The sequence below is a fragment of the Haemaphysalis longicornis genome, unplaced genomic scaffold (assembly GCF_048455015.1).
Source record: "Haemaphysalis longicornis isolate Haplotype H1 unplaced genomic scaffold, Haemaphysalis longicornis Haplotype H1 scaffold_11, whole genome shotgun sequence".
In the NCBI taxonomy this organism is placed as follows: Eukaryota; Metazoa; Arthropoda; class Arachnida; order Ixodida; family Ixodidae; genus Haemaphysalis; species Haemaphysalis longicornis.
The window spans coordinates 65,832,971-65,977,149 of NW_027526214.1; positions in this window are offsets into that span (position 1 = coordinate 65,832,971).

Consider the following 144,179-nt stretch of genomic DNA (forward strand, 5'->3'; position numbering starts at 1 on the left):
TTCTTCTGAGGGCATTATTTGTGTTAATCAATATTGAATACTCTTGTTGCTCATTCCGCATATTTCGCGCACCCCGTGTCATTCAACACACTGTTCGGTGCCTCAGTAGCGTGATCCAAGAAATAGACTGTTATTTGCTGGCTAACGGCCTTCGGAGAGCGTTTTTTTTTCTAGGACACTTACGTGTTTGACAAACGCCGCATCATTATGGTTCTCCTGCAAAAACCTGAAGCTACTAAATGCCCTACAGAAGAATTTTTTTTCTGAGGGCATTATTTCTGTGAATCAACATTGAATACTCTTGTTGCTCATTTTGCATATTTCGCGCACCCTGTGTCATTCAACACACTGTTCGGTGCCTCAGTAGCCTGATCCAAGACATAGCCTGTTATTTGTTGGCTAGCGGCCTTCGGAGCGCTTTTTTTCGAGTACACTTACGTTATTGACAAACGCCGCATCAATATGGTTCTCCTCCAAAAACCTCAAGCTACTAAACGCAATACAGAAGAATGTTTTTTTTCTGGAGAATTATTTGTGTGAATCAACTTTGAATACTCTTGTTGCTCATTTCGCATATTTCGCGCACCCCGTGTCATTCAACATACTGTTCGGTGCCTCAGTAGCGTGATCCAAGAAATAGACTGTTAGTTGTTGGCTAACGGCCTTCGGAGAGCGTTTTTTTCTAGGACACTTACGTGTTTGACAAACGCCGCATCATATGGTACTCCTCCAAAAACCTTAAGCAACTAAACGCCCTACAGAAGAATTTTTCTCGGTGGCCATTATTTGTGTCAATCAACATTGATTACTCTTGTTGCTCATTTCGCATAGTCCCCGCACCCCGTGTCAATCAACACTGTTCGGTGCCTCCATAGCATGATCCAAGAAATAGCCTGTTAGTTGTTGGCTAGCGGCCTTCGGAGCGCTTTTTTTTTTCTAGGACACTTGCGTTATTGACAAACGCCGCATCATTATGGTTCTCTTCCAAAAACCTCAAGCTACTAAACTCCCTGCAGAATAATTTTTTTCTTCTGAGGGCATTATTTGTGTTAATCAATATTGAATACTCTTGTTGCTCATTCCGCATATTTCGCGTACCCCGTGTCATTCAACACACTGTTCGGTGCCTCAGTAGCGTGATCCAAGAAATAGACTGTTATTTGTTGGCTAACGGCCTTCGGAGAGCGTTTTTTTCCTAGGACACTTACGTGTTTGACAAACGCCGCATAATTATGGTTCTCCTGCAAAAACCTGAAGCTACTAAATGCCCTACAGAATAATTTTTTTTCTGAGGGCATTATTTCTGTTAATCAACATTGAATACTCTTGTTGCTCATTTTGCATATTTCGCGCACCCCGTGTCATTCAACACTGTTCGGTGCCTCCATAGCGTGATCGAAGAAATAGCCTGTTAGTTGTTGGCTAACGGTCTTCGGAGCGCTTTTTTTCTAGGACACTTACGGTATTGACAAACGCCGCATCATTATGGTTCTCTTCCAAAAACCTCAAGCTACTAAACGCCCTACAGAAGAATTTTTTTCTGTGGGCATTATTTGTGTGAATCAACATTGATTACTCTTGTTGCTCATTTCGCATATTTCCGCACCCCGTGTCAATCAACACAGTTCGGTGCCTCCATAGCGTGATCCAAGAAATAGCCTGTTTGTTGTTGGCTAGCGGCCTTCGGAGCGCCTTTTTTTTTCTAGGACACTTACGTTATTGACAAACGCCGCATCATTATGGTTCTCTTCCAAAAACCTCAAGCTACTAAACTCCCTGCAGAAGAATTTTTTCTTCTGAGGGCATTATTGGTGTTAATCAATATTGAATACTCTTGTTGCTCATTCCGCATATTTCGCGCACCCCGTGTCAATCAACACTGTTCGGTGCCTCCATAGCGTGATCGAAGAAATAGCCTGTTAGTTGTTGGCTAACGGTCTTCGGAGCGCTTTTTTTCTAGGACACTTACGGTATTGACAAACGCCGCATCATTATGGTTCTCTTCCAAAAACCTCAAGCTACTAAACTCCCTGCAGAAGAATTTTTTTCTTCTGAGGGCATTATTTGTGTTAATCAATATTGAATACTCTTGTTGCTCATTCCGCATATTTCGCGCACCCCGTGTCATTCAACGCACTGCTCGGTGCCTCAGTAGCGTGATCCAAGAAATAGACTGTTTTTTGTTGGCTAACGGCCTTCGGAGAGCGTTTTTTTTCTAGGACACTTACGTGTTTGACAAACGCCGCATCATTATGGTTCTCCTGCAAAAACCGGAAGCTACTAAATGCCCTACAGAAGAATTTTTTTCTTCTGAGGGCATTATTTGTGTTAATCAATATTGAATACTCTTGTTGCTCATTCCGCATATTTCGCGCACCCCGTGTCAATCAACACTGTTCGGTGCCTCCATAGCGTGATCGAAGAAATAGCCTGTTAGTTGTTGGCTAACGGTCTTCGGAGCGCTTTTTTTCAAGGACACTTACGTTATTGACAAACGCCGCATCATTATGGTTCTCTTCCAAAAACCTCAAGCTACTAAACTCCCTGCAGAAGAATTTTTTTCTTCTGAGGGCATTATTTGTGTTAATCAATATTGAATACTCTTGTTGCTCATTCCGCATATTTCGCGCACCCCGTGTCATTCAACACACTGTTCGGTGCCTCAGTAGCGTGATCCAAGAAATAGCCTGTTAGTTGTTGGCTAACGGCCTTCGGAGCGCTTTTTTTCAAGGACACTTACGTTATACAAACGCCGCATCATTATGGTACTCCTCCAAAAACCTTAAGCAACTAAACGCCCTACAGAAGAATTTTTTTCTGTGGGCATTATTTGTGTAAATGAACATTGATTACTCTTGTTGCTCATTTCGCATATTCCCCGCACCCCGTGTCAATCAACACTGTTCGGTGTCTCCATAGCGTGATCCAAGAAATAGCCTGTTAGTTGTTGGCTAGCGGCCTTCGGGGCGCTTTTTTTTTCTAGGACACTTACGTTATTGACAAACGCCGCATCATTATGGTTCTCTTCCAAAAACCTCAAGCTACTAAACTCCCTGCAGAAGAATTTTTTTCTTCTGAGGGCATTATTTGTGTTAATCAATATTGAATACTCTTGTTGCTCATTCCGCATATTTCGCGCACCCCGTGTCATTCAACACACTGTTCGGTTCCTCAGTAGCATGATCCAAGAAATAGCCTGTTAGTTGTTGGCTAACGGCCTTCGGAGCGCTTTTTTTCAAGGACACTTACGTTATACAAACGCCGCATCATTATGGTACTCCTCCAAAAACCTTAAGCAACTAAACGCCCTACAGAAGAATTTTTTTCTGTGGGCATTATTTGTGTAAATGAACATTGATTACTCTTGTTGCTCATTTCGCATATTCCCCGCACCCCGTGTCAATCAACACTGTTCGGTGTCTCCATAGCGTGATCCAAGAAATAGCCTGTTAGTTGTTGGCTAGCGGCCTTCGGGGCGCTTTTTTTTTCTAGGACACTTACGTTATTGACAAACGCCGCATCATTATGGTTCTCTTCCAAAAACCTCAAGCTATTAACTCCCTGCAGAATAATTTTTTTCTTCTGAGGGCATTATTTGTGTTAATCAATATTGAATACTCTTGTTGCTCATTCCGCATATTTCGCGCACCCCGTGTCATTCAACACACTGTTCGGTGCCTCAGTAGCGTGATCCAAGAAATAGACTGTTATTTGTTGGGTAACGGCCTTCGGAGAGCGTTTTTTTTTCTAGGACACTTACGTGTTTGACAAACGCCGCATCATATAGTACTCCTCCAAAAACCTTAAGCAACTAAACGCCCTACAGAATAATTTTTTTCGGTGGGCATTATTTGTGTGAATCAACATTGATTACTCTTGTTGCTCATTTCGCATATTCCCCGCACCCCGTGTCAATCAACACTGTTCGGTGCCTCCATAGCGTGATCCAAGAAATAGCCTGTTAGTTGTTGGCTAGCGGCCTTCGGAGCGCTTTTTTTTCTAGGACACTTACGTTATTGACAAACGCCGCATCATTATGGTTCTCTTCCAAAAACCTCAAGCTACTAAACTCCCTGCAGAAAATTTTTTTTTCTGAGGGCAATATTTCTGTGAATCAACATTGAATACTCTTGTTGCTCATTTTGCATATTTCGCGCAACCCGTGTTATTCAACACACTGTTCGGTGCCTCAGTAGCCTGATCCAAGGCATAGCCTGTTAGTTGTTGGCTAACGGCCTTCGGAGCGCTTTTTTTTTAGTACACTTACGTTATTGACAAACGCCGCATGAATATGGTTCTTCTCCAAACACCTCAAGCTACTAAACACAATACAGAAGAATGTTTTTTTCTGAGGGAATTATTTGTGTGAATCAACTTTGAATACTCTTGTTGTCTCATTTCGCATATTCCCCGCACCCCGTGTCAATCAACACACTGTTCGGTGCCTCAGTAGCCTGATCCAAGAAAAAGCCTGTTGGTTGTTGGCTAACGGCTTACGGAGCCCTTTTTTTCGAGTACACTCACGTTTGACAAACGCCGCATCAATATGGTTCTCCTCCAAAAACCTCAAGCTACTAAACGCCTTACAGAAGAATTTTTTTTTCTGAGGGCATTATTTGTGTGAATCAATATTGAATACTCTTGTTGCTCATTTTGCATATTTCGCGCACCCCGTGTCATTCAACACACTGTTCGGTGCCTCAGTAGCGTGTTAGTTGTTTGCTAATGGCCTTCGGAGCGCTTTTTTTTCTAGGACACTTTCATGTTTGACAAACGCCGAATCATTATGGTTCTCCTCCAAAAACCTCAAGCTACTAAACGCCCTACAGAAGAATTTTTTTCTGAGGGCATTATTCGTGTGAATCAATATTGAATACTCTTGTTGCTCATATTGCATATTTCGCGCACCCCGTGTCATTCAACACACTGTTCGGTGCCTCAGTAGCGTGTTAGTTGTTTGCTAACGCCTTCGGAGCGCTTTTTTTAGGACACTTTCATGTTTGACAAACGCCGCATCATTATGGTTCTCCTCCAAAAACCTCAAGCTACTAAACGCCCTACAGAAGAATTTTTTTCTGAGGGCATTATTCGTGTGAATCAATATTGAATACTCTTGTTGCTCATTTTGCATATTTCGCGCACCCCGTGTCATTCAACACACTGTTCGGTGCCTCAGTAGGGTGACCCAAGAAATAGCCTGTTAGTTGTTTGCTAACGGCCTTCGGAGCGCTTTTTTTTTCTAGGACACCTACGTGTTTGACAAACGCCGCATCATTATGGTTCTCCTGCAAAAACCTGAAGCTACTAAATGCCCTTCAGAAGAATTTTTTTTCTGAGGGCATTAGTTCTGTGAATCAACATTGAATACTCTTGTTGCTCATTTTGCATATTTCGCGCACCCCGTGTCATTGAACACACTGTTCGGTGCCTCAGTAGCCTGGTCCAAGACATAGCCTGTTAGTTGTTGGCTAACGGCCTTCGGAGCGCTTTTTTTCGAGTACACTTACGTTAGTGACAAACGCCGCAATAATATGGTTCTCCTCCAAAAACCAAAAGCTACTAAACGCAATACAGAAGAATTTTTTTCTTCTGAGGGCATTATTTGTGTGAATCAATATTGAATACTCTTGTTGCTCATTTTGCATATTTCGCGCACCCCGTGTCATTCAACACACTGTTCGGTGCCTCCGTAGGGTGATCCAAGAAATAGCCTGCTAGTTGTTTGCTAACGGCCTTCGGAGCGCTTTTTTTTTCTAGGACACTTACGTAATACAAACGCCGCATCATTATGGTTCTCCTCCAAAAACCTCAAGCTACTAAACGCCCTACAGAAGAATTTTTTTTCTGAGGGAAATATTTGTGTGAATCAACTTTGAATACTCTTGTTGCTCATTTCGCATATTCCCCGCACCCCGTGTCAATCAACACTGTTCGGTGCCTCAGTAGCCTGATCCAAGAAAAAGCCTGTTGGTTGTTGGCTAACGGCTTACGAAGCGCTTTTTTTCGAGTACACTCACGTTTGACAAACGCCGCATCAATATGGTTCTCCTCCAAAAACCTCAAGCTACTAAACGCCTTACAGAAGAATTTTTTTTTCTGAGGGCATTATTTGTGTGAATCAATATTGAATACTCTTGTTGCTCATTTTGCATATTTCGCGCACCCCGTGTCATTCAACACACTGTTCGGTGCCTCAGTAGCGTGTTAGTTGTTTGCTAACGCCCTTCGAAGCGCTTTTTTTCTAGAACACTTTCATGTTTGACAAACGCCGCATCATTATGGTTCTCCTCCAAAAACCTCAAGCTACTAAACGCCCTACAGAAGAATTTTTTTCTGAGGGCATTATTCGTGTGAATCAATATTGAATACTCTTGTTGCTCATTTTGCATATTTCGCGCACCCCGTGTCATTCAACACACTGTTTGGTGCCTCAGTTGGGTGATCCAAGAAATAGCCTGTTAGTTCTTGAGTAACGGCCTTCGGAGCGCTTTTTTTCGAGTACACTTACGTTATTGACAAACGCCGCATCAATATGGTTCTCCTCCAAAAACCTCAAGCTACTAAACACAATACAGAAGAATGTTTTTTTTCTGAGGGAATTATTTGTGTGAATCAACTTTGAATACTCTTGTTGCTCATTTCGCATATTTCGCGCACCCCGTATCATTCAACACACTGTTCGGTGCCTCAGTAGCGTGATCCAAGAAATAGCCTGTTAGTTTTTCGCTAACGGCCTTCGGAGCGCTTTTTTTCGAGGACACTTACGTTATACAAACGCCGCATCATTATGGTTCTCCTCCAAAAACCTCAGGCTACTAAACGCCCTACAGAAGAATTTTTTCTGAGGGAAATATTTGTATCAATCAACTTTGAATACTCTTCTTGCTCATTTCGCATATTCCCCGCACCCCGTGTCAATCAACACTGTTCGGTGCCTCAGTAGCCTGATCCAAGAAAAAGCCTGTTGGTTGTTGGCTAACGGCTTACGGAGCGCTTTTTTTCGAGTACACTCACGTTTGACAAACGCCGCATCAATATGGTTCTCCTCCAAAAACCTCAAGCTACTAAACGCCCTACAGAAGAATTTTTTTTTCTGAAGGCATTATTTGTGTGAATCAATATTGAATACTCTTGTTGCTCATTTTGCATATTTTGCGCACCCCGTGTCATTCAACACACTGTTCGGTGCCTCAGTAGCGTGTTAGTTGTTTGCTAACGGCCTTCGGAGCGCTTTTATTTCTAGGACACTTTCATGTTTGACAAACGCCGCATCATTATGGTTCTCCTCCAAAAACCTCAAGCTACTAAACGCCCTACAGAAGAATTTTTTTCTGAGGGCATTATTCGTGTGAATCAATATTGAATACTCTTGTTGCTCATTTTGCATATTTCGCGCACCCCGTGTCATTCAACACACTGTTCGGTGCCTCAGTAGGGTGATCCAAGAAATAGCCTGTTAGTTGTTTGCTAACGGCCTTCGGAGCGCTTTTTTTTCTAGGACACTTACGTGTTTGATAAACGCCGCATCATTATGGTTCTCCTGCAAAAACCTGAAGCTATAAATGCCCTACAGAAAAATTTTTTTTTCTGAGGGCATTATTTCTGTGAATCAACATTGAATACTCTTGTTGCTCATTTTGCATATTTCGCGCACCCCGTGTCATTCAACACACTGTTCGGTGCCTCAGTAGCCTGATCCAAGACATAGCCTGTTAGTTATTGGCTAACGGCCTTCGGAGCGCTTTTTTTCTTGTACACTTACGTTATTGACAAACGCCGCATCAATATGGTTCTCCTCCAAAAACCTCATGCTACTAAACGCCCCACAGAAGAATGTTTTTTTGCTGAGGGAATTATTTGTGTGAATTAACTTTGAATACTCTTGTTGCTCATTGCGCATATTTCGCGCACCCCGTGTCATTCAACACACTGTTCGGTGCCTCAGTAGCGTGATCCAAGTAATAGCCAGATAGTTGTTGGCTAACGGCCTTCGGAGCGCTTCTTTCGAGGAAACTGACGTTATCGACAAAAGCATCATCATTATGGTTCTCCGCCAAAAACCTGAAGCTACTAAACGGCTTAAAGCAAAAATTTTTTTCTGTGGGCTGTATTTGTGTCAATCGACGTTGATTACTGTTGTTCCTATTTTCGCATATTCCGCGCTCCCCGTGTCATTCAACACACTGTTCGGTGCATCCGTAGCGTGATCCAAGAAATATCATGGTAGTTGTTGGCTAACGGCCTTCGGAGCGCTTCTTTCGAGGAAACTGAAGTTATCGACAAAACCCGCATCATTATGGTTCTCCTCCAAAAACCTGAAGCTACTAAACGGCCTAAAGCAGATTTTTTTTCCTGTGGGCAGTATTTGTGTCAATCCACGTTGATTACTCTTGTTGCTAATTTCGCATATTCCGCGCGTCCCGTGTCATTCAACACACTGTTCTGTGCCTCCGTAGCGTGATCCAAGAAATAGCCTGGGAGTTGTTTGGCTAACGGCTTTCGGAACGCTTCCATCGAGGACACTTACGTTATCGACAAAATCCGCATCCCTATGGTTCTCCTCCAAAAAGCTGAAGCTACTAAACGGCCTAAAGCAGAATTTTTTTTTGTTGGCAGTATTTGTGTCAATCCACGTTGATTTCTCTTGTTGCAAATTTCGCAAATTCCGCGCACCCCGTGTCATTCAACACACTGTTTGGTGCCTCCGTTGCGTGATCCAAGAAAAACCTGGTAGTTGTTGGCTAACGGCCTTCGGAGCGCTTCTTTCGAGGAAAGTGACGTTATCGACATAAGCGTCATCATTATGGTTCACCTCCAAAAACCTCAAGCTTCTAAACGCCCTACAGAAAAAGTTTTTTTTTCTGAGGGCATTATTTGTGTGAATCAACATTGAATACTCTTATTGCTCATTTTGCATATTGCGCGCACCCCGTGTCATTCAACACACTGTTCGGTGCCTTAGTAGCCTAATCCAAGAAATAGCCTGTTAGTTGTTGGCTAACGGCCTTCGGAGCGCTTTTTTTCGAGGACACTTACGTTATTGACAAACGCCGCATCAATATGGTTCTCCTCCAAAAACCTCAGGCTACTAAACGCCCCACAGAAGAATTTTTTTCTGAGGGAATTATTTGTGTGAATCAACTTTGAATACTCTTGTTGCTCATTTCGCATATTCCCCGCACCCCGCGTCAATCAACACTGTTCGGTGCCTCAGTAGCCTGATCCAAGAAAAAGCCTGTTGGTTGTTGGCTAACGGCCTTCGGAGCGCTTTTTTTTCTAGGACACTTTCATGTTTGACAAACGCCGAATCATTATGGTTCTCCTCCAAAAACCTCAAGCTACTAAACGCCCTACAGAAGAATTTTTTTTCTGAGGGCATTATTCGTGTGAATCAATATTGAATACTCTTGTTGCTCATTTTGCATATTTCGCGCACCCCGTGTCATTCAACACACTGTTCGGTGCCTCAGTAGCGTGTTAGTTGTTTGCTAACGGCCTTCGGAGCGCTTTTTTTTTCTAGGACACTTTCATGTTTGAAAAACGCCGCATCAATATGGTTCTCCTCCAAAAACGTCAAGCTACTAAACGCCCTACAGAAGACTTTTTTTCTGAGGGCATTATTCGTGTGAATCAATATTGAATACTGTTGTTGCTCATTTTGCATATTTCGCGCACCCCGTGTCATTCAACACACTGTTCGGTGCCTCAGTAGGGTGATCCAAGAAATAGCCTGTTAGTTGTTTGCTAACGGCCTTCGGAGCGCTTTTTTTTTCCAGGACACCTACGTGTTTGACAAACGCCGCATCATTATTTTTCTCCTGCAAAAACCTGAAGCTACTAAATGCCCTACAGAAGAATTTTTTTTCTGAGGGCATTAGTTCTGTGAATCAACATTGAATACTCTTGTTGCTCATTTTGCATATTTCGCGCACCCCGTGTCATTGAACACACTGTTCGGTGCCTCAGTAGCCTGATCCAAGGCATAGCCTGTTAGTTGTTTGCTAACGGCCTTCGGAGCGCTTTTTTTTTCTAGGACACATACGTGTTTGACAAACGCCGCATCATTATGGTTCTCCTGCAAAAACCTGAAGCTATAAATGCCCTACTGAAGAATTTTTTTTTTCTGAGGGCATTATTTCTGTGAATCAACATTGAATACTCTTGTTGCTCATTTTGCATATTTCGCGCACCCCGTGCCATTCAACACACTGTTCAAGGCCTCAGTAGCCTGATCCAAGACATAGCCTGTTAGTTGTTGGCTAACGGCCTTCGGAGCGCTTTTTTTCGAGTACACTTACGTTATTGACAAACGCCGCATCAATATGGTTCTCCTCCAAAAACCTCAAGCTACTAAACACAATACAGAAGAATGTTTTTTTCTGAGGGAATTATTTCTGTGAATCAACATTGAATACTCTTGTTGCTCATTTCGCATATTTCGCGCACCCCGTATCATTCAACACACTGTTCGGTGCCTCAGTAGCGTGATCCAAGAAATAGCCTGTTAGTTTTTGGCTAACGGCCTTCGGAGCGCTTTTTTTCGAGGACACTTACGTTATACAAACGCCGCATCATTATGGTTCTCCTCCAAAAACCTCAAGCTACTAAACGCCCTACAGAAGAATTTTTTCTGAGGGAAATATTTGTATCAATCAACTTTGAATACTCTTCTTGCTCATTTCGCATATTCCCCGCACCCCGTGTCAATCAACACTGTTCGGTGCCTCAGTAGCCTGATCCAAGAAAAAGCCTCTTGGTTGTTGGCTAACGGCTTACGGAGCGCTTTTTTTCGAGTACACTCACGTTTGACAAACGCCGCATCAATATGGTTCTCCTCCAAAAACCTCAAGCTACTAAACGCCCTACAGAAGAATTTTTTTTTCTCAGGGCATTATTTGTGTGAATCAGTATTGAATACTCTTGTTGCTCATTTTGCATATTTCGCGCACCCCGTGTCATTCAACACACTGTTCGGTGCCTCAGTAGCGTGTTAGTTGTTTGCTAACGGCCTTCGGAGCGCTTTTATTTCTAGGACACTTTCATGTTTGACAAACGCCGCATCATTATGGTTCTCCTCCAAAAACCTCAAGCTACTAAACGCCCTACAGAAGAATTTTTTTGTGAGGGCATTATTCGTGTGAATCAATATTGAATACTCTTGTTGCTCATTTTGCATATTTCGCGCACCCCGTGTCATTCAACACACTGTTCGGTGCCTCAGTAGGGTGATCCAAGAAATAGCCTGTTAGTTGTTTGCTAACGGCCTTCGGAGCGCTTTTTTTTCTAGGACACTTACGTGTTTGATAAACGCCGCATCATTATGGTTCTCCTGCAAAAACCTGAAGCTATAAATGCCCTACAGAAAATTTTTTTTTTCTGAGGGCATTATTTGTGTGAATCAACATTGAATGCTCTTGTTGCTCATTTTGCATATTTCGCGCACCCCGTGTCATTCAACACACTGTTCGGTGCCTCAGTAGCCTGATCCAAGACATAGCCTGTTAGTTGTTGGCTAACGGCCTTCGGAGCGCTTTTTTTCGAGTACACTTACGTTATTGACAAACGCCGTATCAATATGGTTCTCCTCCAAAAACCTCATGCTACTAAACGCCCCACAGAAGAATGTTTTTTTGCTGAGGGAATTATTTGTGTGAATTAACTTTGAATACTCTTGTTGCTCATTGCGCATATTTCGCGCACCCCGTGTCATTCAACACACTGTTCGGTGCCTCAGTAGCGTGATCCAAGTAATAGCCAGATAGTCGTTGGCTAACGGCCTTCGGAGCGCTTCTTTCGAGGAAACTGACGTTATCGACAAAAGCATCATCATTATGGTTCTCCGCCAAAAACCTGAAGCTACTAAACGGCTTAAAGCAAAAATTTTTTTCTGTGGGCAGTATTTGTGTCAATCGAAGTTGATTACTGTTGTTCCTATTTTCGCATATTCCGCGCTCCCCGTGTCATTCAACACACTGTTCGGTGCATCCGTAGCGTGATCCAAGAAATATCATGGTAGTTGTTGGCTAACGGCCTTCGGAGCGCTTCTTTCGAGGACACTGAAGTTATCGACAAAACCCGCATCATTATGGTTCTCCTCCAAAAACCTGAAGCTACTAAACGGCCTAAAGCAGATTTTTTTTCCTGTGGGCAGTATTTGTGTCAATCCACGTTGATTACTCTTGTTGCTAATTTCGCATATTCCGCGCGTCCCGTGTCATTCAACACACTGTTCTGTGCCTCCGTAGCGTGATCCAAGAAATAGCCTGGGAGTTGTTTGGCTAACGGCTTTCGGAACGCTTCCATCGAGGAAAGTGACGTTGTCGACATAAGCGTCATCATTATGGTTCACCTCCAAAAACCTCAAGCTACTAAACGCCCTACAGAAAAAGTTTTTTTCCTGAGGGCATTATTTGTGTGAATCAACTTTGAATACTCTTGTTGCTCATTTCGCATATTCCCCGCACCCCGTGTCAATCAACACTGTTCGGTGCCTCAGTAGCCTGATCCAAGAAAAAGCCTGTTGGTTGTTGGCTAACGGCCTTCGGAGCGCTTTTTTTTCTAGGACACTTTCATGTTTGACAAACGCCGAATCATTATGGTTCTCCTCGAAAAACCTCAAGCTACTAAACGCCCTACAGAAGAATTTTTTTTCTGAGGGCATTATTCGTGTGAATCAATATTGAATACTCTTGTTGCTCATTTTGCATATTTCGCGCACCCCGTGTCATTCAACACACTGTTCGGTGCCTCAGTAGCGTGTTAGTTGTTTGCTAACGGCCTTCGGAGCGCTTTTTTTTCTAGGACACTTTCATGTTTGAAAAACGCCGCATCAATATGGTTCTCCTCCAAAAACCTCAAGCTACTAAACGCCCTACAGAAGACTTTTTTTCTGAGGGCATTATTCGTGTGAATCAATATTGAATACTGCTGTTGCTCATTTTGCATATTTCGCGCACCCCGTGTCATTCAACACACTGTTCGGTGCCTCAGTAGGGTGATCCAAGAAATAGCCTGTTAGTTGTTTGCTAACGGCCTTCGGAGCGCTTTTTTTTTCTAGGACACCTACGTGTTTGACAAACGCCGCATCATTATTTTTCTCCTGCAAAAACCTGAAGCTACTAAATGCCCTACAGAAGAATTTTTTTTCTGAGGGCATTAGTTCTGTGAATCAACATTGAATACTCTTGTTGCTCATTTTGCATATTTCGCGCACCCCGTGTCATTGAACACACTGTTCGGTGCCTCAGTAGCCTGATCCAAGGCATAGCCTGTTAGTTGTTTGCTAACGGCCTTCGGAGCGCTTTTTTTTTCTAGGACACATACGTGTTTGACAAACGCCGCATCATTATGGTTCTCCTGCAAAAACCTGAAGCTATAAATGCCCTACTGAAGAATTTTTTTTTTCTGAGGGCATTATTTCTGTGAATCAACATTGAATACTCTTGTTGCTCATTTTGCATATTTCGCGCACCCCGTGCCATTCAACACACTGTTCGGTGCCTCAGTAGCCTGATCCAAGACATAGCCTGTTAGTTGTTGGCTAACGGCCTTCGGAGCGCTTTTTTTCGAGTACACTTACGTTATTGACAAACGCCGCATCAATATGGTTCTCCTCCAAAAACCTCAAGCTACTAAACACAATACAGAAGAATGTTTTTTTCTGAGGGAATTATTTCTGTGAATCAACATTGAATACTCTTGTTGCTCATTTTGCATATTTCGTGCAACCCGTGTCATTCAACACACTGTTCGGTGCCTCAGTAGCCTGATCCAAGACATAGCCTGTTAGTTGTTGGCTAAAGGCCTTCGGAGTGCTTTTTTTCGAGTACACTTATGTTATTGACAAATGCCGCATCAATATGGTTCTCCAAAAACCTCAAGCTACTAACACAATACAGAAGAATGTTTTTTTCTGAGGGAATTATTTGTGTGAATCAACTTTGAATACTCTTGTTGCTCATTTCGCATATTTCGCGCACCCCGTATCATTCAACACACTGTTCGGTGCCTCAGTAGCGTGATCCAAGAAATAGCCTGTTAGTTGTTGGCTAACGGGATTCGGAGCGCTTTTTTTCGAGGACACTTACGTTATACAAACGCCGTATCATTATGGTTCTCCTCCAAAAACCTCAAGCTACTAAACGCCCTACAGAAGAATTTTTTTTCTGGGGGCATTATTTGTGTGAATGAATATTGAATACTCTTGTTGCTCATTTTGCATATTTCGCGCACCCCGTGTCATTCAACACACTGTTCGGTGCCTCCGTAGCGTGTTAGTTGTTTGCTAACGCCCTTCGGAGCGCTTTTTTTCTAGGACACTTTCATGTTTGACAAACGGCGCATCATTACGGTTCTCCTCCAAAAACCTCAAGCTACTAAACGCCCTACAGAAGAATTTTTTTCTGAGGGCATTATTCGTGTGAATCAATATTGAATACTCTTGTTGCTCATTTTGCATATTTCGCGCACCCCGTGTCATTCAACACACTGTTCGGTGCCTCAGTAGGGTGATCCAAGAAATAGCCTGCTAGTTGTTTGCTAACGGCCTTCGGAGCGCTTTTTTTTTCTAGGACACTTACGTGTTTGACAAACGCCGCATCATTATGGTTCTCCTGCAAAAACCTGAAGCTATAAATGCCCTACTGAAGAATTTTTTTTTTCTGAGGGCATTATTTCTGTGAATCAACATTGAATACTCTTGTTGCTCATTTTGCATATTTCGCGTACCCCGTGTTATTCAACACACTGTTCGGTGCCTCAGTAGCCTGATCCAAGACATAGCCTGTTAGTTGTTGGCTAAAGGCCTTCGGAGCGCTTTTTTTCGAGTACACTTACGTTATTGACAAACGCCGCATCAATATGATTCTCCTCCAAAAACCTCATGCTACTAAACGCCCCACAGAAGAATGTTTTTTTGCTGAGGGAATTATTTGTGTGAATTAACTTTGAATACTCTTCTTGCTCATTTCGCAATCTCGCGCACCCCGTGTCATTCAACACACTGTCGGTGCCTCCGTAGCGTGATCCAAGAAATAGCCTGGGAGTTGTTGGCTAACGGCTTTCGGAACGCTTCCATCGAGGACACTTACGTTATCGACAAAATCCGCATCCCTATGGTTCTCCTCCAAAAACCTGAAGCTACTAAACGGCCTAAAGCAGAATTTTTTTTTGTTGGCAGTATTTGTGTCAATCCACGTTGATTTCTCTTGTTGCAAATTTCGCAAATTCCGCGCACCCAGTGTCATTCAACACACTGTTCGGTGCCTCCGTTGCGTGATCCAAGAAAAACCTGGTAGTTGTTGCCTAACGGCCTTCGGAGCGCTTCTTTCGAGGAAAGTGACGTTATCGACATAAGCGTCATCATTATGGTTCACCTCCAAAAACCTCAAGCTACTAAACGCCCTACAGAAGAATTTTTTTTTCTGGGGGCATTATTTGTGTGAATGTATATTGAATACTCTTGTTGCTCATTTTGCATATTTCGCGCACCCCGTGTCATTCAACACACTGTTCGGTGCCTCCGTAGCGTGTTAGTTGTTTGCTAACGCCCTTCGGAGCGCTTTTTTTCTAGGACACTTTCATGTTTGACAAACGGCGCATCATTATGGTTCTCCTCCAAAAACCTCAAGCTACTAAACGCCCTACAGAAGAATTTTTTTCTGAGGGCATTATTCGTGTGAATCAATATTGAATACTCTTGTTGCTCATTTTGCATATTTCGCGCACCCCGTGTCATTCAACACACTGTTCGGTGCCTCAGTAGGGTGATCCAAGAAATAGCCTGCTAGTTGTTTGCTAACGGCCTTCGGAGCGCTTTTTTTTTCTAGGACACTTACGTGTTTGACAAACGCCGCATCATTATGGTTCTCCTGCAAAAACCTGAAGCTATAAATGCCCTACTGAAGAATTTTTTTTTTCTGAGGGCATTATTTCTGTGAATCAACATTGAATACTCTTGTTGCTCATTTTGCATATTTCGCGCACCCCGTGTCATTCAACACACTGTTCGGTTCCTCAGTAGCCTGATCCAAGACATAGCCTGTGAGTTGTTGGCTAACGGCCTTCGGGGCGCTTTTTTTCGAGTACACTTACGTTATTGACAAACGCCGCATCAATATGGTTCTCCTCCAAAAACCTCAAGCTACTAAACACAATACAGAAGAATGTTTTTTTCTGAGGGAATTATTTGTGTGAATCAACTTTGAATACTCTTGTTGCTCATTTCGCATATTTCGCGCACCCCGTATCATTCAACACACTGTTCGGTGCCTCAGTAGCGTGATCCAAGAAATAGCCTGTTAGTTGTTGGCTAACGGGCTTCGGAGCGCTTTTTTTCGAGGACACTTACGTTATACAAACGCCGCATCATTATGGTTCTCCTCCAAAAATCTCAAGCTACTAAACGCCCTACAGAAGAATTTTTTTTCGGGGGGCATTATTTGTGTGAATGAATATTGAATACTCTTGTTGCTCATTTTGCATATTTCGCGCACCCCGTGTCATTCAACACACTGTTCGGTGCCTCCGTAGCGTGTTAGTTGTTTGCTAACGCCCTTCGGAGCGCTTTTTTTCTAGGACACTTTCATGTTTGACAAACGGCGCATCATTATGGTTCTCCTCCAAAAACCTCAAGCTACTAAACGCCCTACAGAAGAATTTTTTTCTGAGGGCATTATTCGTGTGAATCAATATTGAATACTCTTGTTGCTCATTGCGCATATTTCGCGCACCCCGTGTCATTCAACACACTGTTCGGTGCCTCAGTAGCGTGATCCAAGTAATAGCCAGATAGTTGTTGGCTAACGGCCTTCGGAGCGCTTCTTTCGAGGAAACTGACGTTATCGACAAAAGCATCATCATTATGATTCTCCTGCAAAAACCTGAAGCTATAAATGCCCTACAGAAGAATTTTTTTTTCTGAGGGCATTATTTCTGTGAATCAACATTGAATACTCTTGTTGCTCATTTTGCATATTTCGCGCACCCCGTGTCATTCAACACACTGTTCGGTGCCTCAGTAGCCTGATCCAAGACATAGCCTGTTAGTTGTTGGCTAACGGCCCTCGGAGCACTTTTTTTCGAGTACACTTAAGTTATCGACAAACGCCGCATCAATATGGTTCTCCTCCAAAAACCTCAAGCTACTAAACACAATACAGAAGAATGTTTTTTTTTTCTGAGGGAAATATTTGTGTGAATCAACTTTAAATACTCTTGTTGCTCATTTCGCATATTTCGCGCACCCCGTATCATTCAACACACTGTTCGGTGACTCAGTAGCGTGATCCAAGAAATAGCCTGTAAGTTTTTGGCTAACGGCCTTCGGAGCGCTTTTTTTCGAGGACACTTACGTTATACAAACGCCGCATCATTATGGTTCTCCTCCAAAAACCTCAAGCTACTAAACGGCCTACAGAAGAATTTTTTTTCTGAGGGAAATATTTGTATCAATCAACTTTGAATACTCTTCTTGCTCATTTCGCATATTCCCCGCACCCCGTGTCAATCAACACTGTTCGGTGCCTCAGTAGCCTGATCCAAGAAAAAGCCTGTTGGTTGTTGTCTAACGGCTTACGGAGCGCTTTTTTTCGAGTACACTCACGTTTGACAAACGCCGCATCAATATGGTTCTCCTCCAAAAACCTCAAGCTACTAAACGCCCTACAGAAGAATTTTTTTTTCTCAGGGCATTATTTGTGTGAATCAATATTGAATACTCTTGTTGCTCATTTTGCATATGTCGCGCACCCCGTGTCATTCAACACACTGTTCGGTGCCTCAGTAGCGTGTTAGTTGTTTGCTAACGGCCTTCGGAGCGCTTGTATTTCTAGGACACTTTCATGTTTGACAAACGCCGCATCATTATGGTTCTCCTCCAAAAACCTCAAGCTACTAAACGCCCTACAGAATAATTTTTTTCTAAGGGCATTATTCGTGTGAATCAATATTGAATACTCTTGTTGCTCATTTTGCATATTTCGCGCACCCCGTGTCATTCAACACACGGTTCGGTGCCTCAGTAGGGTGATCCAAGAAATAGCCTGTTAGTTGTTTGCTAACGGCCTTCGGAGCGCTTTTTTTTCTCGGACACTTACGTGTTTGATAAACGCCGCATCATTATGGTTCTCCTGCAAAAACCTGAAGCTATAAATGCCCTACAGAAAATTTTTTTTTTCTGAGGGCATTATTTCTGTGAATCAACATTGAATACTCTTGTTGCTCATTTTGCATATTTCGCGTACCCCGTGTTATTCAACACACTGTTCGGTGCCTCATTAGCCTGATCCAAGACATAGCCTGTTAGTTGTTGGCTAAAGGCCTTCGGAGCGCTTTTTTTCGAGTACACTTACGTTATTGACAAACGCCGCATCAATATGGTTCTCCTCCAAAAACCTCATGCTACTAAACGCCCCACAGAAGAATGTTTTTTTGCTGAGGGAATTATTTGTGTGAATTAACTTTGAATACTCTTCTTGCTCATTTCGCAATCTCGCGCACCCCGTGTCATTCAACACACTGTTCGGTGCCTCCGTAGCGTGATCCAAGAAATAGCCTGGGAGTTGTTGGCTAACGGCTTTCGGAACGCTTCCATCGAGGACACTTACGTTATCGACAAAATCCGCATCCCTATGGTTCTCCTCCAAAAACCTGAAGCTACGAAACGGCCTAAAGCAGAATTTTCTTTTGTTGGCAGTATTTGTGTCAATCCACGTTGATTTCTCTTGTTGCAAATTTCGCAAATTCCGCGCACCCCGTGTCATTCAACACACTGTTCGGTGCCTCCGTTGCGTGATCCAAGAAAAACCTGGTAGTTGTTGGCTAACGGCCTTCGGAGCGCTTCTTTCGAGGAAACTGACGTTATCGACAAAAGCGTCATCATAATCATTCTCCGCCAAAAACCTGAAGCTACTAAACGGCTTAAAGCAAAATTTTCTTCTGTGGGCCGTATTTGTGTCAATCGACGTTGCTTACTGTTGTTGCTATTTTCGCATATTCCGCACTCCCCGTGTGATTCAACACACTGTTCGGTGCCTCCGTAGCGTGATCCAAGAAAAACCTGGTAGTTGTTGGCTAACGGCCTTCGGAGGGCTTCTTTCGAAGAAAGTGACGTTATCGACAAAAGCGTCATCATTATGGTTCTCCTCCAAAAACCTCAAGCTGCTAAACGCCCTACAGAAGAATTTTTTTTTCGGTGGGCATTATTTGTGTGGTTGAACATTGAATACTCTTATTGCTCATTTTGCATATTTCGCGCACCCCGTGTCATTCAACACACTGTTCGGTGCCTCAGTAGCGTGATCCAAGAAATTGCCTGTTAGTTGTTGGCTAACGGCCTTCGGAGCGCTTTTTTTTCGAGGACACTTACGTTATAAAAACGCCGCATCTATATGGTGCTCCTCCAAAAACCTGAAGCTACTAAACGCCCTACAGAAGAATTTTTTTTCTGAGGGCAATATTTGTGTCAATCAACATCGAATACTCTTGTTGCTCATTTCGCATATTTCGCGCACCCTGTGTCATTCAACACTGTTCGGTACCTCCGTAGCGTGATCCAAGAAATAGCCTGCTAGTCGGTGGCTAACGGCCTTCGGAACACTTTTTTTCGAGTACACTTACGTTATTGACAAACGCCGCATCAATATGGTTCTCTTCCAAAAACCTCAAGCTACTAAACGCAATGCAGAAGAATGTTTTTTTCGGAGGGAAATATTTGTGTGAATCAACTTTGAATACTCTTGTCGCTCATTTCCGATATTTCGCGCACCCCGTATCATTCAACACACTGTTCGGTGCCTCAGTAGCGTGATCCAAGAAATAGCCTGTTAGTTGCTGGCTAACGGCCTTCGGAGCGCTTTTTTTCGAGTACACTTACGTTATTGACAAACGCCGCATCAATATGGTTCTCCTCCAAAAACCTCATGCTACTAAACGCCCCACAGAAGAATGTTTTTTTGCTGAGGGAATTATTTTTGGGAATCAACATTGATTACTCTTGTTGCTAATTTCGCATATTCACCGCACCCCGTGTCAATCAACACTGTTCGGTGCATCAGTAACCTGATCCAAGATAAAGCCTGTTGGTTGTTGGCTAACGGCTTACGGAGCGCTTTTTTTCGAGTACACTCACGTTATTGACAAACGCCGCATCAATATGGTTCTCCTCCAAAAACCTCAAGCTACTAAACGCCCTACAGAAGAATTTTTTTCTGAGGGCATTATTCGTGTGAATCAATATTGAATACTCTTGTTGCTCATTTTGCATATTTCGCGCACCCCGTGTCATTCAACACACTGTTCGGTGCCTCAGTAGGGTGATCCAAGAAATAGCCTGTTAGTTGTTTGCTAACGGCCTTCGGAGCGCTTTTTTTTCTAGGACACTTACGTGTTTGATAAACGCCGCATCATTATGGTTCTCCTGCAAAAACCTGAAGCTATAAATGCCCTACAGAAATTTTTTTTTTCTGAGGGCATTATTTCTGTGAATCAACATTGAATAGTCTTGTTGCTCATTGCGCATATCTCGCGCACACCGTGTCATTCAACACACTGTTCGGTGCCTCAGTAGCCTGATCCAAGACATAGCCTGTTAGTTGTTGGCTAGCGGCCTTCGGAGCGCTTTTTTTCGAGTACACTTAAGTTATTCACAAACGCCGCATCAATATGGTTCTCCTCCAAAAACCTCAAGCTACTAAACACAATACAGAAGAATGTTTTTTTCTGAGGGAATTATTTGTGTGAATCAACTTTGAATACTCTAGTTGCTCATTTTGCATATTGCGCAGACCCCGTGTCATTCAACACACTGTTCGGTGCCTCAGTAGCCTGATCCAAGAAATAGCCTGTTAGTTGTTGGCTAACGGCCTTTGGAGCGCTTTTTTTCGAGGACACTTACGTTATTGACAAACGCCGCATCAATATGGTTCTCCTCCAAAAACCTCAGGCGACTAAACGCCCCACAGAAGAATTTTTTTTCTGAGGGAATTATTTGTGTGAATCAACTTTGAATACTCTTGTTGCTCATTTCGCATATTCCCCGCACCCCGTGTCAATCAACACTGTTCGGTGCCTCAGTAGCCTGATCCAAGAAAAAGCCTGTTGGTTGTTGGCTAACGGCTTACGGAGAGCTTTTTTTCGAGTACACTCACGTTTGACAAACGCCGCATCAATATGGTTCTCCTCCAAAAACCTCAAGCTACTAAACGCCTTACAGAAGAATTTTTTTTTTCTGAGGGCATTATTTGTGTGAATCAATATAGAACACTCTTGTTGCTCATTTTGCATATTTCGCGCACCCCGTGTCATTCAACACACTGTTCGGTGCCTCAGTAGCGTGTTAGTTGTTTGCTAACGGCCTTCGGAGCGCTTTTTTTTTCTAGGACACTTTCATGTTTGACAAACGCCGAATCATTATGGTTCTCCTCCAAAAACCTCAAGCTACTAAACGCCCTACAGAAGAATTTTTTTCTGAGGGCATTATTCGTGTGAATCAATATTGAATACTCTTGTTGCTCATTTTGCATATTTCGCGCACCCCGTGTCATTCAACACACTGTTCGGTGCCTCAGTAGCGTGTTAGTTGTTTGCTAACGGCCTTTGGAGCGCTTTTTTTTCTAGGACACTTTCATGTTTGAAAAACGCCGCATCATTATGGTTCTCCTCCAAAAACCTCAAGCTACTAAACGCCCTACAGAAGAATTTTTTTCTGAGGGCATTATTCGTGTGAATCAATATTGAATACTGTTGTTGCTCATTTTGCATATTTCGCGCACCCCGTGTCATTCAACACACTGTTCGGTGCCTCAGTAGGGTGATCCAAGAAATAGCCTGTTAGTTGTTGGCTAACGGCCTTCGGAGCGCTTTTTTTTTCTAGGACACTTACGTGTTTGACAAACGCCGCATCATTATGGTTCTCCTGCAAAAAACTGAACCTACTAAACGCCCTAGAGAAAAATGTTTTTTCTGAGGGCATTATTTCTGTGAATCAACATTGAATACTCTTGTTGCTCATTTTGCATATTTCGCGCAACCCGTGTCATTCAACACACTGTTCGGTGCCTCAGTAGCCTGATCCAAGACATAGCCTGTTAGTTGTTGGCTAACGGCCTTCGGAGTGCTTTTTTTCGAGTACACTTACGTTATTGACAAACGCCGCATCAATATGGTTCTCCTCCAAAAACCTCAAGCTACTAACACAATACAGAAGAATGTTTTTTTCTGAGGGAATTATTTGTGTGAATCAACTTTGAATACTCTTGTTGCTCATTTCGCATATTTCGCGCACCCCGTATCATTCAACACACTGTTCGGTGCCTCAGTAGCGTGATCCAAGAAATAGCCTGTTAGTTTTTGGCTAACGGCCTTCGGAGCGCTTTTTTTCGAGGACACTTACGTTATACAAACGCAGCATCATTATGGTTCTCCTCCAAAAACCTCAAGCTACTAAACGCCCTACAGAAGAATTTTTTTTCTGAGGGAAATATTTGTATCAATCAACTTTGAATACTCTTCTTGCTCATTTCGCATATTCCCCGCACCCCGTGTCAATCAACACTGTTCGGTGCCTCAGTAGCCTGATCCAAGAAAAAGCCTGTTGGTTGTTGGCTAACGGCTTACGGAGCGCTTTTTTTCGAGTACACTCACGTTTGACAAACGCCGCATCAATATAGTTCTCCTCCAAAAACCTCCAGCTACTAAACGCCCTACAGAAGAATTTTTTTTTCTCAGGGCATTATTTGTGTGAATCAATATTGAATACTCTTGTTGCTCATTTTGCATATTTCGCGCACCCCGTGTCATTCAACACACTGTTCGGTGCCTCAGTAGGGTGATCCAAGAAATAGCCTGTTAGTTTGCTAACGGCCTTCGGAGCGCTTTTTTTTTCTAGGACACTTACGTGTTTGACAAACGCCGCATCATTATGGTTCTCCTGCAAAAACCTGAAGCTATATATGCCCTACAGAAGAATTTTTTTTTCTGAGGGCATTATTTCTGTGAATCAACATTGAATACTCTTGTTGCTCATTTTGCATATTTCGCGCACCCCGTGTCATTCAACACACTGTTCGGTGCCTCAGTAGCCTGATCCAAGACATAGCCTGTTAGTTGTTGGCTAGCGGCCTTCGGAGCGCTTTTTTTCGAGTACACTTAAGTTATTGACAAACGCCGCATCAATATGGTTCTCCTCCAAAAACCTCAAGCTACTAAACACAATACAGAAGAATGTTTTTTTCTGAGGGAATTATTTGTGTGAATCAACTTTGAATACTCTTGTTGCTCATTTCGCATATTTCGCGCACCCCGTATCATTCAACACACTGTTCGGTGCCTCAGTAGCGTGATCCAAGAAATAGCCTGTTGGTTGTTGGCTAACGGCTTACGGAGCGCTTTTTTTCGAGTACACTCACGTTTGACAAACGCCGCATCAATATAGTTCTCCTCCAAAAACCTCCAGCTACTAAACGCCCTACATAAGAATTTTTTTTTTCTCAGGGCATTATTTGTGTGAATCAATATTGAATACTCTTGTTGCTCATTTTGCATATTCCGCGCTCCCCGTGTCATTCAACACACTGTTCGGTGCCTCCGTAGCGTGATCCAAGAAATATCATGGTAGTTGTTGGCTAACGGCCTTCGGAGCGCTTCTTTCGAGGACACTGAAGTTATCGAGCAAAGCCGCATCATTATGGTTCTCCTCCAAAAACCTGAAGCTACTAAACGGCCTAAAGCAGATTTTTTTTTGTTGGCAGTATTTGTGTCAATCCACGTTGATTTCTCTTGTTGCAAATTTCGCAAATTCCGCGCACCCCGTGTCATTCAACACACTGTTCGGTGCCTCCGTTGCGTGATCCAAGAAAAACCTGGTAGTTGTTGGCTAACGGCCTTCGGAGCGCTTCTTTCGAGGAAAGTGACGTTATCGACATAAGCGTCATCATTATGGTTCACCTCCAAAAACCTCAAGCTACTAAACGCCCTACAGAAGAATTTTTTTTCTGAGGGCATTATTTGTGTGAATCAACATTGAATACTCTTATTGCTCATTTTGCATATTGCGCGCACCCCGTGTCATTCAACACACTGTTCGGTGCCTCAGTAGCGTGATCCAAGAAATAGCCTGTTGGTTGTTGGCTAACGGCTTACGGAGCGCTTTTTTTCGAGTACACTCACGTTTGACAAACGCCGCATCAATATAGTTCTCCTCCAAAAACCTCCAGCTACTAAACGCCTTACAGAAGAATTTTTTTTTCTCAGGGCATTATTTGTGTGAATCAATATTGAATACTCTTGTTGCTCATTTTGCATATTTCGCGCACCCCGTGTCATTCAACACACTGTTCGGTGCCTCAGTAGCGTGTTAGTTGTTTGCTAACGGCCTTCGGAGCGCTTGAATTTCTAGGACACTTTCATGTTTGACAAACGCCGCATCATTATGGTTCTCCTCCAAAAACCTCAAGCTACTAAACGCCCTACAGAATAATTTTTTTCTGAGGGCATTATTCGTGTGAATCAATATTGAATACTCTTGTTGCTCATTTTGCATATTTCGCGCACCCCGTGTCATTCAACACACTGTTCGGTGCCTCAGTAGGGTGATCCAAGAAATAGCCTGTTAGTTGTTTGCTAACGGCCTTCGGAGCGCTTTTTTTTCTAGGACACTTACGTGTTTGATAAACGCCGCATCATTATGGTTCTCCTGCAAAAACCTGAAGCTATAAATGCCCTACAGAAATTTTTTTTTTCTGAGGGCATTATTTCTGTGAATCAACATTGAATACTCTTGTTGCTCATTGCGCATATCTCGCGCACACCGTGTCATTCAACACACTGTTCGGTGCCTCAGTAGCGTGATCCAAGTAATAGCCAGATAGTTGTTGGCTAACGGCCTTCGGAGCGCTTCTTTCGAGGAAACTGACGTTATCGACAAAAGCATCATCATTATGGTTCTCCGCCAAAATCCTGAAGCTACTAAACGGCTTAAAGCAAAATTTTTTTTCTGTGGGCAGTATTTGTGTCAATCGACGTTGATTACTGTTGTTGCTAATTTCGCATATTTCGCGCACCCCGTGTCATTCAACACACTGTTGGTGCCTCAGTAGCGTGATCGAAGAAATAGCCTGTTAGTTGTTGGCTAACGGTCTTTGGAGCGCTTTTTGTTCGAGGACACTTACGTTATACAAACGCCGCATCATTATGGTTCTCCTGCAAAAACCTGAAGCTACTAAAAGCCCTACAGAAGAATTTTTTTTCTGATGGCATTATTTGTGTGAATCAACATTGAATACTCTTGTTGCTCATTTTGCATATTTCGCTCACCCCGTGTCATTAAACACTGTTCGGTGCCTCTGTAGCCTGATCCAAGAAAAAGCCTGTTGGTTGTTGGCTAACGGCTTACGGAGCACTTTTTTTCGAGTACACTCACGTTTGACAAACGCCGCATCAATATAGTTTTCCTCCAAAAACCTCCAGCTACTAAACGCCCTACAGAAGAATTTTTTTTTCTCAGGGCATTATTTGTGTGAATCAATATTGAATACTCTTGTTGCTCATTTTGCATATTCCGCGCTCCCCGTGTCATTCAACACACTGTTCGGTGCCTCCGTAGCGTGATCCAAGAAATATCATGGTAGTTGTTGGCTAACGGCCTTCGGAGCGCTTCTTTCGAGGACACTGAAGTTATCGACAAAAGCCGCATCATTATGGTTCTCCTCCAAAAACCTGAAGCTACTAAACGGCCTAAAGCAGATTTTTTTTCCTGTGGGCAGTATTTGTGTCAATCCACGTTGATTACTCTTGTTGCTAATTTCGCATATTCCGCGCACCCCGTGTCATTCAACACACTGTTCGGTGCCTCCGTTGCGTGATCCAAGAAAAACCTGGTAGTTGTTGGCTAACGGCCTTCGGAGCGCTTCTTTCGAGGAAAGTGACGTTATCGACATAAGCGTCATCATTATGGTTCACCTCCAAAAACCTCAAGCTACTAAACGCCCTACAGAAGAATTTTTTTCTGAGGGCATTATTTGTGTGAATCAACATTGAATACTCTTATTGCTCATTTTGCATATTGCGCGCACCCCGTGTCATTCAACACACTGTTCGGTGCCTCAGTAGCCTGATCCAAGAAATAGCCTGTTAGTTGTTGGCTAACGGCCTTTGGAGCGCTTTTTTTTCGAGGACACTTACGTTATTGACAAACGCCGCATCAATATGGTTCTCCTCCAAAAACCTCAGGCGACTAAACGCCCCACAGAAGAATTTTTTTTCTGAGGGAATTATTTGTGTGAATCAACTTTGAATACTCTTGTTGCTCATTTCGCATATTCCCCGCACCCCGTGTCAATCAACACTGTTCGGTGCCTCAGTAGCCTGATCTAAGAAAAAGCCTGTTGGTTGTTGGCTAACGGCTTACGGAGCGCTTTTTTTCGAGTACACTCACGTTTGACAAACGCCGCATCAATATGGTTCTCCTCCAAAAACCTCAAGCTACTAAACGCCCTACAGAAGAATTTTTTTTTTCTCAGGGCATTATTTGTGTGAATCAATATTGAATACTCTTGTTGCTCATTTTGCATATTTCGCGCACCCCGTGTCATTCAACACACTGTTTGGTGCCTCAGTAGCGTGTTAGTTGTTTGCTAACGGCCTTCGGAGCGCTTGTATTTCTAGGACACTTTCATGTTTGACAAACGCCGCATCATTATGGTTCTCCTCCAAAAACCTCAAGCTACTAAACGCCCTACAGAATAATTTTTTTCTGAGGGCATTATTCGTGTGAATCAATATTGAATACTCTTGTTGCTCATTTTGCATATTTCGCGCACCCCGTGTCATTCAACACACGGTTCGGTGCCTCAGTAGGGTGATCCAAGAAATAGCCTGTTAGTTGTTTGCTAACGGCCTTCGGAGCGCTTTTTTTTCTCGGACACTTACGTGTTTGATAAACGCCGCATCATTATGGTTCTCCTGCAAAAACCTGAAGCTATAAATGCCCTACAGAAAATTTTTTTTTTCTGAGGGCATTATTTCTGTGAATCAACATTGAATACTCTTGTTGCTCGTTTTGCATATTTCGCGTACCCCGTGTTATTCAACACACTGTTCGGTGCCTCAGTAGCCTGATCCAAGACATAGCCTGTTAGTTGTTGGCTAAAGGCCTTCGGAGCGCTTTTTTTCGAGTACACTTACGTTATTGACAAACGCCGCATCAATATGGTTCTCCTCCAAAAACCTCATGCTACTAAACGCCCCACAGAAGAATGTTTTTTTGCTGAGGGAATTATTTGTGTGAATTAACTTTGAATACTCTTCTTGCTCATTTCGCAATCTCGCGCACCCCGTGTCATTCAACACACTGTTCGGTGCCTCCGTAGCGTGATCCAAGAAATAGCCTGGGAGTTGTTGGCTAACGGCTTTCGGAACGCTTCCATCGAGGACACTTACGTTATCGACAAAATCCGCATCCCTATGGTTCTCCTCCAAAAACCTGAAGCTACTAAACGGCCTAAAGCAGAATTTTTTTTTGTTGGCAGTATTTGTGTCAATCCACGTTGATTTCTCTTGTTGCAAATTTCGCAAATTCCGCGCACCCCGTGTCATTCAACACACTGTTCGGTGCCTCCGTTGCGTGATCCAAGAAAAACCTGGTATTTGTTGGCTAACGGCCTTCGGAGCGCTTCTTTCTAGGAAAGTGACGTTATCGACAAAAGCGTCATCATAATCATTCTCCGCCAAAAACCTGAAGCTACTAAACGGCTTAAAGCAAAATTTTCTTCTGTGGGCCGTATTTGTGTCAATCGACGTTGCTTACTGTTGTTGCTATTTTCGCATATTCCGCACTCCCCGTGTGATTCAACACACTGTTCGGTGCCTCCGTAGCGTGATCCAAGAAAAACCTGGTAGTTGTTGGCTAACGGCCTTCGGAGGGCTTCTTTCGAGGAAAGTGACGTTATCGACAAAAGCATCATCATTATGGTTCTCCTCCAAAAACCTCAAGCTACTAAACGCCCTACAGAAGAATTTTTTTTTCGGTGGGCATTATTTGTGTGGATCAACATTGAATACTCTTATTGCTCATTTTGCATAATTCGCGCACCCCGTGTCATTCAACACACTGTTCGGTGCCTCAGTAGCGTGATCAAAGAAATTGCCTGTTAGTTCTTGGCTAACGGCCTTCGGAGCGCTTTTTTTTCGAGGACACTTACGTTATAAAAACGCCGCATCTATATGGTGTTCCTCCAAAAACCTGAAGCTACTAAACGCCCTACAGAAGAATTTTTTTTCTGAGGGCAATATTTGTGTCAATCAACATCGAATACTCTTGTTGCTCATTTCGCATATTTCGCGCACCCTGTGTCATTCAACACTGTTCGGTACCTCCGTAGCGTGATCCAAGAAATAGCCTGCTAGTTGTTGGCTAACGGCCTTCGGAGCGCTTTTTTTCGAGTACACTTACGTTATTGACAAACGCCGCATCAATATGGTTCTCCTCCAAAAACCTCAAGCTACTAAACGCAGTACAGAAGAATGTTTTTTTTCGGAGGGAATTATTTGTGTGAATCAACTTTGAATACTCTTGTCCCTCATTTCCGATATTTCGCGCACCCCGTATCATTCAACACACTGTTCGGTGCCTCAGTAGCGTGATCCAAGAAATAGCCTGTTAGTTGCTGGCTAACAACCTTCGGAGCGCTTTTTTTCGAGTACACTTACGTTATTGACAAACGCCGCATCAATATGGTTCTCCTCCAAAAACCTCATGCTACTAAACGCCCCACAGAAGAATGTTTTTTTGCTGAGGGAATTATTTGTGGGAATCAACATTGATTACTCTTGTTGCTAATTTCGCATATTCACCGCACCCCGTGTCAATCAACACTGTTCGGTGCATCAGTAACCTGATCCAAGATAAAGCCTGTTGGTTGTTGGCTAACGGCTTACGGAGCGCTTTTTTTCGAGTACACTCACGTTATTGACAAACGCCGCATCAATATGGTTCTCCTCCAAAACCCTCAAGCTACTAAACGCCCTACAGAAGAATTTTTTTTTTTCTGAGGGCATTATTTGTGTGAATCAATATTGAATACTCTTGTTGCTCATTTTGCATATTTCGCGCACCCCGTGTCATTCAACACACTGTTCGGTGCCTCAGTAGCGTGTTAGTTGTTTGCTAACGCCCTTCGGAGCGCTTTTTTTCTAGGACACTTTCATGTTTGACAAACGCCGCATCATTATGGTTCTCCTCCAAAAACCTCAAGCTACTAAACGCCCTACAGATGAATTTTTTTCTGAGGGCATTATTCGTGTGAATCAATATTGAATACTCTTGTTGCTCATTTTGCATATTTCGCGCACCCCGTGTCATTCAACACACTGTTCGGTGCCTCAGTAGGGTGATCCAAGAAATAGCCTGTTAGTTGTTTGCTAACGCCCTTCGGAGCGCTTTTTTTTTCTAGGACACTTACGTGTTTGACAAACGCCGCATCATTATGGTTCTCCTGCAAAAACCTGAAGCTATATATGCCCTACAGAAGAATTTTTTTTTCTGAGGGCATTATTTCTGTGAATCAACATTGAATACTCTTGTTGCTCATTTTGCATATTTCGCGCACCCCCTGTCATTCAACACACTGTTCGGTGCCTCAGTAGCCTGATCCAAGACATAGCCTGTTAGTTGTTGGCTAGCGGCCTTCGGAGCGCTTTTTTTCGAGTACACTTAAGTTATTGACAAACGCCGCATCAATATGGTTCTCCTCCAAAAACCTCAAGCTACTAAACACAATACAGAAGAATGTTTTTTTCTGAGGGAATTATTTGTGTGAATCAACTTTGAATACTCTTGTTGCTCATTTCGCATATTTCGCGCACCCCGTATCATTCAACACACTGTTCGGTGCCTCAGTAGCGTGATCCAAGAAATAGCCTGTTAGTTTTTGGCTAACGGCCTTCGGAGCGCTTTTTTTCGAGGACACTTACGTTATACAAACGCCGCATCATTATGGTTCTCCTCCAAAAACCTCAAGCTACTAAACGCCCTACAGAAGAATTTTTTTTCTGAGGGAAATATTTGTATCAATCAACTTTGAATACTCTTCTTGCTCATTTCGCATATTCCCCGCACCCCGTGTCAATCAACACTGTTCGGTGCCTCAGTAGCCTGATCCAAGAAAAAGCCTGTTGGTTGTTGGCTAACGGCTTACGGAGCGCTTTTTTTCGAGTACACTCACGTTTGACAAACGCCGCATCAATATAGTTCTCCTCCAAAAACCTCCAGCTACTAAACGCCCTACAGAAGAATTTTTTTTTTCTCAGGGCATTATTTGTGTGAATCAATATTGAATACTCTTGTTGCTCATTTTGCATATTTCGCGCACCCCGTGTCATTCAACACACTGTTCGGTGCCTCAGTAGCGTGTTAGTTGTTTGCTAACGGCCTTCGGAGCGCTTGTATTTCTAGGACACTTTCATGTTTGACAAACGCCGCATCATTATGGTTCTCCTCCAAAAACCTCAAGCTACTAAACGCCCTACAGAATAATTTTTTTCTGAGGGCATTATTCGTGTGAATCAATATTGAATACTCTTGTTGCTCATTTTGCATATTTCGCGCACCCCGTGTCATTCAACACTGTTCGGTGCCTCAGTAGGGTGATCCAAGAAATAGCCTGTTAGTTGTTTGCTAACGGCCTTCGGAGCGCTTTTTTTTCTAGGACACTTACGTGTTTGATAAACGCCGCATCATTATGGTTCTCCTGCAAAAACCTGAAGCTATAAATGCCCTACAGAAATTTTTTTTTTTCTGAGGGCATTATTTCTGTGAATCAACATTGAATACTCTTGTTGCTCATTGCGCATATCTCGCGCACACCGTGTCATTCAACACACTGTTCGGTGCCTCAGTAGCGTGATCCAAGTAATAGCCAGATAGTTGTTGGCTAACGGCCTTCGGAGCGCTTCTTTCGAGGAAACTGACGTTATCGACAAAAGCATCATCATTATGGTTCTCCGCCAAAAACCTGAAGCTACTAAACGGCTTAAAGCAAAATTTTTTTTCTGTGGGCAGTATTTGTGTCAATCGACGTTGATTACTGTTGTTGCTCATTTCGCATATTTCGCGCACCCCGTGTCATTCAACACACTGTTGGTGCCTCAGTAGCGTGATCGAAGAAATAGCCTGTTAGTTGTTGGCTAACGGTCTTTGGAGCGCTTTTTGTTCGAGGACACTTACGTTATACAAACGCCGCATCATTATGGTTCTCCTGCAAAAACCTGAAGCTACTAAAAGCCCTACAGAAGAATTTTTTTTTCTGATGGCATTATTTGTGTGAATCAACATTGAATACTCTTGTTGCTCATTTTGCATATTTCGCTCACCCCGTGTCATTAAACACTGTTCGGTGCCTCAGTAGCCTGATCCAAGAAAAAGCCTGTTGGTTGTTGGCTAACGGCTTACGGAGCACTTTTTTTCGAGTACACTCACGTTTGACAAACGCCGCATCAATATAGTTCTCCTCCAAAAACCTCCAGCTACTAAACGCCCTACAGAAGAATTTTTTTTTCTCAGGGCATTATTTGTGTGAATCAATATTGAATACTCTTGTTGCTCATTTTGCATATTCCGCGCTCCCCGTGTCATTCAACACACTGTTCGGTGCCTCCGTAGCGTGATCCAAGAAATATCATGGTAGTTGTTGGCTAACGGCCTTCGGAGCGCTTCTTTCGAGGGCACTGAAGTTATCGACAAAAGCCGCATCATTATGGTTCTCCTCCAAAAACCTGAAGCTACTAAACGGCCTAAAGCAGATTTTTTTTCCTGTGGGCAGTATTTGTGTCAATCCACGTTGATTACTCTTGTTGCTAATTTCGCATATTCCGCGCGTCCCGTGTCATTCAACACACTGTTCTGTGCCTCCGTAGCGTGATCCAAGAAATAGCCTGGGAGTTGTTTGGCTAACGGCTTTCGGAACGCTTCCATCGAGGACACTTACGTTATCGACAAAATCCGCATCCCTATGGTTCTCCTCCAAAAAGCTGAAGCTACTAAACGACCTAAAGCAGAATTTTTTTTGTTGGCAGTATTTGTGTCAATCCACGTTGATTTCTCTTGTTGCAAATTTCGCAAATTCTGCGCACCCCGTGTCATTCAACACACTGTTCGGTGCCTCCATTGCGTGATCCAAGAAAAACCTGGTAGTTGTTGGCTAACGGCCTTCGGAGCGCTTCTTTCGAGGAAAGTGACGTTATCGACATAAGCGTCATCATTATGGTTCACCTCCAAAAACCTCAAGCTACTAAACGCCCTACAGAAGAATTTTTTTTCTGAGGGCATTATTTGTGTGAATCAACATTGAATACTCTTATTGCTCATTTTGCATATTGCGCGCACCCCGTGTCATTCAACACACTGTTCGGTGCCTCAGTAGCGTGTTAGTTGTTTGCTAACGGCCTTCGGAGCGCTTTTTTTTCTAGGACACTTTCATGTTTGAAAAACGCCGCATCATTATGGTTCTCCTCCAAAAACCTCAAGCTACTAAACGCCCTACAGAAGAATTTTTTTCTGAGGGCATTATTCGTGTGAATCAATATTGAATACTGTTGTTGCTCATTTTGCATATTTCGCGCACCCCGTGTCATTCAACACACTGTTCGGTGCCTCAGTAGGGTGATCCAAGAAATAGCCTGTTAGTTGTTTGCTAAAGGCCTTCGGAGCGCTTTTTTTTTCTAGGACACTTACGTGTTTGACAAACGCCGCATCATTATGGTTCTCCTGCAAAAAACTGAACCTACTAAACGCCCTAGAGAAAAATGTTTTTTCTGAGGGCATTATTTCTGTGAATCAACATTGAATACTCTTGTTGCTCATTTTGCATATTTCGCGCAACACGTGTCATTCAACACACTGTTCGGTGCCTCAGTAGCCTGATCCAAGACATAGCCTGTTAGTTGTTGGCTAACGGCCTTCGGAGTGCTTTTTTTCGAGTACACTTAAGTTATCGACAGACGCCGCATCAATATGGTTCTCCTCCAAAAACCTCAAGCTACTAAACACAATACAGAAGAATGTTTTTTTTCTGAGGGAAATATTTGTGTGAATCAACTTTGAATACTCTTGTTGCTCATTTCGCATATTTCGCGCACCCCGTATCATTCAACACACTGTTCGGTGCCTCAGTAGCGTGATCCAAGAAATAGCCTGTAAGTTTTTGGCTAACGGCCTTCGGAGCGCTTTTTTTCGAGGACACTTACGTTATACAAACGCCGCATCATTATGGTTCTCCTCCAAAAACCTCAAGCTACTAAACGCCCTACAGAAGAATTTTTTTTCTGAGGGAAATATTTGTATCAATCAACTTTGAATACTCTTCTTGCTCATTTCGCATATTCCCCGCACCCCGTGTCAATCAACACTGTTCGGTGCCTCAGTAGCCTGATCCAAGAAAAAGCCTGTTGGTTGTTGGCTAACGGCTTACGGAGCGCTTTTTTTCGAGTACACTCACGTTTGACAAACGCCGCATCAATATGGTTCTCCTCCAAAAACCTCAAGCTACTAAACGCCCTACAGAAGAATTTTTTTTTTCTCAGGGCATTATTTGTCTGAATCAATATTGAATACTCTTGTTGCTCATTTTGCATATTTCGCGCACCCCGTGTCATTCAACACACTGTTCGGTGCCTCAGTAGCGTGTTAGTTGTTTGCTAACGGCCTTCGGAGCGCTTGTATTTCTAGGACACTTTCATGTTTGACAAACGCCGCATCATTATGGTTCTCCTCCAAAAACCTCAAGCTACTAAACGCCCTACAGAATAATTTTTTTCTGAGGGCATTATTCGTGTGAATCAATATTGAATACTCTTGTTGCTCATTTTGCATATTTCGCGCACCCCGTGTCATTCAACACACGGTTCGGTGCCTCAGTAGGGTGATCCAAGAAATAGCCTGTTAGTTATTTGCTAACGGCCTTCGGAGCGCTTTTTTTTCTCGGACACTTACGTGTTTGATAAACGCCGCATCATTATGGTTCTCCTGCAAAAACCTGAAGCTATAAATGCCCCACAGAAAATTTTTTTTTTCTGAGGGCATTATTTCTGTGAATCAACATTGAATACTCTTGTTGCTCATTTTGCATATTTCGCGTACCCCGTGTTATTCAACACACTGTTCGGTGCCTCAGTAGCCTGATCCAAGACATAGCCTGTTAGTTGTTGGCTAAAGGCCTTCGGAGCGCTTTTTTTCGAGTACACTTACGTTATTGACAAACGCCGCATCAATATGGTTCTCCTCCAAAAACCTCATGCTACTAAACGCCCCACAGAAGAATGTTTTTTTGCTGAGGGAATTATTTGTGTGAATTAACTTTGAATACTCTTCTTGCTCATTTCGCAATCTCGCGCACCCCGTGTCATTCAACACACTGTTCGGTGCCTCCGTAGCGTGATCCAAGAAATAGCCTGGGAGTTGTTGGCTAACGGCTTTCGGAACGCTTCCATCGAGGACACTTACGTTATCGACAAAATCCGCATCCCTATGGTTCTCCTCCAAAAACCTGAAGCTACTAAACGGCCTAAAGCAGAATTTTTTTTTGTTGGCAGTATTTGTGTCAATCCACGTTGATTTCTCTTGTTGCAAATTTCGCAAATTCCGCGCACCCCGTGTCATTCAACACACTGTTCGGTGCCTCCGTTGCGTGATCCAAGAAAAACCTGGTAGTTGTTGGCTAACGGCCTTCGGAGCGCTTCTTTCTATGAAAGTGACGTTATCGACATAAGCGTCATCATTATGGTTCACCTCCAAAAACCTCAAGCTACTAAACGCCCTACAGAAGAATTTTTTTTCCTGAGGGAATTATTTGTGTGAATCAACTTTGAATACTCTTGTTGCTCATTTCGCATATTTCGCGCACCTCGTGTCATTCAACACACTGTTCGGTGCCTCAGTAGCGTGATCCAAGAAATAGCCAGATAGTTGTTGGCTAACGGCCTTCGGAGCGCTTCTTTCGAGGAAACTGACGTTATCGACAAAAGCGTCATCATAATCATTCTCCGCCAAAAACCTGAAGCTACTAAACGGCTTAAAGCAAAATTTTCTTCTGTGGGCCGTATTTGTGTCAATCGACGTTGCTTACTGTTGTTGCTATTTTCGCATATTCCGCACTCCCCGTGTGATTCAACACACTGTTCGGTGCCTCCGTAGCGTGATCCAAGAAAAACCTGGTAGTTGTTGGCTAACGGCCTTCGGAGGGCTTCTTTCGAGGAAAGTGACGTTATCGACAAAAGCGTCATCATTATGGTTCTCCTCCAAAAACCTCAAGCTACTAAACGCCCTACAGAAGAATTTTTTTGTCGGTGGGCATTATTTGTGTGGTTCAACATTGAATACTCTTATTGCTCATTTTGCATAATTCGCGCACCCCGTGTCATTCAACACACTGTTCGGTGCCTCAGTAGCGTGATCCAAGAAATTGCCTGTTAGTTCTTGGCTAACGGCCTTCGGAGCGCTTTTTTTTCGAGGACACTTACGTTATAAAAACGCCGCATCTATATGGTGTTCCTCCAAAAACCTGAAGCTACTAAACGCCCTACAGAAGAATTTTTTTTCTGAGGGCAATATTTGTGTCAATCAACATCGAATACTCTTGTTGTCATTTCGCATATTTCGCGCACCCTGTGTCATTCAACACTGTTCGGTACCTCCGTAGCGTGATCCAAGAAATAGCCTGCTAGTTGTTGGCTAACGGCCTTCGGAACGCTTTTTTTCGAGTACACTTACGTTATTGACAAACGCCGCATCAATATGGTTCTCCTCCAAAAACCTCAAGCTACTAAACGCAGTACAGAAGAATGTTTTTTTCGGAGGGAATTATTTGTGTGAATCAACTTTGAATACTCTTGTCGCTCATTTCCGATATTTCGCGCACCCCGTATCATTCAACACACTGTTCGGTGCCTCAGTAGCGTGATCCAAGAAATAGCCTGTTAGTTGCTGGCTAACGGCCTTCGGAGCGCTTTTTTTCGAGTACACTTACGTTATTGACAAACGCCGCATCAATATGGTTCTCCTCCAAAACCCTCAAGCTACTAAACGCCCTACAGAAGAATTTTTTTTTTCTGAGGGCATTATTTGTGTGAATCAATATTGAATACTCTTGTTGCTCATTTTGCATATTTCGCGCACCCCGTGTCATTCAACACACTGTTCGGTGCCTCAGTAGCGTGTTAGTTGTTTGCTAACGCCCTTCGGAGCGCTTTTTTTCTAGGACACTTTCATGTTTGACAAACGCCGCATCATTATGGTTCTCCTCCAAAAACCTCAAGCTACTAAACGCCCTACAGATGAATTTTTTTCTGAGGGCATTATTCGTGTGAATCAATATTGAATACTCTTGTTGCTCATTTTGCATATTTCGCGCACCCCGTGTCATTCAACACACTGTTCGGTGCCTCAGTAGGGTGATCCAAGAAATAGCCTGTTAGTTGTTTGCTAACGGCCTTCGGAGCGCTTTTTTTTTCTAGGACACTTACGTGTTTGACAAACGCCGCATCATTATGGTTCTCCTGCAAAAACCTGAAGCTATATATGCCCTACAGAAGAATTTTTTTTTCTGAGGGCATTATTTCTGTGAATCAACATTGAATACTCTTGTTGCTCATTTTGCATATTTCGCGCACCCCGTGTCATTCAACACACTGTTCGGTGCGTCAGTAGCCTGATCCAAGACATAGCCTTTTAGTTGTTGGCTAGCGGCCTTCGGAGCGCTTTTTTTCGAGTACACTTAAGTTATTGACAAACGCCGCATCAATATGGTTCTCCTCCAAAAACCTCAAGCTACTAAACACAATACAGAAGAATGTTTTTTTCTGAGGGAATTATTTGTGTGAATCAACTTTGAATACTCTTGTTGCTCATTTCGCATATTTCGCGCACCCCGTATCATTCAACACACTGTTCGGTGCCTCAGTAGCGTGATCCAAGAAATAGCCTGTTAGTTTTTGGCTAACGGCCTTCGGAGCGCTTTTTTTCGAGGACACTTACGTTATACAAACGCCGCATCATTATGGTTCTCCTCCAAAAACCTCAAGCTACTAAACGCCCTACAGAAGAATTTTTTTTCTGAGGGAAATATTTGTATCAATCAACTTTGAATACTCTTCTTGCTCATTTCGCATATTCCCCGCACCCCGTGTCAATCAACACTGTTCGGTGCCTCAGTAGCCTGATCCAAGAAAAAGCCTGTTGGTTGTTGGCTCACGGCTTACGGAGCGCTTTTTTTCGAGTACACTCACGTTTGACAAACGCCGCATCAATATAGTTCTCCTCCAAAAACCTCCAGCTACTAACCGCCCTACAGAAGAATTTTTTTTTTCTCAGGGCATTATTTGTGTGAATCAATATTGAATACTCTTGTTGCTCATATTGCATATTTCGCGCACCCCGTGTCATTCAACACACTGTTCGGTGCCTCAGTAGCGTGTTAGTTGTTTGCTAACGGCCTTCGGAGCGCTTGTATTTCTAGGACACTTTCATGTTTGACAAACGCCGCATCAGTATGGTTCTCCTCCAAAAACCTCAAGCTACTAAACGCCCTACAGAATAATTTTTTTCTGAGGGCATTATTCGTGTGAATCAATATTGAATACTCTTGTTGCTCATTTTGCATATTTCGCGCACCCCGTGTCATTCAACACACTGTTCGGTGCCTCAGTAGGGTGATCCAAGAAATAGCCTGTTAGTTGTTTGCTAACGGCCTTCGGAGCGCTTTTTTTTCTAGGACACTTACGTGTTTGATAAACGCCGCATCATTATGGTTCTCCTGCAAAAACCTGAAGCTATAAATGCCCTACAGAAATTTTTTTTTTTCTGAGGGCATTATTTCTGTGAATCAACATTGAATACTCTTGTTGCTCATTGCGCATATCTCGCGCACACCGTGTCATTCAACACACTGTTCGGTGCCTCAGTAGCGTGATCCAAGTAATAGCCAGATAGTTGTTGGCTAACGGCCTTCGGAGCGCTTCTTTCGAGGAAACTGACGTTATCGACAAAAGCATCATCATTATGGTTCTCCGCCAAAAACCTGAAGCTACTAAACGGCTTAAAGCAAAATTTTTTTTCTGTGGGCAGTATTTGTGTCAATCGACGTTGATTACTGTTGTTGCTCATTTCGCATATTTCGCGCACCCCGTGTCATTCAACACACTGTTGGTGCCTCAGTAGCGTGATCGAAGAAATAGCCTGTTAGTTGTTGGCTAACGGTCTTTGGAGCGCTTTTTGTTCGAGGACACTTACGTTATACAAACGCCGCATCATTATGGTTCTCCTGCAAAAACCTGAAGCTACTAAAAGCCCTACAGAAGAATTTTTTTTCTGATGGCATTATTTGTGTGAATCAACATTGAATACTCTTGTTGCTCATTTTGCATATTTCGCTCACCCCGTGTCATTAAACACTGTTCGGTGCCTCAGTAGCCTGATCCAAGAAAAAGCCTGTTGGTTGTTGGCTAACGGCTTACGGAGCACTTTTTTTCGAGTACACTCACGTTTGACAAACGCCGCATCAATATAGTTCTCCTCCAAAAACCTCCAGCTACTAAACGCCCTACAGAAGAATTTTTTTTTCTCAGGGCATTATTTGTGTGAATCAATATTGAATACTCTTGTTGCTCATTTTGCATATTCCGCGCTCCCCGTGTCATTCAACACACTGTTCGGTGCCTCCGTAGCGTGATCCAAGAAATATCATGGTAGTTGTTGGCTAACGGCCTTCGGAGCGCTTCTTTCGAGGACATTGAAGTTATCGACAAAAGCCGCATCATTATGGTTCTCCTCCAAAAACCTGAAGCTACTAAACGGCCTAAAGCAGATTTTTTTTCCTGTGGGCAGTATTTGTGTCAATCCACGTTGATTACTCTTGTTGCTAATTTCGCATATTCCGCGCGTCCCGTGTCATTCAACACACGGTTCTGTGCCTCCGTAGCGTGATCCAAAAAATAGCCTGGGAGTTGTTGGCTAACGGCTTTCGGAACGCTTCCATCGAGGACACTTACGTTATCGACAAAATCCGCATCCCTATGGTTCTCCTCCAAAAACCTGAAGCTACTAAACTGCCTAAAGCAGAATTTTCTTTTGTTGGCAGTATTTGTGTCAATCCACGTTGATTTCTCTTGTTGCAAATTTCGCAAATTCCGCGCACCCCGTGTCCTTCAACACACTGTTCGGTGCCTCCGTTGCGTGATCCAAGTAAAACCTGGTAGTTGTTGGCTAACGGCCTTCGGAGCGCTTCTTTCGAGGAAAGTGACGTTATCGACATAAGCGTCATCATTATGGTTCACCTCCAAAAACCTCAAGCTACTAAACGCCCTACAGAAGAATTTTTTTTCTGAGGGCATTATTTGTGTGAATCAACATTGAATACTCTTATTGCTCATTTTGCATATTGCGCGCGCCCCGTGTCATTCAACACACTGTTCGGTGCCTCAGTAGCCTGATCCAAGAAATAGCCTGTTAGTTGTTGGCTAACGGCCTTCGGAGCGCTTTTTTTTCGAGGACACTTACGTTATTGACAAACGCCGCATCAATATGGTTCTCCTCCAAAAACCTCAGGCTACTAAACGCCCCACAAAAGAATTTTTTTTCTGAGGGAATTATTTGTGTGAATCAACTTTGAATACTCTTGTTGCTCATTTCGCATATTTCGCGCACCCCGTGTGATTCAACACACTGTTCGGTGCCTCCGTAGCGTGATCCAAGAAAAACCTGGTAGTTGTTGGCTAACGGCCTTCGGAGGGCTTCTTTCGAGGAAAGTGACGTTATCGACAAAAGCGTCATCATTATGGTTCTCCTCCAAAAACCTCAAGCTACTAAACGCCCTACGGAAGAATTTTTTTTTCTGTGGGCATTATTTGTGTGGTTCAACATTGAATACTCTTATTGCTCATTTTGCATATTTCGCGCACCCCGTGTCATTCAACACACTGTTCGGTGCCTCAGTAGCCTGATCCAAGAAATAGCCTGTTAGTTGTTGGCTAACGGCCTTCGGAGCGCTTTTTTTCGAGTACACTTACGTTATTGACAAACGCCGCATCAATATGGTTCTCCTCCAAAAACCTCAAGCTACTAAACGCAATACAGAAGAATGTTTTTTTCTGAGGGAATTATTTGTGTCAATCAACTTTGAATACTCTTGTTGCTCATTTCGCATATTTCGCGCACCCCGTGTCATTCAACACACTGATCGGTGCCTCAGTAGCGTGATCCAAGGAATAGACTGTTAGTTGTTGGCTAACGGCCTTCGGAGGACGTTTTTTTTTCTAGGACACTTACGTGTTTGACAAACGCCGCATCATATGGTACTCCTCCAAAAACCTTAAGCAACTAAACGCCCTACAGAAGAATTTTTTTCGGTGTACATTATTTGTGTGAATCAACATTGATTACTCTTGTTGCTCATTTCGCATAGTCCCCGCACCCCGTGTCAATCAGCACTGTTCGGTGCCTCAGTAGCGTGTTAGTTGTTTGCTAACGGCCTTCGGAGCGCTTTTATTTCTAGGACACTGTCATGTTTGACAAACGCCGCATCATTATGGTTCTCCTTCAAAAACCTCAAGCTACTAAACGCCCTACAGAAGAATTTTTTTCTGAGGGTATTGTTCGTGTGAATCAATATTGAATACTCTTGTTGCTCATTTTGCATATTTTGCGCACCCCGTGTCATTCAACACACTGTTCGGTGCCTCAGTAGGGTGATCCAAGAAATAGCCTGTTAGTTGTTTGCTAACGGCCTTCGGAGCGCTTTTTTTTCTAGGACACTTACGTGTTTGATAAACGCCGCATCAATATGGTTCTCCTGCAAAAACCTGAAGCTATAAATGCCCTACAGAAAATTTTTTTTTCTGAGGGCATTATTTCTGTGAATCAACATTGAATACTCTTGTTGCTCATTTTGCATATTTCGTGCACCCCGTGTCATTCAACACACTGTTCGGTGCCTCAGTAGCCTGATCCAAGACATAGCCTGTTAGTTGTTGGCTAACGGCCTTCGGAGCGCTTTTTTTCGAGTACACTTACGTTATTGACAAACGCCGCATCAATATGGTTCTCCTCCAAAAATGTCATGCTACTAAACGCCCCACAGAAGAATGTTTTTTTGCTGAGGGAATTATTTGTGTGAATTAACTTTGAATACTCTTGTTGCTCATTGCGCATATTTCGTGCACCCCGTGTCATTCAACACACTGTTCGGTGCCTCAGTAGCGTGATCCAAGTAATAGCCAGATAGTTGTTGGCTAACGGCCTTCGGAGCGCTTCTTTCGAGGAAACTGACGTTATCGACAAAAGCATCATCATTATGGTTCTCCGCCAAAAACCTGAAGCTACTAAACAGCTTAAAGCAAAATTTTTTTTCTGTGGGCAGTATTTGTGTCAATCGACGTTGATTACTGTTGTTCCTATTTTCGCATATTCCGCGCTCCCCGTGTCATTCAACACACTGTTCGGTGCCTCCGTAGCGTGATCCAAGAAATATCATGGTAGTTGTTGGCTAACGGCCTTCGGAGCGCTTCTTTCGAGGACATTGAAGTTATCGACAAAAGCCGCATCATTATGGTTCTCCTCCAAAAACCTGAAGCTACTAAACGGCCTAAAGCAGATTTTTTTTCCTGTGGGCAGTATTTGTGTCAATCCACGTTGATTACTCTTGTTGCTAATTTCGCATATTCCGCGCGTCCCGTGTCATTCAACACACGGTTCTGTGCCTCCGTAGCGTGATCCAAAAAATAGCCTGGGAGTTGTTGGCTAACGGCTTTCGGAACGCTTCCATCGAGGACACTTACGTTATCGACAAAAATCCGCATCCCTATGGTTCTCCTCCAAAAACCTGAAGCTACTAAACGGCCTAAAGCAGAATTTTCTTTTGTTGGCAGTATTTGTGTCAATCCACGTTGATTTCTCTTGTTGCAAATTTCGCAAATTCCGCGCACCCCGTGTCCTTCAACACACTGTTCGGTGCCTCCGTTGCGTGATCCAAGTAAAACCTGGTAGTTGTTGGCTAACGGCCTTCGGAGCGCTTCTTTCGAGGAAAGTGACGTTATCGACATAAGCGTCATCATTATGGTTCACCTCCAAAAACCTCAAGCTACTAAATGCCCTACAGAAGAATTTTTTTTCTGAGGGCATTATTTGTGTGAATCAACATTGAATACTCTTATTGCTCATTTTGCATATTGCGCGCGCCCCGTGTCATTCAACACACTGTTCGGTGCCTCAGTAGCCTGATCCAAGAAATAGCCTGTTAGTTGTTGGCTAACGGCCTTCGGAGCGCTTTTTTTTCGAGGACACTTACGTTATTGACAAACGCCGCATCAATATGGTTCTCCTCCAAAAACCTCAGGCTACTAAACGCCCCACAAAAGAATTTTTTTTCTGAGGGAATTATTTGTGTGAATCAACTTTGAATACTCTTGTTGCTCATTTCGCATATTTCGCGCACCCCGTGTGATTCAACACACTGTTCGGTGCCTCCGTAGCGTGATCCAAGAAAAACCTGGTAGTTGTTGGCTAACGGCCTTCGGAGGGCTTCTTTCGAGGAAAGTGACGTTATCGACAAAAGCGTCATCATTATGGTTCTCCTCCAAAAACCTCAAGCTACTAAACGCCCTACGGAAGAATTTTTTTTTCTGTGGGCATTATTTGTGTGGTTCAACATTGAATACTCTTATTGCTCATTTTGCATATTTCGCGCACCCCGTGTCATTCAACACACTGTTCGGTGCCTCAGTAGCCTGATCCAAGAAATAGCCTGTTAGTTGTTGGCTAACGGCCTTCGGAGCGCTTTTTTTCGAGTACACTTACGTTATTGACAAACGCCGCATCAATATGGTTCTCCTCCAAAAACCTCAAGCTACTAAACGCAATACAGAAGAATGTTTTTTTCTGAGGGAATTATTTGTGTCAATCAACTTTGAATACTCTTGTTGCTCATTTCGCATATTTCGCGCACCCCGTGTCATTCAACACACTGATCGGTGCCTCAGTAGCGTGATCCAAGGAATAGACTGTTAGTTGTTGGCTAACGGCCTTCGGAGGACGTTTTTTTTTCTAGGACACTTACGTGTTTGACAAACGCCGCATCATATGGTACTCCTCCAAAAACCTTAAGCAACTAAACGCCCTACAGAAGAATTTTTTTCGGTGTACATTATTTGTGTGAATCAACATTGATTACTCTTGTTGCTCATTTCGCATAGTCCCCGCACCCCGTGTCAATCAGCACTGTTCGGTGCCTCAGTAGCGTGTTAGTTGTTTGCTAACGGCCTTCGGAGCGCTTTTATTTCTAGGACACTGTCATGTTTGACAAACGCCGCATCATTATGGTTCTCCTTCAAAAACCTCAAGCTACTAAACGCCCTACAGAAGAATTTTTTTCTGAGGGTATTGTTCGTGTGAATCAATATTGAATACTCTTGTTGCTCATTTTGCATATTTTGCGCACCCCGTGTCATTCAACACACTGTTCGGTGCCTCAGTAGGGTGATCCAAGAAATAGCCTGTTAGTTGTTTGCTAACGGCCTTCGGAGCGCTTTTTTTTCTAGGACACTTACGTGTTTGATAAACGCCGCATCAATATGGTTCTCCTGCAAAAACCTGAAGCTATAAATGCCCTACAGAAAATTTTTTTTTCTGAGGGCATTATTTCTGTGAATCAACATTGAATACTCTTGTTGCTCATTTTGCATATTTCGCGCACCCCGTGTCATTCAACACACTGTTCGGTGCCTCAGTAGCCTGATCCAAGACATAGCCTGTTAGTTGTTGGCTAACGGCCTTCGGAGCGCTTTTTTTCGAGTACACTTACGTTATTGACAAACGCCGCATCAATATGGTTCTCCTCCAAAAATGTCATGCTACTAAACGCCCCACAGAAGAATGTTTTTTTGCTGAGGGAATTATTTGTGTGAATTAACTTTGAATACTCTTGTTGCTCATTGCGCATATTTCGTGCACCCCGTGTCATTCAACACACTGTTCGGTGCCTCAGTAGCGTGATCCAAGTAATAGCCAGATAGTTGTTGGCTAACGGCCTTCGGAGCGCTTCTTTCGAGGAAACTGACGTTATCGACAAAAGCATCATCATTATGGTTCTCCGCCAAAAACCTGAAGCTACTAAACAGCTTAAAGCAAAATTTTTTTTCTGTGGGCAGTATTTGTGTCAATCGACGTTGATTACTGTTGTTCCTATTTTCGCATATTCCGCGCTCCCCGTGTCATTCAACACACTGTTCGGTGCCTCCGTAGCGTGATCCAAGAAATATCATGGTAGTTGTTGGCTAACGGCCTTCGGAGCGCTTCTTTCGAGGACATTGAAGTTATCGACAAAAGCCGCATCATTATGGTTCTCCTCCAAAAACCTGAAGCTACTAAACGGCCTAAAGCAGATTTTTTTTCCTGTGGGCAGTATTTGTGTCAATCCACGTTGATTACTCTTGTTGCTAATTTCGCATATTCCGCGCGTCCCGTGTCATTCAACACACGGTTCTGTGCCTCCGTAGCGTGATCCAAAAAATAGCCTGGGAGTTGTTGGCTAACGGCTTTCGGAACGCTTCCATCGAGGACACTTACGTTATCGACAAAAATCCGCATCCCTATGGTTCTCCTCCAAAAACCTGAAGCTACTAAACGGCCTAAAGCAGAATTTTCTTTTGTTGGCAGTATTTGTGTCAATCCACGTTGATTTCTCTTGTTGCAAATTTCGCAAATTCCGCGCACCCCGTGTCCTTCAACACACTGTTCGGTGCCTCCGTTGCGTGATCCAAGTAAAACCTGGTAGTTGTTGGCTAACGGCCTTCGGAGCGCTTCTTTCGAGGAAAGTGACGTTATCGACATAAGCGTCATCATTATGGTTCACCTCCAAAAACCTCAAGCTACTAAATGCCCTACAGAAGAATTTTTTTTCTGAGGGCATTATTTGTGTGAATCAACATTGAATACTCTTATTGCTCATTTTGCATATTGCGCGCGCCCCGTGTCATTCAACACACTGTTCGGTGCCTCAGTAGCCTGATCCAAGAAATAGCCTGTTAGTTGTTGGCTAACGGCCTTCGGAGCGCTTTTTTTTCGAGGACACTTACGTTATTGACAAACGCCGCATCAATATGGTTCTCCTCCAAAAACCTCAGGCTACTAAACGCCCCACAAAAGAATTTTTTTTCTGAGGGAATTATTTGTGTGAATCAACTTTGAATACTCTTGTTGCTCATTTCGCATATTTCGCGCACCCCGTGTGATTCAACACACTGTTCGGTGCCTCCGTAGCGTGATCCAAGAAAAACCTGGTAGTTGTTGGCTAACGGCCTTCGGAGGGCTTCTTTCGAGGAAAGTGACGTTATCGACAAAAGCGTCATCATTATGGTTCTCCTCCAAAAACCTCAAGCTACTAAACGCCCTACGGAAGAATTTTTTTTTCTGTGGGCATTATTTGTGTGGTTCAACATTGAATACTCTTATTGCTCATTTTGCATATTTCGCGCACCCCGTGTCATTCAACACACTGTTCGGTGCCTCAGTAGCCTGATCCAAGAAATAGCCTGTTAGTTGTTGGCTAACGGCCTTCGGAGCGCTTTTTTTCGAGTACACTTACGTTATTGACATACGCCGCATCAATATGGTTCTCCTCCAAAAACCTCAAGCTACTAAACGCAATACAGAAGAATGTATTTTTCTGAGGGAATTATTTGTGTCAATCAACTTTGAATACTCTTGTTGCTCATTTCGCATATTTCGCGCACCCCGTGTCATTCAACACACTGATCGGTGCCTCAGTAGCGTGATCCAAGAAATAGACTGTTAGTTGTTGGCTGACGGCCTTCGGAGAGCGTTTTTTTTTCTAGGACACTTACGTGTTTGACAAACGCCGCATCATATGGTACTCCTCCAAAAACCTTAAGCAACTAAACGCCCTACAGAAGAATTTTTTTCGGTGGACATTATTTGTGTGAATCAACATTGATTACTCTTGTTGCTCATTTCGCATAGTCCCCGCACCCCGTGTCAATCAGCACTGTTCGGTGCCTCAGTAGCGTGTTAGTTGTTTGCTAACGGCCTTCGGAGCGCTTTTATTTCTAGGACACTTTCATGTTTGACAAACGCCGCATCATTATGGTTCTCCTCCAAAAACCTAAAGCTACTAAACGCCCTACAGAAAAAGTTTTTTTTTTCTGAGGGCATTATTTGTGTGAATCAACATTGAATACTCTTATTGCTCATTTTGCATATTGCGCGCACCCCGTGTCATTCAACACACTGTTCGGTGCCTTAGTAGCCTGATCCAAGAAATAGCCTGTTAGTTGTTGGCTAACGGCCTTCGGAGCGCTTTTTTTCGAGGACACTTACGTTATTGACAAACGCCGCATCAATATGGTTCTCCTCCAAAAACCTCAGGCTACTAAACGCCCCACAGAAGAATTTTTTTCTGAGGGAATTATTTGTGTGAATCAACTTTGAATACTCTTGTTGCTCATTTCGCATATTCCCCGCACCCCGCGTCAATCAACACTGTTCGGTGCCTCAGTAGCCTGATCCAAGAAAAAGCCTGTTGGTTGTTGGCTAACGGCCTTCGGAGCGCTTTTTTTTCTAGGACACTTTCATGTTTGACAAACGCCGAATCATTATGGTTCTCCTCCAAAAACCTCAAGCTACTAAACGCCCTACAGAAGAATTTTTTTTCTGAGGGCATTATTCGTGTGAATCAATATTGAATACTCTTGTTGCTCATTTTGCATATTTCGCGCACCCCGTGTCATTCAACACACTGTTCGGTGCCTCAGTAGCGTGTTAGTTGTTTGCTAACGGCCTTCGGAGCGCTTTTTTTTTCTAGGACACTTTCATGTTTGAAAAACGCCGCATCAATATGGTTCTCCTCCAAAAACGTCAAGCTACTAAACGCCCTACAGAAGACTTTTTTTCTGAGGGCATTATTCGTGTGAATCAATATTGAATACTGTTGTTGCTCATTTTGCATATTTCGCGCACCCCGTGTCATTCAACACACTGTTCGGTGCCTCAGTAGGGTGATCCAAGAAATAGCCTGTTAGTTGTTTGCTAACGGCCTTCGGAGCGCTTTTTTTTTCTAGGACACCTACGTGTTTGACAAACGCCGCATCATTATTTTTCTCCTGCAAAAACCTGAAGCTACTAAATGCCCTACAGAAGAATTTTTTTTCTGAGGGCATTAGTTCTGTGAATCAACATTGAATACTCTTGTTGCTCATTTTGCATATTTCGCGCACCCCGTGTCATTGAACACACTGTTCGGTGCCTCAGTAGCCTGATCCAAGGCATAGCCTGTTAGTTGTTTGCTAACGGCCTTCGGAGCGCTTTTTTTTTCTAGGACACATACGTGTTTGACAAACGCCGCATCATTATGGTTCTCCTGCAAAAACCTGAAGCTATAAATGCCCTACTGAAGAATTTTTTTTTTCTGAGGGCATTATTTCTGTGAATCAACATTGAATACTCTTGTTGCTCATTTTGCATATTTCGCGCACCCCGTGCCATTCAACACACTGTTCGGTGCCTCAGTAGCCTGATCCAAGACATAGCCTGTTAGTTGTTGGCTAACGGCCTTCGGAGCGCTTTTTTTCGAGTACACTTACGTTATTGACAAACGCCGCATCAATATGGTTCTCCTCCAAAAACCTCAAGCTACTAAACACAATACAGAAGAATGTTTTTTTCTGAGGGAATTATTTCTGTGAATCAACATTGAATACTCTTGTTGCTCATTTCGCATATTTCGCGCACCCCGTATCATTCAACACACTGTTCGGTGCCTCAGTAGCGTGATCCAAGAAATAGCCTGTTAGTTTTTGGCTAACGGCCTTCGGAGCGCTTTTTTTCGAGGACACTTACGTTATACAAACGCCGCATCATTATGGTTCTCCTCCAAAAACCTCAAGCTACTAAACGCCCTACAGAAGAATTTTTTCTGAGGGAAATATTTGTATCAATCAACTTTGAATACTCTTCTTGCTCTTTTCGCATATTCCCCGCACCCCGTGTCAATCAACACTGTTCGGTGCCTCAGTAGCCTGATCCAAGAAAAAGCCTGTTGGTTGTTGGCTAACGGCTTACGGAGCGCTTTTTTTCGAGTACACTCACGTTTGACAAACGCCGCATCAATATGGTTCTCCTCCAAAAACCTCAAGCTACTAAACGCCCTACAGAAGAATTTTTTTTTCTCAGGGCATTATTTGTGTGAATCAGTATTGAATACTCTTGTTGCTCATTTTGCATATTTCGCGCACCCCGTGTCATTCAACACACTGTTCGGTGCCTCAGTAGCGTGTTAGTTGTTTGCTAACGGCCTTCGGAGCGCTTTTATTTCTAGGACACTTTCATGTTTGACAAACGCCGCATCATTATGGTTCTCCTCCAAAAACCTCAAGCTACTAAACGCCCTACAGAAGAATTTTTTTGTGAGGGCATTATTCGTGTGAATCAATATTGAATACTCTTGTTGCTCATTTTGCATATTTCGCGCACCCCGTGTCATTCAACACACTGTTCGGTGCCTCAGTAGGGTGATCCAAGAAATAGCCTGTTAGTTGTTTGCTAACGGCCTTCGGAGCGCTTTTTTTTCTAGGACACTTACGTGTTAGATAAACGCCGCATCATTATGGTTCTCCTGCAAAAACCTGAAGCTATAAATGCCCTACAGAAAATTTTTTTTTTCTGAGGGCATTATTTGTGTGAATCAACATTGAATGCTCTTGTTGCTCATTTTGCATATTTCGCGCACCCCGTGTCATTCAACACACTGTTCGGTGCCTCAGTAGCCTGATCCAAGTAATAGCCAGATAGTTGTTGGCTAACGGCCTTCGGAGCGCTTCTTTCGAGGAAACTGACGTTATCGACAAAAGCATCATCATTATGGTTCTCCGCCAAAAACCTGAAGCTACTAAACGGCTTAAAGCAAAATTTTTTTTCTGTGGGCAGTATTTGTGTCAATCGACGTTGATTACTGTTGTTCCTATTTTCGCATATTCCGCGCTCCCCGTGTCATTCAACACACTGTTCGGTGCCTCCGTAGCGTGATCCAAGAAATATCATGGTAGTTGTTGGCTAACGGCCTTCGGAGCGCTTCTTTCGAGGACATTGAAGTTATCGACAAAAGCCGCATCATTATGGTTCTCCTCCAAAAACCTGAAGCTACTAAACGGCCTAAAGCAGATTTTTTTTCCTGTGGGCAGTATTTGTGTCAATCCACGTTGATTACTCTTGTTGCTAATTTCGCATATTCCGCGCGTCCCGTGTCATTCAACACACGGTTCTGTGCCTCCGTAGCGTGATCCAAAAAATAGCCTGGGAGTTGTTGGCTAACGGCTTTCGGAACGCTTCCATCGAGGACACTTACGTTATCGACAAAAATCCGCATCCCTATGGTTCTCCTCCAAAAACCTGAAGCTACTAAACGGCCTAAAGCAGAATTTTCTTTTGTTGGCAGTATTTGTGTCAATCCACGTTGATTTCTCTTGTTGCAAATTTCGCAAATTCCGCGCACCCCGTGTCCTTCAACACACTGTTCGGTGCCTCCGTTGCGTGATCCAAGTAAAACCTGGTAGTTGTTGGCTAACGGCCTTCGGAGCGCTTCTTTCGAGGAAAGTGACGTTATCGACATAAGCGTCATCATTATGGTTCACCTCCAAAAACCTCAAGCTACTAAATGCCCTACAGAAGAATTTTTTTTCTGAGGGCATTATTTGTGTGAATCAACATTGAATACTCTTATTGCTCATTTTGCATATTGCGCGCGCCCCGTGTCATTCAACACACTGTTCGGTGCCTCAGTAGCCTGATCCAAGAAATAGCCTGTTAGTTGTTGGCTAACGGCCTTCGGAGCGCTTTTTTTTCGAGGACACTTACGTTATTGACAAACGCCGCATCAATATGGTTCTCCTCCAAAAACCTCAGGCTACTAAACGCCCCACAAAAGAATTTTTTTTCTGAGGGAATTATTTGTGTGAATCAACTTTGAATACTCTTGTTGCTCATTTCGCATATTTCGCGCACCCCGTGTGATTCAACACACTGTTCGGTGCCTCCGTAGCGTGATCCAAGAAAAACCTGGTAGTTGTTGGCTAACGGCCTTCGGAGGGCTTCTTTCGAGGAAAGTGACGTTATCGACAAAAGCGTCATCATTATGGTTCTCCTCCAAAAACCTCAAGCTACTAAACGCCCTACGGAAGAATTTTTTTTTCTGTGGGCATTATTTGTGTGGTTCAACATTGAATACTCTTATTGCTCATTTTGCATATTTCGCGCACCCCGTGTCATTCAACACACTGTTCGGTGCCTCAGTAGCCTGATCCAAGAAATAGCCTGTTAGTTGTTGGCTAACGGCCTTCGGAGCGCTTTTTTTCGAGTACACTTACGTTATTGACATACGCCGCATCAATATGGTTCTCCTCCAAAAACCTCAAGCTACTAAACGCAATACAGAAGAATGTATTTTTCTGAGGGAATTATTTGTGTCAATCAACTTTGAATACTCTTGTTGCTCATTTCGCATATTTCGCGCACCCCGTGTCATTCAACACACTGATCGGTGCCTCAGTAGCGTGATCCAAGAAATAGACTGTTAGTTGTTGGCTGACGGCCTTCGGAGAGCGTTTTTTTTTTCTAGGACACTTACGTGTTTGACAAACGCCGCATCATATGGTACTCCTCCAAAAACCTTAAGCAACTAAACGCCCTACAGAAGAATTTTTTTCGGTGGACATTATTTGTGTGAATCAACATTGATTACTCTTGTTGCTCATTTCGCATAGTCCCCGCACCCCGTGTCAATCAGCACTGTTCGGTGCCTCAGTAGCGTGTTAGTTGTTTGCTAACGGCCTTCGGAGCGCTTTTATTTCTAGGACACTTTCATGTTTGACAAACGCCGCATCATTATGGTTCTCCTCCAAAAACCTAAAGCTACTAAACGCCCTACAGAAAAAGTTTTTTTTTCTGAGGGCATTATTTGTGTGAATCAACATTGAATACTCTTATTGCTCATTTTGCATATTGCGCGCACCCCGTGTCATTCAACACACTGTTCGGTGCCTTAGTAGCCTGATCCAAGAAATAGCCTGTTAGTTGTTGGCTAACGGCCTTCGGAGCGCTTTTTTTCGAGGACACTTACGTTATTGACAAACGCCGCATCAATATGGTTCTCCTCCAAAAACCTCAGGCTACTAAACGCCCCACAGAAGAATTTTTTTCTGAGGGAATTATTTGTGTGAATCAACTTTGAATACTCTTGTTGCTCATTTCGCATATTCCCCGCACCCCGCGTCAATCAACACTGTTCGGTGCCTCAGTAGCCTGATCCAAGAAAAAGCCTGTTGGTTGTTGGCTAACGGCCTTCGGAGCGCTTTTTTTTCTAGGACACTTTCATGTTTGACAAACGCCGAATCATTATGGTTCTCCTCCAAAAACCTCAAGCTACTAAACGCCCTACAGAAGAATTTTTTTTCTGAGGGCATTATTCGTGTGAATCAATATTGAATACTCTTGTTGCTCATTTTGCATATTTCGCGCACCCCGTGTCATTCAACACACTGTTCGGTGCCTCAGTAGCGTGTTAGTTGTTTGCTAACGGCCTTCGGAGCGCTTTTTTTTTCTAGGACACTTTCATGTTTGAAAAACGCCGCATCAATATGGTTCTCCTCCAAAAACGTCAAGCTACTAAACGCCCTACAGAAGACTTTTTTTCTGAGGGCATTATTCGTGTGAATCAATATTGAATACTGTTGTTGCTCATTTTGCATATTTCGCGCACCCCGTGTCATTCAACACACTGTTCGGTGCCTCAGTAGGGTGATCCAAGAAATAGCCTGTTAGTTGTTTGCTAACGGCCTTCGGAGCGCTTTTTTTTTCTAGGACACCTACGTGTTTGACAAACGCCGCATCATTATTTTTCTCCTGCAAAAACCTGAAGCTACTAAATGCCCTACAGAAGAATTTTTTTTCTGAGGGCATTAGTTCTGTGAATCAACATTGAATACTCTTGTTGCTCATTTTGCATATTTCGCGCACCCCGTGTCATTGAACACACTGTTCGGTGCCTCAGTAGCCTGATCCAAGGCATAGCCTGTTAGTTGTTTGCTAACGGCCTTCGGAGCGCTTTTTTTTCTAGGACACATACGTGTTTGACAAACGCCGCATCATTATGGTTCTCCTGCAAAAACCTGAAGCTATAAATGCCCTACTGAAGAATTTTTTTTTTCTGAGGGCATTATTTCTGTGAATCAACATTGAATACTCTTGTTGCTCATTTTGCATATTTCGCGCACCCCGTGCCATTCAACACACTGTTCGGTGCCTCAGTAGCCTGATCCAAGACATAGCCTCTTAGTTGTTGGCTAACGGCCTTCGGAGCGCTTTTTTTCGAGTACACTTACGTTATTGACAAACGCCGCATCAATATGGTTCTCCTCCAAAAACCTCAAGCTACTAAACACAATACAGAAGAATGTTTTTTTCTGAGGGAATTATTTCTGTGAATCAACATTGAATACTCTTGTTGCTCATTTCGCATATTTCGCGCACCCCGTATCATTCAACACACTGTTCGGTGCCTCAGTAGCGTGATCCAAGAAATAGCCTGTTAGTTTTTGGCTAACGGCCTTCGGAGCGCTTTTTTTCGAGGACACTTACGTTATACAAACGCCGCATCATTATGGTTCTCCTCCAAAAACCTCAAGCTACTAAACGCCCTACAGAAGAATTTTTTCTGAGGGAAATATTTGTATCAATCAACTTTGAATACTCTTCTTGCTCATTTCGCATATTCCCCGCACCCCGTGTCAATCAACACTGTTCGGTGCCTCAGTAGCCTGATCCAAGAAAAAGCCTGTTGGTTGTTGGCTAACGGCTTACGGAGCGCTTTTTTTCGAGTACACTCACGTTTGACAAACGCCGCATCAATATGGTTCTCCTCCAAAAACCTCAAGCTACTAAACGCCCTACAGAAGAATTTTTTTTTCTCAGGGCATTATTTGTGTGAATCAGTATTGAATACTCTTGTTGCTCATTTTGCATATTTCGCGCACCCCGTGTCATTCAACACACTGTTCGGTGCCTCAGTAGCGTGTTAGTTGTTTGCTAACGGCCTTCGGAGCGCTTTTATTTCTAGGACACTTTCATGTTTGACAAACGCCGCATCAATATGGTTCTCCTCCAAAAACCTCAAGCTACTAAACGCCCTACAGAAGAATTTTTTTGTGAGGGCATTATTCGTGTGAATCAATATTGAATACCCTTGTTGCTCATTTTGCATATTTCGCGCACCCCGTGTCATTCAACACACTGTTCGGTGCCTCAGTAGGGTGATCCAAGAAATAGCCTGTTAGTTGTTTGCTAACGGCCTTCGGAGCGCTTTTTTTTCTAGGACACTTACGTGTTTGATAAACGCCGCATCATTATGGTTCTCCTGCAAAAACCTGAAGCTATAAATGCCCTACAGAAAATTTTTTTTTTCTGAGGGCATTATTTGTGTGAATCAACATTGAATGCTCTTGTTGCTCATTTTGCATATTTCGCGCACCCCGTGTCATTCAACACACTGTTCGGTGCCTCAGTAGCCTGATCCAAGTAATAGCCAGATAGTTGTTGGCTAACGGCCTTCGGAGCGCTTCTTTCGAGGAAACTGACGTTATCGACAAAAGCATCATCATTATGGTTCTCCGCCAAAAACCTGAAGCTACTAAACGGCTTAAAGCAAAAATTTTTTTCTGTGGGCAGTATTTGTGTCAATCGACGTTGATTACTGTTGTTCCTATTTTCGCATATTCCGCGCTCCCCGTGTCATTCAACACACTGTTCGGTGCATCCGTAGCGTGATCCAAGAAATATCATGGTAGTTGTTGGCTAACGGCCTTCGGAGCGCTTCTTTCGAGGACACTGAAGTTATCGACAAAACCCGCCTCATTATGGTTCTCCTCCAAAAACCTGAAGCTACTAAACGGCCTAAAGCATATTTTTTTTCCTGTGGGCAGTATTTGTGTCAATCCACGTTGATTACTCTTGTTGCTAATTTCGCATATTCCGCGCGTCCCGTGTCATTCAACACACTGTTCTGTGCCTCCGTAGCGTGATCCAAGAAATAGCCTGGGAGTTGTTTGGCTAACGGCTTTCGGAACGCTTCCATCGAGGAAAGTGACGTTGTCGACATAAGCGTCATCATTATGGTTCACCTCCAAAAACCTCAAGCTACTAAACGCCCTACAGAAAAAGTTTTTTTCCTGAGGGCATTATTTGTGTGAATCAACTTTGAATACTCTTGTTGCTCATTTCGCATATTCCCCGCACCCCGTGTCAATCAACACTGTTCGGTGCCTCAGTAGCCTGATCCAAGAAAAAGCCTGTTGGTTGTTGGCTAACGGCCTTCGGAGCGCTTTTTTTTCTAGGACACTTTCATGTTTGACAAACGCCGAATCATTATGGTTCTCCTCGAAAAACCTCAAGCTACTAAACGCCCTACAGAAGAATTTTTTTTCTGAGGGCATTATTCGTGTGAATCAATATTGAATACTCTTGTTGCTCATTTTGCATATTTCGCGCACCCCGTGTCATTCAACACACTGTTCGGTGCCTCAGTAGCGTGTTAGTTGTTTGCTAACGGCCTTCGGAGCGCTTTTTTTTCTAGGACACTTTCATGTTTGAAAAACGCCGCATCAATATGGTTCTCCTCCAAAAACCTCAAGCTACTAAACGCCCTACAGAAGACTTTTTTTCTGAGGGCATTATTCGTGTGAATCAATATTGAATACTGTTGTTGCTCATTTTGCATATTTCGCGCACCCCGTGTCATTCAACACACTGTTCGGTGCCTCAGTAGGGTGATCCAAGAAATAGCCTGTTAGTTGTTTGCTAACGGCCTTCGGAGCGCTTTTTTTTTCTAGGACACCTACGTGTTTGACAAACGCCGCATCATTATTTTTCTCCTGCAAAAACCTGAAGCTACTAAATGCCCTACAGAAGAATTTTTTTTCTGAGGGCATTAGTTCTGTGAATCAACATTGAATACTCTTGTTGCTCATTTTGCATATTTCGCGCACCCCGTGTCATTGAACACACTGTTCGGTGCCTCAGTAGCCTGATCCAAGGCATAGCCTGTTAGTTGTTTGCTAACGGCCTTCGGAGCGCTTTTTTTTTCTAGGACACATACGTGTTTGACAAACGCCGCATCATTATGGTTCTCCTGCAAAAACCTGAAGCTATAAATGCCCTACTGAAGAATTTTTTTTTTCTGAGGGCATTATTTCTGTGAATCAACATTGAATACTCTTGTTGCTCATTTTGCATATTTCGCGCACCCCGTGCCATTCAACACACTGTTCGGTGCCTCAGTAGCCTGATCCAAGACATAGCCTGTTAGTTGTTGGCTAACGGCCTTCGGAGCGCTTTTTTTCGAGTACACTTACGTTATTGACAAACGCCGCATCAATATGGTTCTCCTCCAAAAACCTCAAGCTACTAAACACAATACAGAAGAATGTTTTTTTCTGAGGGAATTATTTCTGTGAATCAACATTGAATACTCTTGTTGCTCATTTTGCATATTTCGTGCAACCCGTGTCATTCAACACACTGTTCGGTGCCTCAGTAGCCTGATCCAAGACATAGCCTGTTAGTTGTTGGCTAAAGGCCTTCGGAGTGCTTTTTTTTCGAGTACACTTATGTTATTGACAAATGCCGCATCAATATGGTTCTCCAAAAACCTCAAGCTACTAACACAATACAGAAGAATGTTTTTTTCTGAGGGAATTATTTGTGTGAATCAACTTTGAATACTCTTGTTGCTCATTTCGCATATTTCGCGCACCCCGTATCATTCAACACACTGTTCGGTGCCTCAGTAGCGTGATCCAAGAAATAGCCTGTTAGTTGTTGGCTAACGGGATTCGGAGCGCTTTTTTTCGAGGACACTTACGTTATACAAACGCCGTATCATTATGGTTCTCCTCCAAAAACCTCAAGCTACTAAACGCCCTACAGAAGAATTTTTTTTTCTGGGGGCATTATTTGTGTGAATGAATATTGAATACTCTTGTTGCTCATTTTGCATATTTCGCGCACCCCGTGTCATTCAACACACTGTTCGGTGCCTCCGTAGCGTGTTAGTTGTTTGCTAACGCCCTTCGGAGCGCTTTTTTTCTAGGACACTTTCATGTTTGACAAACGGCGCATCATTACGGTTCTCCTCCAAAAACCTCAAGCTACTAAACGCCCTACAGAAGAATTTTTTTCTGAGGGCATTATTCGTGAGAATCAATATTGAATACTCTTGTTGCTCATTTTGCATATTTCGCGCACCCCGTGTCATTCAACACACTGTTCGGTGCCTCAGTAGGGTGATCCAAGAAATAGCCTGCTAGTTGTTTGCTAACGGCCTTCGGAGCGCTTTTTTTTTCTAGGACACTTACGTGTTTGACAAACGCCGCATCATTATGGTTCTCCTGCAAAAACCTGAAGCTATAAATGCCCTACTGAAGAATTTTTTTTTTCTGAGGGCATTATTTCTGTGAATCAACATTGAATACTCTTGTTGCTCATTTTGCATATTTCGCGTACCCCGTGTTATTCAACACACTGTTCGGTGCCTCAGTAGCCTGATCCAAGACATAGCCTGTTAGTTGTTGGCTAAAGGCCTTCGGAGCGCTTTTTTTCGAGTACACTTACGTTATTGACAAACGCCGCATCAATATGGTTCTCCTCCAAAAACCTCATGCTACTAAACGCCCCACAGAAGAATGTTTTTTTGCTGAGGGAATTATTTGTGTGAATTAACTTTGAATACTCTTCTTGCTCATTTCGCAATCTCGCGCACCCCGTGTCATTCAACACACTGTTCGGTGCCTCCGTAGCGTGATCCAAGAAATAGCCTGGGAGTTGTTGGCTAACGGCTTTCGGAACGCTTCCATCGAGGACACTTACGTTATCGACAAAATCCGCATCCCTATGGTTCTCCTCCAAAAACCTGAAGCTACTAAACGCCCTAAAGCAGAATTTTTTTTTGTTGGCAGTATTTGTGTCAATCCACGTTGATTTCTCTTGTTGCAAATTTCGCAAATTCCGCGCACCCCGTGTCATTCAACACACTGTTCGGTGCCTCCGTTGCGTGATCCAAGAAAAACCTGGTAGTTGTTGGCTAACGGCCTTCGGAGCGCTTCTTTCGAGGAAAGTGACGTTATCGACATAAGCGTCATCATTATGGTTCACCTCCAAAAACCTCAAGCTACTAAACGCCCTACAGAAGAATTTTTTTTTCTGAGGGAATTATTTGTGTGAATCAACTTTGAATACTCTTGTTGCTCATTTCGCATATTTCGCGCACCCCGTGTCATTCAACACACTGTTCGGTGCCTCAGTAGCGTGATCCAAGTAATAGCCAGATAGTTGTTGGCTAACGGCATTCGGAGCGCTTCTTTCGAGGAAACTGACGTTATCGACAAAAGCATCATCATTATGGTTCTCCGCCAAAAACCTGAAGCTACTTAACGGCTTAAAGCAAAATTTTCTTCTGTGGGCCGTATTTGTGTCAATCGACGTTGCTTACTGTTGTTGCTATTTTCGCATATTCCGCACTCCCCGTGTGATTCAACACACTGTTCGGTGCCTCCGTAGCGTGATCCAAGAAAAACCTGGTAGTTGTTGGCTAACGGCCTTCGGAGCGCTTCTTTCGAGGAAAGTGACGTTATCGACATAAGCGTCATCATTATGGTTCACCTGCAAAAACCTCAAGCTACTGAACGCCCTACAGAAGAATTTTTTTTTCTGAGGGAATTATTTGTGTGAATCAACTTTGAATACTCTTGTTGCTCATTTCGCATATTTCGCGCACCTCGTGCTACTCAACACACTGTTCGGTACCTCCGTAGCGGGATCCAAGAAATAGCCTGCTAGTTGTTGGCTAACGGCCTTCGGAACACTTTTTTCGAGTACACTTACGTTATTGACAAACGCCGCATCAATATGGTTCTCTTCCAAAAACCTCAAGCTACTAAACGCAATACAGAAGAATGTTTTTTTCGGAGGGAATTATTTGTGTGAATCAACTTTGAATACTCTTGTCGCTCATTTCCGATATTTCGCGCACCCCGTATCATTCAACACACTGTTCGGTGCCTCAGTAGCGTGATCCAAGAAATAGCCTGTTATTTGCTGGCTAACGGACTTCGGAGCGCTTTTTTTCGAGTACACTTACGTTATTGACAAACGCCGCATCAATATGGTTCTCCTCCAAAAACCTCATGCTACTAAACGCCCCACAGAAGAATGTTTTTTTGCTGAGGGAATTATTTGTGGGAATCAACATTGATTACTCTTGTTGCTAATTTCGCATATTCACCGCACCCCGTGTCAATCAAGACTGTTCGGTGCATCAGTAACCTGATCCAAGATAAAGCCTGTTGGTTGTTGGCTAACGGCTTACGGAGCGCTTTTTTTCGAGTACACTCACGTTATTGACAAACGCCGCATCAATATGGTTCTCCTCCAAAAACATCAAGCTACTACAGAAGAAAACCTCAAGCTACTACAGCTACTACCTCAAGCTACTACAGAAGAAGAGCCCTACAGAAGAATTTTTTTCTGAGGGCATTATTCGTGTGAATCAATATTGAATACTGTTGTTGCTCATTTTGCATATTTCGCGCACCCCGTGTCATTCAACACACTGTTCGGTGCCTCAGTAGGGTGATCCAAGAAATAGCCTGTTAGTTGTTTGCTAACGGCCTTCGGAGCGCTTTTTTTTTTCTAGGACACCTACGTGTTTGACAAACGCCGCATCATTATTTTTCTCCTGCAAAAACCTGAAGCTACTAAATGCCCTACAGAAGAATTTTTTTCTGAGGGCATTAGTTCTGTGAATCAACATTGAATACTCTTGTTGCTCATTTTGCATATTTCGCGCACCCCGTGTCATTGAACACACTGTTCGGTGCCTCAGTAGCCTGATCCAAGGCATAGCCGGTTAGTTGTTTGCTAACGGCCTTCGGAGCGCTTTTTTTTTCTAGGACAGATACGTGTTTGACAAACGCCGCATCATTATGGTTCTCCTGCAAAAACCTGAAGCTATAAATGCCCTACTGAAGAATTTTTTTTTTCTGAGGGCATTATTTCTGTGAATCAACATTGAATACTCTTGTTGCTCATTTTGCATATTTCGCGCACCCCGTGCCATTCAACACACTGTTCGGTGCCTCAGTAGCCTGATCCAAGACATAGCCTGTTAGTTGTTGGCTAACGGCCTTCGGAGCGCTTTTTTTCGAGTACACTTACGTTATTGACAAACGCCGCATCAATATGGTTCTCCTCCAAAAACCTCAAGCTACTAAACACAATACAGAAGAATGTTTTTTTCTGAGGGAATTATTTCTGTGCATCAACATTGAATACTCTTGTTGCTCTATTTGCATATTTCGTGCAACCCGTGTCATTCAACACACTGTTCGGTGCCTCAGTAGCCTGATCCAAGACATAGCCTGTTAGTTGTTGGCTAACGGCCTTCGGAGTGCTTTTTTTCGAGTACACTTATGTTATTGACAAATGCCGCATCAATATGGTTCTCCAAAAACCTCAAGCTACTAACACAATACAGAAGAATGTTTTTTTCTGAGGGAATTATTTGTGTGAATCAACTTTGAATACTCTTGTTGCTCATTTCGCATATTTCGCGCACCCCGTATCATTCAACACACTGTTCGGTGCCTCAGTAGCGTGATCCAAGAAATAGCCTGTTAGTTGTTGGCTAACGGGCTTCGGAGCGCTTTTTTTCGAGGACACTTACGTTATACAAACGCCGCATCATTATGGTTCTCCTCCAAAAACCTCAAGCTACTAAACGCCCTACAGAAGAATTTTTTTTTCTGGGGGCATTATTTGTGTGAATGTATATTGAATACTCTTGTTGCTCATTTTGCATATTTCGCGCACCCCGTGTCATTCAACACACTGTTCGGTGCCTCCGTAGCGTGTTAGTTGTTTGCTAACGCCCTTCGGAGCGCTTTTTTTCTAGGACACTTCATGTTTGACAAACGGCGCATCATTATGGTTCTCCTCCAAAAACCTCAAGCTACTAAACGCCCTACAGAAGAATTTTTTTCTGAGGGCATTATTCGTGTGAATCAATATTGAATACTCTTGTTGCTCATTTTGCATATTTCGCGCACCCCGTGTCATTCAACACACTGTTCGGTGCCTCAGTAGGGTGATCCAAGAAATAGCCTGCTAGTTGTTTGCTAACGGCCTTCGGAGCGCTTTTTTTTTCTAGGACACTTACGTGTTTGACAAACGCCGCATCATTATGGTTCTCCTGCAAAAACCTGAAGCTATAAATGCCCTACTGAAGAATTTTTTTTTCTGAGGGCATTATTTCTGTGAATCAACATTGAATACTCTTGTTGCTCATTTTGCATATTTCGCGCACCCCGTGTCATTCAACACACTGTTCGGTTCCTCAGTAGCCTGATCCAAGACATAGCCTGTGAGTTGTTGGCTAACGGCCTTCGGGGCGCTTTTTTTCGAGTACACTTACGTTATTGACAAACGCCGCATCAATATGGTTCTCCTCCAAAAACCTCAAGCTACTAAACACAATACAGAAGAATGTTTTTTTCTGAGGGAATTATTTGTGTGAATCAACTTTGAATACTCTTGTTGCTCATTTCGCATATTTCGCGCACCCCGTATCATTCAACACACTGTTCGGTGCCTCAGTAGCGTGATCCAAGAAATAGCCTGTTAGTTGTTGGCTAACGGGCTTCGGAGCGCTTTTTTTCGAGGACACTTACGTTATACAAACGCCGCATCATTATGGTTCTCCTCCAAAAATCTCAAGCTACAAAACGCCCTACAGAAGAATTTTTTTTCTGGGGGCATTATTTGTGTGAATGAATATTGAATACTCTTGTTGCTCATTTTGCATATTTCGCGCACCCCGTGTCATTCAACACACTGTTCGGTGCCTCCGTAGCGTGTTAGTTGTTTGCTAACGCCCTTCGGAGCGCTTTTTTTCTAGGACACTTTCATGTTTGACAAACGGCGCATCATTATGGTTCTCCTCCAAAAACCTCAAGCTACTAAACGCCCTACAGAAGAATTTTTTTCTGAGGGCATTATTCGTGTGAATCAATATTGAATACTCTTGTTGCTCATTGCGCATATTTCGCGCACCCCGTGTCATTCAACACACTGTTCGGTGCCTCAGTAGCGTGATCCAAGTAATAGCCAGATAGTTGTTGGCTAACGGCCTTCGGAGCGCTTCTTTCGAGGAAACTGACGTTATCGACAAAAGCATCATCATTATGATTCTCCTGCAAAAACCTGAAGCTATAAATGCCCTACAGAAGAATTTTTTTTTCTGAGGGCATTATTTCTGTGAATCAACATTGAATACTCTTGTTGCTCATTTTGCATATTTCGCGCACCCCGTGTCATTCAACACACTGTTCGGTGCCTCAGTAGCCTGATCCAAGACATAGCCTGTTAGTTGTTGGCTAACGGCCTTCGGAGCACTTTTTTTCGAGTACACTTAAGTTATCGACAAACGCCGCATCAATATGGTTCTCCTCCAAAAACCTCAAGCTACTAAACACAATACAGAAGAATGTTTTTTTTTCTGAGGGAAATATTTGTGTGAATCAACTTTAAATACTCTTGTTGCTCATTTCGCATATTTCGCGCACCCCGTATCATTCAACACACTGTTCGGTGACTCAGTAGCGTGATCCAAGAAATAGCCTGTAAGTTTTTGGCTAACGGCCTTCGGAGCGCTTTTTTTCGAGGACACTTACGTTATACAAACGCCGCATCATTATGGTTCTCCTCCAAAAACCTCAAGCTACTAAACGGCCTACAGAAGAATTTTTTTTCTGAGGGAAATATTTGTATCAATCAACTTTGAATACTCTTCTTGCTCATTTCGCATATTCCCCGCAACCCGTGTCAATCAACACTGTTCGGTGCCTCAGTAGCCTGATCCAAGAAAAAGCCTGTTGGTTGTTGTCTAACGGCTTACGGAGCGCTTTTTTTCGAGTACACTCACGTTTGACAAACGCCGCATCAATATGGTTCTCCTCCAAAAACCTCAAGCTACTAAACGCCCTACAGAAGAATTTTTTTTTCTCAGGGCATTATTTGTGTGAATCAATATTGAATACTCTTGTTGCTCATTTTGCATATTTCGCGCACCCCGTGTCATTCAACACACTGTTCGGTGCCTCAGTAGCGTGTTAGTTGTTTGCTAACGGCCTTCGGAGCGCTTGTATTTCTAGGACACTTTCATGTTTGACAAACGCCGCATCATTATGGTTCTCTTCCAAAAACCTCAAGCTACTAAACGCCCTACAGAATAATTTTTTTCTAAGGGCATTATTCGTGTGAATCAATATTGAATACTCTTGTTGCTCATTTTGCATATTTCGCGCACCCCGTGTCATTCAACACACGGTTCGGTGCCTCAGTAGGGTGATCCAAGAAATAGCCTGTTAGTTGTTTGCTAACGGCCTTCGGAGCGCTTTTTTTTTCTCGGACACTTACGTGTTTGATAAACGCCGCATCATTATGGTTCTCCTGCAAAAACCTGAAGCTATAAATGCCCTACAGAAAATTTTTTTTTTCTGAGGGCATTATTTCTGTGAATCAACATTGAATACTCTTGTTGCTCATTTTGCATATTTCGCGTACCCCGTGTTATTCAACACACTGTTCGGTGCCTCATTAGCCTGATCCAAGACATAGCCTGTTAGTTGTTGGCTAAAGGCCTTCGGAGCGCTTTTTTTCGAGTACACTTACGTTATTGACAAACGCCGCATCAATATGGTTCTCCTCCAAAAACCTCATGCTACTAAACGCCCCACAGAAGAATGTTTTTTTGCTGAGGGAATTATTTGTGTGAATTAACTTTGAATACTCTTCTTGCTCATTTCGCAATCTCGCGCACCCCGTGTCATTCAACACACTGTTCGGTGCCTCCGTAGCGTGATCCAAGAAATAGCCTGGGAGTTGTTGGCTAACGGCTTTCGGAACGCTTCCATCGAGGACACTTACGTTATCGACAAAATCCGCATCCCTATGGTTCTCCTCCAAAAACCTGAAGCTACTAAACGGCCTAAAGCAGAATTTTCTTTTGTTGGCAGTATTTGTGTCAATCCACGTTGATTTCTCTTGTTGCAAATTTCGCAAATTCCGCGCACCCCGTGTCATTCAACACACTGTTCGGTGCCTCCGTTGCGTGATCCAAGAAAAACCTGGTAGTTGTTGGCTAACGGCCTTCGGAGCGCTTCTTTCGAGGAAACTGACGTTGTCGACAAAAGCGTCATCATAATCATTCTCCGCCAAAAACCTGAAGCTACTAAACGGCTTAAAGCAAAATTTTCTTCGGTGGGCCGTATTTGTGTCAATCGACGTTGCTTACTGTTGTTGCTATTTTCGCATATTCCGCACTCCCCGTGTGATTCAACACACTGTTCGGTGCCTCCGTAGCGTGATCCAAGAAAAACCTGGTAGTTGTTGGCTAACGGCCTTCGGAGGGCTTCTTTCGAGGAAAGTGACGTTATCGACAAAAGCGTCATCATTATGGTTCTCCTCCAAAAACCTCAAGCTACTAAACGCCCTACAGAAGAATTTTTTTTTCGGTGGGCATTATTTGTGTGGTTGAACATTGAATACTCTTATTGCTCATTTTGCATATTTCGCGCACCCCGTGTCATTCAACACACTGTTCGGTGCCTCAGTAGCGTGATCCAAGAAATTGCCTGTTAGTTGTTGGCTAACGGCCTTCGGAGCGCTTTTTTTTCGAGGACACTTACGTTATAAAAACGCCGCATCTATATGGTGCTCCTCCAAAAACCTGAAGCTACTAAACGCCCTACAGAAGAATTTTTTTTCTGAGGGCAATATTTGTGTCAATCAACATCGAATACTCTTGTTGCTCATTTCGCATATTTCGCGCACCCTGTGTCATTCAACACTGTTCGGTACCACCGTAGCGTGATCCAAGAAATAGCCTGCTAGTTGGTGGCTAACGGCCTTCGGAACACTTTTTTTCGAGTACACTTACGTTATTGACAAACGCCGCATCAGTATGGTTCTCTTCCAAAAACCTCAAGCTACTAAACGCAATGCAGAAGAATGTTTTTTTCGGAGGGAAATATTTGTGTGAATCAACTTTGAATACTCTTGTCGCTCATTTCCGATATTTCGCGCACCCCGTATCATTCAACACACTGTTCGGTGCCTCAGTAGCGTGATCCAAGAAATAGCCTGTTAGTTGCTGGCTAACGGCCTTCGGAGCGCTTTTTTTCGAGTACACTTACGTTATTGACAAACGCCGCATCAATATGGTTCTCCTCCAAAAACCTCATGCTACTAAACGCCCCACAGAAGAATGTTTTTTTGCTGAGGGAATTATTTTTGGGAATCAACATTGATTACTCTTGTTGCTAATTTCGCATATTCACCGCACCCCGTGTCAATCAACACTGTTCGGTGCATCAGTAACCTGATCCAAGATAAAGCCTGTTGGTTGTTGGCTAACGGCTTACGGAGCGCTTTTTTTCGAGTACACTCACGTTATTGACAAACGCCGCATCAATATGGTTCTCCTCCAAAAACCTCAAGCTACTAAACGCCCTACAGAAGAATTTTTTTCTGAGGGCATTATTTCTGTGAATCAACATTGAATAGTCTTGTTGCTCATTGCGCATATCTCGCGCACACCGTGTCATTCAACACACTGTTCGGTGCCTCAGTAGCCTGATCCAAGACATAGCCTGTTAGTTGTTGGCTAGCGGCCTTCGGAGCGCTTTTTTTCGAGTACACTTAAGTTATTGACAAACGCCGCATCAATATGGTTCTCCTCCAAAAACCTCAAGCTACTAAACACAATACAGAAGAATGTTTTTTTCTGAGGGAATTATTTGTGTGAATCAACTTTGAATACTCTAGTTGCTCATTTTGCATATTGCGCAGACCCCGTGTCATTCAACACACTGTTCGGTGCCTCAGTAGCCTGATCCAAGAAATAGCCTGTTAGTTGTTGGCTAACGGCCTTTGGAGCGCTTTTTTTCGAGGACACTTACGTTATTGACAAACGCCGCATCAATATGGTTCTCCTCCAAAAACCTCAGGCGACTAAACGCCCCACAGAAGAATTTTTTTTCTGAGGGAATTATTTGTGTGAATCAACTTTGAATACTCTTGTTGCTCATTTCGCATATTCCCCGCACCCCGTGTCAATCAACACTGTTCGGTGCCTCAGTAGCCTGATCCAAGAAAAAGCCTGTTGGTTGTTGGCTAACGGCTTACGGAGAGCTTTTTTTCGAGTACACTCACGTTTGACAAACGCCGCATCAATATGGTTCTCCTCCAAAAACCTCAAGCTACTAAACGCCTTACAGAAGAATTTTTTTTTCTGAGGGCATTATTTGTGTGAATCAATATAGAACACTCTTGTTGCTCATTTTGCATATTTCGCGCACCCCGTGTCATTCAACACACTGTTCGGTGCCTCAGTAGCGTGTTAGTTGTTTGCTAACGGCCTTCGGAGCGCTTTTTTTTTCTAGGACACTTTCATGTTTGACAAACGCCGAATCATTATGGTTCTCCTCCAAAAACCTCAAGCTACTAAACGCCCTACAGAAGAATTTTTTTCTGAGGGCATTATTCGTGTGAATCAATATTGAATACTCTTGTTGCTCATTTTGCATATTTCGCGCACCCCGTGTCATTCAACACACTGTTCGGTGCCTCAGTAGCGTGTTAGTTGTTTGCTAACGGCCTTCGGAGCGCTTTTTTTTCTAGGACACTTTCATGTTTGAAAAACGCCGCATCATTATGGTTCTCCTCCAAAAACCTCAAGCTACTAAACGCCCTACAGAAGAATTTTTTTCTGAGGGCATTATTCGTGTGAATCAATATTGAATACTGTTGTTGCTCATTTTGCATATTTCGCGCACCCCGTGTCATTCAACACACTGTTCGGTGCCTCAGTAGGGTGATCCAAGAAATAGCCTGTTAGTTGTTTGCTAAAGGCCTTCGGAGCGCTTTTTTTTCTAGGACACTTACGTGTTTGACAAACGCCGCATCATTATGGTTCTCCTGCAAAAAACTGAACCTACTAAACGCCCTAGAGAAAAATGTTTTTTCTGAGGGCATTATTTCTGTGAATTAACATTGAATACTCTTGTTGCTCATTTTGCATATTTCGCGCAACCCGTGTCATTCAACACACTGTTCGGTGCCTCAGTAGCCTGATCCAAGACATAGCCTGTTAGTTGTTGGCTAACGGCCTTCGGAGTGCTTTTTTTCGAGTACACTTACGTTATTGACAAACGCCGCATCAATATGGTTCTCCTCCAAAAACCTCAAGCTACTAACACAATACAGAAGAATGTTTTTTTCTGAGGGAATTATTTGTGTGAATCAACTTTGAATACTCTTGTTGCTCATTTCGCATATTTCGCGCACCCCGTATCATTCAACACACTGTTCGGTGCCTCAGTAGCGTGATCCAAGAAATAGCCTGTTAGTTTTTGGCTAACGGCCTTCGGAGCGCTTTTTTTCGAGGACACTTACGTTATACAAACGCAGCATCATTATGGTTCTCCTCCAAAAACCTCAAGCTACTAAACGCCCTACAGAAGAATTTTTTTTCTGAGGGAAATATTTGTATCAATCAACTTTGAATACTCTTCTTGCTCATTTCGCATATTCCCCGCACCCCGTGTCAATCAACACTGTTCGGTGCCTCAGTAGCCTGATCCAAGAAAAAGCCTGTTGGTTGTTGGCTAACGGCTTACGGAGCGCTTTTTTTCGAGTACACTCACGTTTGACAAACGCCGCATCAATATAGTTCTCCTCCAAAAACCTCCAGCTACTAAACGCCCTACAGAAGAATTTTTTTTTCTCAGGGCATTATTTGTGTGAATCAATATTGAATACTCTTGTTGCTCATTTTGCATATTTCGCGCACCCCGTGTCATTCAACACACTGTTCGGTGCCTCAGTAGGGTGATCCAAGAAATAGCCTGTTAGTTTGCTAACGGCCTTCGGAGCGCTTTTTTTTTCTAGGACACTTACGTGTTTGACAAACGCCGCATCATTATGGTTCTCCTGCAAAAACCTGAAGCTATATATGCCCTACAGAAGAATTTTTTTTTCTGAGGGCATTATTTCTGTGAATCAACATTGAATACTCTTGTTGCTCATTTTGCATATTTCGCGCACCCCGTGTCATTCAACACACTGTTCGGTGCCTCAGTAGCCTGATCCAAGACATAGCCTGTTAGTTGTTGGCTAGCGGCCTTCGGAGCGCTTTTTTTCGAGTACACTTAAGTTATTGACAAACGCCGCATCAATATGGTTCTCCTCCAAAAACCTCAAGCTACTAAACACAATACAGAAGAATGTTTTTTTCTGAGGGAATTATTTGTGTGAATCAACTTTGAATACTCTTGTTGCTCATTTCGCATATTTCGCGCACCCCGTATCATTCAACACACTGTTCGGTGCCTCAGTAGCGTGATCCAAGAAATAGCCTGTTGGTTGTTGGCTAACGGCTTACGGAGCGCTTTTTTTCGAGTACACTCACGTTTGACAAACGCCGCATCAATATAGTTCTCCTCCAAAAACCTCCAGCTACTAAACGCCCTACAGAAGAATTTTTTTTTTCTCAGGGCATTATTTGTGTGAATCAATATTGAATACTCTTGTTGCTCATTTTGCATATTCCGCGCTCCCCGTGTCATTCAACACACTGTTCGGTGCCTCCGTAGCGTGATCCAAGAAATATCATGGTAGTTGTTGGCTAACGGCCTTCGGAGCGCTTCTTTCGAGGACACTGAAGTTATCGAGAAAAGCCGCATCATTATGGTCCTCCTCCAAAAACCTGAAGCTACTAAACGGCCTAAAGCAGATTTTTTTTTGTTGGCAGTATTTGTGTCAATCCACGTTGATTTCTCTTGTTGCAAATTTCGCAAATTCCGCGCACCCCGTGTCATTCAACACACTGTTCGGTGCCTCCGTTGCGTGATCCAAGAAAAACCTGGTAGTTGTTGGCTAACGGCCTTCGGAGCGCTTCTTTCGAGGAAAGTGACGTTATCGACATAAGCGTCATCATTATGGTTCACCTCCAAAAACCTCAAGCTACTAAACGCCCTACAGAAGAATTTTTTTTCTGAGGGCATTATTTGTGTGAATCAACATTGAATACTCTTATTGCTCATTTTGCATATTGCGCGCACCCCGTGTCATTCAACACACTGTTCGGTGCCTCAGTAGCGTGATCCAAGAAATAGCCTGTTGGTTGTTGGCTAACGGCTTACGGAGCGCTTTTTTTCGAGTACACTCACGTTTGACAAACGCCGCATCAATATAGTTCTCCTCCAAAAACCTCCAGCTACTAAACGCCTTACAGAAGAATTTTTTTTTCTCAGGGCATTATTTGTGTGAATCAATATTGAATACTCTTGTTGCTCATTTTGCATATTTCGCGCACCCCGTGTCATTCAACACACTGTTCGGTGCCTCAGTAGCGTGTTAGTTGTTTGCTAACGGCCTTCGGAGCGCTTGAATTTCTAGGACACTTTCATGTTTGACAAACGCCGCATCATTATGGTTCTCCTCCAAAAACCTCAAGCTACTAAACGCCCTACAGAATAATTTTTTTCTGAGGGCATTATTCGTGTGAATCAATATTGAATACTCTTGTTGCTCATTTTGCATATTTCGCGCACCCCGTGTCATTCAACACACTGTTCGGTGCCTCAGTAGGGTGATCCAAGAAATAGCCTGTTAGTTGTTTGCTAACGGCCTTCGGAGCGCTTTTTTTTCTAGGACACTTACGTGTTTGATAAACGCCGCATCATTATGGTTCTCCTGCAAAAACCTGAAGCTATAAATGCCCTACAGAAATTTTTTTTTTCTGAGGGCATTATTTCTGTGAATCAACATTGAATACTCTTGTTGCTCATTGCGCATATCTCGCGCACACCGTGTCATTCAACACACTGTTCGGTGCCTCAGTAGCGTGATCCAAGTAATAGCCAGATAGTTGTTGGCTAACGGCCTTCGGAGCGCTTCTTTCGAGGAAACTGACGTTATCGACAAAAGCATCATCATTATGGTTCTCCGCCAAAAACCTGAAGCTACTAAACGGCTTAAAGCAAAATTTTTTTTCTGTGGGCAGTATTTGTGTGAATCGACGTTGATTACTGTTGTTGCTAATTTCGCATATTTCGCGCACCCCGTGTCATTCAACACACTGTTGGTGCCTCAGTAGCGTGATCGAAGAAATAGCCTGTTAGTTGTTGGCTAACGGTCTTTGGAGCGCTTTTTGTTCGAGGACACTTACGTTATACAAACGCCGCATCATTATGGTTCTCCTGCAAAAACCTGAAGCTACTAAAAGCCCTACAGAAGAATTTTTTTTCTGATGGCATTATTTGTGTGAATCAACATTGAATACTCTTGTTGCTCATTTTGCATATTTCGCTCACCCCGTGTCATTAAACACTGTTCGGTGCCTCTGTAGCCTGATCCAAGAAAAAGCCTGTTGGTTGTTGGCTAACGGCTTACGGAGCACTTTTTTTCGAGTACACTCACGTTTGACAAACGCCGCATCAATATAGTTTTCCTCCAAAAACCTCCAGCTACTAAACGCCCTACAGAAGAATTTTTTTTTCTCAGGGCATTATTTGTGTGAATCAATATTGAATACTCTTGTTGCTCATTTTGCATATTCCGCGCTCCCCGTGTCATTCAACACACTGTTCGGTGCCTCCGTAGCGTGATCCAAGAAATATCATGGTAGTTGTTGGCTAACGGCCTTCGGAGCGCTTCTTTCGAGGACACTGAAGTTATCGACAAAAGCCGCATCATTATGGTTCTCCTCCAAAAACCTGAAGCTACTAAATGGCCTAAAGCAGATTTTTTTTCCTGTGGGCAGTATTTGTGTCAATCCACGTTGATTACTCTTGTTGCTAATTTCGCATATTCCGCGCACCCCGTGTCATTCAACACACTGTTCGGTGCCTCCGTTGCGTGATCCAAGAAAAACCTGGTAGTTGTTGGCTAACGGCCTTCGGAGCGCTTCTTTCGAGGAAAGTGACGTTATCGACATAAGCGTCATCATTATGGTTCACCTCCAAAAACCTCAAGCTACTAAACGCCCTACAGAAGAATTTTTTTCTGAGGGCATTATTTGTGTGAATCAACATTGAATACTCTTATTGCTCATTTTGCATATTGCGCGCACCCCGTGTCATTCAACACACTGTTCGGTGCCTCAGTAGCCTGATCCAAGAAATAGCCTGTTAGTTGTTGGCTAACGGCCTTTGGAGCGCTTTTTTTTCGAGGACACTTACGTTATTGACAAACGCCGCATCAATATGGTTCTCCTCCAAAAACCTCAGGCGACTAAACGCCCCACAGAAGAATTTTTTTTCTGAGGGAATTATTTGTGTGAATCAACTTTGAATACTCTTGTTGCTCATTTCGCATATTCCCCGCACCCCGTGTCAATCAACACTGTTCGGTGCCTCAGTAGCCTGATCTAAGAAAAAGCCTGTTGGTTGTTGGCTAACGGCTTACGGAGCGCTTTTTTTCGAGTACACTCACGTTTGACAAACGCCGCATCAATATGGTTCTCCTCCAAAAACCTCAAGCTACTAAACGCCCTACAGAAGAATTTTTTTTTTCTCAGGGCATTATTTGTGTGAATCAATATTGAATACTCTTGTTGCTCATTTTGCATATTTCGCGCACCCCGTGTTATTCAACACACTGTTTGGTGCCTCAGTAGCGTGTTAGTTGTTTGCTAACGGCCTTCGGAGCGCTTGTATTTCTAGGACACTTTCATGTTTGACAAACGCCGCATCATTATGGTTCTCCTCCAAAAACCTCAAGCTACTAAACGCCCTACAGAATAATTTTTTTCTGAGGGCATTATTCGTGTGAATCAATATTGAATACTCTTGTTGCTCATTTTGCATATTTCGCGCACCCCGTGTCATTCAACACACGGTTCGGTGCCTCAGTAGGGTGATCCAAGAAATAGCCTGTTAGTTGTTTGCTAACGGCCTTCGGAGCGCTTTTTTTTCTCGGACACTTACGTGTTTGATAAACGCCGCATCATTATGGTTCTCCTGCAAAAACCTGAAGCTATAAATGCCCTACAGAAAATTTTTTTTTTTCTGAGGGCATTATTTCTGTGAATCAACATTGAATACTCTTGTTGCTCGTTTTGCATATTTCGCGTACCCCGTGTTATTCAACACACTGTTCGGTGCCTCAGTAGCCTGATCCAAGACATAGCCTGTTAGTTGTTGGCTAAAGGCCTTCGGAGCGCTTTTTTTCGAGTACACTTAAGTTATTGACAAACGCCGCATCAATATGGTTCTCCTCCAAAAACCTCAAGCTACTAAACACAATACAGAAGAATGTTTTTTTCTGAGGGAATTATTTGTGTGAATCAACTTTGAATACTCTTGTTGCTCATTTCGCATATTTCGCGCACCCCGTATCATTCAACACACTGTTCGGTGCCTCAGTAGCGTGATCCAAGAAATAGCCTGTTGGTTGTTGGCTAACGGCTTACGGAGCGCTTTTTTTCGAGTACACTCACGTTTGACAAACGCCGCATCAATATAGTTCTCCTCCAAAAACCTCCAGCTACTAAACGCCCTACAGAAGAATTTTTTTTTTCTCAGGGCATTATTTGTGTGAATCAATATTGAATACTCTTGTTGCTCATTTTGCATATTCCGCGCTCCCCGTGTCATTCAACACACTGTTCGGTGCCTCCGTAGCGTGATCCAAGAAATATCATGGTAGTTGTTGGCTAACGGCCTTCGGAGCGCTTCTTTCGAGGACACTGAAGTTATCGAGAAAAGCCGCATCATTATGGTCCTCCTCCAAAAACCTGAAGCTACTAAACGGCCTAAAGCAGATTTTTTTTTGTTGGCAGTATTTGTGTCAATCCACGTTGATTTCTCTTGTTGCAAATTTCGCAAATTCCGCGCACCCCGTGTCATTCAACACACTGTTCGGTGCCTCCGTTGCGTGATCCAAGAAAAACCTGGTAGTTGTTGGCTAACGGCCTTCGGAGCGCTTCTTTCGAGGAAAGTGACGTTATCGACATAAGCGTCATCATTATGGTTCACCTCCAAAAACCTCAAGCTACTAAACGCCCTACAGAAGAATTTTTTTTCTGAGGGCATTATTTGTGTGAATCAACATTGAATACTCTTATTGCTCATTTTGCATATTGCGCGCACCCCGTGTCATTCAACACACTGTTCGGTGCCTCAGTAGCGTGATCCAAGAAATAGCCTGTTGGTTGTTGGCTAACGGCTTACGGAGCGCTTTTTTTCGAGTACACTCACGTTTGACAAACGCCGCATCAATATAGTTCTCCTCCAAAAACCTCCAGCTACTAAACGCCTTACAGAAGAATTTTTTTTTCTCAGGGCATTATTTGTGTGAATCAATATTGAATACTCTTGTTGCTCATTTTGCATATTTCGCGCACCCCGTGTCATTCAACACACTGTTCGGTGCCTCAGTAGCGTGTTAGTTGTTTGCTAACGGCCTTCGGAGCGCTTGAATTTCTAGGACACTTTCATGTTTGACAAACGCCGCATCATTATGGTTCTCCTCCAAAAACCTCAAGCTACTAAACGCCCTACAGAATAATTTTTTTCTGAGGGCATTATTCGTGTGAATCAATATTGAATACTCTTGTTGCTCATTTTGCATATTTCGCGCACCCCGTGTCATTCAACACACTGTTCGGTGCCTCAGTAGGGTGATCCAAGAAATAGCCTGTTAGTTGTTTGCTAACGGCCTTCGGAGCGCTTTTTTTTCTAGGACACTTACGTGTTTGATAAACGCCGCATCATTATGGTTCTCCTGCAAAAACCTGAAGCTATAAATGCCCTACAGAAATTTTTTTTTTCTGAGGGCATTATTTCTGTGAATCAACATTGAATACTCTTGTTGCTCATTGCGCATATCTCGCGCACACCGTGTCATTCAACACACTGTTCGGTGCCTCAGTAGCGTGATCCAAGTAATAGCCAGATAGTTGTTGGCTAACGGCCTTCGGAGCGCTTCTTTCGAGGAAACTGACGTTATCGACAAAAGCATCATCATTATGGTTCTCCGCCAAAAACCTGAAGCTACTAAACGGCTTAAAGCAAAATTTTTTTTCTGTGGGCAGTATTTGTGTGAATCGACGTTGATTACTGTTGTTGCTAATTTCGCATATTTCGCGCACCCCGTGTCATTCAACACACTGTTGGTGCCTCAGTAGCGTGATCGAAGAAATAGCCTGTTAGTTGTTGGCTAACGGTCTTTGGAGCGCTTTTTGTTCGAGGACACTTACGTTATACAAACGCCGCATCATTATGGTTCTCCTGCAAAAACCTGAAGCTACTAAAAGCCCTACAGAAGAATTTTTTTTCTGATGGCATTATTTGTGTGAATCAACATTGAATACTCTTGTTGCTCATTTTGCATATTTCGCTCACCCCGTGTCATTAAACACTGTTCGGTGCCTCTGTAGCCTGATCCAAGAAAAAGCCTGTTGGTTGTTGGCTAACGGCTTACGGAGCACTTTTTTTCGAGTACACTCACGTTTGACAAACGCCGCATCAATATAGTTTTCCTCCAAAAACCTCCAGCTACTAAACGCCCTACAGAAGAATTTTTTTTTCTCAGGGCATTATTTGTGTGAATCAATATTGAATACTCTTGTTGCTCATTTTGCATATTCCGCGCTCCCCGTGTCATTCAACACACTGTTCGGTGCCTCCGTAGCGTGATCCAAGAAATATCATGGTAGTTGTTGGCTAACGGCCTTCGGAGCGCTTCTTTCGAGGACACTGAAGTTATCGACAAAAGCCGCATCATTATGGTTCTCCTCCAAAAACCTGAAGCTACTAAATGGCCTAAAGCAGATTTTTTTTCCTGTGGGCAGTATTTGTGTCAATCCACGTTGATTACTCTTGTTGCTAATTTCGCATATTCCGCGCACCCCGTGTCATTCAACACACTGTTCGGTGCCTCCGTTGCGTGATCCAAGAAAAACCTGGTAGTTGTTGGCTAACGGCCTTCGGAGCGCTTCTTTCGAGGAAAGTGACGTTATCGACATAAGCGTCATCATTATGGTTCACCTCCAAAAACCTCAAGCTACTAAACGCCCTACAGAAGAATTTTTTTCTGAGGGCATTATTTGTGTGAATCAACATTGAATACTCTTATTGCTCATTTTGCATATTGCGCGCACCCCGTGTCATTCAACACACTGTTCGGTGCCTCAGTAGCCTGATCCAAGAAATAGCCTGTTAGTTGTTGGCTAACGGCCTTTGGAGCGCTTTTTTTTCGAGGACACTTACGTTATTGACAAACGCCGCATCAATATGGTTCTCCTCCAAAAACCTCAGGCGACTAAACGCCCCACAGAAGAATTTTTTTTCTGAGGGAATTATTTGTGTGAATCAACTTTGAATACTCTTGTTGCTCATTTCGCATATTCCCCGCACCCCGTGTCAATCAACACTGTTCGGTGCCTCAGTAGCCTGATCTAAGAAAAAGCCTGTTGGTTGTTGGCTAACGGCTTACGGAGCGCTTTTTTTCGAGTACACTCACGTTTGACAAACGCCGCATCAATATGGTTCTCCTCCAAAAACCTCAAGCTACTAAACGCCCTACAGAAGAATTTTTTTTTTCTCAGGGCATTATTTGTGTGAATCAATATTGAATACTCTTGTTGCTCATTTTGCATATTTCGCGCACCCCGTGTTATTCAACACACTGTTTGGTGCCTCAGTAGCGTGTTAGTTGTTTGCTAACGGCCTTCGGAGCGCTTGTATTTCTAGGACACTTTCATGTTTGACAAACGCCGCATCATTATGGTTCTCCTCCAAAAACCTCAAGCTACTAAACGCCCTACAGAATAATTTTTTTCTGAGGGCATTATTCGTGTGAATCAATATTGAATACTCTTGTTGCTCATTTTGCATATTTCGCGCACCCCGTGTCATTCAACACACGGTTCGGTGCCTCAGTAGGGTGATCCAAGAAATAGCCTGTTAGTTGTTTGCTAACGGCCTTCGGAGCGCTTTTTTTTCTCGGACACTTACGTGTTTGATAAACGCCGCATCATTATGGTTCTCCTGCAAAAACCTGAAGCTATAAATGCCCTACAGAAAATTTTTTTTTTCTGAGGGCATTATTTCTGTGAATCAACATTGAATACTCTTGTTGCTCGTTTTGCATATTTCGCGTACCCCGTGTTATTCAACACACTGTTCGGTGCCTCAGTAGCCTGATCCAAGACATAGCCTGTTAGTTGTTGGCTAAAGGCCTTCGGAGCGCTTTTTTTCGAGTACACTTACGTTATTGACAAACGCCGCATCAATATGGTTCTCCTCCAAAAACCTCATGCTACTAAACGCCCCACAGAAGAATGTTTTTTTGCTGAGGGAATTATTTGTGTGAATTAACTTTGAATACTCTTCTTGCTCATTTCGCAATCTCGCGCACCCCGTGTCATTCAACACACTGTTCGGTGCCTCCGTAGCGTGATCCAAGAAATAGCCTGGGAGTTGTTGGCTAACGGCTTTCGGAACGCTTCCATCGAGGACACTTACGTTATCGACAAAATCCGCATCCCTATGGTTCTCCTCCAAAAACCTGAAGCTACTAAACGGCCTAAAGCAGAATTTTTTTTTGTTGGCAGTATTTGTGTCAATCCACGTTGATTTCTCTTGTTGCAAATTTCGCAAATTCCGCGCACCCCGTGTCATTCAACACACTGTTCGGTGCCTCCGTTGCGTGATCCAAGAAAAACCTGGTAGTTGTTGTCTAACGGCCTTCGGAGCGCTTCTTTCTAGGAAAGTGACGTTATCGACATAAGCGTCATCATTATGGTTCACCTCCAAAAACCTCAAGCTACTAAACGCCCTACAGAATAATTTTTTTTCCTGAGGGAATTATTTGTGTGAATCAACTTTGAATACTCTTGTTGCTCATTTCGCATATTTCGCGCACCTCGTGTCATTCAACACACTGTTCGGTGCCTCAGTAGCGGGATCCAAGAAATAGCCAGATAGTTGTTGGCTAACGGCCTTCGGAGCGCTTCTTTCGAGGAAACTGACGTTATCGACAAAAGCGTCATCATAATCATTCTCCGCCAAAAACCTGAAGCTACTAAACGGCTTAAAGCAAAATTTTCTTCTGTGGGCCGTATTTGTGTCAATCGACGTTGCTTACTGTTGTTGCTATTTTCGCATATTCCGCACTCCCCGTGTGATTCAACACACTGTTCGGTGCCTCCGTAGCGTGATCCAAGAAAAACCTGGTAGTTGTTGGCTAACGGCCTTCGGAGGGCTTCTTTCGAGGAAAGTGACGTTATCGACAAAAGCGTCATCATTATGGTTCTCCTCCAAAAACCTCAAGCTACTAAACGCCCTACAGAAGAATTTTTTTTTCGGTGGGCATTATTTGTGTGGATCAACATTGAATACTCTTATTGCTCATTTTGCATAATTCGCGCACCCCGTGTCATTCAACACACTGTTCGGTGCCTCAGTAGCGTGATCAAAGAAATTGCCTGTTAGTTCTTGGCTAACGGCCTTCGGAGCGCTTTTTTTTCGAGGACACTTACGTTATAAAAACGCCGCATCTATATGGTGTTCCTCCAAAAACCTGAAGCTACTAAACGCCCTACAGAAGAATTTTTTTTCTGAGGGCAATATTTGTGTCAATCAACATCGAATACTCTTGTTGCTCATTTCGCATATTTCGCGCACCCTGTGTCATTCAACACTGTTCGGTACCTCCGTAGCGTGATCCAAGAAATAGCCTGCTAGTTGTTGGCTAACGGCCTTCGGAACGCTTTTTTTCGAGTACACTTACGTTATTGACAAACGCCGCATCAATATGGTTCTCCTCCAAAAACCTCAAGCTACTAAACGCAGTACAGAAGAATGTTTTTTTTCGGAGGGAATTATTTGTGTGAATCAACTTTGAATACTCTTGTCCCTCATTTCCGATATTTCGCGCACCCCGTATCATTCAACACACTGTTCGGTGCCTCAGTAGCGTGATCCAAGAAATAGCCTGTTAGTTGCTGGCTAACAACCTTCGGAGCGCTTTTTTTCGAGTACACTTACGTTATTGACAAACGCCGCATCAATATGGTTCTCCTCCAAAAACCTCATGCTACTAAACGCCCCACAGAAGAATGTTTTTTTGCTGAGGGAATTATTTGTGGGAATCAACATTGATTACTCTTGTTGCTAATTTCGCATATTCACCGCACCCCGTGTCAATCAACACTGTTCGGTGCATCAGTAACCTGATCCAAGATAAAGCCTGTTGGTTGTTGGCTAACGGCTTACGGAGCGCTTTTTTTCGAGTACACTCACGTTATTGACAAACGCCGCATCAATATGGTTCTCCTCCAAAACCCTCAAGCTACTAAACGCCCTACAGAAGAATTTTTTTTTTCTGAGGGCATTATTTGTGTGAATCAATATTGAATACTCTTGTTGCTCATTTTGCATATTTCGCGCACCCCGTGTCATTCAACACACTGTTCGGTGCCTCAGTAGCGTGTTAGTTGTTTGCTAACGCCCTTCGGAGCGCTTTTTTTCTAGGACACTTTCATGTTTGACAAACGCCGCATCATTATGGTTCTCCTCCAAAAACCTCAAGCTACTAAACGCCCTACAGATGAATTTTTTTCTGAGGGCATTATTCGTGTGAATCAATATTGAATACTCTTGTTGCTCATTTTGCATATTTCGCGCACCCCGTGTCATTCAACACACTGTTCGGTGCCTCAGTAGGGTGATCCAAGAAATAGCCTGTTAGTTGTTTGCTAACGCCCTTCGGAGCGCTTTTTTTTTCTAGGACACTTACGTGTTTGACAAACGCCGCATCATTATGGTTCTCCTGCAAAAACCTGAAGCTATATATGCCCTACAGAAGAATTTTTTTTTCTGAGGGCATTATTTCTGTGAATCAACATTGAATACTCTTGTTGCTCATTTTGCATATTTCGCGCACCCCCTGTCATTCAACACACTGTTCGGTGCCTCAGTAGCCTGATCCAAGACATAGCCTGTTAGTTGTTGGCTAGCGGCCTTCGGAGCGCTTTTTTTCGAGTACACTTAAGTTATTGACAAACGCCGCATCAATATGGTTCTCCTCCAAAAACCTGAAGCTACTAAACACAATACAGAAGAATGTTTTTTTCTGAGGGAATTATTTGTGTGAATCAACTTTGAATACTCTTGTTGCTCATTTCGCATATTTCGCGCACCCCGTATCATTCAACACACTGTTCGGTGCCTCAGTAGCGTGATCCAAGAAATAGCCTGTTAGTTTTTGGCTAACGGCCTTCGGAGCGCTTTTTTTCGAGGACACTTACGTTATACAAACGCCGCATCATTATGGTTCTCCTCCAAAAACCTCAAGCTACTAAACGCCCTACAGAAGAATTTTTTTTCTGAGGGAAATATTTGTATCAATCAACTTTGAATACTCTTCTTGCTCATTTCGCATATTCCCCGCACCCCGTGTCAATCAACACTGTTCGGTGCCTCAGTAGCCTGATCCAAGAAAAAGCCTGTTGGTTGTTGGCTAACGGCTTACGGAGCGCTTTTTTTCGAGTACACTCACGTTTGACAAACGCCGCATCAATATAGTTCTCCTCCAAAAACCTCCAGCTACTAAACGCCCTACAGAAGAATTTTTTTTTTCTCAGGGCATTATTTGTGTGAATCAATATTGAATACTCTTGTTGCTCATTTTGCATATTTCGCGCACCCCGTGTCATTCAACACACTGTTCGGTGCCTCAGTAGCGTGTTAGTTGTTTGCTAACGGCCTTCGGAGCGCTTGTATTTCTAGGACACTTTCATGTTTGACAAACGCCGCATCATTATGGTTCTCCTCCAAAAACCTCAAGCTACTAAACGCCCTACAGAATAATTTTTTTCTGAGGGCATTATTCGTGTGAATCAATATTGAATACTCTTGTTGCTCATTTTGCATATTTCGCGCACCCCGTGTCATTCAACACACTGTTCGGTGCCTCAGTAGGGTGATCCAAGAAATAGCCTGTTAGTTGTTTGCTAACGGCCTTCGGAGCGCTTTTTTTTCTAGGACACTTACGTGTTTGATAAACGCCGCATCATTATGGTTCTCCTGCAAAAACCTGAAGCTATAAATGCCCTACAGAAATTTTTTTTTTCTGAGGGCATTATTTCTGTGAATCAACATTGAATACTCTTGTTGCTCATTGCGCATATCTCGCGCACACCGTGTCATTCAACACACTGTTCGGTGCCTCAGTAGCGTGATCCAAGTAATAGCCAGATAGTTGTTGGCTAACGGCCTTCGGAGCGCTTCTTTCGAGGAAACTGACGTTATCGACAAAAGCATCATCATTATGGTTCTCCGCCAAAAACCTGAAGCTACTAAACGGCTTAAAGCAAAATTTTTTTTCTGTGGGCAGTATTTGTGTCAATCGACGTTGATTACTGTTGTTGCTCATTTCGCATATTTCGCGCACCCCGTGTCATTCAACACACTGTTGGTGCCTCAGTAGCGTGATCGAAGAAATAGCCTGTTAGTTGTTGGCTAACGGTCTTTGGAGCGCTTTTTGTTCGAGGACACTTACGTTATACAAACGCCGCATCATTATGGTTCTCCTGCAAAAACCTGAAGCTACTAAAAGCCCTACAGAAGAATTTTTTTTTCTGATGGCATTATTTGTGTGAATCAACATTGAATACTCTTGTTGCTCATTTTGCATATTTCGCTCACCCCGTGTCATTAAACACTGTTCGGTGCCTCAGTAGCCTGATCCAAGAAAAAGCCTGTTGGTTGTTGGCTAACGGCTTACGGAGCACTTTTTTTCGAGTACACTCACGTTTGACAAACGCCGCATCAATATAGTTCTCCTCCAAAAACCTCCAGCTACTAAACGCCCTACAGAAGAATTTTTTTTTCTCAGGGCATTATTTGTGTGAATCAATATTGAATACTCTTGTTGCTCATTTTGCATATTCCGCGCTCCCCGTGTCATTCAACACACTGTTCGGTGCCTCCGTAGCGTGATCCAAGAAATATCATGGTAGTTGTTGGCTAACGGCCTTCGGAGCGCTTCTTTCGAGGGCACTGAAGTTATCGACAAAAGCCGCATCATTATGGTTCTCCTCCAAAAACCTGAAGCTACTAAACGGCCTAAAGCAGATTTTTTTTCCTGTGGGCAGTATTTGTGTCAATCCACGTTGATTACTCTTGTTGCTAATTTCGCATATTCCGCGCGTCCCGTGTCATTCAACACACTGTTCTGTGCCTCCGTAGCGTGATCCAAGAAATAGCCTGGGAGTTGTTTGGCTAACGGCTTTCGGAACGCTTCCATCGAGGACACTTACGTTATCGACAAAATCCGCATCCCTATGGTTCTCCTCCAAAAAGCTGAAGCTACTAAACGGCCTAAAGCAGAATTTTTTTTGTTGGCAGTATTTGTGTCAATCCACGTTGATTTCTCTTGTTGCAAATTTCGCAAATTCTGCGCACCCCGTGTCATTCAACACACTGTTCGGTGCCTCCATTGCGTGATCCAAGAAAAACCTGGTAGTTGTTGGCTAACGGCCTTCGGAGCGCTTCTTTCGAGGAAAGTGACGTTATCGACATAAGCGTCATCATTATGGTTCACCTCCAAAAACCTCAAGCTACTAAACGCCCTACAGAAGAATTTTTTTTCTGAGGGCATTATTTGTGTGAATCAACATTGAATACTCTTATTGCTCATTTTGCATATTGCGCGCACCCCGTGTCATTCAACACACTGTTCGGTGCCTCAGTAGCCTGATCCAAGAAATAGCCTGTTAGTTGTTGGCTAACGGCCTTCGGAGCGCTTTTTTTTCGAGGACACTTACGTTATTGACAAACGCCGCATCAATATGGTTCTCCTCCAAAAACCTCAGGCGACTAAACGCCCCACAGAAGAATTTTTTTTCTGAGGGAATTATTTGTGTGAATCAACTTTGAATACTCTTGTTGCTCATTTCGCATATTCCCCGCACCCCGTGTCAATCAACACTGTTCGGTGCCTCAGTAGCCTGATCCAAGAAAAAGCCTGTTGGTTGTTGGCTAACGGCTTACGGAGCGCTTTTTTTCGAGTACACTCACGTTTGACAAACGCCGCATCAATATGGTTCTCCTCCAAAAACCTCAAGCTACTAAACGCCTTACAGAAGAATTTTTTTTTTCTGAGGGCATTATTTGTGTGAATCAATATTGAACACTCTTGTTGCTCATTTTGCATATTTCGCGCACCCCGTGTCATTCAACACACTGTTCGGTGCCTCAGTAGCGTGTTAGTTGTTTGCTAACGGCCTTCAGAGCGCTTTTTTTTTCTAGGACACTTTCATGTTTGACAAACGCCGAATCATTATGGTTCTCCTCCAAAAACCTCAAGCTACTAAACGCCCTACAGAAGAATTTTTTTCTGAGGGCATTATTCGTGTGAATCAATATTGAATACTCTTGTTGCTCATTTTGCATATTTCGCGCACCCCGTGTCATTCAACACACTGTTCGGTGCCTCAGTAGCGTGTTAGTTGTTTGCTAACGGCCTTCGGAGCGCTTTTTTTTCTAGGACACTTTCATGTTTGAAAAACGCCGCATCATTATGGTTCTCCTCCAAAAACCTCAAGCTACTAAACGCCCTACAGAAGAATTTTTTTCTGAGGGCATTATTCGTGTGAATCAATATTGAATACTGTTGTTGCTCATTTTGCATATTTCGCGCACCCCGTGTCATTCAACACACTGTTCGGTGCCTCAGTAGGGTGATCCAAGAAATAGCCTGTTAGTTGTTTGCTAAAGGCCTTCGGAGCGCTTTTTTTTTCTAGGACACTTACGTGTTTGACAAACGCCGCATCATTATGGTTCTCCTGCAAAAAACTGAACCTACTAAACGCCCTAGAGAAAAATGTTTTTTCTGAGGGCATTATTTCTGTGAATCAACATTGAATACTCTTGTTGCTCATTTTGCATATTTCGCGCAACACGTGTCATTCAACACACTGTTCGGTGCCTCAGTAGCCTGATCCAAGACATAGCCTGTTAGTTGTTGGCTAACGGCCTTCGGAGTGCTTTTTTTCGAGTACACTTAAGTTATCGACAGACGCCGCATCAATATGGTTCTCCTCCAAAAACCTCAAGCTACTAAACACAATACAGAAGAATGTTTTTTTTCTGAGGGAAATATTTGTGTGAATCAACTTTGAATACTCTTGTTGCTCATTTCGCATATTTCGCGCACCCCGTATCATTCAACACACTGTTCGGTGCCTCAGTAGCGTGATCCAAGAAATAGCCTGTAAGTTTTTGGCTAACGGCCTTCGGAGCGCTTTTTTTCGAGGACACTTACGTTTTACAAACGCCGCATCATTATGGTTCTCCTCCAAAAACCTCAAGCTACTAAACGCCCTACAGAAGAATTTTTTTTCTGAGGGAAATATTTGTATCAATCAACTTTGAATACTCTTCTTGCTCATTTCGCATATTCCCCGCACCCCGTGTCAATCAACACTGTTCGGTGCCTCAGTAGCCTGATCCAAGAAAAAGCCTGTTGGTTGTTGGCTAACGGCTTACGGAGCGCTTTTTTTCGAGTACACTCACGTTTGACAAACGCCGCATCAATATGGTTCTCCTCCAAAAACCTCAAGCTACTAAACGCCCTACAGAAGAATTTTTTTTTTCTCAGGGCATTATTTGTCTGAATCAATATTGAATACTCTTGTTGCTCATTTTGCATATTTCGCGCACCCCGTGTCATTCAACACACTGTTCGGTGCCTCAGTAGCGTGTTAGTTGTTTGCTAACGGCCTTCGGAGCGCTTGTATTTCTAGGACACTTTCATGTTTGACAAACGCCGCATCATTATGGTTCTCCTCCAAAAACCTCAAGCTACTAAACGCCCTACAGAATAATTTTTTTCTGAGGGCATTATTCGTGTGAATCAATATTGAATACTCTTGTTGCTCATTTTGCATATTTCGCGCACCCCGTGTCATTCAACACACGGTTCGGTGCCTCAGTAGGGTGATCCAAGAAATAGCCTGTTAGTTGTTTGCTAACGGCCTTCGGAGCGCTTTTTTTTCTCGGACACTTACGTGTTTGATAAACGCCGCATCATTATGGTTCTCCTGCAAAAACCTGAAGCTATAAATGCCCTACAGAAAATTTTTTTTTCTGAGGGCATTATTTCTGTGAATCAACATTGAATACTCTTGTTGCTCATTTTGCATATTTCGCGTACCCCGTGTTATTCAACACACTGTTCGGTGCCTCAGTAGCCTGATCCAAGACATAGCCTGTTAGTTGTTGGCTAAAGGCCTTCGGAGCGCTTTTTTTCGAGTACACTTACGTTATTGACAAACGCCGCATCAATATGGTTCTCCTCCAAAAACCTCATGCTACTAAACGCCCCACAGAAGAATGTTTTTTTGCTGAGGGAATTATTTGTGTGAATTAACTTTGAATACTCTTCTTGCTCATTTCGCAATCTCGCGCACCCCGTGTCATTCAACACACTGTTCGGTGCCTCCGTAGCGTGATCCAAGAAATAGCCTGGGAGTTGTTGGCTAACGGCTTTCGGAACGCTTCCATCGAGGACACTTACGTTATCGACAAAATCCGCATCCCTATGGTTCTCCTCCAAAAACCTGAAGCTACTAAACGGCCTAAAGCAGAATTTTTTTTGTTGGCAGTATTTGTGTCAATCCACGTTGATTTCTCTTGTTGCAAATTTCGCAAATTCCGCGCACCCCGTGTCATTCAACACACTGTTCGGTGCCTCCGTTGCGTGATCCAAGAAAAACCTGGTAGTTGTTGGCTAACGGCCTTCGGAGCGCTTCTTTCTATGAAAGTGACGTTATCGACATAAGCGTCATCATTATGGTTCACCTCCAAAAACCTCAAGCTACTAAACGCCCTACAGAAGAATTTTTTTTCCTGAGGGAATTATTTGTGTGAATCAACTTTGAATACTCTTGTTGCTCATTTCGCATATTTCGCGCACCTCGTGTCATTCAACACACTGTTCGGTGCCTCAGTAGCGTGATCCAAGAAATAGCCAGATAGTTGTTGGCTAACGGCCTTCGGAGCGCTTCTTTCGAGGAAACTGACGTTATCGACAAAAGCGTCATCATAATCATTCTCCGCCAAAAACCTGAAGCTACTAAACGGCTTAAAGCAAAATTTTCTTCTGTGGGCCGTATTTGTGTCAATCGACGTTGCTTACTGTTGTTGCTATTTTCGCATATTCCGCACTCCCCGTGTGATTCAACACACTGTTCGGTGCCTCCGTAGCGTGATCCAAGAAAAACCTGGTAGTTGTTGGCTAACGGCCTTCGGAGGGCTTCTTTCGAGGAAAGTGACGTTATCGACAAAAGCGTCATCATTATGGTTCTCCTCCAAAAACCTCAAGCTACTAAACGCCCTACAGAAGAATTTTTTTTTCGGTGGGCATTATTTGTGTGGTTCAACATTGAATACTCTTATTGCTCATTTTGCATAATTCGCGCACCCCGTGTCATTCAACACACTGTTCGGTGCCTCAGTAGCGTGATCCAAGAAATTGCCTGTTAGTTCTTGGCTAACGGCCTTCGGAGCGCTTTTTTTTCGAGGACACTTACGTTATAAAAACGCCGCATCTATATGGTGTTCCTCCAAAAACCTGAAGCTACTAAACGCCCTACAGAAGAATTTTTTTTCTGAGGGCAATATTTGTGTCAATCAACATCGAATACTCTTGTTGCTCATTTCGCATATTTCGCGCACCCTGTGTCATTCAACACTGTTCGGTACCTCCGTAGCGTGATCCAAGAAATAGCCTGCTAGTTGTTGGCTAACGGCCTTTGGAACGCTTTTTTTCGAGTACACTTACGTTATTGACAAACGCCGCATCAATATGGTTCTCCTCCAAAAACCTCAAGCTACTAAACGCAGTACAGAAGAATGTTTTTTTCGGAGGGAATTATTTGTGTGAATCAACTTTGAATACTCTTGTCGCTCATTTCCGATATTTCGCGCACCCCGTATCATTCAACACACTGTTCGGTGCCTCAGTAGCGTGATCCAAGAAATAGCCTGTTAGTTGCTGGCTAACGGCCTTCGGAGCGCTTTTTTTCGAGTACACTTACGTTATTGACAAACGCCGCATCAATATGGTTCTCCTCCAAAACCCTCAAGCTACTAAACGCCCTACAGAAGAATGTTTTTTTTCTGAGGGCATTATTTGTGTGAATCAATATTGAATACTCTTGTTGCTCATTTTGCATATTTCGCGCACCCCGTGTCATTCAACACACTGTTCGGTGCCTCAGTAGCGTGTTAGTTGTTTGCTAACGCCCTTCGGAGCGCTTTTTTTCTAGGACACTTTCATGTTTGACAAACGCCGCATCATTATGGTTCTCCTCCAAAAACCTCAAGCTACTAAACGCCCTACAGATGAATTTTTTTCTGAGGGCATTATTCGTGTGAATCAATATTGAATACTCTTGTTGCTCATTTTGCATATTTCGCGCACCCCGTGTCATTCAACACACTGTTCGGTGCCTCAGTAGGGTGATCCAAGAAATAGCCTGTTAGTTGTTTGCTAACGGCCTTCGGAGCGCTTTTTTTTTCTAGGACACTTACGTGTTTGACAAACGCCGCATCATTATGGTTCTCCTGCAAAAACCTGAAGCTATATATGCCCTACAGAAGAATTTTTTTTTCTGAGGGCATTATTTCTGTGAATCAACATTGAATACTCTTGTTGCTCATTTTGCATATTTCGCGCACCCCGTGTCATTCAACACACTGTTCGGTGCGTCAGTAGCCTGATCCAAGACATAGCCTTTTAGTTGTTGGCTAGCGGCCTTCGGAGCGCTTTTTTTCGAGTACACTTAAGTTATTGACAAACGCCGCATCAATATGGTTCTCCTCCAAAAACCTCAAGCTACTAAACACAATACAGAAGAATGTTTTTTTCTGAGGGAATTATTTGTGTGAATCAACTTTGAATACTCTTGTTGCTCATTTCGCATATTTCGCGCACCCCGTATCATTCAACACACTGTTCGGTGCCTCAGTAGCGTGATCCAAGAAATAGCCTGTTAGTTTTTGGCTAACGGCCTTCGGAGCGCTTTTTTTCGAGGACACTTACGTTATACAAACGCCGCATCATTATGGTTCTCCTCCAAAAACCTCAAGCTACTAAACGCCCTACAGAAGAATTTTTTTTTTCTCAGGGCATTATTTGTGTGAATCAATATTGAATACTCTTGTTGCTCATTTTGCATATTTCGCGCACCCCGTGTCATTCAACACACTGTTCGGTGCCTCAGTAGCGTGTTAGTTGTTTGCTAACGGCCTTCGGAGCGCTTGTATTTCTAGGACACTTTCATGTTTGACAAACGCCGCATCAGTATGGTTCTCCTCCAAAAACCTCAAGCTACTAAACGCCCTACAGAATAATTTTTTTCTGAGGGCATTATTCGTGTGAATCAATATTGAATACTCTTGTTGCTCATTTTGCATATTTCGCGCACCCCGTGTCATTCAACACACTGTTCGGTGCCTCAGTAGGGTGATCCAAGAAATAGCCTGTTAGTTGTTTGCTAACGGCCTTCGGAGCGCTTTTTTTTCTAGGACACTTACGTGTTTGATAAACGCCGCATCATTATGGTTCTCCTGCAAAAACCTGAAGCTATAAATGCCCTACAGAAATTTTTTTTTTCTGAGGGCATTATTTCTGTGAATCAACATTGAATACTCTTGTTGCTCATTCCGCATATCTCGCGCACACCGTGTCATTCAACACACTGTTCGGTGCCTCAGTAGCGTGATCCAAGTAATAGCCAGATAGTTGTTGGCTAACGGCCTTCGGAGCGCTTCTTTCGAGGACACTGACGTTATCGACAAAAGCATCATCATTATGGTTCTCCGCCAAAAACCTGAAGCTACTAAACGGCTTAAAGCAAAATTTTTTTTCTGTGGGCAGTATTTGTGTCAATCGACGTTGATTACTGTTGTTGCTCATTTCGCATATTTCGCGCACCCCGTGTCATTCAACACACTGTTGGTGCCTCAGTAGCGTGATCGAAGAAATAGCCTGTTAGTTGTTGGCTAACGGTCTTTGGAGCGCTTTTTGTTCGAGGACACTTACGTTATACAAACGCCGCATCATTATGGTTCTCCTGCAAAAACCTGAAGCTACTAAAAGCCCTACAGAAGAATTTTTTTTCTGATGGCATTATTTGTGTGAATCAACATTGAATACTCTTGTTGCTCATTTTGCATATTTCGCTCACCCCGTGTCATTAAACACTGTTCGGTGCCTCAGTAGCCTGATCCAAGAAAAAGCCTGTTGGTTGTTGGCTAACGGCTTACGGAGCACTTTTTTTCGAGTACACTCACGTTTGACAAACGCCGCATCAATATAGTTCTTCTCCAAAAACCTCCAGCTACTAAACGCCCTACAGAATTTTTTTTTCTCAGGGCATTATTTGTGTGAATCAATATTGAATACTCTTGTTGCTCATTTTGCATATTCCGCGCTCCCCGTGTCATTCAACACACTGTTCGGTGCCTCCGTAGCGTGATCCAAGAAATATCATGGTAGTTGTTGGCTAACGGCCTTCGGAGCGCTTCTTTCGAGGACATTGAAGTTATCGACAAAAGCCGCATCATTATGGTTCTCCTCCAAAAACCTGAAGCTACTAAACGGCCTAAAGCAGATTTTTTTTCCTGTGGGCAGTATTTGTGTCAATCCACGTTGATTACTCTTGTTGCTAATTTCGCATATTCCGCGCGTCCCGTGTCATTCAACACACGGTTCTGTGCCTCCGTAGCGTGATCCAAAAAATAGCCTGGGAGTTGTTGGCTAACGGCTTTCGGAACGCTTCCATCGAGGACACTTACGTTATCGACAAAATCCGCATCCCTATGGTTCTCCTCCAAAAACCTGAAGCTACTAAACTGCCTAAAGCAGAATTTTCTTTTGTTGGCAGTATTTGTGTCAATCCACGTTGATTTCTCTTGTTGCAAATTTCGCAAATTCCGCGCACCCCGTGTCCTTCAACACACTGTTCGGTGCCTCCGTTGCGTGATCCAAGTAAAACCTGGTAGTTGTTGGCTAACGGCCTTCGGAGCGCTTCTTTCGAGGAAAGTGACGTTATCGACATAAGCGTCATCATTATGGTTCACCTCCAAAAACCTCAAGCTACTAAACGCCCTACAGAAGAATTTTTTTCTGAGGGCATTATTTGTGTGAATCAACATTGAATACTCTTATTGCTCATTTTGCATATTGCGCGCGCCCCGTGTCATTCAACACACTGTTCGGTGCCTCAGTAGCCTGATCCAAGAAATAGCCTGTTAGTTGTTGGCTAACGGCCTTCGGAGCGCTTTTTTTTCGAGGACACTTACGTTATTGACAAACGCCGCATCAATATGGTTCTCCTCCAAAAACCTCAGGCTACTAAACGCCCCACAAAAGAATTTTTTTTCTGAGGGAATTATTTGTGTGAATCAACTTTGAATACTCTTGTTGCTCATTTCGCATATTTCGCGCACCCCGTGTGATTCAACACACTGTTCGGTGCCTCCGTAGCGTGATCCAAGAAAAACCTGGTAGTTGTTGGCTAACGGCCTTCGGAGGGCTTCTTTCGAGGAAAGTGACGTTATCGACAAAAGCGTCATCATTATGGTTCTCCTCCAAAAACCTCAAGCTACTAAACGCCCTACGGAAGAATTTTTTTTTCTGTGGGCATTATTTGTGTGGTTCAACATTGAATACTCTTATTGCTCATTTTGCATATTTCGCGCACCCCGTGTCATTCAACACACTGTTCGGTGCCTCAGTAGCCTGATCCAAGAAATAGCCTGTTAGTTGTTGGCTAACGGCCTTCGGAGCGCTTTTTTTCGAGTACACTTACGTTATTGACAAACGCCGCATTATTATGGTTCTCCTCCAAAAACCTCAAGCTACTAAACGCAATACAGAAGAATGTTTTTTTCTGAGGGAATTATTTGTGTCAATCAACTTTGAATACTCTTGTTGCTCATTTCGCATATTTCGCGCACCCCGTGTCATTCAACACACTGATCGGTGCCTCAGTAGCGTGATCCAAGAAATAGACTGTTAGTTGTTGGCTAACGGCCTTCGGAGGACGTTTTTTTTTTCTAGGACACTTACGTGTTTGACAAACGCCACATCATATGGTACTCCTCCAAAAACCTTAAGCAACTAAACGCCCTACAGAAGAATTTTTTTCGGTGGACATTATTTGTGTGAATCAACATTGATTACTCTTGTTGCTCATTTCGCATAGTCCCCGCACCCCGTGTCAATCAGCACTGTTCGGTGCCTCAGTAGCGTGTTAGTTGTTTGCTAACGGCCTTCGGAGCGCTTTTATTTCTAGGACACTGTCATGTTTGACAAACGCCGCATCATTATGGTTCTCCTTCAAAAACCTCAAGCTACTAAACGCCCTACAGAAGAATTTTTTTCTGAGGGTATTATTTGTGTGAATCAATATTGAATACTCTTGTTGCTCATTTTGCATATTTTGCGCACCCCGTGTCATTCAACACACTGTTCGGTGCCTCAGTAGGGTGATCCAAGAAATAGCCTGTTAGTTGTTTGCTAACGGCCTTCGGAGCGCTTTTTTTTCTAGGACACTTACGTGTTTGATAAACGCCGCATCATTATGGTTCTCCTGCAAAAACCTGAAGCTATAAATGCCCTACAGAAAATTTTTTTTTCTGAGGGCATTATTTCTGTGAATCAACATTGAATACTCTTGTTGCTCATTTTGCATATTTCGCGCACCCCGTGTCATTCAACACACTGTTCGGTGCCTCAGTAGCCTGATCCAAGACATAGCCTGTTAGTTGTTGGCTAACGGCCTTCGGAGCGCTTTTTTTCGAGTACACTTACGTTATTGACAAACGCCGCATCAATATGGTTCTCCTCCAAAAACCTCATGCTACTAAACGCCCCACAGAAGAATGTTTTTTTGCTGAGGGAATTATTTGTGTGAATTAACTTTGAATACTCTTGTTGCTCATTGCGCATATCTCGCGCACCCCGTGTCATTCAACACACTGTTCGGTGCCTCAGTAGCGTGATCCAAGTAATAGCCAGATAGTTGTTGGCTAACGGCCTTCGGAGCGCTTCTTTCGAGGAAACTGACGTTATCGACAAAAGCATCATCATTATGGTTCTCCGCCAAAAACCTGAAGCTACTAAACGGCTTAAAGCAAAATTTTTTTTCTGTGGGCAGTATTTGTGTCAATCCACGTTGATTACTGTTGTTCCTATTTTCGCATATTCCGCGCTCCCCGTGTCATTCAACACACTGTTCGGTGCCTCCGTAGCGTGATCCAAGAAATATCATGGCAGTTGTTGGCTAACGGCCTTCGGAGCGCTTCTTTCGAGGACACTGAAGTTATCGACAAAAGCCGCATCATTATGGTTCTCCTCCAAAAACCTGAAGCTACTAAACGGCCTACAGCAGATTTTTTTTCCTGTGGGCAGTATTTGTGTCGATCCACGTTGATTACTCTTGTTGCTAATTTCGCATATTCCGCGCGTCCCGTGTCATTCAACACACTGTTCTGTGCCTCCGTAGCGTGATCCAAGAAATAGCCTGGGAGTTGTTTGGCTAACGGCTTTCGGAACGCTTCCATCGAGGACACTTACGTTATCGACAAAATCCGCATCCCTATGGTTCTTCTCCAAAAAGCTGAAGCTACTAAACGGCCTAAAGCAGAATTTTTTTTTTGTTGGCAGTATTTGTGTCAATCTACGTTGATTTCTCTTGTTGCAAATTTCGCAAATTCCGCGCACCCCGTGTCATTCAACACACTGTTCGGTGCCTCCGTTGCGTGATCCAAGAAAAACCTGGTAGTTGTTGGCTAACGGCCTTCGGAGCGCTTCTTTCGAGGAAAGTGACGTTATCGACATAAGCGTCATCATTATGGTTCACCTCCAAAAACCTCAAGCTACTAAACGCCCTACAGAAGAATTTTTTTTTTCTGAGGGCATTATTTGTGTGAATCAACATTGAATACTCTTATTGCTCATTTTGCATATTGCGCGCACCCCGTGTCATTCAACACACTGTTCGGTGCCTCAGTAGCCTGATCCAAGAAATAGCCTGTAAGTTTTTGGCTAACGGCCTTCGGAGCGCTTTTTTTCGAGGACACTTACGTTATACAAACGCCGCATCATTATGGTTCTCCTCCAAAAACCTCAAGCTACTAAACGCCCTACAGAAGAATTTTTTTTCTGAGGGAAATATTTGTATCAATCAACTTTGAATACTCTTCTTGCTCATTTCGCATATTCCCCGCACCCCGTGTCAATCAACACTGTTCGGTGCCTCAGTAGCCTGATCCAAGAAAAAGCCTGTTGGTTGTTGGCTAACGGCTTACGGAGCGCTTTTTTTCGAGTACACTCACGTTTGACAAACGCCGCATCAATATGGTTCTCCTCCAAAAACCTCAAGCTACTAAACGCCCTACAGAAGAATTTTTTTTTTCTCAGGGCATTATTTGTCTGAATCAATATTGAATACTCTTGTTGCTCATTTTGCATATTTCGCGCACCCCGTGTCATTCAACACACTGTTCGGTGCCTCAGTAGCGTGTTAGTTGTTTGCTAACGGCCTTCGGAGCGCTTGTATTTCTAGGACACTTTCATGTTTGACAAACGCCGCATCATTATGGTTCTCCTCCAAAAACCTCAAGCTACTAAACGCCCTACAGAATAATTTTTTTCTGAGGGCATTATTCGTGTGAATCAATATTGAATACTCTTGTTGCTCATTTTGCATATTTCGCGCACCCCGTGTCATTCAACACACGGTTCGGTGCCTCAGTAGGGTGATCCAAGAAATAGCCTGTTAGTTGTTTGCTAACGGCCTTCGGAGCGCTTTTTTTTCTCGGACACTTACGTGTTTGATAAACGCCGCATCATTATGGTTCTCCTGCAAAAACCTGAAGCTATAAATGCCCTACAGAAAATTTTTTTTTCTGAGGGCATTATTTCTGTGAATCAACATTGAATACTCTTGTTGCTCATTTTGCATATTTCGCGTACCCCGTGTTATTCAACACACTGTTCGGTGCCTCAGTAGCCTGATCCAAGACATAGCCTGTTAGTTGTTGGCTAAAGGCCTTCGGAGCGCTTTTTTTCGAGTACACTTACGTTATTGACAAACGCCGCATCAATATGGTTCTCCTCCAAAAACCTCATGCTACTAAACGCCCCACAGAAGAATGTTTTTTTGCTGAGGGAATTATTTGTGTGAATTAACTTTGAATGCTCTTCTTGCTCATTTCGCAATCTCGCGCACCCCGTGTCATTCAACACACTGTTCGGTGCCTCCGTAGCGTGATCCAAGAAATAGCCTGGGAGTTGTTGGCTAACGGCTTTCGGAACGCTTCCATCGAGGACACTTACGTTATCGACAAAATCCGCATCCCTATGGTTCTCCTCCAAAAACCTGAAGCTACTAAACGGCCTAAAGCAGAATTTTTTTTGTTGGCAGTATTTGTGTCAATCCACGTTGATTTCTCTTGTTGCAAATTTCGCAAATTCCGCGCACCCCGTGTCATTCAACACACTGTTCGGTGCCTCCGTTGCGTGATCCAAGAAAAACCTGGTAGTTGTTGGCTAACGGCCTTCGGAGCGCTTCTTTCTATGAAAGTGACGTTATCGACATAAGCGTCATCATTATGGTTCACCTCCAAAAACCTCAAGCTACTAAACGCCCTACAGAAGAATTTTTTTTCCTGAGGGAATTATTTGTGTGAATCAACTTTGAATACTCTTGTTGCTCATTTCGCATATTTCGCGCACCTCGTGTCATTCAACACACTGTTCGGTGCCTCAGTAGCGTGATCCAAGAAATAGCCAGATAGTTGTTGGCTAACGGCCTTCGGAGCGCTTCTTTCGAGGAAACTGACGTTATCGACAAAAGCGTCATCATAATCATTCTCCGCCAAAAACCTGAAGCTACTAAACGGCTTAAAGCAAAATTTTCTTCTGTGGGCCGTATTTGTGTCAATCGACGTTGCTTACTGTTGTTGCTATTTTCGCATATTCCGCACTCCCCGTGTGATTCAACACACTGTTCGGTGCCTCCGTAGCGTGATCCAAGAAAAACCTGGTAGTTGTTGGCTAACGGCCTTCGGAGGGCTTCTTTCGAGGAAAGTGACGTTATCGACAAAAGCGTCATCATTATGGTTCTCCTCCAAAAACCTCAAGCTACTAAACGCCCTACAGAAGAATTTTTTTTTCGGTGGGCATTATTTGTGTGGTTCAACATTGAATACTCTTATTGCTCATTTTGCATAATTCGCGCACCCCGTGTCATTCAACACACTGTTCGGTGCCTCAGTAGCGTGATCCAAGAAATTGCCTGTTAGTTCTTGGCTAACGGCCTTCGGAGCGCTTTTTTTTCGAGGACACTTACGTTATAAAAACGCCGCATCTATATGGTGTTCCTCCAAAAACCTGAAGCTACTAAACGCCCTACAGAAGAATTTTTTTTCTGAGGGCAATATTTGTGTCAATCAACATCGAATACTCTTGTTGCTCATTTCGCATATTTCGCGCACCCTGTGTCATTCAACACTGTTCGGTACCTCCGTAGCGTGATCCAAGAAATAGCCTGCTAGTTGTTGGCTAACGGCCTTCGGAACGCTTTTTTTCGAGTACACTTACGTTATTGACAAACGCCGCATCAATATGGTTCTCCTCCAAAAACCTCAAGCTACTAAACGCAGTACAGAAGAATGTTTTTTTCGGAGGGAATTATTTGTGTGAATCAACTTTGAATACTCTTGTCGCTCATTTCCGATATTTCGCGCACCCCGTATCATTCAACACACTGTTCGGTGCCTCAGTAGCGTGATCCAAGAAATTGCCTGTTAGTTGCTGGCTAACGGCCTTCGGAGCGCTTTTTTTCGAGTACACTTACGTTATTGACAAACGCCGCATCAATATGGTTCTCCTCCAAAACCCTCAAGCTACTAAACGCCCTACAGAAGAATGTTTTTTTTCTGAGGGCATTATTTGTGTGAATCAATATTGAATACTCTTGTTGCTCATTTTGCATATTTCGCGCACCCCGTGTCATTCAACACACTGTTCGGTGCCTCAGTAGCGTGTTAGTTGTTTGCTAACGCCCTTCGGAGCGCTTTTTTTCTAGGACACTTTCATGTTTGACAAACGCCGCATCATTATGGTTCTCCTCCAAAAACCTCAAGCTACTAAACGCCCTACAGATGAATTTTTTTCTGAGGGCATTATTCGTGTGAATCAATATTGAATACTCTTGTTGCTCATTTTGCATATTTCGCGCACCCCGTGTCATTCAACACACTGTTCGGTGCCTCAGTAGGGTGATCCAAGAAATAGCCTGTTAGTTGTTTGCTAACGGCCTTCGGAGCGCTTTTTTTTTCTAGGACACTTACGTGTTTGACAAACGCCGCATCATTATGGTTCTCCTGCAAAAACCTGAAGCTATATATGCCCTACAGAAGAATTTTTTTTTCTGAGGGCATTATTTCTGTGAATCAACATTGAATACTCTTGTTGCTCATTTTGCATATTTCGCGCACCCCGTGTCATTCAACACACTGTTCGGTGCGTCAGTAGCCTGATCCAAGACATAGCCTTTTAGTTGTTGGCTAGCGGCCTTCGGAGCGCTTTTTTTCGAGTACACTTAAGTTATTGACAAACGCCGCATCAATATGGTTCTCCTCCAAAAACCTCAAGCTACTAAACACAATACAGAAGAATGTTTTTTTCTGAGGGAATTATTTGTGTGAATCAACTTTGAATACTCTTGTTGCTCATTTCGCATATTTCGCGCACCCCGTATCATTCAACACACTGTTCGGTGCCTCAGTAGCGTGATCCAAGAAATAGCCTGTTAGTTTTTGGCTAACGGCCTTCGGAGCGCTTTTTTTCGAGGACACTTACGTTATACAAACGCCGCATCATTATGGTTCTCCTCCAAAAACCTCAAGCTACTAAACGCCCTACAGAAGAATTTTTTTTTTCTCAGGGCATTATTTGTGTGAATCAATATTGAATACTCTTGTTGCTCATTTTGCATATTTCGCGCACCCCGTGTCATTCAACACACTGTTCGGTGCCTCAGTAGCGTGTTAGTTGTTTGCTAACGGCCTTCGGAGCGCTTGTATTTCTAGGACACTTTCATGTTTGACAAACGCCGCATCAGTATGGTTCTCCTCCAAAAACCTCAAGCTACTAAACGCCCTACAGAATAATTTTTTTCTGAGGGCATTATTCGTGTGAATCAATATTGAATACTCTTGTTGCTCATTTTGCATATTTCGCGCACCCCGTGTCATTCAACACACTGTTCGGTGCCTCAGTAGGGTGATCCAAGAAATAGCCTGTTAGTTGTTTGCTAACGGCCTTCGGAGCGCTTTTTTTTCTAGGACACTTACGTGTTTGATAAACGCCGCATCATTATGGTTCTCCTGCAAAAACCTGAAGCTATAAATACCCTACAGAAATTTTTTTTTTCTGAGGGCATTATTTCTGTGAATCAACATTGAATACTCTTGTTGCTCATTGCGCATATCTCGCGCACACCGTGTCATTCAACACACTGTTCGGTGCCTCAGTAGCGTGATCCAAGTAATAGCCAGATAGTTGTTGGCTAACGGCCTTCGGAGCGCTTCTTTCGAGGAAACTGACGTTATCGACAAAAGCATCATCATTATGGTTCTCCGCCAAAAACCTGAAGCTACTAAACGGCTTAAAGCAAAATTTTTTTTCTGTGGGCAGTATTTGTGTCAATCGACGTTGATTACTGTTGTTGCTCATTTCGCATATTTCGCGCACCCCGTGTCATTCAACACACTGTTGGTGCCTCAGTAGCGTGATCGAAGAAATAGCCTGTTAGTTGTTGGCTAACGGTCTTTGGAGCGCTTTTTGTTCGAGGACACTTACGTTATACAAACGCCGCATCATTATGGTTCTCCTGCAAAAACCTGAAGCTACTAAAAGCCCTACAGAAGAATTTTTTTTCTGATGGCATTATTTGTGTGAATCAACATTGAATACTCTTGTTGCTCATTTTGCATATTTCGCTCACCCCGTGTCATTAAACACTGTTCGGTGCCTCAGTAGCCTGATCCAAGAAAAAGCCTGTTGGTTGTTGGCTAACGGCTTACGGAGCACTTTTTTTCGAGTACACTCACGTTTGACAAACGCCGCATCAATATAGTTCTCCTCCAAAAACCTCCAGCTACTAAACGCCCTACAGAATTTTTTTTTCTCAGGGCATTATTTGTGTGAATCAATATTGAATACTCTTGTTGCTCATTTTGCATATTCCGCGCTCCCCGTGTCATTCAACACACTGTTCGGTGCCTCCGTAGCGTGATCCAAGAAATATCATGGTAGTTGTTGGCTAACGGCCTTCGGAGCGCTTCTTTCGAGGACATTGAAGTTATCGACAAAAGCCGCATCATTATGGTTCTCCTCCAAAAACCTGAAGCTACTAAACGGCCTAAAGCAGATTTTTTTTCCTGTGGGCAGTATTTGTGTCAATCCACGTTGATTACTCTTGTTGCTAATTTCGCATATTCCGCGCGTCCCGTGTCATTCAACACACGGTTCTGTGCCTCCGTAGCGTGATCCAAAAAATAGCCTGGGAGTTGTTGGCTAACGGCTTTCGGAACGCTTCCATCGAGGACACTTACGTTATCGACAAAATCCGCATCCCTATGGTTCTCCTCCAAAAACCTGAAGCTACTAAACTGCCTAAAGCAGAATTTTCTTTTGTTGGCAGTATTTGTGTCAATCCACGTTGATTTCTCTTGTTGCAAATTTCGCAGATTCCGCGCACCCCGTGTCCTTCAACACACTGTTCGGTGCCTCCGTTGCGTGATCCAAGTAAAACCTGGTAGTTGTTGGCTAACGGCCTTCGGAGCGCTTCTTTCGAGGAAAGTGACGTTATCGACATAAGCGTCATCATTATGGTTCACCTCCAAAAACCTCAAGCTACTAAACGCCCTACAGAAGAATTTTTTTTCTGAGGGCATTATTTGTGTGAATCAACATTGAATACTCTTATTGCTCATTTTGCATATTGCGCGCGCCCCGTGTCATTCAACACACTGTTCGGTGCCTCAGTAGCCTGATCCAAGAAATAGCCTGTTAGTTGTTGGCTAACGGCCTTCGGAGCGCTTTTTTTTCGAGGACACTTACGTTATTGACAAACGCCGCATCAATATGGTTCTCCTCCAAAAACCTCAGGCTACTAAACGCCCCACAAAAGAATTTTTTTTCTGAGGGAATTATTTGTGTGAATCAACTTTGAATACTCTTGTTGCTCATTTCGCATATTTCGCGCACCCCGTGTGATTCAACACACTGTTCGGTGCCTCCGTAGCGTGATCCAAGAAAAACCTGGTAGTTGTTGGCTAACGGCCTTCGGAGGGCTTCTTTCGAGGAAAGTGACGTTATCGACAAAAGCGTCATCATTATGGTTCTCCTCCAAAAACCTCAAGCTACTAAACGCCCTACGGAAGAATTTTTTTTTCTGTGGGCATTATTTGTGTGGTTCAACATTGAATACTCTTATTGCTCATTTTGCATATTTCGCGCACCCCGTGTCATTCAACACACTGTTCGGTGCCTCAGTAGCCTGATCCAAGAAATAGCCTGTTAGTTGTTGGCTAACGGCCTTCGGAGCGCTTTTTTTCGAGTACACTTACGTTATTGACAAACGCCGCATCAATATGGTTCTCCTCCAAAAACCTCAAGCTACTAAACGCAATACAGAAGAATGTTTTTTTCTGAGGGAATTATTTGTGTCAATCAACTTTGAATACTCTTGTTGCTCATTTCGCATATTTCGCGCACCCCGTGTCATTCAACACACTGATCGGTGCCTCAGTAGCGTGATCCAAGAAATAGACTGTTAGTTGTTGGCTAACGGCCTTCGGAGGACGTTTTTTTTTTCTAGGACACTTACGTGTTTGACAAACGCCGCATCATATGGTACTCCTCCAAAAACCTTAAGCAACTAAACGCCCTACAGAAGAATTTTTTTCGGTGGACATTATTTGTGTGAATCAACATTGATTACTCTTGTTGCTCATTTCGCATAGTCCCCGCATCCCGTGTCAATCAGCACTGTTCGGTGCCTCAGTAGCGTGTTAGTTGTTTGCTAACGGCCTTCGGAGCGCTTTTATTTCTAGGACACTGTCATGTTTGACAAACGCCGCATCATTATGGTTCTCCTTCAAAAACCTCAAGCTACTAAACGCCCTACAGAAGAATTTTTTTCTGAGGGTATTATTCGTGTGAATCAATATTGAATACTCTTGTTGCTCATTTTGCATATTTTGCGCACCCCGTGTCATTCAACACACTGTTCGGTGCCTCAGTAGGGTGATCCAAGAAATAGCCTGTTAGTTGTTTGCTAACGGCCTTCGGAGCGCTTTTTTTTCTAGGACACTTACGTGTTTGATAAACGCCGCATCATTATGGTTCTCCTGCAAAAACCTGAAGCTATAAATGCCCTACAGAAAATTTTTTTTTCTGAGGGCATTATTTCTGTGAATCAACATTGAATACTCTTGTTGCTCATTTTGCATATTTCGCGCACCCCGTGTCATTCAACACACTGTTCGGTGCCTCAGTAGCCTGATCCAAGACATAGCCTGTTAGTTGTTGGCTAACGGCCTTCGGAGCGCTTTTTTTCGAGTACACTTACGTTATTGACAAACGCCGCATCAATATGGTTCTCCTCCAAAAATGTCATGCTACTAAACGCCCCACAGAAGAATGTTTTTTTGCTGAGGGAATTATTTGTGTGAATTAACTTTGAATACTCTTGTTGCTCATTGCGCATATTTCGTGCACCCCGTGTCATTCAACACACTGTTCGGTGCCTCAGTAGCGTGATCCAAGTAATAGCCAGATAGTTGTTGGCTAACGGCCTTCGGAGCGCTTCTTTCGAGGAAACTGACGTTATCGACAAAAGCATCATCATTATGGTTCTCCGCCAAAAACCTGAAGCTACTAAACAGCTTAAAGCAAAATTTTTTTTCTGTGGGCAGTATTTGTGTCAATCGACGTTGATTACTGTTGTTCCTATTTTCGCATATTCCGCGCTCCCCGTGTCATTCAACACACTGTTCGGTGCCTCCGTAGCGTGATCCAAGAAATATCATGGTAGTTGTTGGCTAACGGCCTTCGGAGCGCTTCTTTCGAGGACATTGAAGTTATCGACAAAAGCCGCATCATTATGGTTCTCCTCCAAAAACCTGAAGCTACTAAACGGCCTAAAGCAGATTTTTTTTCCTGTGGGCAGTATTTGTGTCAATCCACGTTGATTACTCTTGTTGCTAATTTCGCATATTCCGCGCGTCCCGTGTCATTCAACACACGGTTCTGTGCCTCCGTAGCGTGATCCAAAAAATAGCCTGGGAGTTGTTGGCTAACGGCTTTCGGAACGCTTCCATCGAGGACACTTACGTTATCGACAAAAATCCGCATCCCTATGGTTCTCCTCCAAAAACCTGAAGCTACTAAACGGCCTAAAGCAGAATTTTCTTTTGTTGGCAGTATTTGTGTCAATCCACGTTGATTTCTCTTGTTGCAAATTTCGCAAATTCCGCGCACCCCGTGTCCTTCAACACACTGTTCGGTGCCTCCGTTGCGTGATCCAAGTAAAACCTGGTAGTTGTTGGCTAAAGGCCTTCGGAGCGCTTCTTTCGAGGAAAGTGACGTTATCGACATAAGCGTCATCATTATGGTTCACCTCCAAAAACCTCAAGCTACTAAACGCCCTACAGAAGAATTTTTTTTCTGAGGGCATTATTTGTGTGAATCAACATTGAATACTCTTATTGCTCATTTTGCATATTGCGCGCGCCCCGTGTCATTCAACACACTGTTCGGTGCCTCAGTAGCCTGATCCAAGAAATAGCCTGTTAGTTGTTGGCTAACGGCCTTCGGAGCGCTTTTTTTTCGAGGACACTTACGTTATTGACAAACGCCGCATCAATATGGTTCTCCTCCAAAAACCTCAGGCTACTAAACGCCCCACAAAAGAATTTTTTTTCTGAGGGAATTATTTGTGTGAATCAACTTTGAATACTCTTGTTGCTCATTTCGCATATTTCGCGCACCCCGTGTGATTCAACACACTGTTCGGTGCCTCCGTAGCGTGATCCAAGAAAAACATGGTAGTTGTTGGCTAACGGCCTTCGGAGGGCTTCTTTCGAGGAAAGTGACGTTATCGACAAAAGCGTCATCATTATGGTTCTCCTCCAAAAACCTCAAGCTACTAAACGCCCTACGGAAGAATTTTTTTTTCTGTGGGCATTATTTGTGTGGTTCAACATTGAATACTCTTATTGCTCATTTTGCATATTTCGCGCACCCCGTGTCATTCAACACACTGTTCGGTGCCTCAGTAGCCTGATCCAAGAAATAGCCTGTTAGTTGTTGGCTAACGGCCTTCGGAGCGCTTTTTTTCGAGTACACTTACGTTATTGACAAACGCCGCATCAATATGGTTCTCCTCCAAAAACCTCAAGCTACTAAACGCAATACAGAAGAATGTTTTTTTCTGAGGGAATTATTTGTGTCAATCAACTTTGAATACTCTTGTTGCTCATTTCGCATATTTCGCGCACCCCGTGTCATTCAACACACTGATCGGTGCCTCAGTAGCGTGATCCAAGAAATAGACTGTTAGTTGTTGGCTAACGGCCTTCGGAGAGCGTTTTTTTTTTCTAGGACACTTACGTGTTTGACAAACGCCGCATCATATGGTACTCCTCCAAAAACCTTAAGCAACTAAACGCCCTACAGAAGAATTTTTTTCGGTGGACATTATTTGTGTGAATCAACATTGATTACTCTTGTTGCTCATTTCGCATAGTCCCCGCACCCCGTGTCAATCAGCACTGTTCGGTGCCTCAGTAGCGTGTTAGTTGTTTGCTAACGGCCTTCGGAGCGCTTTTATTTCTAGGACACTTTCATGTTTGACAAACGCCGCATCATTATGGTTCTCCTCCAAAAACCTAAAGCTACTAAACGCCCTACAGAAGAATTTTTTTCTGAGGGTATTATTCGTGTGAATCAATATTGAATACTCTTGTTGCTCATTTTGCATATTTCGCGTACCCCGTGTTATTCAACACACTGTTCGGTGCCTCAGTAGGGTGATCCAAGAAATAGCCTGTTAGTTGTTTGCTAACGGCCTTCGGAGCGCTTTTTTTTCTAGGACACTTACGTGTTTGATAAACGCCGCATCATTATGGTTCTCCTGCAAAAACCTGAAGCTATAAATGCCCTACAGAAAATTTTTTTTTCTGAGGGCATTATTTCTGTGAATCAACATTGAATACTCTTGTTGCTCATTTTGCATATTTCGCGCACCCCGTGTCATTCAACACACTGTTCGGTGCCTCAGTAGCCTGATCCAAGACATAGCCTGTTAGTTGTTGGCTAACGGCCTTCGGAGCGCTTTTTTTCGAGTACACTTACGTTATTGACAAACGCCGCATCAATATGGTTCTCCTCCAAAAACCTCATGCTACTAAACGCCCCACAGAAGAATGTTTTTTTGCTGAGGGAATTATTTGTGTGAATTAACTTTGAATACTCTTGTTGCTCATTGCGCATATCTCGCGCACCCCGTGTCATTCAAAACACTGTTCGGTGCCTCAGTAGCGTGATCCAAGTAATAGCCAGATAGTTGTTGGCTAACGGCCTTCGGAGCGCTTCTTTCGAGGACACTGAAGTTATCGACAAAAGCCGCATCATTATGGTTCTCCTCCAAAAACCTGAAGCTACTAAACGGCCTAAAGCAGATTTTTTTTTCCTGTGGGCAGTATTTGTGTCAATCCGCGTTGATTACTCTTGTTGCTAATTTCGCATATTCCGCGCGTCCCGTGTCATTCAACACACTGTTCTGTGCCTCCGTAGCGTGATCCAAGAAATAGCCTGGGAGTTGTTTGGCTAACGGCTTTCGGAACGCTTCCATCGAGGACACTTACGTTATCGACAAAATCCGCATCCCTATGGTTCTCCTCCAAAAAGCTGAAGCTACTAAACGGCCTAAAGCAGAATTTTTTTTTTTGTTGGCAGTATTTGTGTCAATCCACGTTGATTTCTCTTGTTGCAAATTTCGCAAATTCCGCGCACCCCGTGTCATTCACCACACTGTTCGGTGCCTCCGTTGCGTTATCCAAGAAAAACCTGGTAGTTGTTGGCTAACGGCCTTCGGAGCGCTTCTTTCGAGGAAACTGACGTTATCGACAAAAGCATCATCATTATGGTTCTCCGCCAAAAACCTGAAGCTACTAAACAGCTTAAAGCAAAATTTTTTTTCTGTGGGCAGTATTTGTGTCAATCGACGTTGATTACTGTTGTTCCTATTTTCGCATATTCCGCGCTCCCCGTGTCATTCAACACACTGTTCGGTGCCTAAGGAGCGTGATCCAAGAAATATCATGGTAGTTGTTGGCTAACGGCCTTCAGAGCGCTTCTTTCGAGGACACTGAAGTTATCGACAAAAGCCGCATCATTATGGTTCTCCTCCAAAAACCTGAAGCTACTAAACGGCCTAAAGCAGATTTGTTTTCCTGTGGGCAGTATTTGTGTCAATCCACGTTGATTACTCTTTTTGCTAATTTCGCATATTCCGCGCGTCCCGTGTCATTCAACACACTGTTCTGTGCCTCCGTAGCGTGATCCAAGAAATAGCCTGGGAGTTGTTGGCTAACGGCTTTCGGAACGCTTCCATCGAGGACACTTACGTTATCGACAAAATCCGCATCCCTATGGTTCTCCTCCAAAAACCTTAAGCTACTAAACGGCCTAAAGCAGAATTTTCTTTTGTTGGCAGTATTTGTGTCAATCCACGTTGATTTCTCTTGTTGCGAATTTCGCAAATTCCGCGCACCCCGTGTCCTTCAACACACTGTTCGGTGCCTCCGCTGCGTGATCCAAGAAAAACCTGGTAGTTGTTGGCTAACGGCCTTCGGAGCGCTTCTTTCGAGGAAAGTGACGTTATCGACATAAGCGTCATCATTATGGTTCACCTCCAAAAACCTCAAGCTACTAAACGCCCTACAGAAGAATTTTTTTTTTCTGAGGGCATTATTTCTGTGAATCAACATTGAATACTCTTATTGCTCATTTTGCATATTGCGCGCGCCCCGTGTCATTCAACACACTGTTCGGTGCCTCAGTAGCCTGATCCAAGAAATAGCCTGTTAGTTGTTGGCTAACGGCCTTCGGAGCGCTTTTTTTCGAGGACACTTACGTTATTGACAAACGCCGCATCAATATGGTTCTCCTCCAAAAACCTCAGGCTACTAAACGCCCCACAAAAGAATTTTTTTTCTGAGGGAATTATTTGTGTGAATCAACTTTGAATACTCTTGTTGCTCATTTCGCATATTTCGCGCGCCCCGTGTCATTCCACACACTGTTCGGTGCCTCAGTAGCGTGATCCAAGAAATAGCCAGATAGTTGTTGTCTAACGGCCTTCGGAGCGCTTTTTTTCGAGTACACTTACGTTATTGACAAACGCCGCATCAATATGGTTCTCCTCCAAAAACCTCAAGTTCTAAACGCAATACAGAAGAATGTTTTTTTCTGAGGGAAATATTTGTGTGAATCAACTTTGAATACTCTTGTTGCTCATTTCGCATATTTCGCGCACCCCGTGTCATTCAACACACTGATCGGTGCCTCAGTAGCATGATCCAAGAAATAGACTGTTAGTTGTTGGCTAACGGCCTTCGGAGCGCTTTTATTTCTAGGAACTTTCATGTTTGACAAACGCCGCATCATTATGGTTCTCCTCCAAAAACCTCAAGCTACTAAACGCCCTACAGAAGAATTTTTTTCTGAGGGCATTATTCGTGTGAATCAATATTGAATACTCTTGTTGCTCATTTTGCATATTTCGCGCACCCCGTGTCATTCAACACAATGTTCGGTGCCTCAGTAGGGTGATCCAAGAAATAGCCTGTTAGTTGTTTGCTAACGGCCTTCGGAGCGCTTTTTTTTCTAGGACACTTACGTGTTTGATAAACGCCGCATCATTATGGTTCTCCTGCAAAAACCTGAAGCTATAAATGCCCTACAGAAAATTTTTTTTTTCTGAGGGCATTATTTCTGTGAATCAACATTGAATACTCTTGTTGCTCATTTTGCATATTTCGCGCACCCCGTGTCATTCAACACACTGTTCGGTGCCTCAGTAGCCTGATCCAAGACATAGCCTGTTAGTTGTTGGCTAACGGCCTTTGGAGCGCTTTTTTTCGAGTACACTTACGTTATTGACAAACGCCGCATCAATATGGTTCTCCTCCAAAAACCTCATGCTACTAAACGCCCCACAGAAGAATGTTTTTTTGCTGAGGGAATTATTTGTGTGAATTAACTTTGAATACTCTTGTTGCTCATTGCGCATATCTCGCGCACCCCGTGTCATTCAACACACTGTTCGGTGCCTCAGTAGCGTGATCCAAGTAATAGCCAGATAGTTGTTGGCTAACGGCCTTCGGAGCGCTTCTTTCGAGGAAACTGACGTTATCGACAAAAGCATCATCATTATGGTTCTCCGCCAAAAACCTGAAGCTACTAAACGGCTTAAAGCAAAATTTTTTTTCTGTGGGCAGTATTTGTGTCAATCCACGTTGATTACTGTTGTTCCTATTTTCGCATATTCCGCGCTCCCCGTGTCATTCAACACACTGTTCGGTGCCTCCGTAGCGTGATCCAAGAAATATCATGGCAGTTGTTGGCTAACGGCCTTCGGAGCGCTTCTTTCGAGGACACTGAAGTTATCGACAAAAGCCGCATCATTATGGTTCTCCTCCAAAAACCTGAAGCTACTAAACGGCCTACAGCAGATTTTTTTTCCTGTGGGCAGTATTTGTGTCGATCCACGTTGATTACTCTTGTTGCTAATTTCGCATATTCCGCGCGTCCCGTGTCATTCAACACACTGTTCTGTGCCTCCGTAGCGTGATCCAAGAAATAGCCTGGGAGTTGTTTGGCTAACGGCTTTCGGAACGCTTCCATCGAGGACACTTACGTTATCGACAAAATCCGCATCCCTATGGTTCTTCTCCAAAAAGCTGAAGCTACTAAACGGCCTAAAGCAGAATTTTTTTTTTGTTGGCAGTATTTGTGTCAATCCACGTTGATTTCTCTTGTTGCAAATTTCGCAAATTCCGCGCACCCCGTGTCATTCAACACACTGTTCGGTGCCTCCGTTGCGTGATCCAAGAAAAACCTGGTAGTTGTTGGCTAACGGCCTTCGGAGCGCTTCTTTCGAGGAAAGTGACGTTATCGACATAAGCGTCATCATTATGGTTCACCTCCAAAAACCTCAAGCTACTAAACGCCCTACAGAAGAATTTTTTTTTCTGAGGGCATTATTTGTGTGAATCAACATTGAATACTCTTATTGCTCATTTTGCATATTGCGCGCACCCCGTGTCATTCAACACACTGTTCGGTGCCTCAGTAGCCTGATCCAAGAAATAGCCTGTTAGTTGTTGGCTAACGGCCTTCGGAGCGCTTTTTTTCGAGGACACTTACGTTATTGACAAACGCCGCATCAATATGGTTCTCCTCCAAAAACCTCAGGCTACTAAACGCCCCACAGAAGAATTTTTTTTCTGAGGGAATTATTTGTGTGAATCAACTTTGAATACTCTTGTTGCTCATTTCGCATATTCCCCGCACCCCGTGTCAATCAACACTGTTCGGTGCCTCAGTAGCCTGATCCAAGAAAAAGCCTGTTGGTTGTTGGCTAACGGCTTACGGAGCGCTTTTTTTCGAGTACACTCACGTTTGACAAACGCCGCATCAATATGGTTCTCCTGTAAAAACCTCAAGCTACTAAACGCCCTACAGAAGAATTTTTTTTTCTGGGGGCATTATTTGTGTGAATCAATATTGAATACTCTTGTTGCTCATTTTGCATATTTCGCGCACCCCGTGTCATTCAACACACTGTTCAGTGCCTCAGTAGCGTGTTAGTTGTTTGCTAACGCCCTTCAGAGCGCTTTTTTTCTAGGACACTTTCATGTTTGACAAACGCCGCATCATTATGGTTCTCCTCCAAAAACCTCAAGCTACTAAACGCCCTACAGAAGAATTTTTTTCTGAGGGCATTATTCGTGTGAATCAATATTGAATACTCTTGTTGCTCATTGCGCATATTTCACGCACCCCGTGTCATTCAACACACTGTTCGGTGCCTCAGTAGCGTGATCCAAGTAATAGCCAGATAGTTGTTGGCTAACGGCCTTCGGAGCGCTTCTTTCGAGGAAACTGACGTTATCGACAAAAGCATCATCATTATGGTTCTCCTGCAAAAACCTGAAGCTATAAATGCCCTACAGAATAATTTTTTTTTCTAAGGGCATTATTTCTGTGAATCAACATTGAATACTCTTGTTGCTCATTTTGCATATTTCGCGCACCCCGTGTCATTCAACGCACTGTTCGGTGCCTCATTAGCCTGATCCAAGACATAGCCTGTTAGTTGTTGGCTAACGGCCTTCGGAGCGCTTTTTTTCGAGTACACTTACGTTATTGACAAACGCCGCATCAATATGGTTCTCCTCCAAAAACCTCATGCTACTAAACGCCCCACAGAAGAATGTTTTTTTGCTGAGGGAATTATTTGTGTGAATTAACTTTGAATACTCTTGTTGCTCATTGCGCATATTTCGTGCACCCCGTGTCATTCAACACACTGTTCGGTGCCTCAGTAGCGTGATCCAAGTAATAGCCAGATAGTTGTTGGCTAACGGCCTTCGGAGCGCTTCTTTCGAGGAAACTGACGTTATCGACAAAAGCATCATCATTATGGTTCTCCGACAAAAACCTGAAGCTACTAAACAGCTTAAAGCAAAATTTTTTTCTGTGGGCAGTATTTGTGTCAATCGACGTTGATTACTGTTGTTCCTATTTTCGCATATTCCGCGCTCCCCGTGTCATTCAACACACTGTTCGGTGCCTCCGTAGCGTGATCCAAGAAATATCATGGTAGTTGTTGGCTAACGGCCTTCGGAGCGCTTCTTTCGAGGACATTGAAGTTATCGACAAAAGCCGCATCATTATGGTTCTCCTCCAAAAACCTGAACCTACTAAACGGCCTAAAGCAGATTTTTCTTTTGTTGGCAGTATTTGTGTCAATCCACGTTGATTTCTCTTGTTGCAAATTTCGCAAATTCCGCGCACCCCGTGTCCTTCAACACACTGTTCGGTGCCTCCGTTGCGTGATCCAAGAAAAACCTGGTAGTTGTTGGCTAACGGCTTTCGGAGCGCTTCTTTCGAGGAAAGTGACGTTATCGACATAAGCGTCATCATTATGGTTCACCTCCAAAAACCTCAAGCTACTAAACGCCCTACAGAAGAATTTTTTTTCTGAGGGCATTATTTGTGTGAATCAACATTGAAATCTCTTATTGCTCATTTGCATATTCCGCACGCCCCGTGTCATTCAACACACTGTTCGGTGCCTCAGTAGCCTGATCCAAGAAATAGCCTGTTGTTGGCTAACGGCCTTCGGAGCGCTTTTTTTTCGAGGACACTTACGTTATTGACAAACGCCGCATCAATATGGTTCTCCTCGAAAAACCTCAGGCTACTAAACGCCCCACAAAAGAATTTTTTTTCTGAGGGAATTATTTGTGTGAATCAACTTTGAATACTCTTGTTGCTCATTTCGCATATTTCGCGCACCCCGTGTCATTCAACACACTGTTCGGTGCCTCAGTAGCGTGATCCAAGAAAAACCTGGTAGTTGTTGGCTAACGGCCTTCGGAGCGCTTTTTTTCGAGTACACTTACGTTATTGACAAACGCCGCATCAATATGGTTCTCCTCCAAAAACCTCAAGCTACTAAACGCAATACAGAAGAATGTTTTTTTCGGAGGGAATTATTTTTTTGAATCAACTTTGAATACTCTTGTAGCTCATTTCGCATATTTCGCGCACCCCGTGTGATTCAACACACTGTTCGGTGCCTCCGTAGCGTGATCCAAGAAAAACCTGGTAGTAGTTGGCTAACGGCCTTCGGAGCGCTTTTTTTCGAGTATACTTACGTTATTGACAAACGCCGCATCAATATGGTTCTCCTCCAAAAACCTCAAGCTACTAAACGCAATACAGAAGAATGTTTTTTTCTGAGGGAATTATTTGTGTCAATCAACTTTGAATACTCTTGTTGCTCATTTCGCATATTTCGCGCACCCCGTGTCATTCAACACACTGATCGGTGCCTCAGTAGCGTGATCCAAGAAATAGACTGTTAGTTGTTGGCTAACGGCCTTCGGAGAGCGTTTTTTTTTCTAGGACACTTACGTGTTTGACAAACGCCGCATCATATGGTACTCCTCCAAAAACCTTAAGCAACTAAACGCCCTACAGAAGAATTTTTTTCGGTGGGCATTATTTGTGTGAATCAACATTGATTACTCTTGTTGCTCATTTCGCATAGTCCCCGCACCCCGTGTCAATCAGCACTGTTCGGTGCCTCAGTAGCGTGTTAGTTGTTTGCTAACGGCCTTCGGAGTGCTTTTATTTCTAGGACACTTTCATGTTTGACAAACGCCGCATCATTATGGTTCTCCTCCAAAAACCTCAAGCTACTAAACGCCCTACAGAAGAATTTTTTTCTGAGGGTATTATTCGTGTGAATCAATATTGAATACTCTTGTTGCTCATTTTGCATATTTCGCGCACCCCGTGTCATTCAACACACTGTTCGGTGCCTCAGTAGGGTGATCCAAGAAATAGCCTGTTAGTTGTTTGCTAACGGCCTTCGGAGCGCTTTTTTTTCTAGGACACTTACGTGTTTGATAAACGCCGCATCATTATGGTTCTCCTGCAAAAACCTGAAGCTATAAATGCCCTACAGAAAAATTTTTTTTCTGAGGGCATTATTTCTATGAATCAACATTGAATACTCTTGTTGCTCATTTTGCATATTTCGCGCACCCCGTGTCATTCAACACACTGTTCGGTGCCTCAGTAGCCTGATCCAAGACATAGCCCGTTAGTTTTTGGCTAACGGCCTTCGGAGCGCTTTTTTTCGAGTACACTTACGTTATTGACAAACGCCGCATCAATATGGTTCTCCTCCAAAAACCTCATGCTACTAAACGCCCCACAGAAGAATGTTTTTTTGCTGAGGGAATTATTTGTGTGAATTAACTTTGAATACTCTTGTTGCTCATTGCGCATATCTCGCGCACCCCGTGTCATTCAACACACTGTTCGGTGCCTCAGTAGCGTGATCCAAGTAATAGCCAGATAGTTGTTGGCTAACGGCCTTCGGAGCGCTTCTTTCGAGGAAACTGACGTTATCGACAAAAGCATCATCATTATGGTTCTCCGCCAAAAACCTGAAGCTACTAAACGGCTTAAAGCAAAATTTTTTTTCTGTGGGCAGTATTTGTGTCAATCGACGTTGATTACTGTTGTTCCTATTTTCGCATATTCCGCGCTCCCCGTGTCATTCAACACACTGTTCGGTGCCTCCGTAGCGTGATCCAAGAAATATCATGGTAGTTGTTGGCTAACGGCCTTCGGAGCGCTTCTTTCGAGGACACTGAAGTTATCGACAAAAGCCGCATCATTATGGTTCTCCTCCAAAAACCTGAAGCTACTAAACGGCCTAAAGCAGATTTTTTTTCCTGTGGGCAGTATTTGTGTCGATCCACGTTGATTACTCTTGTTGCTAATTTCGCATATTCCGCGCGTCCCGTGTCATTCAACACACTGTTCTGTGCCTCCGTAGCGTGATCCATGAAATAGCCTGGGAGTTGTTTGGCTAACGGCTTTCGGAACGCTTCCATCGAGGACACTTACGTTATCGACAAAATCCGCATCCCTATGGTTCTCCTCCAAAAAGCTGAAGCTACTAAACGGCCTAAAGCAGAATTTTTTTTTGTTGGCAGTATTTGTGTCAATCCACGTTGATTTCTCTTGTTGCAAATTTCGCAAATTCCGCGCACCCCGTGTCATTCAACACACTGTTCGGTGCCTCCGTTGCGTGATCCAAGAAAAACCTGGTAGTTGTTGGCTAACGGCCTTCGGAGCGCTTCTTTCGAGGAAAGTGACGTTATCGACATAAGCGTCATCATTATGGTTCACCTCCAAAAACCTCAAGCTACTAAACGCCCTACAGAAGAATTTTTTTTTTCTGAGGGCATTATTTGTGTGAATCAACATTGAATACTCTTATTGCTCATTTTGCATATTGCGCGCACCCCGTGTCATTCAACACACTGTTCGGTGCCTCAGTAGCCTGATCCAAGAAATAGCCTGTTAGTTGTTGGCTAACGGCCTTCGGAGCGCTTTTTTTTAGAGGACACTTACGTTATTGACAAACGCCGCATCAATATGGTTCTCCTCCAAAAACCTCAGGCTACTAAACGCCCCACAGAAGAATTTTTTTTCTGAGGGAAATATTTGTGTGAATCAACTTTGAATACTCTTGTTGCTCATTTCGCATATTCCCCGCACCCCGTGTCAATCAACACTGTTCGGTGCCTCAGTAGCCTGATCCAAGAAAAAGCCTGTTGGTTGTTGGCTAACGGCTTACGGAGCGCTTTTTTTCGAGTACACTCACGTTTGACAAACGCCGCATTAATATGGTTCTCCTGTAAAAACCTCAAGCTACTAAACGCCCTACAGAAGAATTTTTTTTTCTGGGGGCATTATTTGTGTGAATCAATATTGAATACTCTTGTTGCTCATTTTGCATATTTCGCGCACCCCGTGTCATTCAACACACTGTTCAGTGCCTCAGTAGCGTGTTAGTTGTTTGCTAACGCCCTTCAGAGCGCTTTTTTTCTAGGACACTTTCATGTTTGACAAACGCCGCATCATTATGGTTCTCCAAAAACCTCAAGCTACTAAACGCCCTACAGAAGAATTTTTTTCTGAGGGCATTATTCGTGTGAATCAATATTGAATACTCTTGTTGCTCATTGCGCATATTTCGCGCACCCCGTGTCATTCAACACACTGTTCGGTGCCTCAGTAGCGTGATCCAAGTAATAGCCAGATAGTTGTTGGCTAACGGCCTTCGGAGCGCTTCTTTCGAGGAAACTGACGTTATCGACAAAAGCATCATCATTATGGTTCTCCTGCAAAAACCTGAAGCTATAAATGCCCTACAGAATAATTTTTTTTTCTAAGGGCATTATTTCTGTGAATCAACATTGAATACTCTTGTTGCTCATTTTGCATATTTCGCGCACCCCGTGTCATTCAACACACTGTTCGGTGCCTCATTAGCCTGATCCAAGACATAGCCTGTTAGTTGTTGGCTAACGGCCTTCGGAGCGCTTTTTTTCGAGTACACTTACGTTATTGACAAACGCCGCATCAATATGGTTCTCCTCCAAAAACCTCATGCTACTAAACGCCCCACAGAAGAATGTTTTTTTGCTGAGGGAATTATTTGTGTGAATTAACTTTGAATACTCTTGTTGCTCATTGCGCATATTTCGTGCACCCCGTGTCATTCAACACACTGTTCGGTGCCTCAGTAGCGTGATCCAAGTAATAGCCAGATAGTTGTTGGCTAACGGCCTTCGGAGCGCTTCTTTCGAGGAAACTGACGTTATCGACAAAAGCATCATCATTATGGTTCTCCGCCAAAAACCTGAAGCTACTAAACAGCTTAAAGCAAAATTTTTTTTCTGTGGGCAGTATTTGTGTCAATCGACGTTGATTACTGTTGTTCCTATTTTCGCATATTCCGCGCTCCCCGTGTCATTCAACACACTGTTCGGTGCCTCCGTAGCGTGATCCAAAAAATATCATGGTAGTTGTTGGCTAACGGCCTTCGGAGCGCTTCTTTCGAGGACATTGAAGTTATCGACAAAAGCCGCATCATTATGGTTCTCCTCCAAAAACCTGAAGCTACTAAACGGCCTAAAGCAGATTTTTTTTACTGTGGGCAGTATTTGTGTCAATCCACGTTGATTACTCTTGTTGTTAATTTCGCATATTCCGCGCGTCCCGTGTCATTCAACACACTGTTCTGTGCCTCCGTAGCGTGATCCAAGAAATAGCCTGGGAGTTGTTTGGCTAACGGCTTTCGGAACGCTTCCATCGAGGACACTTACGTTATCGACAAAATCCGCATCCCTATGGTTCTCCTCCAAAAAGCTGAAGCTACTAAACGGCCTAAAGCAGAATTTTTTTTTTGTTGGCAGTATTTGTGTCAATCCACGTTGATTTCTCTTGTTGCAAATTTCGCGAATTCCGCGCACCCCGTGTCATTCAACACACTGTTCGGTGCCTCCGTTGCGTGATCCAAGAAAAACCTGGTAGTTGTTGGCTAACGGCCTTCGGAGCGCTTCTTTCGAGGAAACTGACGTTATCGACAAAAGCATCATCATTATGGTTCTCCGCCAAAAACCTGAAGCTACTAAACAGCTTAAAGCAAAATTTTTTTTCTGTGGGCAGTATTTGTGTCAATCGACGTTGATTACTGTTGTTCTTATTTTCGCATATTCCGCGCTCCCCGTGTCATTCAACACACTGTTCGGTGCCTCCGTAGCGTGATCCAAGAAATATCATGGTAGTTGTTGGCTAACGGCCTTCGGAGCGCTTCTTTCGAGGACACTGAAGTTATCGACAAACGCCGCATCAATATGGTTCTCCTCCAAAAACCTCATGCTACTAAACGCCCCACAGAAGAATGTTTTTTTGCTGAGGGAATTATTTGTGTGAATTAACTTTGAATACTCTTGTTGCTCATTGCGCATATCTCGCGCACCCCGTGTCATTCAACACACTGTTCGGTGCCTCAGTAGCGTGATCCAAGAAATAGCCTGGGAGTTGTTGGCTAACGGCTTTCGGAACGCTTCCATCGAGGACACTTACGTTATCGACAAAATCCGCATCCCTATGGTTCTCCTCCAAAAACCTGAAGCTACTAAACGGCCTAAAGCAGAATTTTCTTTTGTTGGCAGTATTTGTGTCAATCCACGTTGATTTCTCTTGTTGCAAATTTCGCAAATTCCGCGCACCCCGTGTCCTTCAACACACTGTTCGGTGCCTCCGTTGCGTGATCCAAGAAAAACCTGGTAGTTGTTGGCTAACGGCCTTCGGAGCGCTTCTTTCGAGGAAAGTGACGTTATCGACATAAGCGTCATCATTATGGTTCACCTCCAAAAACCTCAAGCTACTAAACGCCCTACAGAAGAATTTTTTTTTCTGAGGGCATTATTTGTGTGAATCAACATTGTATACTCTTATTGCTCATTTTGCATATTGCGCGCGCCCCGTGTCATTCAACACACTGTTCGGTGCCTCAGTAGCCTGATCCAAGAAATAGCCTGTTAGTTGTTGGCTAACGGCCTTCGGAGCGCTTTTTTTCGAGGACACTTACGTTATTGACAAACGCCGCATCAATATGGTTCTCCTCCAAAAACCTCAGGCTACTAAACGCCCCACAAAAGAATTTTTTTTCTGAGGGAATTATTTGTGTGAATCAACTTTGAATACTCTTGTTGCTCATTTCGCATATTTCGCGCACCCCGTGTCATTCAACACACTGTTCGGTGCCTCAGTAGCGTGATCCAAGAAATAGTTAGATAGTTGTTGGCTAACGGCCTTCGGAGCGCTTTTTTTCGAGTACACTCACGTTATTGACAAACGCCGCATCAATATGGTTCTCCTCCAAAACCCTCAAGCTACTAAACGCCTTCAGAAGAATTTTTTTTTCTGAGGGCAATATTTGTGTAAATCAACATTGAATACTCTTTTTGCTCATTTCGCATATTTCGCGCACCCTGTGTCATTCAACACTGTTCGGTACCTCCGTAGCGTGATCCAAGAAATAGCCTGCTAGTTGTTGGCTAACGGCCTTCGGAACGCTTTTTTTTCGAGTACACTTACGTTATTGACAAACGCCGCATCAATATGGTTCTCCTCCAAAAACCTCAAGCTACTAAACGCAATACAGAAGAATGTTTTTTTCGGAGGGAATTATTTTTGTGAATCAACTTTGAATACTCTTGTTGCTCATTTCGCATATTTCGCGCACCCCGTGTGATTCAACACACTGTTCGGTGCCTCCGTAGCGTGATCCAAGAAAAACCTGGTAGTTGTTGGCTAACGGCCTTCGGAGGGCTTCTTTCGAGGAAAGTGACGTTATCGACAAAAGCGTCATCATTATGGTTCTCCTCCAAAAACCTCAAGCTACTAAACGCCCTACGGAAGAATTTTTTTTTCTGTGGGCATTATTTGTGTGGTTCAACATTGAATACTCTTATTGCTCATTTTGCATATTTCGCGCACCCCGTGTCATTCAACACACTGTTCGGTGCCTCAGTAGCCTGATCCAAGAAATAGCCTGTTAGTTGTTGGCTAACGGCCTTCGGAGCGCTTTTTTTCGAGTACACTTACGTTATTGACAAACGCCGCATCAATATGGTTCTCCTCCAAAAACATCAAGCTACTAAACGCAATACAGAAGAATGTTTTTTTCTGAGGGAATTATTTGTGTCAATCAACTTTGAATACTCTTGTTGCTCATTTCGCATATTTCGCGCACCCCGTGTCATTCAACACACTGATCGCTGCCTCAGTAGCGTGATCCAAGAAATAGACTGTTAGTTGTTGGCTAACGGCCTTTGGAGAGCGTTTTTTTTTTCTAGGACACTTACGTGTTTGACAAACGCCGCATCATATGGTACTCCTCCAAAAACCTTAAGCAACTAAACGCCCTACAGAAGAATTTTTTTCGGTGGACATTATTTGTGTGAATCAACATTGATTACTCTTGTTGCTCATTTCGCATAGTCCCCGCACCCCGTGTCAATCAGCACTGTTCGGTGCCTCAGTAGCGTGTTAGTTGTTTGCTAACGGCCTTCGGAGCGCTTTTATTTCTAGGACACTTTCATGTTTGACAAACGCCGCATCATTATGGTTCTCCTCCAAAAACCTCAAGCTACTAAACGCCCTACAGAAGAATTTTTTTCTGAGGGTATTATTCGTGTGAATCAATATTGAATACTCTTGTTGCTCATTTTGCATATTTCGCGCACCCCGTGTCATTCAACACACTGTTCGGTGCCTCAGTAGGGTGATCCAAGAAATAGCCTGTTAGTTGTTTGCTAACGGCCTTCGGAGCGCTTTTTTTTCTAGGACACTTACGTGTTTGATAAACGCCGCATCATTATGGTTCTCCTGCAAAAACCTGAAGCTATAAATGCCCTACAGAAAAATTTTTTTTCTGAGGGCATTATTTCTGTGAATCAACATTGAATACTCTTGTTGCTCATTTTGCATATTTCGCGCACCCCGTGTCATTCAACACACTGTTCGGTGCCTCAGTAGCCTGATCCAAGACATAGCCTGTTAGTTGTTGGCTAACGGCCTTCGGAGTGCTTTTTTTCGAGTACACTTACGTTATTGACAAACGCCGCATCAGTATGGTTCTCCTCCAAAAACCTCATGCTACTAAACGCCCCACAGAAGAATGTTTTTTTGCTGAGGGAATTATTTGTGTGAATTAACTTTGAATACTCTTGTTGCTCATTGCGCATATCTCGCGCACCCCGTGTCATTCAACACACTGTTCGGTGCCTCAGTAGCGTGATCCAAGTAATAGCCAGATAGTTGTTGGCTAACGGCCTTCGGAGTGCTTCTTTCGAGGACACTGAAGTTATCGACAAAAGCCGCATCATTATGGTTCTCCTCCAAAAACCTGAAGCTACTAAACGGCCTAAAGCAGATTTTTTTTTCCTGTGGGCAGTATTTGTGTCAATCCGCGTTGATTACTCTTGTTGCTAATTTCGCATATTCCGCGCGTCCCGTGTCATTCAACACACTGTTCTGTGCCTCCGTAGCGTGATCCAAGAAATAGCCTGGGAGTTGTTTGGCTAACGGCTTTCGGAACGCTTCCATCGAGGACACTTACGTTATCGACAAAATCCGCATCCCTATGGTTTTCCTCCAAAAAGCTGAAGCTACTAAACGGCCTAAAGCAGAATTTTTTTTTGTTGGCAGTATTTGTGTCAATCCACGTTGATTTCTCTTGTTGCAAATTTCGCAAATTCCGCGCACCCCGTGTCATTCAACACACTGTTCGGTGCCTCCGTTGCGTGATCCAAGAAAAACCTGGTAGTTGTTGGCTAACGGCCTTCGGAGCGCTTCTTTCGAGGAAACTGACGTTATCGACAAAAGCATCATCATTATGGTTCTCCGCCAAAAACCTGAAGCTACTAAACAGCTTAAAGCAAAATTTTTTTTCTGTGGGCAGTATTTGTGTCAATCGACGTTGATTACTGTTGTTCCTATTTTCGCATATTCCGCGCTCCCCGTGTCATTCAACACACTGTTCGGTGCCTAAGGAGCGTGATCCAAGAAATATCATGGTAGTTGTTGGCTAACGGCCTTCGGAGCGCTTCTTTCGAGGACACTGAAGTTATCGACAAAAGCCGCATCATTATGGTTCTCCTCCAAAAACCTGAAGCTACTAAACGGCCTAAAGCAGATTTTTTTTCCTGTGGGCAGTATTTGTGTCAATCCACGTTGATTACTCTTGTTGCTAATTTCGCATATTCCGCGCGTCCCGTGTCATTCAACACACTGTTCTGTGCCTCCGTAGCGTGATCCAAGAAATAGCCTGGGAGTTGTTGGCTAACGGCGTTCGGAACGCTTCCATCGAGGACACTTACGTTATCGACAAAATCCGCATCCCTATGGTTCTCCTCCAAAAACCTTAAGCTACTAAACGGCCTAAAGCAGAATTTTCTTTTGTTGGCAGTATTTGTGTCAATCCACGTTGATTTCTCTTGTTGCGAATTTCGCAAATTCCGCGCACCCTGTGTCCTTCAACACACTGTTCGGTGCCTCTGTTGCGTGATCCAAGAAAAACCTGGTAGTTGTTGGCTAACGGCCTTCGGAGCGCTTCTTTCGAGGAAAGTGACGTTATCGACATAAGCGTCATCATTATGGTTCACCTCCAAAAACCTCAAGCTACTAAACGCCCTACAGAAGAATTTTTTTTTCTGAGGGCATTATTTGTGTGAATCAACATTGAATACTCTTATTGCTCATTTTGCATATTGCGCGCGCCCCGTGTCATTCAACACACTGTTCGGTGCCTCAGTAGCCTGATCCAAGAAATAGCCTGTTAGTTGTTGGCTAACGGCCTTCGGAGCGCTTTTTTTCGAGGACACTTACGTTATTGACAAACGCCGCATCAATATGGTTCTCCTCCAAAAACCTCAGGCTACTAAACGCCCCACAAAAGAATTTTTTTTCTGAGGGAATTATTTGTGTGAATCAACTTTGAATACTCTTGTTGCTCATTTCGCATATTTCGCGCGCCCCGTGTCATTCCACACACTGTTCGGTGCCTCAGTAGCGTGATCCAAGAAATAGCCAGATAGTTGTTGGCTAACGGCCTTCGGAGCGCTTTTTTTCGAGTACACTCACGTTATTGACAAACGCCGCATCAATATGGTTCTCCTCCAAAACCCTCAAGCTACTAAACGCCTTCAGAAGAATTTTTTTTCTGAGGGCAATATTTGTGTCAATCAACATTGAATACTCTTTTTGCTCATTTCGCATATTTCGCGCACCCTGTGTCATTCAACACTGTTCGGTACCTCCGTAGCGTGATCCAAGAAATAGCCTGCTAGTTGTTGGCTAACGGCCTTCGGAACGCTTTTTTTCGAGTACACTTACGTTATTGACAAACGCCGCATCAATATGGTTCTCCTCCAAAAACCTCAAGCTACTAAACGCAATACAGAAGAATGTTTTTTTCGGAGGGAATTATTTTTGTGAATCAACTTTGAATACTCTTGTTGCTCATTTCGCATATTTCGCGCACCCCGTGTGATTCAACACACTGTTCGGTGCCTCCGTAGCGTGATCCAAGAAAAACCTGGTAGTTGTTGGCTAACGGCCTTCGGAGGGCTTCTTTCGAGGAAAGTGACGTTATCGACAAAAGCGTCATCATTATGGTTCTCCTCCAAAAACCTCAAGCTACTAAACGCCCTACGGAAGAATTTTTTTTTCTGTGGGCATTATTTGTGTGGTTCAACATTGAATACTCTTATTGCTCATTTTGCATATTTCGCGCACCCCGTGTCATTCAACACACTGTTCGGTGCCTCAGTAGCCTGATCCAAGAAATAGCCTGTTAGTTGTTGGCTAACGGCCTTCGGAGCGCTTTTTTTCGAGTACACTTACGTTATTGACAAACGCCGCATCAATATGGTTCTCCTCCAAAAACCTCAAGCTACTAAACGCAATACAGAAGAATGTTTTTTTCTGAGGGAAATATTTGTGTGAATCAACTTTGAATACTCTTGTTGCTCATTTCGCATATTTCGCGCACCCCGTGTCATTCAACACACTGATCGGTGCCTCAGTAGCGTGATCCAAGAAATAGACTGTTAGTTGTTGGCTAACGGCCTTCGGAGAGCGTTTTTTTTTTCTAGGACACTTACGTGTTTGACAAACGCCGCATCATATGGTACTCCTCCAAAAACCTTATGCAACTAAACGCCCTACAGAAGAATTTTTTTCGGTGGGCATTATTTGTGTGAATCAACATTGATTACTCTGGTTGCTCATTTCGCATAGTCCCCGCACCCCGTGTCAATCAATACTGTTCGGTGCCTCAGTAGCGTGTTAGTTGTTTGCTAACGGCCTTCGGAGCGCTTTTATTTCTAGGAACTTTCATGTTTGACAAACGCCGCATCATTATGGTTCTCCTCCAAAAACCTCAAGCTACTAAACGCCCTACAGAAGAATTTTTTTCTGAGGGCATTATTCGTGTGAATCAATTTTGAATACTCTTGTTGCTCATTTTGCATATTTCGCGCACCCCGTGTCATTCAACACAATGTTCGGTGCCTCAGTAGGGTGATCCAAGAAATAGCCTGTTAGTTGTTTGCTAACGGCCTTCGGAGCGCTTTTTTTTCTAGGACACTTACGTGTTTGATAAACGCCGCATCATTATGGTTCTCCTGCAAAAACCTGAAGCTATAAATGCCCTACAAAAAATTTTTTTTTTCTGAGGGCATTATTTCTGTGAATCAACATTGAATACTCTTGTTGCTCATTTTGCATATTTCGCGCACCCCGTGTCATTCAACACACTGTTCGGTGCCTCAGTAGCCTGATCCAAGACATAGCCTGTTAGTTGTTGGCTAACGGCCTTCGGAGCGCTTTTTTTCGAGTACACTTACGTTATTGACAAACGCCGCATCAATATGGTTCTCCTCCAAAAACCTCATGCTACTAAACGCCCCACAGAAGAATGTTTTTTTGCTGAGGGAATTATTTGTGTGAATTAACTTTGAATACTCTTGTTGCTCATTGCGCATATCTCGCGCACCCCGTGTCATTCAACACACTGTTCGGTGCCTCAGTAGCGTGATCCAAGTAATAGCCAGATAGTTGTTGGCTAACGGCCTTCGGAGCGCTTCTTTCGAGGAAACTGACGTTATCGACAAAAGCATCATCATTATGGTTCTCCGCCAAAAACCTGAAGCTACTAAACGGCTTAAAGCAAAATTTTTTTTCTGTGGGCAGTATTTGTGTCAATCGACGTTGATTACTGTTGTTCCTATTTTCGCATATTCCGCGCTCCCCGTGTCATTCAACACACTGTTCGGTGCCTCCGTAGCGTGATCCAAGAAATATCATGGTAGTTGTTGGCTAACGGCCTTCGGAGCGCTTCTTTCGAGGACACTGAAGTTATCCACAAAAGCCGCATCATTATGGTTCTCCTCCAAAAACCTGAAGCTACTAAACGGCCTAAAGCAGATTTTTTTTCCTGTGGGCAGTATTTGTGTCGATCCACGTTGATTACTCTTGTTGCTAATTTCGCATATTCCGCGCGTCCCGTGTCATTCAACACACTGTTCTGTGCCTCCGTAGCGTGATCCAAGAAATAGCCTGGGAGTTGTTTGGCTAACGGCTTTGGGAACGCTTCCATCGAGGACACTTACGTTATCGACAAAATCCGCATCCCTATGGTTCTCCTCCAAAAAGCTGAAGCTACTAAACGGCCTAAAGCAGAATTTTTTTTTTGTTGGCAGTATTTGTGTCAATCCATGTTGATTTCTCTTGTTGCAAATTTCGCAAATTCCGCGCACCCCGTGTCATTCAACACACTGTTCGGTGCCTCCGTTGCGTGATCCAAGAAAAATCTGGTAGTTGTTGGCTAACGGCCTTCGGAGCGCTTCTTTCGAGGAAAGTGACGTTATCGACATAAGCGTCATCATTATGGTTCACCTCCAAAAACCTCAAGCTACTAAACGCCCTACAGAAGAATTTTTTTTTTCTGAGGGCATTATTTGTGTGAATCAACATTGAATACTCTCATTGCTCATTTTGCATATTGCGCGCACCCCGTGTCGTTCAACACACTGTTCGGTGCCTCAGTAGCCTGATCCAAGAAATAGACTGTTAGTTGTTGGCTAACGGCCTTCGGAGCGCTTTTTTTCGAGGACACTTACGTTATTGACAAACGCCGCATCAATATGGTTCTCCTCCAAAAACCTCAGGCTACTAAACGCCCCACAGAAGAATTTTTTTTCTGAGGGAATTATTTGTGTGAATCAACTTTGAATACTCTTGTTGCTCATTTCGCATATTCCCCGCACCCCGTGTCAATCAACACTGTTCGGTGCCTCAGTAGCCTGATCCAAGAAAAAGCCTGTTGGTTGTTGGCTAACGGCTTACGGAGCGCTTTTTTTCGAGTACACTCACGTTTGACAAACGCCGCATCAATATGGTTCTCCTGTAAAAACCTCAAGCTACTAAACGCCCTACAGAAGAATTTTTTTTTCTGGGGGCATTATTTGTGTGAATCAATATTGAATACTCTTGTTGCTCATTTTGCATATTTCGCGCACCCCGTGTCATTCAACACACTGTTCAGTGCCTCAGTAGCGTGTTAGTTGTTTGCTAACGCCCTTCAGAGCGCTTTTTTTCTAGGACACTTTCATGTTTGACAAACGCCGCATCATTATGGTTCTCCTCCAAAAACCTCAAGCTACTAAACGCCCTACAGAAGAATTTTTTTCTGAGGGCATTATTCGTGTGAATCAATATTGAATACTCTTGTTGCTCATTGCGCATATTTCGCGCACCCCGTGTCATTCAACACACTGTTCGGTGCCTGAGTAGCGTGATCCAAGTAATAGCCAGATAGTTGTTGGCGAACGGCCTTCGGAGCGCTTCTTTCGAGGAAACTGACGTTATCGACAAAAGCATCATCATTATGGTTCTCCTGCAAAAACCTGAAGCTATAAATGCCCTACAGAATAATTTTTTTTTCTAAGGGCATTATTTGTGTGAATCAACTTTGAATACTCTTGTTGCTCATTTCGCATATTCCCCGCACCCCGTGTCAATCAACACTGTTCGGTGCCTCAGTAGCCTGATCCAAGAAAAAGCCTGTTGGTTGTTGGCTAACGGCTTACGGAGCGCTTTTTTTCGAGTACACTCACGTTTGACAAACGCCGCATCAATATGGTTCTCCTGTAAAAACCTCAAGCTACTAAACGCCCTACAGAAGAAGTTTTTTTCTGGGGGCATTATTTGTGTGAATCAATATTGAATACTCTTGTTGCTCATTTGCATATTTCGCGCACCCCGTGTCATTCAACACACTGTTCAGTGCCTCAGTAGCGTGTTAGTTGTTTGCTAACGCCCTTCAGAGCGCTTTTTTTCTAGGACAATTTCATGTTTGACAAACGCCGCATCAATATGGTTCTCCTCCAAAAACCTCATGCTACTAAACGCCCCACAGAAGAATGTTTTTTTGCTGAGGGAATTATTTGTGTGAATTAACTTTGAATACTCTTGTTGCTCATTGCGCATATCTCGCGCACCCCGTGTCATTCAACACACTGTTCGGTGCCTCAGTAGCGTGATCCAAGTAATAGCCAGATAGTTGTTGGCTAACGGCCTTCGGAGCGCTTCTTTCGAGGAAACTGACGTTATCGACAGAAGCATCATCATTATGATTCTCCGCCAAAAACCTGAAGCTACTAAACGGCTTAAAGCAAATTTTTTTTCTGTGGGCAGTATTTGTGTCAATCGACGTTGATTACTGTTGTTCCTATTTTCGCATATTCCGCGCTCCCCGTGTCATTCAACACACTGTTCGGTGCCTCCGTAGCGTGATCCAAGAAATATCATGGTAGTTGTTGGCTAACGGCCTTCGGAGCGCTTCTTTCGAGGACACTGAAGTTATCGACAAAAGCCGCATCATTATGGTTCTCCTCCAAAAACCTGAAGCTACTAAACGGCCTAAAGCAGATTTTTTTTCCTGTGGGCAGTATTTGTGTCGATCCACGTTGATTACTCTTGTTGCTAATTTCGCATATTCCGCGCGTCCCGTGTCATTCAACACACTGTTCTGTGCCTCCGTAGCGTGATCCAAGAAATAGCCTGGGAGTTGTTTGGCTAACGGCTTTCGGAACGCTTCCATCGAGGACACTTACGTTATCGACAAAATCCGCATCCCTATGGTTCTCCTCCAAAAAGCTGAAGCTACTAAACGGCCTAAAGCAGAATTTTTTTTTTGTTGGCAGTATTTGTGTCAATCCACGTTGATTTCTCTTGTTGCAAATTTCGCAAATTCCGCGCACCCCGTGTCATTCAACACACTGTTCGGTGCTTCCGTTGCGTGATCCAAGAAAAACCTGGTAGTTGTTGGCTAACGGCCTTCGGAGCGCTTCTTTCGAGGAAAGTGACGTTATCGACATAAGCGTCATCATTATGGTTCACCTCCAAAAACCTCAAGCTACTAAACGCCCTACAGAAATTTTTTTTTTTTCTGAGGGCATTATTTGTGTGAATCAACATTGAATACTCTTATTGCTCATTTTGCATATTGCGCGCACCCCGTGTCATTCAACACACTGTTCGGTGCCTCAGTAGCCTGATCCAAGAAATAGCCTGTTAGTTGTTGGCTAACGGCCTTCGGAGCGCTTTTTTTCGAGGACACTTACGTTATTGACAAACGCCGCATCAATATGGTTCTCCTCCAAAAACCTCAGGCTACTAAACGCCCCACAGAAGAATTTTTTTTCTGAGGGAATTATTTGTGTGAATCAACTTTGAATACTCTTGTTGCTCATTTCGCATATTCCCCGCACCCCGTGTCAATCAACACTGTTCGGTGCCTCAGTAGCCTGATCCAAGAAAAAGCCTGTTGGTTGTTGGCTAACGGCTTACGGAGCGCTTTTTTTCGAGTACACTCACGTTTGACAAACGCCGCATCAATATGGTTCTCCTGTAAAAACCTCAAGCTACTAAACGCCCTACAGAAGAATTTTTTTTTCTGGGGGCATTATTTGTGTGAATCAATATTGAATACTCTTGTTGCTCATTTTGCGTATTTCGCGCACCCCGTGTCATTCAACACACTGTTCAGTGCCTCAGTAGCGTGTTAGTTGTTTGCTAACGCCCTTCAGAGCGCTTTTTTTTCTAGGACACTTTCATGTTTGACAAACGCCGCATCATTATGGTTCTCCAAAAACCTCAAGCTACTAAACGCCCTACAGAAGAATTTTTTTCTGAGGGCATTATTCGTGTGAATCAATATTGAATACTCTTGTTGCTCATTGCGCATATTTCGCGCACCGCGTGTCATTCAACACACTGTTCGGTGCCTCAGTAGCGTGATCCAAGTAATAGCCAGATAGTTGTTGGCTAACGGCCTTCGGAGCGCTTCTTTCGAGGAAACTGACGTTATCGACAAAAGCATCATCATTATGGTTCTCCTGCAAAAACCTGAAGCTATAAATGCCCTACAGAATAATTTTTTTTCTAAGGGCATTATTTCTGTGAATCAACATTGAATACTCTTGTTGCTCATTTTGCATATTTCGCGCACCCCGTGTCATTCAACACACTGTTCGGTGCCTCATTAGCCTGATCCAAGACATAGCCTGTTAGTTGTTGGCTAACGGCCTTCGGAGCGCTTTTTTTCGAGTACACTTACGTTATTGACAAACGCCGCATCAATATGGTTCTCCTCCAAAAACCTCATGCTACTAAACGCCCCACAGAAGAATGTTTTTTTGCTGAGGGAATTATTTGTGTGAATTAACTTTGAATACTCTTGTTGCTCATTGCGCATATTTCGTGCACCCCGTGTCATTCAACACACTGTTCGGTGCCTCAGTAGCGTGATCCAAGTAATAGCCAGATAGTTGTTGGCTAACGGACTTCGGAGCGCTTCTTTCGAGGAAACTGACGTTATCGACAAAAGCATCATCATTATGGTTCTCCGCCAAAAACCTGAAGCTACTAAACAGCTTAAAGCAAATTTTTTTTTCTGTGGGCAGTATTTGTGTCAATCGACGTTGATTACTGTTGTTCCTATTTTCGCATATTCCGCGCTCCCCGTGTCATTCAACACACTGTTCGGTGCCTCCGTAGCGTGATCCAAGAAATATCATGGTAGTTGTTGGCTAACGGCCTTCGGAGCGCTTCTTTCGAGGACATTGAAGTTATCGACATAAGCCGCATCATTATGGTTCTCCTCCAAAAACCTGAAGCTACTAAACGGCCTAAAGCAGATTTTTTTTACTGTGGGCAGTATTTGTGTCAATCCACGTTGATTACTCTTGTTGTTAATTTCGCATATTCCGCGCGTCCCGTGTCATTCAACACACTGTTCTGTGCCTCCGTAGCGTGATCCAAGAAATAGCCTGGGAGTTGTTGGCTAACGGCTTTCGGAACGCTTCCATCGAGGACACTTACGTTATCGACAAAATCCGCATCCCTATGGTTCTCCTCCAAAAACCTGAAGCTACTAAACGGCCTAAAGCAGAATTTTCTTTTGTTGGCAGTATTTGTGTCAATCCACGTTGATTTCTCTTGTTGCAAATTTCGCAAATTCCGCGCACCCCGTGTCCTTCAACACACTGTTCGGTGCCTCCGTTGCGTGATCCAAGAAATAGCCTGTTAGTTGTTGGCTAACGGCCTTCGGAGCGCTTTTTTTCGAGGACACTTACGTTATTGACAAACGCCGCATCAATATGGTTCTCCTCCAAAAACCTCAGGCTACTAAACGCCCCACAGAAGAATTTTTTTTCTGAGGGAATTATTTGTGTGAATCAACTTTGAATACTCTTGTTGCTCATTTCGCATATTCCCCGCACCCCGTGTCAATCAACACTGTTCGGTGCCTCAGTAGCCTGATCCAAGAAAAAGCCTGTTGGTTGTTGGCTAACGGCTTACGGAGCGCTTTTTTTCGAGTACACTTACGTTATTGACAAACGCCGCATCAATATGGTTCTCCTCCAAAAACCTCAAGCTACTAAACGCAATACAGAAGAATGTTTTTTTCTGAGGGAATTATTTGTGTCAATCAACTTTGAATACTCTTGTTGCTCATTTCGCATATTTCGCGCACCCCGTGTCATTCAACACACTGATCGGTGCCTCAGTAGCGTGATCCAAGAAATAGACTGTTAGTTGTTGGCTAACGGCCTTCGGAGAGCGTTTTTTTTTTCTAGGACACTTACGTGTTTGACAAACGCCGCATCATATGGTACTCCTCCAAAAACCTTAAGCAACTAAACGCCCTACAGAAGAATTTTTTTCGGTGGGCATTATTTGTGTGAATCAACATTGATTACTCTTGTTGCTCATTTCGCATAGTCCCCGCACCCCGTGTCAATCAGCACTGTTCGGTGCCTCAGTAGCGTGTTAGTTGTTTGCTAACGGCCTTCGGAGCGCTTTTATTTCTAGGACACTTTCATGTTTGACAAACGCCGCATCATTATGGTTCTCCTCCAAAAACCTCAAGCTACTAAACGCCCTACAGAAGAATTTTTTTCTGAGGGTATTATTCGTGTGAATCAATATTGAATACTCTTGTTGCTCATTTTGCATATTTCGCGCACCCCGTGTCATTCAACACACTGTTCGGTGCCTCAGTAGGGTGATCCAAGAAATAGCCTGTTAGTTGTTTGCTAACGGCCTTCGGAGCGCTTTTTTTTCAAGGACACTTACGTGTTTGATAAACGCCGCATCATTATGGTTCTCCTGCAAAAACCTGAAGCTATAAATGCCCTACAGAAAAATTTTTTTCTGAGGGCATTATTTCTGTGAATCAACATTGAATACTCTTGTTGCTCATTTTTCATATTTCGCGCACCCCGTGTCATTCAACACACTGTTCGGTGCCTCAGTAGCCTGATCCAAGACATAGCCTGTTAGTTTTTGGCTAACGGCCTTCGGAGCGCTTTTTTTCGAGTACACTTACGTTATTGACAAATGCCGCATCAATATGGTTCTCCTCCAAAAACCTCATGCTACTAAACGCGCCACAGAAGAATGTTTTTTTGCTGACGGAATTATTTGTGTGAATTAACTTTGAATACTCTTGTTGCTCATTGCGCATATCTCGCGCACCCCGTGTCATTCAACACACTGTTCGGTGCCTCAGTAGCGTGATCCAAGTAATAGCCAGATAGTTGTTGGCTAACGGCCTTCGGAGCGCTTCTTTCGAGGAAACTGACGTTATCGACAAAAGCATCATCATTATGGTTCTCCGCCAAAAACCTGAAGCTACTAAACGGCTTAAAGCAAAATTTTTTTTCTGTGGGCAGTATTTGTGTCAATCGACGTTGATTACTGTTGTTCCTATTTTCGCATATTCCGCGCTCCCCGTGTCATTCAACACACTGTTCGGTGCCTCCGTAGCGTGATCCAAGAAATATCATGGTAGTTGTTGGCTAACGGCCTTCGGAGCGCTTCTTTCGAGGACACTGAAGTTATCGACAAAAGCCGCATCATTATGGTTCTCCTCCAAAAACCTGAAGCTACTAAACGGCCTAAAGCAGATTTTTTTTCCTGTGGGCAGTATTTGTGTCAATCCGCGTTGATTACTCTTGTTGCTAATTTCGCATATTCCGAGTGTCCCGTGTCATTCAACACATTGTTCTGTGCCTCAGTAGCGTGATCCAAGAAATAGCCTGGGAGTTGTTTGGCTAACGGCTTTCGGAACGCTTCCATCGAGGACACTTACGTTATCGACAAAATCCGCATCCCTATGGTTCTCCTCCAAAAAGCTGAAGCTACTAAACGGCCTAAAGCAGAATTTTTTTTTTTGTTGGCAGTATTTGTGTCAATCCACGTTGATTTCTCTTGTTGCAAATTTCGCGAATTCCGCGCACCCCGTGTCATTCAACACACTGTTCGGTGCCTCCGTTGCGTGATCCAAGAAAAACCTGGTAGTTGTTGGCTAACGGCCTTCGGAGCGCTTCTTTCGAGGAAACTGACGTTATCGACAAAAGCATCATCATTATGGTTCTCCGCCAAAAACCTGAAGCTACTAAACAGCTTAAAGCAAAATTTTTTTTCTGTGGGCAGTATTTGTGTCAATCGACGTTGATTACTGTTGTTCCTATTTTCGCATATTCCGCGCTCCCCGTGTCATTCAACACACTGTTCGGTGCCTCCGTAGCGTGATCCAAGAAATATCATGGTAGTTGTTGGCTAACGGCCTTCGGAGCGCTTCTTTCGAGGACACTGAAGTTATCGACAAACGCCGCATCAATATGGTTCTCCTCCAAAAACCTCATGCTACTAAACGCCCCACAGAAGAATGTTTTTTTGCTGAGGGAATTATTTGTGTGAATTAACTTTGAATACTCTTGTTGCTCATTGCGCATATCTCGCGCACCCCGTGTCATTCAACACACTGTTCGGTGCCTCAGTAGCGTGATCCAAGAAATAGCCTGGGAGTTGTTGGCTAACGGCTTTCGGAACGCTTCCATCGAGGACACTTACGTTATCGACAAAATCCGCATCCCTATGGTTCTCCTCCAAAAACCTGAAGCTACTAAACGGCCTAAAGCAGAATTTTCTTTTGTTGGCAGTATTTGTGTCAATCCACGTTGATTTCTCTTGTTGCAAATTTCGCAAATTCCGCGCACCCCGTGTCCTTCAACACACTGTTCGGTGCCTCCGTTGCGTGATCCAAGAAAAAACCTGGTAGTTGTTGGCTAACGGCCTTCGGAGCGCTTCTTTCGAGGAAAGTGACGTTATCGACATAAGCGTCATCATTATGGTTCACCTCCAAAAACCTCAAGCTACTAAACGCCCTACAGAAGAATTTTTTTTTCTGAGGGCATTATTTGTGTGAATCAACATTGAATACTCTTATTGCTCATTTTGCATATTGCGCGCGCCCCGTGTCATTCAACACACTGTTCGGTGCCTCAGTAGCCTGATCCAAGAAATAGCCTGTTAGTTGTTGGCTAACGGCCTTCGGAGCGCTTTTTTTCGAGGACACTTACGTTATTGACAAACGCCGCATCAATATGGTTCTCCTCCAAAAACCTCAGGCTACTAAACGCCCCACAAAAGAATTTTTTTTTCTGAGGGAATTATTTGTGTGAATCAACTTTGAATACTCTTGTTGCTCATTTCGCATATTTCGCGCACCCCGTGTCATTCAACACACTGTTCGGTGCCTCAGTAGCGTGATCCAAGAAATAGTTAGATAGTTGTTGGCTAACGGTCTTCGGAGCGCTTTTTTTCGAGTACACTCACGTTATTGACAAACGCCGCATCAATATGGTTCTCCTCCAAAACCCTCAAGCTACTAAACGCCTTCAGAAGAATTTTTTTTTCTGAGGGCAATATTTGTGTCAATCAACATTGAATACTCTTTTTGCTCATTTCGCATATTTCGCGCACCCTGTGTCATTCAACACTGTTCGGTACCTCCGTAGCGTGATCCAAGAAATAGCCTGCTAGTTGTTGGCTAACGGCCTTCGGAACGCTTTTTTTCGAGTACACTTACGTTATTGACAAACGCCGCATCAATATGGTTCTCCTCCAAAAACCTCAAGCTACTAAACGCAATACAGAAGAATGTTTTTTTCGGAGGGAATTATTTTTGTGAATCAACTTTGAATACTCTTGTTGCTCATTTCGCATATTTCGCGCACCCCGTGTGATTCAACACACTGTTCGGTGCCTCCGTAGCGTGATCCAAGAAAAACCTGGTAGTTGTTGGCTAACGGCCTTCGGAGGGCTTCTTTCGAGGAAAGTGACGTTATCGACAAAAGCGTCATCATTATGGTTCTCCTCCAAAAACCTCAAGCTACTAAACACAACACAGAAGAATGTTTTTTTCTGTGGGCATTATTTGTGTGGTTCAACATTGAATACTCTTATTGCTCATTTTGCATATTTCGCGCACCCCGTGTCATTCAACACACTGTTCGGTGCCTCAGTAGCCTGATACAAGAAATAGCCTGTTAGTTGTTGGCTAACGGCCTTCGGAGCGCTTTTTTTTTCGAGTACACTTACGTTATTGACAAACGCCGCATCAATATGGTTCTCCTCCAAAAACCTCAAGCTACTAAACGCAATACAGAAGAATGTTTTTTTCTGAGGGAATTATTTGTGTGAATCAACTTTGAATACTCTTGTTGCTCATTTCGCATATTTCGCGCACCCCGTGTCATTCAACACACTGATCGGTGCCTCAGTAGCGTGATCCAAGAAATAGACTGTTAGTTGTTGGCTAACGGCCTTCGGAGAGCGTTTTTTTTTTCTAGGACACTTACGTGTTTGACAAACGCCGCATCATATGGTACTCCTCCAAAAACCTTAAGCAACTAAACGCCCTACAGAAGAATATTTTTCGGTGGGCATTATTTGTGTGAATCAACATTGATTACTCTTGTTGCTCATTTCGCATAGTCCCCGCACCCCGTGTCAATCAACACTGTTCGGTGCCTCAGTAGCGTGTTAGTTGTTTGCTAACGGCCTTCGGAGCGCTTTTATTTCTAGGAACTTTCATGTTTGACAAACGCCGCATCATTATGGTTCTCCTCCAAAAACCTCAAGCTACTAAACGCCCTACAGAAGAATTTTTTTCTGAGGGCATTATTCGTGTGAATCAATATTGAATACTCTTGTTGCTCATTTTGCATATTTCGCGCACCCCGTGTCATTCAACACACTGTTCGGTGCCTCAGTAGGGTGATCCAAGAAATAGCCTGTTAGTTGTTTGCTAACGGCCTTCGGAGCGCTTTTTTTTCTAGGACACTTACGTGTTTGATAAACGCCGCATCATTATGGTTCTCCTGCAAAAACCTGAAGCTATAAATGCCCTACAGAAAATTTTTTTTTTCTGAGGGCATTATTTCTGTGAATCAACATTGAATACTCTTGTTGCTCATTTTGCATATTTAGCGCACCCCGTGTCATTCAACACACTGTTCGGTGCCTCAGTAGCCTGATCCAAGACATAGCCTGTTGGTTGTTGGCTAACGGCCTTCGGAGCGCTTTTTTTCGAGTACACTTACGTTATTGACAAACGCCGCATCAATATGGTTCTCCTCCAAAAACCTAATGCTACTAAGCGCCCCACAGAAGAATGTTTTTTTGCTGAGGGAATTATTTGTGTGAATTAACTTTGAATACTCTTGTTGCTCATTGCGCATATCTCGCGCACCCCGTGTCATTCAACACACTGTTCGGTGCCTCAGTAGCGTGATCCAAGTAATAGCCAGATAGTTGTTGGCTAACGGCCTTCGGAGCGCTTCTTTCGAGGAAACTGACGTTATCGACAAAAGCATCATCATTATGGTTCTCCGCCAAAAACCTGAAGCTACTAAACGGCTTAAAGCAAAATTTTTTTTCTGTGGGCAGTATTTGTGTCAATCGACGTTGATTACTGTTGTTCCTATTTTCGCATATTCCGCGCTCCCCGTGTCATTCAACACACTGTTCGGTGCCTCCGTAGCGTGATCCAAGAAATATCATGGTAGTTGTTGGCTAACGGCCTTCGGAGCGCTTCTTTCGAGGACACTGAAGTTATCGACAAAAGCCGCATCATTATGGTTCTCCTCCAAAAACCTGAAGCTACTAAACGGCCTAAAGCAGATTTTTTTTCCTGTGGGCAGTATTTGTGTCGATCCACGTTGATTACTCTTGTTGCTAATTTCGCATATTCCGCGCGTCCCGTGTCATTCAACACACTGTTCTGTGCCTCCGTAGCGTGATCCAAGAAATAGCCTGGGAGTTGTTTGGCTAACGGCTTTCGGAACGGTTCCATCGAGGACAGTTACGTTATCGACAAAATCCGCATCCCTATGGTTCTCCTCCAAAAAGCTGAAGCTACTAAACGGCCTAAAGCAGAATTTTTTTTGTTGGCAGTATTTGTGTCAATCCACGTTGATTTCTCTTGTTACAAATTTCGCAAATTCCGCGCACCCCGTGTCATTCAACACACTGTTCGGTGCCTCCGTTGCGTGATCCAAGAAAAACCTGGTAGTTGTTGGCTAACGGCCTTCGGAGCGCTTCTTTCGAGGAAAGTGACGTTATCGACATAAGCGTCATCATTATGGTTCACCTCCAAAAACCTCAAGCTACTAAACGCCCTACAGAAGAATTTTTTTTTTCTGAGGGCATTATTTGTGTGAATCAACATTGAATACTCTTATTGCTCATTTTGCATATTGCGCGCACCCCGTGTCATTCAACACACTGTTCGGTGCCTCAGTAGCCTGATCCAAGAAATAGCCTGTTAGTTGTTGGCTAACGGCCTTCGGAGCGCTTTTTTTCGAGTACATTTACGTTATTGACAAACGCCGCATCAATATGGTTCTCCTCCAAAAACCTCAAGCTACTAAACGCAATACAGAAGAATGTTTTTTCTGAGGGAATAATTTTTGTGAATCAACTTTGAATACTCTTGTTGCTCATTTCGCATATTCCCCGCACCCCGTGTCAATCAACACTGTTCGGTGCCTCAGTAGCCTGATCCAAGAAAAAGCCTGTCGGTTGTTGGCTAACGGCTTACGGAGCGCTTTTTTTCGAGTACACTCACGTTTGACAAACGCCGCATCAATATCGTTCTCCTGTAAAAACCTCAAGCTACTAAACGCCCTACAGAAGAATTTTTTTTTTGGGGGCATTATTTGTGTGAATCAATATTGAATACTCTTGTTGCTCATTTTGCATATTTCGCGCACCCCGTGTCATTCAACACACTGTTCAGTGCCTCAGTAGCGTGTTAGTTGTTTGCTAACGCCCTTCGGAGCGCTTTTTTTCTAGGACACTTTCATGTTTGACAAACGCCGCATCATTATGGTTCTCCTCCAAAAACGTCAACCTACTAAACGCCCTACAGAAGAATTTTTTTCTGAGGGCATTATTCGTGTGAATCAATATTGAATACTCTTGTTGCTCATTTTGCATATTTCGCGCACCCCGTGTCATTCAACACACTGTTCGGTGCCTCAGTAGCGTGTTAGTTGTTTGCTAACGGCCTTCGGAGCGCTTTTTTTTTCTAGGACACTTTCATGTTTGACAAACGCCGAATCATTATGGTTATCCTCCAAAAACCTCAAGCTACTAAACGCCCTACAGAAGAATTTTTTTTCTGAGGGCATTATTTCTGTGAATCAACATTGAATACTCTTGTTGCTCATTTTGCATATTTCGCGCACCCCGTGTCATTCAACACACTGTTCGGTGCCTCAGTAGCCTGATCCAAGACATAGCCTGTTAGTTGTTGCCTAACGGCCTTCGGAGCACTTTTTTTCGAGTACAATTACGTTATTGACAAACGCCGCATCAATATGGTTCTCCTCCAAAAACCTCAAGCTACTAAACACAACACAGAAGAATGTTTTTTTCTGAGAGAATTATTTGTGTGAATCAACTTTGAATACTCTTGTTGCTCATTTCGCATATTCCCCGCACCCCGTGTCAATCAACACTGTTCGGTGCCTCAGTTGCCTGATCCAAGAAAAAGCCTGTTGGTTGTTGGCTAACGGCTTACGGAGCGCTTTTTTTTCGAGTACACTCACGTGTGACAAACGCCGCATCAATATGGTTCTCCTCCAAAAACCTCAAGCTACTTAACGCCCTACAGAAGAATTTTTTTTTCTGAGGGCAATATTTGTGTGAATCAATATTGAATACTCTTGTTGCTCATTTTGCATATTTCGCGCACCCCGTGTCATTCAACACACTGTTCGGTGCCTCAGTAACGTGTTAGTTGTTTGCTAACGGCCTTCAGAGCACTTTTTTTCTAGGAAACTTTCATGTTTGACAAACGCCGCATCATTATGGTTCTCCTCCAAAAACCTCAAGCTACTAAACGCCCTACAGAAGAATTTTTTTCGGAGGGCATTATTCGTGTGAATCAATATTGAATACTCTTGTTGCTCATTGCGCATATTTTGCGCACCCCGTGTCATTCAACACACTGTTCGGTGCCTCAGTAGCGTGATCCAAGTAATAGCCAGATAGTTGTTGGGTAACGGCCTTCGGAGCGCTTCTTTCGATGAAACTGACGTTATCGACAAAAGCATCATCATTATGGTTCTCCTGCAAAAACCTGAAGCTATAAATGCCCTACAGAAGAATTTTTTTTTTCTAAAGGCATTATTTCTGTGAATCAACATTGAATACTCTTGTTGCTCATTTTGCATATTTCGCGCACCCCGTGTCATTCAACACACTGTTCGGTGCCTCAGTAGCCTGATCCAAGCCATAGCCAGATAGTTGTTGGCTAACGGCCTTCGGAGCGCTTCTTTCGAGGAAACTGACGTTATCGACAAAAGCATCATCATTATGGTTCTCCGCCAAAAACCTGAAGCTACTTAACAGCTTAAAGCAAATTTTTTTTTTCTGTGGGCAGTATTTGTGTCAATCGACGTTGATTACTGTTGTTCCTATTTTCGCATATTCCGCGCTCCCCATGTCATTCAACACACTGTTCGGTGCCTCCGTAGCGTGATCCAAGAAATATCATGGTAGTTGTTGGCTAACGGCTTTCGGAACGCTTCCATCGAGGACACTTACGTTATCGACAAAATCCGCATCCCTATGGTTCTCCTCCAAAAACCTGAAGCTACTAAACGGCCTAAAGCAGAATTTTCTTTTGTTGGCAGTATTTGTGTCAATCCACGTTGATTTCTCTTGGTGCAAATTTCGCAAATTCCGCGCACCCCATGTCATTCAACACACTGTTCGGTGCCTCCATTGCGTGATCCAAGACAAACCTGGTAGTTGTTGGCTAACGGCCTTCGGAGCGCTTCTTTCGAGGAAAGTGACATTATCGACATAAGCGTCATCATTATGGTTCACCTCCAAAAACCTCAAGCTACTAAACGCCCTACAGAAGAATTTTTTTTCTGAGGGCATTATTTGTGTGAATCAACATTGAATACTCTTATTGCTCATTTTGCATATTGCGCGCACCCCGTGTCATTCAACACACTGTTCGGTGCCTCCGTAGCGTGATCCAAGAAAAACCTGCTAGTTGTTGGCTAACGGCCTTCGGAGGGCTTCTTTCGAGGAAAGTGACGTTATCGACAAAAGCGACATCATTATGGTTCTCCTCCAAAAACCTCAAGCTACTAAACGCCCTACGGAAGAATTTTTTTTTCTGTGGGCATTATTTGTGTGGATCAACATTGAATACTCTTATTGCTCATTTTGCATATTTCGCGCACCCCGTGTCATTCAACACACTGTTCGGTGCCTTAGTAGCCTGATCCAAGAAATAGCCTGTTAGTTGTTGGCTAACGGCCTTCGGAGCACTTCTTTCGAGGAAACTGACGTTATCGACAAAAGCATCATCATTATGGTTCTCCGCCAAAAACCTGAAGCTACTAAACGGCTTAAAGCAAATTTTTTTTCTGTGGGCAGTATTTGTGTCAATCGACGTTGATTACTGTTGTTGCTCATTTCGCATATTTCGCGCACCCTGTGTCATTCAACACTGTTCGGTACCTCCGTAGCGTGATCCAAGAAATAGCCTGCTAGTTGTTGGCTAACGGCGTTCGGAACGCTTTTTTTCGAGTACACTTACGTTATTGACAAACGCCGCATCAATATGGTTCTCCTCCAAAAACCTCAAGCTATTAAACACAATACAGAAGAATGTTTTTTTCTGAGGGAATTATTTGTGTGAATCAACTTTGAATACTCTTGTTGCTCATTTTGCATTTTTCGCGCACCCCGTATCATTCAACACACTGTTCGGTGCCTCAGTAGCGTGATCAAAGAAATAGCCTGTCAGTTGTTGGCTAACGGCCTTCGGAGCGCTTTTTTCGAGGACACTTACGTAATACAAACGCCGCATCATTATGGTTCTCCTCCAAAAACCTCAAGCTACTAAACGCCCTACAGAAGAATTTTTTTTCTGAGGGAAATTTTTGTGTGAATCAACTTTGAATACTCTTGTTGCTCATTTCGCATATTTCGCGCACCCCGTATCATTCAACACACTGTTCGGTGCCTCAGTAGCGTGATCCAAGAAATAGCCTGTTAGTTGTTGGCTAACGGCCTTCGGAGCGCTTTTTTTCGAGTACACTTACGTTATTGACAAACGCCGCATCAATATGGTTCTCCTCCAAAAACCTCATGCTACTAAACGCCCCACAGAAGAATGTTTTTTTGCTTAGGGAATTATTTGTGTGAATCAACATTGATTACTCTTGTTGCTAATTTCGCATATTCACCGCACCCCGTGTCAATCAACACTGTTCGGTGCCTCCATAGCGTGATCCAAGAAGTAGCCTGTTAGTTGTTGGCTAGCGGCCTTCGGAGCGCTTTTTTTTTTCTAGGACACTTACGTTATTGACAAACGCCGCATCAATATGGTTCTTCTCCAAACACCTCAAGCTATTAAACACAATACAGAAGAATGTTTTTTTCTGAGGGAATTATTTGTGTGAATCAACTTTGAATACTCTTGTTGCTCATTTCGCATTTTTCGCGCACCCCGTATCATTCAACACACTGTTCGGTGCCTCAGTTGCGTGATCAAAGAAATAGCCTGTCAGTTGTTGGCTAACGGCCTTCGGAGCGCTTTTTTCGAGGACACTTACGTAATACAAACGCCGCAACATTATGGTTCTCCTCCAAAAACCTCAAGCTACTAAACGCCCTACAGAAGAATTTTTTTTCTGAGGGAAAAATTTGTGTGAATCAACTTTGAATACTCTTGTTGCTCATTTCGCATATTCCCCGCACCCCGTGTCAATCAACACTGTTCGGTGCCTCAGTAGCCTGATCCAAGAAAAAGCCTGTTGGTTGTTGGCTAACGGCTTACGGAGCGCTTTTTTTTCGAGTACACTCACGTTTGACAAACGCCGCATCAATATGGTTCTCCTCCAAAAACCTCAAGCTACTAAACGCCCTACAGAAGAATTTTTTTTCTGAGGGCATTATTTGTGTGAATCAATATTGAATACTCTTGTTGCTCATTTTGCATATTTCGCGCACACCGTGTCATTCAACACACTGTTCGGTGCCTCAGTAGCGTGTTAGTTGTTTGCTAACGGCCTTCGGAGCGCTTTTGTTTTCTAGGACGCTTTCATGTTTGACAAACGCCGCATCATTATGGTTCTCCTCCAAAAACCTCAAGCTACTAAACGCCCTACAGAAGAATTTTTTTCTAAGGGCATCATTCGTGTGAATCAATATTGAATACTCTTGTTGCTCATTTTGCATATTTCGCGCACCCCGTGTCATTCAACACACTGTTCGGTGCCTCAGTAGGGTGATCCAAGAAATAGCCTGTTAGTTGTTTGCTAACGGCCTTCGGAGCGCTTTTTTTTTCTAGAACACTTACGTGTTTGACAAACGCCGCATCATTATGGTTGTCCTGCAAAAACCTGAAGCTACTAAATGCCCTACAGAAGAATTTTTTTTCTGAGGGCATTATTTCTGTGAATCAACATTGAATACTCTTGTTGCTCATTTTGCATATTTCGCGCACCCCGTGTCATTCAACACACTGTTCGGTGCCTCAGTAGCCTGATCCAAGACATAGCCTGTTAGTTGTTGGCTAGCGGCCTTCGGAGCGCTTTTTTTCGAGGACACTTACGTTATACAAACGCCGCATCATTATGGTACTCCTCCAAAAACCTTAAGCAACTAAACGCCATACAGAAGAATTTTTTTCTGTGGGCATTATTTGTGTGAATCAACATTGATTACTCTTGTTGCTCATTTCGCATATTCCCCACACCCCGTGTCAATCAACACAGTTCGGTGCCTCCATAGCGTGATCCAAGAAATAGCCTGCTAGTTGTTGGCTAACGGCCTTCGGAACGCTTTTTTTCGAGTACACTTACGTTATTGACAAACGCCGCATCAATATGGTTCTCCTCCAAAAACCTCAAGCTACTAAACGCAATACAGAAGTATGTTTTTTTCGGAGGGAATTATTTTTGTGAATCAACTTTGAATACTCTTGTTGCTCATTTCGCATATTTCGCGCACCCCGTATCATTCAACACACTGTTCGGTGCCTCAGTAGCGTGATCCAAGAAATAGCCTGTTAGTTGTTGGCTAACGGCCTTCGGAGCGCTTTTTTGCGAGTACACTTACGTTATTGACAAACGCCGCATCAATATGGTTCTCCTCCAAAAACCTCATGCTACTAAACGCCCCACAGAAGAATGTTTTTTTGCTGAGGGAATTATTTGTGTGAATCAACATTGATTACTCTTGTTGCTAATTTCGCATATTCACCGCACCCCGTGTCAATCAACACTGTTCGGTGCACCAGTAACCTGATCCAAGATAAAGCCTGTTGGTTGTTGGCTAACGGCTTACGGAGCGCTTTTTTTCGAGTACACACACGTTATTGACAAACGCCGCATCAATATGGTTCTCCTCCAAAACCCTCAAGCTACTAAACACCCTACAGAAGAATTTTTTTTTCTGAGGGCATAATTTGTGTGAATCAATATTGAATACTCTTGTTGCTCATTTTGCATATTTCGCGCACCCCGTGTCATTCAACACACTGTTCGGTGCCTCAGTAGCGTGTTAGTTGTTTGCTAACGGCCTTCGGAGCGCTTTTGTTTTCTAGGACGCTTTCAAGTTTGACAAACGCCGCATCATTATGGTTCTCCTCCAAAAACCTCAAGCTACTAAACGCCCTACAGAAGAATTGTTTTCTGAGGGCATTATTCGTGTGAATCAATATTGAATACTCTTGTTGCTCATTTTGCATATTTCGCGCACCCCGTGTCATTCAACACACTGTTCGGTGCCTCAGTAGGGTGATCCAAGAAATAGCCTGTTAGTTGTTTGCTAACGGCCTTCGGAGCGCTTTTTTTTTCTAGAACACTTACGTGTTTGACAAACGCCGCATCATTATGGTTGTCCTGCAAAAACCTGAAGCTACTAAATGCCCTACAGAAGAATTTTTTTTCTGAGGGCATTATTTCTGTGAATCAACATTGAATACTCTTGTTGCTCATTTTGCATATTTCGCGCACCCCGTGTCATTCAACACACTGTTCGGTGCCTCAGTAGCCTGATCCAAGACATAGCCTGTTAGTTGTTGGCTAGCGGCCTTCGGAGCGCTTTTTTTCGAGGACACTTACGTTATACAAACGCCGCATCATTATGGTACTCCTCCAAAAACCTTAAGCAACTAAACGCCCTACAGAAGAATTTTTTTCTGTGGGCATTATTTGTGTGAATCAACATTGATTACTCTTGTTGCTCATTTCGCATATTCCCCGCACCCCGTGTCAATCAACACAGTTCGGTGCCTCCATAGCGTGATCCAAGAAGTAGCCTGTTAGTTGTTGGCTAGCGGCCTTCGGAGCGCTTTTTTTTTTCTAGGACACTTACGTTATTGACAAACGCCGCATCAATATGGTTCTTCTCCAAACACCTCAAGCTATTAAACACAATACAGAAGAATGTTTTTTTCTGAGGGAATTACTTGTGTGAATCAACTTTGAATACTCTTGTTGCTCATTTCGCATTTTTGGCGCACCCCGTATCATTCAACACACTGTTAGGTGCCTCAGTAGCGTGATCAAAGAAATAGCCTGTCAGTTGTTGGCTAACGGCCTTCGGAGCGCTTTTTTCGAGGACACTTACGTAATACAAACGCCGCATCATTATGGTTCTCCTCCAAAAACCTCAAGCTACTAAACGCCCTACAGAAGAATTTTTTTTCTGAGGGAAATATTTGTGTGAATCAACTTTGAATACTCTTGTTGCTCATTTCGCATATTCCCCACACCCCGTGTCAATCAACACAGTTCGGTGCCTCCATAGCGTGATCCAAGAAATAGCCTGCTAGTTGTTGGCTAACGGCCTTCGGAACGCTTTTTTTCGAGTACACTTACGTTATTGACAAACGCCGCATCAATATGGTTCTCCTCCAAAAACCTCAAGCTACTAAACGCAATACAGAAGTATGTTTTTTTCGGAGGGAATTATTTTTGTGAATCAACTTTGAATACTCTTGTTGCTCATTTCGCATATTTCGCGCACCCCGTATCATTCAACACACTGTTCGGTGCCTCAGTAGCGTGATCCAAGAAATAGCCTGTTAGTTGTTGGCTAACGGCCTTCGGAGCGCTTTTTTGCGAGTACACTTACGTTATTGACAAACGCCGCATCAATATGGTTCTCCTCCAAAAACCTCATGCTACTAAACGCCCCACAGAAGAATGTTTTTTTGCTGAGGGAATTATTTGTGTGAATCAACATTGATTACTCTTGTTGCTAATTTCGCATATTCCCCGCACCCCGTGTCAATCAACACTGTTCGGTGCCTCAGTAGCCTGATCCAAGAAAAAGCCGGTTGGTTGTTGGCTAACGGCTTACGGAGCGCTTTTTTTCGAGTACACTCACGTTTGACAAACGCCGCATCAATATGGTTCTCCTCCAAAAACCTCAAGCTACTAAACGCCCTAAAGAAGAATTTTTTTTCTGAGGGCATTATTTGTGTGAATCAATATTGAATACTCTTGTTGCTCATTTTGCATATTTCGCGCACACCGTGTCATTCAACACACTGTTCGGTGCCTCAGTAGCGTGTTAGTTGTTTGCTAACGGCCTTCGGAGCGCTTTTGTTTTCTAGGACGCTTTCATGTTTGACAAACGCCGCATCATTATGGTTCTCCTCCAAAAACCTCAAGCTACTAAACGCCCTACAGAAGAATTTTTTTCTCAGGCCTTAATTTGTGTGAATCAATATTGAATACTCTTGTTGCTCATTTTGCATATTTCGCGCACCCCGTGTCATTCAACACACTGTTCGGTGCCTCAGTAGGGTGATCCAAGAAATAGCCTGTTAGTTGTTTGCTAACGGCCTTCGGAGCGCTTTTTTTTTCTAGAACACTTACGTGTTTGACAAACGCCGCATCATTATGGTTGTCCTGCAAAAACCTGAAGCTACTAAATGCCCTACAGAAGAATTTTTTTCGGAGGGCATTATTTCTGTGAATCAACATTGAATACTCTTGTTGCTCATTTTGCATATTTCGCGCACCCCGTGTCATTCAACACACTGTTCGGTGCCTCAGTAGCCTGATCCAAGACATAGCCTGTTAGTTGTTGGCTAGCGGCCTTCGGAGCGCTTTTTTTCGAGGACACTTACGTTATACAAACGCCGCATCATTATGGTACTCCTCCAAAAACCTTAAGCAACTAAACGCCCTACAGAAGAATTTTTTTCTGTGGGCATTATTTGTGTGAATAAACATTGATTACTCTTGTTGCTCATTTCGCATATTCCCCACACCCCGTGTCAATCAACACAGTTCGGTGCCTCCATAGCGTGATCCAAGAAGTAGCCTGTTAGTTGTTGGGTAGCGGCCTTCGGAGCGCTTTTTTTTTTCTAGGACACTTACGTTATTGACAAACGCCGCATCAATATGGTTCTTCTCCAAACACCTCAAGCTATTAAACACAATACAGAAGAATGTTTTTTTCTGAGGGAATTATTTGTGTGAATCAACTTTGAATACTCTTGTTGCTCATTTCGCATATTTCGCGCACCCCGTATCGTTCAACACACTGTTCGGTGCCTCAGTAGCGTGATCCAAGAAATAGCCTGTTAGTTGTTGGCTAACGGCCTTCGGAGCGCTTTTTTTCGAGTACACTTACGTTATTGACAAACGCCGCATCAATATGGTTCTCCTCCAAAAACCTCATGCTACTAAACGCCCCACAGAAGAATGTTTTTTTGCTGAGGGAATTATTTGTGTGAATCAACATTGATTACTCTTGTTGCTAATTTCGCATATTCACCGCACCCCGTGTCAATCAACACTGTTCGGTGCCTCCATAGCGTGATCCAAGAAGTAGCCTGTTAGTTGTTGGCTAGCGGCCTTCGGAGCGCTTTTTTTTTCTAGGACACTTACGGTATTGACAAACGCCGCATCAATATGGTTCTTCTCCAAACACCTCAAGCTATTAAACACAATACAGAAGAATGTTTTTTTCTGAGGGAATTATTTGTGTGAATCAACTTTGAATACTCTTGTTGCTCATTTCGCATATTTCGCGCACCCCGTATCATTCAACACACTGTTCGGTGCCTCAGTAGCGTGATCCAAGAAATAGCCTGTTAGTTGTTGGCTAACGGCCTTCGGAGCGCTTTTTTTCGAGTACACTTACGTTATTGACAAACGCCGCATCAATATGGTTCTCCTCCAAAAACCTCATGCTACTAAACGCCCCACAGAAGAATGTTTTTTTTCTGTGGGCATTATTTGTGTGAATCAACATTGATTACTCTTGTTGCTCATTTCGCATATTCCCCGCACCCCGTGTCAATCAACACAGTTCGGTGCCTCCATAGCGTGATCCAAGAAGTAGCCTGTTAGTTGTTGGCTAGCGGCCTTCGGAGCGCTTTTTTTTTTCTAGGACCCTTACGTTATTGACAAACGCCGCATCAATATGGTTCTTCTCCAAACACCTCAAGCTATTAAACACAATACAGAAGAATGTTTTTTTCTGAGGGAATTATTTGTGTGAATCAACTTTGAATACTCTTGTTGCATATTTCGCATTTTTCGCGCACCCCGTATCATTCAACACACTGTTCGGTGCCTCAGTAGCGTGATCAAAGAAATAGCCTGTCAGTTGTTGGCTAACGGCCTTCGGAGCGCTTTTTTCGAGGACACTTACGTAATACAAACGCCGCATCATTATGGTTCTCCTCCAAAAACCTCAAGCTACTAAACGCCCTTCAGAAGAATTTTTTTTCTGAGGGAAATATTGGTGTGAATCAACTTTGAATACTCTTGTTGCTCATTTCGCATATTCCCCGCACCCCGTGTCAATCAACACTGTTCGGTGCCTCAGTAGCCTGATCCAAGAAAAAGCCTGTTGGTTGTTGGCTAACGGCTTACGGAGCGCTTTTTTTCGAGTACACTCACGTTTGACAAACGCCGCATCAATATGGTTCTCCTCCAAAAACCTCAAGCTACTAAACGCCCTACAGAAGAATTTTTTTTCTGAGGGCATTATTTGTGTGAATCAATATTGAATACTCTTGTTGCTCATTTTGCATATTTCGCGCACACCGTGTCATTCAACACACTGTTCGGTGCCTCAGTAGCGTGTTAGTTGTTTGCTAACGGCCTTCGGAGCGCTTTTGTTTTCTAGGACGCTTTCATGTTTGACAAACGCCGCATCATTATGGTTCTCCTCCAAAAACCTCAAGCTACTAAACGCCCTACAGAAGAATTTTTTTCTAAGGGCATCATTCGTGTGAATCAATATTGAATACTCTTGTTGCTCATTTTGCATATTTCGCGCACCCCGTGTCATTCAACACACTGTTCGGTGCCTCAGTAGGGTGATCCAAGAAATAGCCTGTTAGTTGTTTGCTAACGGCCTTCGGAGCGCTTTTTTTTTCTAGAACACTTACGTGTTTGACAAACGCCGCATCATTATGGTTGTCCTGCAAAAACCTGAAGCTACTAAATGCCCTACAGAAGAATTTTTTTTCTGAGGGCATTATTTCTGTGAATCAACATTGAATACTCTTGTTGCTCATTTTGCATATTTCGCGCACCCCGTGTCATTCAACACACTGTTCGGTGCCTCAGTAGCCTGATCCAAGACATAGCCTGTTAGTTGTTGGCTAGCGGCCTTCGGAGCGCTTTTTTTCGAGGACACTTACGTTATACAAACGCCGCATCATTATGGTACTCCTCCAAAAACCTTAAGCAACTAAACGCCCTACAGAAGAATTTTTTTCTGTGGGCATTATTTGTGTGAATCAACATTGATTACTCTTGTTGCTCATTTCGCATATTCCCCGCACCCCGTGTCAATCAACACAGTTCGGTGCCTCCATAGCGTGATCCAAGAAGTAGCCTGTTAGTTGTTGGCTAGCGGCCTTCGGAGCGCTTTTTTTTTTCTAGGACACTTACGTTATTGACAAACGCCGCATCAATATGGTTCTTCTCCAAACACCTCAAGCTATTAAACACAATACAGAAGAATGTTTTTTTCTGAGGGAATTACTTGTGTGAATCAACTTTGAATACTCTTGTTGCTCATTTCGCATTTTTGGCGCACCCCGTATCATTCAACACACTGTTAGGTGCCTCAGTAGCGTGATCAAAGAAATAGCCTGTCAGTTGTTGGCTAACGGCCTTCGGAGCGCTTTTTTCGAGGACACTTACGTAATACAAACGCCGCATCATTATGGTTCTCCTCCAAAAACCTCAAGCTACTAAACGCCCTACAGAAGAATTTTTTTTCTGAGGGAAATATTTGTGTGAATCAACTTTGAATACTCTTGTTGCTCATTTCGCATATTCCCCACACCCCGTGTCAATCAACACAGTTCGGTGCCTCCATAGCGTGATCCAAGAAATAGCCTGCTAGTTGTTGGCTAACGGCCTTCGGAACGCTTTTTTTCGAGTACACTTACGTTATTGACAAACGCCGCATCAATATGGTTCTCCTCCAAAAACCTCAAGCTACTAAACGCAATACAGAAGTATGTTTTTTTCGGAGGGAATTATTTTTGTGAATCAACTTTGAATACTCTTGTTGCTCATTTCGCATATTTCGCGCACCCCGTATCATTCAACACACTGTTCGGTGCCTCAGTAGCGTGATCCAAGAAATAGCCTGTTAGTTGTTGGCTAACGGCCTTCGGAGCGCTTTTTTGCGAGTACACTTACGTTATTGACAAACGCCGCATCAATATGGTTCTCCTCCAAAAACC